Source organism: Jaculus jaculus, chromosome 4, assembly GCF_020740685.1.
Source record: "Jaculus jaculus isolate mJacJac1 chromosome 4, mJacJac1.mat.Y.cur, whole genome shotgun sequence".
Taxonomy (NCBI): Eukaryota; Metazoa; Chordata; class Mammalia; order Rodentia; family Dipodidae; genus Jaculus; species Jaculus jaculus.
Genome location: NC_059105.1, coordinates 9,148,967 through 9,293,145, shown reverse-complemented (window position 1 = coordinate 9,293,145; position 144,179 = coordinate 9,148,967). Strand labels below are relative to the sequence as shown.

The 144,179-nt window shown below is 44.0% G+C and overlaps 1 protein-coding gene across 4 annotated transcripts; it reads right to left on the bottom strand.

Moving 5' to 3' along the window:
* Positions 1–65,161: 65,161 nt before the first annotated feature.
* Positions 65,162–137,665, bottom strand: Ap1s3 (adaptor related protein complex 1 subunit sigma 3). Of its 4 annotated transcripts, none has more exons than XR_006636814.1 (6): positions 137,513–137,665; positions 84,326–84,504; positions 82,575–82,683; positions 70,831–70,968; positions 69,629–69,817; positions 65,162–65,775 (listed from the first exon to the last, which is right to left on the bottom strand). XR_006636814.1 is itself a non-coding variant. In XM_045147854.1 (5 exons), exons 1-5 carry the CDS (start codon positions 137,588–137,590, stop codon positions 65,740–65,742), a joined length of 540 nt encoding a protein of 179 aa, XP_045003789.1. In that variant the 5' UTR covers positions 137,591–137,665; the 3' UTR covers positions 65,166–65,739. The 4 variants fall into 4 exon arrangements, 1 of the variants encoding a protein (XP_045003789.1); XR_006636813.1 differs by having other exon boundaries at positions 65,163–65,775; positions 69,629–69,820; XR_006636815.1 differs by lacking the exon at positions 137,513–137,665 and adding an exon at positions 136,670–136,750 and having other exon boundaries at positions 65,164–65,775; positions 69,629–69,820.
* Between the last annotated feature and the right edge of the window lie 6,514 nt (positions 137,666–144,179).

The following is a 144,179-nucleotide window of genomic DNA, read 5'->3' as shown; positions in this document are numbered from 1 at the left end:
ACAGAGATAAGGCTACTTTATTGAGAAGTTAATGCAAGTTTGTCAATTTCCTTGCACTAGGTTACACTAACATTTCCTCAGCTAGGTCCTCCAAAAAGACTTTACATAGGTAAAACAAATTTAGGTTTGCATTACTTTATGAGTTAGGATCTCACTATATAGCCCAATTTGGCCTGAGACTCACGATCCTTTTACCTCCACCTTCTAAGTATTAGGATGACAGGTGTTGGTGTTACAGGGATAATTATCTCCACTTCCACAGCTTCTCAAACACCCTCACCTCTACAAAAGAGACCATAACTCTTAACAAAGCACGGAAGGCTGCTCACACTCTTCCATAAACATACTTCTCTGGCTACGCTTTACCATCACCCATGCACGCACATGGACCCTAGGTCATGCATGACAACCTAGTGCCTGCTACCACAACGTTCCTTTACTTCCATGTCTTCATCCCTGCCATCTTCTCCACCAGGTATCACCTTTTTTTTTTCTAATTCCTGACTGTCAAAACAATATCCAGACATATAAGTTCCTGGAGATGCTGTAACAGGGCCCTCAAATAGCTTTCCCACAGTTTGCTGTCAATCTTTAACATTCATTCTTCAGCATATAGGATTATCTCCAATCCCTGCCTTTCCATGCACATGGAGTTCTCCTATCAAGGTCGCTATATTTCCCCTTTCGTAAGGCACCTTTACAAAATCAGAGTACACCTTACTCCAGTATAGCTTTATCATATGCTATTACATCTTCAAACATCTTACTTTGAAAACTATTCACATTTAAAGACTCTGAGGGTTAGGGCTTCATATAAATTGGGAGTTGGTAGACACAATTCACCCAAGAACCCATTCTTAAGTTCTCACATCTGAAATTGCTGCTTCATTTAAAAATCAACAGTTTCAAAACTCCTCCCCTGTGGCTTTACAAGTTATTTACATGGAACGACTTTACGATGTCTTGAAATTCATTTTTGTGGCCCTTCACTGTGTCTTATTCACCTTGTGCTTTCCTCTTGAGGGTAGATTTTGTTTTTCTTTGTTTTTAAATATTCTTTTTACTTATTTAAGAGAGAGAGAAAGAAGGAGAGAAAGAGAGAGAGAGACATAGAGAGTGGGTATGCCAGGGCCTCCAACCAAAGCAAATGAACTCCAGACACATGCACCACCTAGTGCATCTGGCTTTACGTGGGTATGGGCAAATCGAACCTAGGTCCTTGGGCTTTGCAGGCAAGTATCTTAATTGCTAAGTCATCCCTCTAGTCCTGAAAATTTGTTTTTCTTTCTGATTTTCACATTCTCTCTAAGAGCACTGCCTTACACATAGATGCCATGGCATCTGTGTGAGTGGAAAAGGATTTTGATCTCTTTAATTCATATGTAGTTACTTTTTTTTACCACCCTCCTGCAAGAAAGCTACAGCAGTGCCTGTCATCACAGAGCTGGTCCAGTGAGGTGTGCGGATGAGCAGCCTGAACCCACGGATCCTTAACGCTTTGGCTAACACCTTAGAAGACGTCATTTTGTCATAAAGACACTTGCTCCAGGAAATCATACAGGGACTTACATATGCTTTTTAAATTATTTACTTACCACCATAACAACACTAGAATTACTGTTAAGAATTTGAAAAGGCCGATTTTAATAAGCTATGAAGACAAGCATCTCTTGGAGCCTGTAACTCAGGGTCACACAGCAGAATCTGGGAGACACTAGGTGGCATTGTGTCAACTGGGGAGGTTATCTTCTAATGAAGTTTGAATGTTTCCAACAAAAGTGAGCATTTAATTGCAATATATACATAATTGTAAAGAGGGGCCTGGGCAGACCCAAAAATATATAAACAGGCTGGCCATTTGCCTGCCCAGTGGACTTCTGGGACTATACTTCCAGTGATCTCAAAAATCAACATGGTACATCACCTCTTGTGTAACCATAGAGTGATGGTGTATGTGACCGTCAGCTGGCCACTTTGTTAGGACGCGTATGGAGGAGGATGCCTCACACAGCGTAGGATGACTGAGTCTAGAGTAAATGTATGGCCACTGTCACTGATGCTCCCGGAGCCTTCCTTGAAGTGGTAGTCTCACCTCCTCAGTTCTCCTTCACTGAGAAGCTTGGACATGACAACAGGTGTTGTCAAATTTGTGGTTTCAAAAGCACAAGATGGAGTACCTTGAAAGCAGTATTGAGATGCCAGCATCTTAAACCTGTGTTTAAATCAGCACTTAAGGTCATAGGAATGAACTTTCTTAAGATACATCTCCTTTCCCTATTTCCTCTTGCAGACCAGTTGGCGCTCATCTCCTCTAAGTTTGCCTCTCTCTTCTCTGTCTACTCCTCACAGGGATGTCCAAGGCCAGAATGGAGTGTTTAGAAGCTTCTTTTGGCCACTCCAGCTGTCCCTGCTTCACTGTTTGAGAAGTCTCATCCCTGACTGCACATGAAAATCACCTTGGGGGTTTTAAAGTCTGCTGCTCTCTCAACTCCAGATTTTTGTCTTAATTGGTTGGGAACAGGGCCCATGCACAAGCATTGCTGTGGTATTTCTAAAGGTTCCCTGGTGTTTTCCACATTCCGCCAGTTCCAGTTAGTTCTAGCCAGTTGGAGAACTACTATAGAAATGAATGTTCACCTACCTCTCTCTCTCTGTCTCTCTCTCTCTCTCTCTCTCTCTCTCTCTCTCTCTCTCTCTCTCTCCCTCTGTCTCTCTCTCTCTCCCTCCCTCTCTCTCTCTCTCTCTCTCTCTCTCTCTCTGGGTTTCTGAATGTGGAGTCCACACATTTCCTGCATTAAACTCATCAGAGAGGATTATTATAAATGGGTAATTCTCTAAGGCCTATCCCAAACTGTTGCAGTCAGGTTCGCATTGCTGTTAGAAATCACCCAACCAAGAGCAGCTTCTGGGAAAAAGAGATTTATTTTGGCTTACAGGCTCGAGGGGAAGCTCCACGATGGCAGGGGAAAACGATGGCATGAGCAGAGGGTGGACATCACCCCTTGGCCAATAGAAGATGGACCATAGCAACAGGAGGGTGTGCCAAACACTGGCAAGGGGAAACTGGCTTTAATACCCATAAGCCGGCCCCCAACAATACAGTCCCTCCAGGAGGCATTAATTCCCAAATCTCCAACAGCTGGGAACCTAGCATTCAGAACACCTAAGTTTATGGGGTACACCTGAATCAAACCACCACACAAACCAAGTCAGACTGTGAAACTGGAGCCCAGACCTGCCTGCTTTTAACAAATTCTGAAAACTCGAGAATCACTATTTTATTACAATTGTGATTTCTTTTTCTGGGACTAGCATTTCTCACACAAAGGCAAAACTCATGAAGCTGCAGTCTACTATCACCTGTCCCCCATCAGCTTACCCAACAGGCTGTTGCAACCTCTTTCTCCTCTCCTACCTTCAACTGCCTATGACAGAGTATGTTGGTGTGTATTTGCACAGATGTCTTGAAGCTTAGTGATGGCTCTCTAACACACACTTTGAACAAAGCGAAGCCTGTAAGAGGGACTGACGAGCTCTTGCTTCTTTACAGAAAGGACTGCTTAAGCCCATGTCCCTGACTTTGCTATTCCTTCTTCCTGCCTTGAATCCAGACATGCTGCCATCTTGTGACCTTGACGGATGAGCAGAACGACAAAAGGCCACCTCGCCAAGGCTGATGGAGTAGAAAGATGTAAAGTGCCCACAAATGCTTTCAGCATTCCTAACTGGTAAATGGCTCACCTCGCATAACCCACTCCTGAGGAATCACCTCTAAGGGACCCAGTTAGAAATTTTATTTCTTTTTAATCAGTTACTATTGCCCAGTAATTATTCCACATAACATAAAATAATGAACACTTGTAGCCTAATCTTCACCTCCACCTCCACCTCGAGCCACTATTTCTAATCCTAGAAGCCTTTCATCTACTCTCTTCACCCTATCTCCCTAAAGTAAAGAAATACGTCGCCCTGCACCACGCCACTACCACTAAAGTCCCTCGAGTCCCTCTTTCCAGCCCATTGTGCTCTGTCTTCTCTCCAGAGAGCACTCACCTCACCACAGAGAAAGGACAAGAAAGAGAATAGCATTGTAGCACATGGAAGGAATTATTTTTCCTTAAGGACTCAGAGGATTATTTTTTTAATTTTATTTATTTATTTATTTATTTATTTGAGAGCGACAGACACAGAGAGAAAGACAGATAGAGGGAGAGAGAGAGAATGGGCGCGCCAGGGCTTCCAGCCTCTGCAAACGAACTCCAGACGCGTGCGCCCCCTTGTGCATCTGGCTAACGTGGGACCTGGGGAACCGAGCCTCGAACCGGGGTCCTTAGGCTTCACAGGCAAGCACTTAACCGCTAAGCCATCTCTCCAGCCCCGACTCAGAGGATTTTAATTATAAAGTCTGGCTGGAGAGATGGCTTAGTGGTTAAGGCACTTGCCTACAAAGCCAAAGGACCTAGGTTCAATTCCTCAGTACCCACGTAAGCCAGATGCACAAGGGGGCACATGTATCTGAAGTTCATTTGTGCACCCATTCTCTCTCTCTCTAGTAAATAAATAAATAAAAATATTTAATTATAAAGTCACAGACCTAATATTTCATCACTGTTCCATCCTAGATGCATAACTGCTTGATCACATTCTCCAGCATTTCTTTTTCTCAGGCTCTCAGGCAGTCACATAATGGTGGTCATCTCTCATGAATGCCAACCTCATCAATACTTTTAGGCACTGGATACTTTTCAGAATGTAGCATGGTCCAAAAAAAAAAAAAAATACTAAATGAAACATTTAATTCCCACAGCTGAAAAGATGCTTGCCATTAGTACAAGTTATTGGCTCATGAATTTAAGAGAAACGATTCTCTCCAGAAACTGATATCCTTTCATTGAATGGGTGAACCCAAATGAGATTGAGGTCTTATAATTACCAGAAGAAGGAAAGATCAATTGAATTGATACCAGCTCACAAGGCCCTTTCATTTATTTCTAGTGAATCATATGAACTACAGGGAGATCTCATACACGCCTTTTCATTAAGAGCAGGTAATGCGTTTAACTTTCATTTTATGGCTCGGTTTAGAGAACACTGTGATCTGACCTCTGGGGTTTAGAAGTAAACAAACTGCATTCCCATCAATATTAGATCTCTTAGGAGGAGCTGGGAGATTGGTTTTAGTCATCATAGGAGGAAAAGACATGCATTTCACAAAGGCAAAGAAAATATTCACAGCAAGACAAGTTAGCTGCCAAGGTCATGGCTCAGCATCCACCTGGACCAGGAGAGATCATCTGTGTGATATAGAAGCTTCCAGCACCAATTCTGAGAGGAGAACACAGAATGTTTTACTGGCTGCACTAGAAGTCTAGATCCCCAGTGTCTTAATATTGGCATTAATGACTTCTGCACACACATCGCCATTTAACATGCCAATCAGATTCACACTTCAGAGAGTCTAATACTTGGGACTGGGTGAAGGTTGGGGACGGTAGGAAGTCTGTATTCTTGAATGGTGGGACATGCCTCTCGTTCCCACGACAACCAGCCCTTTCCATTTGAGTTTTGCTTTTACCTACAGTGTTCTCACCATGGCCTTTCTAGTAACACATTACCATCTGTTAAACTGTTAGTAAGGAGCAAAAGCATAGCAGCTTCCCCTCGTCTTCCTCTGGTTATGCTTCTGGTTGTCATTCAAGGGTTTTAACTATTCGATGCATAAGATCATCCTGGTTCTGTAGAAGGAAAACTATGGAACAAGGTCCTCAAAATGACTTTGTATCAACTCCGGGAACAAGGCATGGTGGATGTTGACTTTAACCTAAAGTCTCATCTTTTTCCTGAGGTTACATCATGCAAATAATATTCATCCTGGTATAAGAAGACACTTTCTGTTCATTGCAATGAGCACAGGCACTGTTAGAAAATATATCCTAATTAGTGCTGGCTTCTTTTCAAGGCCCCAAATCCATAAAATTTAGCTCATACAGTTTTTATTCTTTCCTGGTCATTCAGCCCGACTTCCTCTAAGGTTATTCTCTTAATTAGATGAAATGGAGATTCACTTAGGATAATGAAGTTTGTTCACACATATCAAGATAATGCCCTGTATATTTCCTCATTACAATCTGAGTTCAGGTTGTCTGCTTCTGAGACCTCTATCTTGGTATGCTCAATCTAGCTGCCATGTTCCTTAGGAGTGGCTCTATCTGCCCAGGTATGGGGGATCTCCAAGGGAGATACTTACTTGCTTTATCCTGGAAGCAGAAAGGCTGCATGAAGTCTGAAAAAAACTAGAAGAATATGGTTATAGAAGGAAAACTAAAGAGGACGAGAGGTCGTGCTCCCTGAGCCCTGTGGGTAGTGTTCCGTGACCTCCCAGACAGCACCCACTAAAAGACAAGCGGGAGGGAGCAAGGAACCTGCCTACCTGCCTACCTCATTCAAAAGAACACAAGGTACTTGGAAGTTTATCTGGAGACCTCGTGCGCAGATCTGAATGAACAAAGAACAATGACTCAGGGACTAAAGGAAATGAGTCACAGGAGGGTGTCATTAGTTGGGTGAGCCTGGGTATCACATTCAGCCAATCTGACAGCTTGTTTGAAGTTGAGAAGGAACATTAGTGAACATGTTTTAATATGCAGATCTTTATTTTTGCAACATGAAATAAAGTCCATGACTTTACATCCAATCCTATAATGAAGTTTCCTCTCAGAAGCCATGAAATTTAAAAGGACTTCTGGGATTTGTTTTTTCCAAATCAACATCTGCATTGACCATATAGCTTATTAAAATTATAGGAAATATAAAAATGCAACAGGATAATTTATGCTGTTTCACTGATGGGCATACAAACCCATATGTGTAAAAAGAAGCTAAATTAGCAATTCAAAACAGCAATTACAGAACTATACAGCAGGCAAAATCATAAAATATGCTACCTCAGGATCCAGAAAATATCCAGTAATTTTATCTAATGAAATATAAAAATTTTATCATATAGGGAAAAATGGCTTTAATTGTCTATTATATTGTTCTCTTTCCAACACTAGGATTTATAACAAATAAGCACATCTTTTTAAAGCAAGTGGGGCCAATGCCCTAGTCCATTTTCTTTTTCTGTAACAGAATACCTAAATCTGGGAGAGCACAGGAATTTATTTCTTACAGTGGTGGACTTTGGGAAGTCTAACACTGAGGGACCACATCTGGTAACCAACTTCCTCTCATAAGGGATTCTCAAGGCAGTTGCAGAAGGTGGGTAAGAGAGCCTCACATGAGGCACAGAGTTAAACTCACTCTTGTAATTGAGTTTGAAATAATCAACTAACTTAATCCATCTATCAATCTAGAAATGGACTAAACCATTCGTGACGATTCCTTCCTCCTGACTGATTGACCTCTTAAAGTTCCCATGAGGTCTCACTTCTAAGAAGTCATAATGGGACTTCTGAGAGAATGGGGGCTATCGGCCCATAGCAATCATGAGTGCAAAGAGTAGTTTATTTTCTCATGCGAATGGCAAGCATGCTTCCTCATCCCACCCACTACTATTTTATCTTCTTTTCATGGCTATTTTCATCTGTGTGTCCACTTGATAAGCAAATAAAAGGAGTACGCCAAATTTCTGAGCTATGTAGTGTCATTTGTTTAAAATTAGCAACTAGCACATACTAAGATACTTCCCTGCATTGCCATAGCAACTGTTACCTGTACCAGATAATTTAAAGATTGTTGTTACATGTCTCAGTTCGTTCAAAGTACCTCTTTTTCTCTTCCTCATAAGACAGTGATTTATCTAACACTTCAGTCTGTATTTTTCTTGGGTATGGTCCACTGCATCCAAACCATTGTTATAATCAAACTGAATTTAAATGCATATAATACAATAATTTTGATTTTTCAGACTAGTCTTTCATTATAATCACCAAGACAACATGTATTCATGTCAGCAATTGAAGAAATAAAGTACATACATGGCAAAAATCCTGCCATCAGCAGTCACGTGTGTGTGTGCGTGCACGTGCCGTGGAAACTTATTGTATGTATTGTGTGTAGGCGTGTGAGTGCATGTGTCCATGTGTGCATATTTGTGGAGGCCAGAGTAGAATGTGGGATGTTCTCCTTTATAGCTCTTCCGTGTTGGCTTCTTTGAGCCGTAATCAGAAAAACTGAGCCCAGAGCTGCCATTGTTTAATCAGATTGGCTGCCCCATGAGCCCCAGAATAACTCGTCCTCAGCCCTGGAGTTACAGGCATGAGTGTGCACACCTGGCTTTTGCTCGTGGTTGCTGGGGTTCACACTCAGGTCTTCACGCTGATGTGGCGAGCACTCTTGCCATCTCCCCAGCCCTCTATTGCCATTTCTTCCCCCTTGCTTTCAATGCCTCTTGGAATCGCTGTGGCCCTTGAGTGACATAACAATGCCCAGTCTGGCTTACAGTGCTCAGTCAGTGGAAGGTACCACCAAAGTGCTGATTCTTTTTTTGTTATTGTTTTAAATGAGAATTTATAAAGAGAAGGTTTCTAGAAGTGAAATTACTTCTTTAAGAGTATGTAGATTTTAATTTTAACAGAAGCACCGAATTTTCTTAAAAGAAAAAAAATCACATCATGTATACTCTCACAGTAAAAGAAGGTCTTTGTTGACATACAAATTTAGAACTTTTTCTTAATAAATGTTTTGCTCCCTGTTCCACACCACACATTCTACCAGCAACTGTTGTTACATGAAGTCATAAGTATAATGGGAAAATGAGAGAATAATTCACTGATATTCAAGATCAAACACTGAATATATTCAGGGTTACTTACAATGTTTTATCAACCATATTTTTGGTAGGTGTCAGCTCAACGGTTTCTTCTGAAGTTACAAAATTGAATAGATGCTCAAACTTTTCTGATCCTCATGCCCTGATATTCTCTGGGTTTGCTGTAGAAAAACTGAAAGATAACAACACAAAGGGCTCACTGATTCAACTTTTACACGAAGATTTCACCCCTTTAGTTCATGACATCATTGATTTAAAACAGGAAAGAAAGGCCAGAAGGTGAAATAACTTAAGCTTGGTGGGCGGTATCACCTGTATCACCATATCATATAGAGAAGCCACTCTAGGTTATATGTTAAAAAGTTTGTCCCAATAAGGTTTTATTTAGAGCCCAGTATGGTGGCACATGCCTGTAAACCCTGCCCTTGGATGCTGAGGAAGGAGAATCATGAGACTGAAGTCAGCCTCTGCTACCCAGTAAGACCCCGATTCAAGAAATGATAATAACATTGCAGCCAGAGGACAGTTCGATAATAGAGCGCTTGCCTAGCATGTGCAAGACCCTGGATTTGATATATAGCACTGCAAAAATAGATAAATAATGCCAGGCATGGTGGCGCATGCCTTTAGTCCCAGCACTCAGGAGGCAGAGGTAGAAGGACTGCCATGAGTTCAAGGCCAGCCTGAGACTACATAGTCAATCCCAGGTCAGCTTCGGCTAGAGTGAGGCCCTACCTTGAAAAACCAAAAATATAATACATAAATAAATAAAGCTTTCTTTAATTTCTGGAGGAAGATGGCAAATTAGGAGGTGGAATACAGGGAATCAAGATGTGGAAACACTGAGAAGCTTGGGTGGCGGGAGACAGACTGTAAAGGGATGGGTGACTGGTCATGCCCTCCAGTGGTGAGGAGCAGACCTGCTCACCTGAAGGTAGCAGCAGATGCTCAGCGCTGAGCCTGAGACCAGCGTGACACTCAGATCCCAGGTCTACAGCTGCTGTGTGGTTTTCTGCCAGTGCATGCAAGAACACTGAGGCTCAGATCCAGCGGAACATGGCATTTCCAAAGCCCTTTATCCCCCGACATGGTACTGGACGCTGAGCAGGGTGCGAAGGTGGTGAACCTGCCTCCCTCCCTCGCCCAGGTGCCCGTGCTCTGCTTGCCTGTCTGCCACCCACTGTGGTCAGCCTCAGACACACCTAGGCTTGGACATCAGCTACTCCTAGTGGACTAAAGGGGAGTCTCTGGAGAGACGGAGAGCCTGCCTGCCCAGACCAAGGGCCTGGAAGCTGATCGTGGCCAGAGCCAGTCCCTGGCATACAAGGAAGGAAAGCCCTGAGGAGAGCGCCACACGTTAGAACCACTGACCAACAAGGGCCACCTGCTGGGCACTAGGCTGAGCAGGACCACGGAGAGAACACCCATGCTTCCTGGCACACGAGCCTTTCTAGTACTTGGGCGTTCACTTTATTTTAATTTTCTTCTCTTTTATTACCCTTTGTGTTTTTCCTTTTCCTTTATATTACAACTTTTTAAATATGATTATTTTATTTTTTAAAAAGTTTATGTTTTTAGTTGTGATGACTGTGCTTATATATTAACCCAATTTTGTTTATGTAGGCATCCTTTATTGTGCAACATGATTTGCTATATTTTGCTCTTTCTCTCTCTCTCTCTCTCTCTCTCTCTCTCTCTCTCTCTCTCTCTCTCTTTCTCTCTCTTTTTTTTTTGGTCAAAGTAGTGTCTCTTTCACTCTAGCCAAGGCTGACTTGAAACTCACTTTGTAATCCCAGGCTGACCTCAAAGTCACAGCCATCCTCCTACCTCTACCTCCCGAGTGCTAAAATTATTGCACGAGCTTTATTCTCTCTTCTTAACCCTCTTCTCCTTTCTTCCCATTCTTTATTGTATTTTAGTTTCTTTTTTTCCTTTTCCTCTTGCTCTAAATCCTTCCTTAGTATAATCAATTATTATTCCTACTTTTGCTCGAATATGGAACGTTATTATTACACCACTTTGCTGCTTTCTGTTCTATGGTCATTAGCTATTATATAGTAGCTTTCTTTGGTGCAGCTGCTGTTACAGCAGCCTGATTTCTCCTGGGTGGGTGTCAGTGAAGTCTGGGCCCTCAAGAGAAGACTGCCCACTAAGAAAACCTGACGGCCATCCCAATAATCACACCGACTGCAAAATGGACACACAACAAACATAAAAAAGCAAAGCAAAGGGACTGCTCCAGAAAACCACAGCTCCTTGGTTACCAAATTCAAAGATACTGAGCTCAAAAATATACTTATAAAAATTATGAATGGCTTCAAAAAGAACACTAAAAGATGAATGAATGAAGTGAGAAAATCAACTCAGGACCTGGATAAGAAAGTAAGATGAAGAAAAACTCAGCAAAGATATTGAAATTATGAGGGGAAAAGAAAATTTTGAAATGAAAAACTCAATTACTCAAATACAAAGCGGAGGAAGCATGACCAATAGACTGGATCAGGGAAGGAACAGCATCTGGGTGAAGAGAAGGTCGGGGAAGTGCTGCACTTAGAGCTCAATACAGGCAAAGCGTGACCACAGCTTTAAAGAACGCTGAGACACAGCCAGGAGGCTCTCCTTAGAGTCCACAGAGAAGAAGAGGGAGCTGAGCTAATGCTGGAGGCAGAGAAAACCAACTCAACAAAATTACAGCATAAATTCCCCAAGTTTAGGTAACGGACATCCAAGCCAAAGAGGAATTTAGAACACCAGATAGGCATGACTGGAAATTAAGTCCTGCACAACACATAACAGGGAAAATGCTAGGCCAAAAACATATTAAATAGTGCAGGAGAAAGAGGCCAGCCTACCTACAAAGGCAAACAGCAGAACAGCATCACAGCACTCAGCAGAAAGCATGAGAAGCATGAATCAAGATGGTTCAAGCCCTGAAGGCAAAGAACTTCCAAGTAAGTGTTGTATCTTCAAAGGTATCTTTGTCAATTTAAAAACATTTATTTTTTGTTTTATTTTGAGAGTGTATATGTATACACACACACACACACACACACACACATGGAGAGAGAGGGAGAGAGAGAGAGAGAGGGAGAGAATGGGTACACCAGAGCTTCTAGCTACTGCAAACAAACTCCAGACACATGCACCATGTTGTGCATCTGACTTACATGGGTCCTGGGGAATCAAACCTGGGCCTGCAAAGGTATCTTTTTAAAAAACAATCCAGAGGGCTGGAGAGATGGCTTAGTGGTTACAGCACATGCCTGCATAGCCTAAGGACCCAGGTTGGATTCCCCAGTACCCACATAAGCCAGATGCACAAGGTGGCACATGCGTTTGGAGTTCATTTACAGTGGCTGGAGGCCCTGGTATGCCCCACTCTTCATTAATACAGCAAATAATAAGAAAGTGAAACATATGAGCAAGGTGAAAATAAGGAAGTAAGTTTGAGATGGGAAAATAGCCCGTAGACTTTTTAATTTCAGAGGGGAATATGGCAAATGTTTTCCTTCATATCAACAACTTTTGTTAGCACATTGCTCTAGCATAGAGTTCTGAGATGCATTTTGTTGTAGAAGCCACAGCAAGTAAGACTTATTAGTGGGTGGATGTAAGAGGAGGAATTAATGATGACTTGAAGTTTTCAAGCATGAGCGAATGAGATACCATTCGTTGAGACTGAGAAAGACTAGGTAGGAGTATATTTGGAGGTGAAGAGAAGAATTAAAGGTTCTAGAAAGAAATATTTTATATGAAATATAAAATTAAAACCTCCAGGTATTCTGTTATAAACATAGAAAAAGATTATACTAAAAATATATGTTAGATATGATTTAGTGGGTTAAATCACAAAGGAAGAGGACACAGAAAGGGGAAGGAAGGCAAGAAAGGATATTTATGTGTCATCTGAACCATTCCGGAAAGAACTAAACATACCCCTCAGAGTTCATCAGTGCTAAGAGAATTGTATGGTACTTCTGATGCTGGTAAATCCAGAGCTCCTGGGAGGTGACGTGTCGGGACTCCAACAGAACCAGCAGAATGTATAATCAGTTGTGACAGGGGATTTAGTTTGTAGAAGGCCTTTGTAATTATAAGAGGGGATTTATTAGATTAGCTCACACCATCAGGATCTGAAGAGACCTACAATGGTCATCTAAAGGCTGTAGAGTCGGACTAAACCAGTAGCTGCTTGATCTATGAAGCTGGAAGCCTCAGGGACCAGTGATACAGCTCCAGGCTGAGGCTAAAGGCCTGGAAGATTCTGAGCACTCTGTGATATAAGCCCATGTTCAAAGGCTCAATAAGAATCTATTGCCCAGAGGTAATGGCAAACTTCGCCTGCTCAAGTACGAGCTACATCTAAACACATTTTGGAAAATGCATATAATAGTGGTTTCATATTATGTTTAATTTTTTTTTACAAAATCATTTCTTATACATTATGTTTTGTTTTCCAATAAAGAGAAGGGAACACATGAAGGGAAACAGGAGGCTTCAATCATTTCTGCAACTCAGACGCCAGCTGCATTTACCACCTAATCAACTGGGGTGCTTCCTCTGGAGCTGGTGATGGCCTGGGGAGAAAGGAAATTGCCTACAGTTTAATAATGTAGAGAACAAAGATGAAAGGAGTGGGTGCTTTCTTCATCTCCTGAGACACTTCCACCCTGCATTTACACAAGAACACAATTTTTCCAGAAAGCAAAAAAACAGAACCCATCAATGAGAGAAGCCTGGGAATGCTTGACTGCAGATTTAGTGCAGTCATTCCAATTTCCTTGTTGTATGCACATAGTATTGTGGTGTGGTGGGTGTGGCGTGCGCATGTGTGTACACACATGCAGTGTCCCACGGTGCCTGCGGCAACTGGAAGAAGACATCCGGTGTCCCTCTCCACCTTCACTCACTGGCCTGCTTCTCCTTGCTAGAATGGACACTCTTGCTGATTGCAGAGCTTGCCTGTTGTGGAACCCCCGCCATTCTCCAGAACCTGCTCCTCACAGGACTGGGGTGATAGACATACTTGGCCATGCCCAGGTGTTTACATGTGTTCTGGTGACTGGAACTCAAGTGGCCTCAGACTCCCTTTGGGCCTCATGTTTGCCCATGGTGGTCCGTTTCTCCAGCTCATATTATTCCATTTGGGGGGCCAAGAAAGGGGCGCTGTATTTCATCTTCCAGTGGAGGTGATGAGCTCCTAACAGACCAGGCTTCCAGGAATTTACTGTCAATGCCGAGCAAGGTGGGACAACCTGCAGAGATCAAACAAAAGCCAACAGGGAACAGGGTGTAGCTGGTATGGGTAAGAGAATGATACGGGGAGAAATTACAGTCTAGATCATCTTCAAGCCTTTGTCTTTTCTGTGTAGGGGGTTGAACCCAAGGCCTTGTGCATGGCAAGCAAATCATCTACCTTGCTACAGCCTCAGCTCCAACTAAGATGCCACTTACAAGTCAGTCGCAGGGTTAAGAGAACCAGACTAAAATCCAAGCTAACCCAACTTCCACAGGGGAGACAAAAATGTTTATTCTGAGTCCAGCCAAGGGCTTGAGAGATGGCTCAGCACTTGAGGCACTTTCCTGCAAAGTCTAATGACTAGGGTTCAAGTCCCCAATACTCACATACAGCGAGATGCACAAGGTGGCACATGCATCTGGAGTTCATTTGCAGTGACTGGAGGCCCTGGCACAACCATTCTCTCTTTCTCTTTCTCCATGCAAATAGATAAAAAGTTTTGTTTAAAAAAAAAAATGGAGCTTGCCTGAATCTAGCCACACCAACAGCCTAATGTAAGATAAAACCAATTGTCTGTAAAGGAGCATAACTGAACCAAGAGTTTAGACAGCATAACACATGTTGCCCAGGATATAATGCAAAATCACTACACTTAAAAATAAATGGGAAAAGATGACCCATTCTTAAAAGAGGAGACAACCAATATAAACCCAATCCTGATATGACCAAATGTTAGAACTAATGGACGAAGACTCTGAAACAGCTATTAGAATTATATTTAAAGATACAAGCAAGATACTTTTATAGTGCGTGAAAACTAGCATATCTTAGAAGGAAAAAAAAACTATGAACAGGAATTCAAACTAACTTATACAACTATAAAGGGGTGTATTTGAATTATATTTTATTCACATATTGAAATGGTTCACCTTGTCAACTTGACAGAATTTTAAATCAGCAAAGAGACACACCTCTGAGCATGTCTGTTGCGAGAACACAGATGCAGTCTCTGTAAGAAGCCACATGCCACCTGAGACGAGGGGACCTTGGGCTGAAACTTTGCTTTCTTGTCTTGCGTCTTCCTGCCTCCTGGCAACCCCCATCTCTGCAGTGACCAGGAGCAGGCCACCAAGGTAGGGAACGATGTCCCACGCCTGGAGGCCTGGAAAGACTAGACAACTTCTTTATCTTCCACTCTCTCGTTCATTGCCTCCATGACATCTCACGATATAACCTATGCCCAGACACATCCCTGTCCCCAGAAACTCATAACCAAGGACAATTCACATTGTTCATCTTGCCCTGTCTGGCTTTGGAACCCTGCCATGGTCTTTCATGACCTACTAAACTGCTCCATAAGTCTCTCTCCTCCAAAAGAAATCAATCTGACCATCTCTCAACTGAACCTGCCTTAAGGACCACTAAAAGAAGTCCTTGAGGTTGATGGAAACGGAAGCCAGATGGAAGCATAAATATTCAGGAAATAATAAAAATATCAGAATAGTTAAATGTACATAAACATGTGAAATACTACTTTTCCTCCTACTGTTTAAAAACACACATGACTATTTAAAGCAAGAAATTGATCCTGATATTTGAAAATAGACTAAATTTTTCATTTTTTATCTAAATGTTATCAGGACTAGATCTTAAAAGGTCATCATTTTTTTTCCTGTCATGAAACTGACAGGTGGAATAATGTGATTATTATCCTCTGAAGTTAAATGCACATTCTCTATCAGTATTCACTTGTCATTCATTTATTTTTACTTTTTTCTCCCCTTTGTAGAAAAAAAATGTGTCTTGAGTTGATAAATTTAACAGGCTTCTACCCTAATAGGATTATTCTCAGTACAACTCTTTTTTAAAAGAACAGATTTTCCTAATGGGACTTCCATTTTGAGGTATTTGAAAATTCCTATCAGTGAATTAATAAGTAATGAGCACAATACTGCATAGTTAGAACTCCTAATTTGCAAGAGATATAAGTTTCTAATCAAATTGGCCAATATTTAAGTAAGAACAGAGACCAGAATATATTCAGATAAGGGGGAAATTCTTTAAAAAAATTGTTTAGCCAGGCATGGTGGTGCATGCCTTTAGTCCCAGCACTGGGGAGGCAGAGGTAGCAGGATCACCATGAGTTTGAGGCCACCCTGAGACTACAAAGTGAATTCCAGGTCAGCCTGGGCTAGAATGAGACCCTACCTCAAAAAATCAAAAAGAAATAAAAACACAACAATGTTTATCATTCCCTTCCAAAATTATAATGTCAATACCCTTTAAGAAGAAAAGTATAAAGTTTTAAATGATTTTAAGCATAAATTTAAAAGCCTCAAATGCTGGTGGGTAAAAGTAAGGAAATAATATGCTTTTAAAATTAAGAGTAATCTGGGCTGGAAAGGTGGCTTAGCAGTTAAGCGCTGGCCTGTGACACCTAAGGACCCCGGTTCAAGGCTTGATTCCCCAGGACCCACGTTAGCCAGATGCATGAAGGGCGCACACATCTGGAGTCCGTTTGCTGGAGGCCCTGGTGCACCCATTCTCTCTCTCTCTCTCTCTATCTATCTGCCTCTTTCTCTCTCTTGAAAGTCTGTCACTTTCAAATAAATAAAACAAAAAGAGGTTTTTTAAAAAAAAAAATTAAGGGCTGGAGAGATGGCTTAGCGGTTAAGCGCTTGCCTGTGAAGCCTAAGGACCCCGGTTCGAGGCTCGGTTCCCCAGGTCCCATGTTAGCCAGATGCACAAGGGGGCGCACGCGTCTGGAGTTCGTTTGCAGAGGCTGGAAGCCCTGGCGCGCCCATTCTCTCTCTCCCCCTCTATCTGTCTTTCTCTCTGTGTCTGTCGCTCTCAAATAAATAAATAAATAATTTAAAAAAAAAATTAAGAGTAATCATGTAAAAATATCAGTCTCACTATGTTCAGGTATCTTTAATGATTCCTAGAAGTAAAGAGAAAATTATTGTCTTAGTCTCTACATTTACCTACTGGATATTTGTATTCGATGTCCCCATCAATGGCCCCAACCATGTATGTGTGAGCCGTTAAAGTGTTCACCTTTGGCCTGAAAACATTTTCCTCTCCTAGCTGCACACTCCACTATCATCTACTTTGTCCCTGAAATTCCAAGCTTAAACATTATCTGGTTCCACTCTCACACCTATTAAAAAGATTTACCTCCTACTTATTTTTTCCTGGTGAAGTCTATTTAAGCTAACCTTTGCTTTCCGTGAAACTCTTTGCAGTTGAACTCTTTTAACTTACAGCCAAGAAGCCTGGGTTCCAGGATAAGGATAACAGAGGTAGGAGAGAGATTCTCAGTGCCTTAATGATAAACACTGAAATGATTCTATTTAATGCTTACCTATGAAGTAGATGTGCTTATTACCATCAGGAAAGAGAGATACTAGCCCCTGGGTGGCACATGCATGTAAATTAGTGAGGCCTGGGAGGCAGCTGTCTCCTCAGTCTAAAGTTTGTGTCTTCAGTAGGTTGAGTATTGCCCTCCAGTGCCAGCTGCTGAGACCGCGGATGTTCGATGACATCACCACAGCTTTGCTGGCAAGCAAGACCTCCAATGGATGAAGTTTGTGGAAGCCACAGAAATCTGCTCTGGCATGATCTCTTCCCACAGCTTGAGGAAAGGTAAAAATGAAATACGCCTCATTGACGATGCCTTCTGACATAAAGGGAAATTCAGCTCCGACTTCCAGTGAGCTCAAGTTCTGCTGGGAGGCCCTAATTACTCACAGCTCCTGGCCTCAGTCCCCAAGGCCAGTTCTACATCCGTAGGAAGAAGTGTGAAGCAAGAGCCCTGCTGGCGCAGAGACAGATAAAAGAGCACCTGCCGGGGAGAACACGGGTCTCCAGCACAGAGCTGCTGCCCTTGAGCCGAGGCTCCAAACGGGAAGGTGGGAAATGGAGACAGGAGGCCACTAGCCAGTGGCCAGGGCTACAACCATTACCGGAGGCCTCACTCTGACTTTTGAACTTAACCTTCATAGGATTGATTCATCTTCAGTGTGGCCTGGGTCCCAGGATAGCACCATCTTCCACATACAATTGCCCTTCAGTAGCGAGGGGAAAATGGGTCCCAGAGCCAAGAGAGCCTGGAGGACATGCATGAATTCCTCACCCAGGGAGCCCAGGAATACCCAGTTGAACCATCTGTCAACTCAGGAGCCCACGTGAGCCACCGCTGACAGAGACACACTCCTGTGCAAAACTGGGAGGGACTGAGCTTCTCTGCCTGCCACCATCCCCACTGGCTGGCACGCACAGCAATTCCTTTTAAAACTTGAACGTGCCAGCCAAGTTAATCCCATTAAACTCTATGTGACCTTCTATTGCCGAAAGCTCATTAAGAAGGATATTACCGTATCATGACTCCTACTCTACCACAGAAATCTCTTAGGAAAGCAGGATTTTCTTAAATGTCATAGGGTATCAAAGGAAGAGACAATCTTTTTATTTTTTTTTCTGTTTTACTGCTTTATTTTTTCTTTTGTCAGTCCTTAAGCACTCCCTCATTCACATATGCTTTGGTAAGTGTGGTACCACTGAGCCTCGTCCCCAGCCTCACTGTCTGCCCTGGGGATTTCCGTATCCGGTTCTTATTTCACAAACGTCCAAAGAAATTTCACCAGAATATGTCCATTACCCAAAGGTGCATCCCCAACTGAAATAGAAAATAGATATCCTGTACAATAACTATAATCAAAACTAGAATCTACTTTTTAAGTAAGATAAAACAACCAATATACCTTGAATTGTTAGTCCCTTAAAAATCAATCTCAAAGCCGGGCGTGGTGGTACACGCCTTTAATCCCAGCCTTCGGGAGGCAGAGGTAGGAGGATCACCTGGAGTTCGAGGCCACCCTGAGACTCCATAGTGAATTCCAGGTCAGCCTGGGCTACAGTGAGACCCTACCTCAAAAAAATAAAATAAAATAAAATAAAATAAATAAAAATAAATCTCAATATAATCAAACTCAGCCATCCATGCTTCTAGATAACAAAAAACAAAACAAAAAAAAAAAAACCTGAGGACTTTAGGAAGCCCCTTGAGAAGGATCAATGTATGTATTGCAAGGAAAGAGGATCTTGGGTTCACGAATGCCCCAAAAAGAAAAAAAACTGGGAAGGAATTTTTCAATGTTGGGACATAGAGTGCTTGTTAAAAATGGTACTTAGATCAGAATGTTAAAGTATGTAGATGAAGATGTGTGGCTGTGGAAAAAAAAAGAAAAACAAAAGAAAATTTTCAGGCTGAAGTATGTTGGGATAGTTTGCTTGAGCTTTATCAAATTTAAGTCATGGGTAGAACATAAAATTGTTTTATGTTAATAAAAATTTCTGTGGTGCATGAAATCAATAGCTATCAAGTTTAAGCCAAAATCATTGGTTGTCAAATAATGTTTTTTTCTTTCAAAAAGATTTATCAAGGGTTATATTAATATTTAGCTAGCTGTTTGGGCTCAGAAAAGACCAGATTCTACTCTGTTATATGTAAAGTAACTGTCTCAATTTTGGCATCTTAAGTCCAGTGCTTATAACAAAATTAACCCTTAAGACATCTTCCCTACTTTAGGGCACAGCCTCATGCTCAAACAATGGTCCTCATCTGAGAAAAAAAAAAAAAAATCAAGCTCCATGGTTCTGTTTCCAATGTTCGCTGGGTAATTTGTACCCACACAGGTATCTGAACTAATCAAAGATGTTTTCACACAGGTGCTAAGACCTTATACTGTCTTACTTGTTTTCTAGGTTAAATAAGTTAAGTTTGTAAATCAACTGGTACTGTTTTCAAGACTGATAACAGGTTCTGCCTATACTTATAAATGTTGGATATTTAAAATGGGAGATGTGCCTACTTTCTATACCTCAGATATATGGCTTATGCTACCACAGTACAACAAAAATTTTAAAAATAGGACAAAATGATTTTAGAAGCCCTGTGCCATTCTTTAGTTAAGTCTATTTCAGTAATTAAATGTGCTCCATATGTATGTACATCCAAGCTGGTGTAACTTCCTTTCTAAGTGTGTTAATCACCTATGTAGAAGCCAAAGCCAATTGGAATCATCGGAGTAAAAAGTGTCAATATTTTGGCCTGTGCTCCCATGTCATGAGGCCACTGGAGATGATGGGACACTTCTACACTGGCCCCTGGTAAGTCACCTGTCTTCCTGAGCAGGGAGGATATGGAGACCCAAACAAAAGTGGTGTACAATGTAAAACAGGAGAGTCACAATTGAGAAGCAATCAGTCCTCCTGACTTCCCAAAGAAGGGAAAACTACTTGGCCAGCATGGCCCTGACTCATCCTAACAGGCAAAAGACACCAGTAAGCTATGGGGCTACTCCTGTGTCCCTAAAGTCTCTTTGGAGAGCCATTAATGACCTCCAAAATTAATCCTTAATTAACTTTTGACTATCTGCAAGGTCTTAAACACTCAGAGAAAAATGTATAACCAAAGATAAAAAATAGCTCTTTATTATTAAGATTAAATGTTATGTATATGTTTCTGATAACTCTGCTAGCATCTCATCTGTTTTACAAGCCATGTTAAATACTACTGTGCCATTTAATGAACAGTTCTGAAAGAAAATCTCAGCCAGCTCATCCTCAGATGGTCCTGAGATGATCCAAGCCTGTCTACCTGGATTCCCTCGACCTACAAAAAGACCAGTTTGCTGTGTGTTCATTTCTCAGTAACTCCTTACTTTTATTCTTTCTTTTCAAAGTTATCTTTCAAGATTATCTTCCTACACTCTGGGGTACATTAAAATAGTTCCCCTCTCTAGGAGAGATTCTCTAACTGCAACAAGTCTCCACTTCATGTCCCGTTCAGCAGGAAGTAGTAAATGATCTGATGTCTTCGACCCAGCCCCCTAAAGCAGTTAGAGTGTCTTCTCATGAGAGGGAGAAATAAAAGGGAAATAAACTGTCTATACCATACATTCCTGTTGTCATAGATAAAGTTTACTTAAAATAAGTTTATTTAAAGTTCCTCAAATAAAATTATAGAGCTTGATTGAAATGCCATACAGATTAAAAGTTCTAGGACCTCCCTTTTATGAGGGAATTGCCATCCTTACATCTCCTGTGTCTACTAACAGTGCAGAGGGATTATTATGGCACTCTGCCCCAGAGGGGGGTATTACTCTTGCACCCATTTCTGGACTGTGTCTATTAGGCCCTGATATGCTCCCTCCTCTGACTCTTGAACCAGTATGCAACCAAACTGCTATTATCAATGACTCCTTTATATATACTAAAGCCCCTAGTAACTCCTATCTTGCTTGTTCCACGGGGCTGACTCCCTTTATTGTCAACAAGGACTTTTTACAGACTAAGGACTATTGTGTTGTAGTTATAGTTTTGCCACGATTTTTCATTCATGATTCTGAAAGTTTTACAACTACTATAGATCAAGGCATTGCCATTAGACCAAAAAGAGAGCCTTTAACTGCCCTCACCCTGACTGTGCTCCTGGGACTTAGTGCTGCAGGGGCCGGGACAGGTATTGCCTCGCTGGTAACCTCCCAACAGCATTTTTCACAACTCAGTGCCTTAGTGGACAGAGATCTTAACCTCATACATGAGGGGATACAAGATCTCAAAGATTCTTTGGCCTCACTCTCTGAGGCTGTACTTCAAAACCGGAGAGGGCTAAATTTGGTGTTCTTAAAGGAAGGGGGACTCTGTGTAGCCCTCAAAGAAGAATGTTGTTTTACTTAGATAAGACTGGGCTAATACAAAATAGCCTTGATAAAGTTAAAAGAAATCTAGAGGATAGGAAAAGGACTCGAGAACAACAAGAATCTTGGTATAAAAATTGGTTTTCCACATCTCCCTGGCTAACTACTTTTAGGCCCTTTTGTTGGATTCCTTTTGCTTATCTCCTTTGGCCCCTGGGCCTTCAGACGACTAACCAGTTTCATTAAGAGTCAGGTAGATTCTGCAATCAAGCCGGTGGAAGTCCACTACCTCGCCTCGCCACAAAAGAAACATCTGCCGCTGACCCGCCAAAAGAACAAGACAACCCCCCATCTCGACCCTTAGACTTTACCTCCCTGCAAAAACCCACCCCGGGGTGGAAATTTTGGTCCCACCCCTCCGAATAATAACTCAGGTCTCCGCGACCCCTCATACTAATTGGCTACCAAACATATTTCCTCCAGGATCCTTATGTGGCATTGACGGTCTTGTTGAGAGCAAAATGTGTTATATTTCCACAAAGTGAGTGGTCTGGTAAGTCAGCGACGGAACGGGTGGCTAAGTCTCGACCCGCCTAAGACAGGACGACCTCGCCGAGAGGAGGCTGATCCAATGACGGGTAAGGGTCCAGCACTGCCCTTCTAACAGGCTCAGACCGTTTGTGCCCCTTGTTCTAAGGTCAATCCAAATGACTTTATCGAAATCAATGACCTATGAGTAACAGCGCTCAACCTACTCTGGAGAACGCTCGTTCGCCTCTCTGATGTCAGGTTGCTCCTCTGGATCCATTTTTACTCTTAAACAAAAATAATCGGCCACCAAAACAAGCCCTTCTTTGGGACATCATTAAGGGGTCGCGGTAACCTCCCTATCCTGGTCCTTGTATACAGAAGAGGGGGAGATGTTGGAGACGAGGAGATGAGCCCTGAACAGACCTTTGCCCTGAAATAACCTCTGCCCTGAGATAACTTCTGCCCTGAGCAACTTCCGACCTTTCCTCATCCCCCCACCCTGCCATACCTAACTGATTCCATCCCCTCACCCCGCCACACCTAACTAATTAACATCCTGCCTGGCGACTGCAGAGACGTGAGAACTATACCGTGAATTCTTGGAATAACTGCAAACTGTCCTAGGCCAAAGGCCAAGAAGATTTTGTAACTTTCCACCACCTGCCTCCTCCAGCCGCCCCCCCCACCCAAGACCCTAACCCTAACCCTTAAAAAGGCCACTGTGGCTCAATAAAATTGGACTCTTGACAAGTGTACATTTGCTTGAGTCTCTTCCTCTCTCTCGCCCATCTTATTTCAGGTTGGGGTCCTCCTCGCCCGCACGAATAACGAGGTCCCGCGGGTCGGGACACTTTTTTTTTCTTTTGTTAAACAAATTCTTACCCCCCAAACTTCATGATCCTCTTGCTTTGGCCCGTGTTGTGCTGAGCTCACAGATGTGCACCAGGGCACCTGACGTGAAAGAGTCCTTTTGTAAAGTTTGGGCCTACAGCAATCCCATGATGACTGACTCTCTATACCACTTGATTAAACCTGAGCTTTCCCCTCCATTCTAAACACTAATTTAACTCTTCCTCAATAATCCCAAGGTTCCAAACAACTGCCTTATCACTGCCCATGTGATCTTTCCTTTTCATGTGCTTACCCAAGTCTAACAAAGTATTAAGTATTACATTTCAGGTTTGAGGCTCCCAACCTCAATTAGAGACTGGGGGAGGGAATATCAAGTCGCACAGCCCAGTGTATTAGGTCATTGCTGGGACAAGTACCTGACAAGAAACAACTTCAAGAAGGAAGAAGTGTTGGTGACAGGAGCAGGAAGCAGCGGGCCACATGGTGTCCTCCTTGAGGAGGCAGGGAGAAATGAACGCGAGTGCTTTCCTCACTTTTTCTTTTTTATTCAGTCCCAAACCCTGCCCCAAGCATGGGCCCACGATCAGGGAGAGTCTTACTTCCTCAGTTAAGCCTCTAGCGGGGCGGGAGGAAAGCCCCTCAAAGACACACTTAGAGGCATGTTTTCTAGGTGATTTCTAAATCCCATCAAGTTGACAATCACAATAATCACCACACCCAGCATGAGATACATTATTACTATTATCAACAACAATGACATATAGTTAGAGAGCACTTTCTAAGTATTTAACAACTTTCTAAAAAAAAAATACATTATTTTATTACAACAGTTGATTTCATCAGGAGGGTGGTGACATTAAAATTTATACTTTGCAGGGCAGTAAAGAGGCGCAGAGTTAGGTAACTTTCCCACAGCCAAACAATTAGAAATGGTAGCACCGAGGCCGGGCATGGTGGCGCACACCTTTAGTCCCAGCACTCGGGAGGCAGAGGTAGGAGGATTGCTGTGAGTTCGAGGCCACCCTGAGACTACATAGTGAAACCCAGGTCAGCCTAGGCTAAAGAGATACCTTACCTTGGAAAACCAAAAAGAAATGGTAGCACTAAGATTGAGTCTTGGAAGTCTGATATTGGAGCCATCTTTCTTACCTACAATGTCATTCCGCCTGTAAATTCATGATGGAGTGGTGAGTGACTAGATTGGAAAATAATTGGAGATAAGATTTATTGGAATAGGACTTCTAGATAAGGTAGTGGAATAGGAACCTTGCTAACAAAAACTGGAGAAACAAATGACACAGGGCAATAGACATTATATTCGTTTTAAATAAGAGGCATGATCGATTGATTGATGAACTTAGTAAGCCAGGTGAGGTCCCCATGGGGCTATTGCAAATTCATGGGGATCAGCTCCGGCTAGCCATGGGAAGTGCTCCTTGAACTCACAACAGCCATGTTCCACCAGCGCCGTGGAAGCTATGGGAAGGGCTTCTCCCCACACTTAGCAGCCTTAGAAGATCGGAAGACCCTGAAAGAGAGGAGCAAGTTGTGGAGCAGCTGAGCTCTGTGAGAACGCTAACAGGCAACACTCCACAACCTCCCCTGCCTCCTACGCCAGCCCTGGGAACACAGAAATTCCAGGAAACCACAGACTCTCAGGGACTCGCCAACACAGCACTGAACCCACATGAGCCGAAAGCCTGCCCAACTGAGGTAGCCAAGACAAAACAAGCCAAGAGTGCACCATGGAGGAGCCAGCTTCTTAGCTCAGCATAGGTGAGATAGGAACTCCAGCCCGTAAGTGGTCAAAGCCCCAGGGAAATACACATCCCAGATCTGGTTCTACAGGTTTGAGCTCAAAGTATTAATCTCACCTCCTACTTCAAGGCAGGTTGCTAAAGGAAGCATCACATTTATACCTGTATAAAAATTGTCAATAAAAAACATCTTTAAAAATATCTGTGGGATGGATGTGGTAGATTTATCCTTTAATGTTATGGTAATGTGCTAAGGCTTACTTACATCTTATCTCTCCTGAAGAGTCCCCCCCCCACACACACACAGAAAAATTCAGTGACTTGAGCAACATGAAGCAGCTATAAATGATGGAGGCAGGATTTGAACCTGGGCAGTCTGGTGATCTCAACTGTTATCCTGCAGAAAGTATGTAGGTTTGGACACATTCTGACCTAGAATTCTGCCATGTGAACTTGTGGCACATAGCATTTCTAGGTTTCAACCTCTTCAACACAAAAGAAAATTCTGAGCACACATGAACAGGGTTATATAAACTTATGTAAATAAAGTACCTGGCCAATAGAAGGAACAGAATTTATATTGAACAAGTAGCTAGGACCAGTGTAACTGAAATCAAATACTCATCTAGGACTTCTTTGCCAGCCCCCTGCCAACACCAAATGTTCTCGTTGTTAGATACTTGGACACGCATTCATCCTCACCATTTTCTCAGGAAGAAAATATGAAAAGATTTTATACTCAGTCATGCTATCTTTCATTTACTAAGAATGTAGAAACGTCTTCAGCAAGCAAGAACTCCAGGTCTGTTGTATGAGTGTGCCCTCCCAGAAGATCTGCTGGAGGATGAATTTCATCCAATCAAGAGACTACTAAGCAGATAGCAAATAGTGAATAGTGAGCGCTTCATAAATTGAGCTGTATATTTAAGACTAAAGGTAAGAACTATATGGAAGGACAGCATTCAGACGTTATATGCTCTAACAAAATCGGTATAATGTAATCAAAACAAGGAGGGATAAGAAACTTATTGAGATACAAGAAATTCAATTAAATTCACTGATTATTGAATAGGCAATCAGTAGGTATTAAATAGGATTTAAAACTCACAAACCCAGTAGCAAATATTTAAGTAATAAAATATGGAGGCTGGGGAGATTGCTCAGTAGCTAAACTCTTGCTCGGCATTGGAACCCCAGCACCCACGTAAGGAGCCTGTTGCTGTGGCAAGCGTTCGTCATCCAGTTACGCCAATGGGAGAGAAGGCAGGCAGAGAAGGGAAAATCCACCAGAAGCAAGCCTGGCGGCTAGCTTGGGGGTCGGGGAGAGTAGCAGGGAAGAACATGAGGTCCTATCTCAAACAAGGAGGAAGAGGAGGACCAACACCTGGAAATTGTCCTCTGACCTCTACACATCCCATGGCATGCGTGTTCCCACCCTCACACATGACCACACACACACACACACACACACACACACACACACACACACACCAAGATAAACAGAAATAAACTAGAAATAAAGTTTCTAAAGAAAATAAACATAAATGCTCCTAAATGTCAAAATAAAAATGTTTTAAAAGCAAAGAAAGGACATCACATAGACATACACTGAAAATAAATCATGCCTATAGAATGACTTGAAAACACTAAGATAGAACATAATAGTTATATCAACAAAGGTGAATGGGCTTACCTCATCTGTGATACAAAGAATAAAATCTCAGGTGAGCTTTCAAGGAGGAAAAGATCATGACATCAAAATAAAAGAGAGACTGATTGAGATGGGGAGGGGATATGATGGAGAATGGAATTTCAAAGGGGAAAGTGGGGGGAGGGAGGGTGTTACCATAGGATATATTTTATAATCATGGAAAATGCTAATAATAATTGAGGAAAAATAGAAAGACCTTGTTTTATGCTGTATACAAGATACACCAATGCCAAAGTGACTTGAAAAAATTTTATGAGACTGATGCGCTACCTACTGGACTAATGAGGCACCTGAAAATTTTTAAATGAAAGTACACCCAAAAAGTGGAAAATAGTTTTGAAAGCTAAAAGACTGTTCTTCCATAGTCAACAGTGGACACTGTAAGCCTTATAATTGGCCAGCCAGGCCAAATGAGCCAACAGGTGCAATAGTGGCACGTCTGTTATGATGGAAACCAACTGCCTTCCAATTGGACTGGAGGCCTGCTCCATGGGGAGGAATACATCTCTGATACTGAAAACTTAAAACAGGGATAGTCATGAGCCCTAGGGGTGTAACATCTGCTGATGTCTGGATAAGTGTATATACTATGCTTATCAAACTGCCCAGTAAGCACTTCTCTTAATATTTATACCCTTATATTAATGCTACTCTCACTTTGGGTAGAGAATCTTCTCTTTTCAGATAGCAGTGACCTTGGGATGACTCAGAAGATATCATAGTGCTGGAAAGAAGTGACTGGAGTACTGAGCAATATCTTGATCATACCTTCCAAGGCTCAGGGTCTAATGCAGAAGAGGTGGTGGAAAGAATGTAAGAGCCAAAGGAAGGATAGGACTCCTTACAATGTGCTCCTCCAGACACAAAATGGCCTGGATATCCATGACCTCACAGTGCCTGACACTACCTACACAAGACCATCATAACAGGAGGAAAAGATCATGACATCAAAATAAAAGAGAGACTGATTGAGATGGGAAGGGGATATGATGGAGAATGGAATTTCAAAGGGGAAAGTGAGGGGAGGGAGGGTATTACCATGGGATATTTTTTATAACCATGGAAAATGTTAATAAAAATTGAGAAAAAATTAAAAAAAGACTGTTCTTCCTTGAAATCACAAAAACCTATCTTTAGCTGTTTGTCACAGACCAGAGGACAGATGTGGCTATTGAATGCAACTCTGGAGCCAGCATCTGGGTTCTGGAACAGAAAAAGAAAAGATATGAATAGAAAACTATAATGTGAAGTGTAGCTGTTCATTGGGATACAGGGTTTGGGGGTTCAGGAAAAGTTTATGAACCCCAACTTTGTTTTTTTTTCTATTTTTTACAAAGAATTGAAATGGACTGAGAAGGATGAGTGATAAATAATTGCATTTATTTGGGGGAGATTATGAATCTGGTGAGGGGGCTGGAATGGAATATATACCCAATTGCAGGAGACAGGACCTGGAAAGCTGAGCAGAGGAGAGGAGGGAAACACAGAGGGAGCTTTTCCAGGGAAACTGGAAAACGGCTAGGGCTTGAAAGGAAGGCTAAAAGATAAGCGTGACAAAACGAAAAGTATAACACCACCCCCCTCCCCATTTCAGCAGCCAGACTGTAGGCTGCTGAAATGAGTGGGGGCGGGGAACTCACCAGTACAGCGACTCCCAGATTCAAGCCAGACAAAAAGAACAGCCAAGAGGGAGACCTTGCCCACCTGGAAAGCACCTCATAGCTTACTGGGGTGGGCTTTACCTTCAGGCTCAGGTGGGCCTGACAGAGAACTGGCCCCCCAAAGAGGCCAGCCTACCTGAGTAGGGGGCACGGTCCCTCAGGGATGAGACTGGACTGGTCAGATGCTAAATTCTCTTCGGGCCCATTCCTGCCTGGCTACCTCAAATTGAAACTGGCTGGCTCGTCCTTCACCGGGACCAGAAGGTCCTCCCCTTTGCCAGCTGAGGCTGAAAACATATGAGCAGTTGGAGAAACTGGCTGAATAGCAAATTAGACTTCAGCACTGTCTTCATAGCTTTTTGAAATATAAAATTATTTCAAAGTAAACGAGGATATGTTGGCCATGGGATGTACACATTCACTTACAAGATGAATGAGTTCTGGAGGCCTATTGCATAGTAGCAACAGTGTTGTTAAGAGTGACACCGTTTAAAAAATTGTTTATTTATTTGCAAGTAGAGAGAGATAGAGAGAATGGGCACACCAGGGCCTTCAGCCAATGCAAACAGATTCCAGATTCAGGCGTCATTTTGTGCATCTGGCTTTATGTGGAAACTGGGGAATCAAACTCAAGTTGCTATGTTTTTCAGACAAGTGCCTTAACTGCTGAATCATCTCTCCAGGCCTCAGTGACACATTCTATAATGAAATCCACTAAAAGTAGAAATTACATTTTATCACTACACACATAAAAGTGGCAACTATGCCAGGGACTGGATGTTAATAGCTGGATTGCTGGAGCCATTATATAAAATACACTTACAGCAAAACATCATGTCATGCGTGCATAGTCAATATATTTATTTTATTTATAACTCATACCTCTATAAATTATAAAATAGTAAAATCAAAATAAAATTAAGAGGACTGGAGGCATGGCTTAGTGGCTAAGGCACTTGCGTGTGAAGCCAAAGGACCCAGGTTCAGTTCCCCAGTACCCATGTAAGCCAGCTGTACAAGGTAGCACATGTGTCTAGAGTTTGTTTGCAGTGGCTAGAAGCCCTGGTGCACCCATTCTTTCTCTGCCAATCCCTCTGTCTCCAATAAATAAATATATTTCTAAAAAATAAAATAAGGGCTAGAGAGATAGCTTAACAGTTAAGGTGCTTGCCTGTGAAGCCTAAGGACCCAGGGTTGATTCTCCAGGTCATATGAAAGCCAGATGCACATAGTGGCACATGCATCTGGAGTTCGTTTGCAGTAGCTAGAGGCCCTGGCACCCCCATTCTCTCTCTCTCTTTCTCTGTCTCTTTCTCACTCTCTTTGTCTCTCTCTCCCTGCTTGTCTTAATAAGTAAATAAATAAATCTTAAAATAAAATTAAGGGCTGGGGAGATATCTCTGTGGTTAAAGGCACTTGCTTGCAAAGCTTACCAACTCAGGTTCAATTCCCCAGTACCCACATAAAGCCAGATACACAAAGTGGCACCTCTCTCTCACACTCTCAAATAAATAAATAAATAAAATATTTTTAAAAGTTAAAAAATTAAAAGTTTACTCCTTCAATCATATAATTGTATAAAATGATGGGTTTCATACATGCACATATAGTATTTTAGTGCTACCTTCTCCTCTTAATACCAAGTCTTGCTCACCCTGCCTCCCGTCACTCCCCCTCCACACCCCTATCATCTTCTGATCTGGTGGTGGCACTATTGTCCTTTATCAGAATCCACGAGGGAGAGAAAACACATGATACTTTTCTTTCTTTGTGTAGCCAATTTCATGTGAAATAATAGCCTCCAGTGACCAGGCATGGTGGCACACACCTTTACTCCCAGCACTCAGGAGGCAGAGGTAGGAGGACTGTCATGAGTTCGAGGCCACCTTGAGACTACATAGTGAGTTCCAGGTGAGCCAAGTCTAGAGTGAGACCCTACCTCATAAAACAAACAACAACAACAAAAAAAAAAAAAAACTTCAGTTACATCCATTGTCCTGCAAATAGCATGATTTCATTCTTCTCCATGGCACAACAAAATTCTGTGGTGAGGGGCTGGAGAGATGCCTCAGCAATTAAGGAGCTTGCCTGCAAAACCTAATGACCAGAGTTTGATTCCCCAGTACCCACATAAAGCCAGATCCACAAAGTGGTGCATGCGTCTGGAGTTTGTGTGCATCAGCTGGAGGCCCTGGTACAACCATTCTCTTTCTCTCTCTCTACCTCTACCTCTCTCTCTCTCTCTCTCTCTCTCTCTCTCTCTCTTTCTCTATCTATCTAGCTCTATCTCTATCTCTCCATACAAATAAACAAAATATTTTTTTAAGAAAATGGCTGGGTATGGTGGCACATGCCTTTAATCCCAGCACTCGGGAGACAGAGGTGGGAGGATCCCCATTAGTTCAAGGCCACCCTGAGACTACAGAGTAAATTTCAGGTCAGCTTGAGCTAGTGAGACCATAACTTGAAAAACCAAAAATAAATAAATAAATAAATAAATAAAATATTTTTAAAATAATAAAATAGAAAGTCTGTGGTGGGCTGAGGATATATCTCCGTGGTTACAGCTATTGCCTAGCATGCAGGAGGCCTGGGTTCAACCTCCAGTACCACATAAACTGGGTGTGGTGGTTCATACCTGTAATACCAGCACTTGGGATATGAAGATCAAGTAATAAAGTTCAAGGCCAGCCTGAGCTACATGAGTCCTTATCACAAAGTAATGTTTTGATTCCACTGCATATTTGTGCCATACTTTAAAAAAAGAATCCATTTGTCTGTCGATGAGCTCCTAGGCTGGTTCCAGATGCATGCAGAAGCAGATCTCCCACCCAAGTACTAACAAGACCCAACCCTGCCACACTTCTGAGATGACACCAGACCCGTTTGGCGTGGTGGGCTGGAAACGCAACTGCTATAAGGTGAAAAGGAAATGTACCTGAAATTATAGAACTCGCAACAATGGTGAAATTGGAAATGTATTTCAAGTTAACCAGAGGGGAAATCAGTCTTAAGCCCTTTATGGACACAATACAATATAACGCAAGGTAAGAAATGACAAATATAAAAACAGAAGTCAGAGCTGAGGTCATGGCTCAGTGCTTGCTGGGTTTGGATCCACAGACATCATGCCAACCCCAGGTACAGTGCCAGTACTCAGCGCCCGTCTTGTGTGACATGGGGTCTCTCTTGCTGTTTGCCACTGTGAACACCAGACTATCTGGCTTCAAGGTTCGCCTGGTTCCACTGACCATTGCCATAGGCACTTTGAGATTATAGACCAGTATTAGATGTGCCTGGCTTGAAAGTGGGCAATTCTTAAAACTGAGACTTCTCTCTAGACTTCTTTACAAACACCTTTTAAATACCAGATGGAAATTGGAATTTTTTTCTAAGAAAAAATAGTTTAAAAATTGACCCCAGTAGATACAGAGTATGTGTGAATTTATGTGGAAGAAATCAAGTTTCTGAGTTGCTTATATAAATTAAATCTTTTTAAAGAAATAATAGAACAAAAGGGGAAATTTAAAACAAAAACAAAAGATCAAGAGGTGAATATTAGACTCCCCTGCTCTTGTGAAGCTCTTGAGTTTTATGTTTGTATTTATCCCACTGATATTCTCTTCTTCTTTTCCTTCTCTTCATGTAAGCCATATTTTTTTTAGGCAGAACACTGATGACTCAGAAGAGATCTTTAAATATAAACTTTTCCTTAGGGCTCCAATTCATATTGAGTCCTTCTAGTAACTTCATCATTAATGTAATTTTAGATTTTTGTTCTGACATCTAGTCCCAAATGGTATGCATTCCTTTCATATCCCCTTCTGATAAATCATATATATCCCTGCTTGAAATATTGCTTTGTCCCAGGCTAGGAAAAAACTCAAATTCCATACAAGACATTTAGCATGGCTAAAAAAAGCTCTTTTCATAATCAAACATGATAAGCATCTTACAGTTTGTCTTTGAACTCAAACCTGTCCTGTTGTCCTCTCTGGACTTCTGGTGCTCCCATTCCAAACTCAGACCTCTCCCCTCAGAAGATGCTCTGCTTTTCGTAAACCATCATCTCCATGTGTAAAATAATAACTGCTTCATTTGGTCATTCTCTACTTTTGCCATCTCTGAAGATGGTTTCATCTGTGAGTTATTTTTCTGTCTGAATTGCATCAGGTTCCCAGCTACTTTCCTAATAAGCCCTAGCTGTTAAAAAAAAAAAAAAAAAACACCAAAGAAACTCACAGGCATAAATAATCAGATGTTGTCAACCATTAGTATGTGAAGCATGTTCTGAAATAATCCAAGTCGTTTTTATTTCCATGAAAATTTTAAGTGAGGTGCTGAGCGAATTCTAACATGAAGTGATATTAAAATGCTGTTTCTTGGACCTGGGTAGATGGATCAGAGGCTAAAGGAGCTCATTTAAGAAGCCTGCAAGCCAGGGCTCAATGCTCTGGTAGCCACATAAAGCCAGGCGCACAAATTGGCACATGTGACCAGAGTTTGCAGTAACCGGAGGCTCTGGGGTGCTCGTCTTTCTCCTTCACCTTCTCTTTCTCCTTCTCCTTCTCTCTCTCTCTTGCAACTAAATGAATGGAAATTTAAAAAGTACTGCTTACTATGTTTCTTTTATTCTAAATTTCCATGTTCTTGGGTTGTCCTACTGTTGTTGAGCCAGACTCTTAAGAAATAATGTCAATCACACTTCATGTGTAGGTTTTAGAAAGTGAGCAGATGTTCTCTTGATTATAACTTAAATATTTTAGGGGAACCAAGCTTGTTTCTAGCAGGGTTATCTCTGTAGGAATCCCATGAAATTACATCTGCTCAGTTTCAGAGAAGAAAGGAAGGCTATTTATGTTTTATTCTTAAATACGTTTAACACAGTAAAAATCCAATGATGCCAGAAAGGATCTTGCTTTATGATTGATGATTGATTCATCACTGTTTCCCTCTTCAATTTCCAATTTTTGTGTATTTAACTTTTTTGAGTGCGAATGTGTATGGTGTATGCGTGCCTATAGAGATCTAAAGATGGACATGAGAAAGGTCCATGGAAAAGAGAAAGGGGAAAGACTTCCATAAGAGAAAATAGCAGAGCTGGATGCTAAGCTGGGACGAGATGGACATGGACATGGCGGGAACTTGAGAGGCCTGAGTCAGGACGGGAAACTGGAAGTGGATGCACCAGAGTATATACAAGCTACTGCTAAGGTGGGCATCAGCAACGCCATTGTCAGCGCAGTAAGAAGCCAGGAGATATATTTTTAGTAAAGAGTGGGACAAAAGGTTCTGATCAATATTTTCAGAACTTTACTTCAGCTCACGCTGTGTCATGGGAGTTATGAGATCAGAGCCGCTGCTGGCTTCCACGAGAAACAGCTATGGTTCATGGATTATATGAATATGTCAGCAGTGGGCATACAGAGAAGGGAATAGAGGTAGAATTTAAGTCTTCATAATGGATTTGATGGAATGAGAAGAGGGGGAACCAAGAATGACTCCTAGACTTTTTGTCTTAGATAACTGCTCCTCCTAAGAGAGGAGCAAGTTACAGGGAAAGTCAAGCTTGAAGTTGACTGTGAAGTATGAAGTAGCTATTAGAGTTTCCAGTCAAGTCATAATGCACAAGCATATATTAAGAGGTTGCAGCTTACAGATGGAGACAGAAAATGTAGGAATAGCTGGTTTAGAGAGGTGATATAAAGCCAGAGTTCCCAAACTTGCAGGAAATAGAGAACAGAGGCTGTGCTCTGTAGCTTCTCTAACTGAGCATGCCCAGACTGGGTCTCAGCCTCCCCTCTCAGTCAAATAAAGGAAAGAAATGATGCCATGTCAGCCTGGAGGGAGCGAAGACCACCACCTTTTCTTTCTCTTTACCCTTGTCTATTCCTTTATATTGCTGGAAGGCAGGGAGATATTTTTATTCTTTTCCCTAACAGGTTCTCAAGAGAGCCTGAATGAATTGCTGAGGTCTCACTGGAGCAAAACAGAGAATCATCGTTACATCACAGAACCTTTCCTTCCATCGACTCTCATCTGAGAACCTGAACCTTAAGCTCCAGAAAGGTCCTTATTTCCATTCAAAATGTTCATGACAGCGGGGCCAGCAATGTGACTACATCTTTATGTAAATCAGATCAATCCAAGGTGGCATTCCACAGCACGGAGGAGTCAGTAAGCACAAAGCTGTATCTACCAGCCACATAATTATACCAGGAAATTCAGTTTGGGCACTGAAATTTATAAGGGCCGGGCAGATCATTTTGTCTGTCGATCTATAAGTATTTACCAGGTAGGTGCCCTTAGGGTGCCTGGTGCTGGATGAGGCTGCTTTTGTGAGCAAGCCAGCGGGTCCTCAGCCATGAAAATAGAAATTTAATCACTTGCTCACCCAAGCATTTCCTTTCTGCTTTTGCAATAAGCTTTTTTGTAAATGACGAGCAGAATAGCTGTCGCAAAGACAGCCTGCAAGTCCCAGTCAGAGGCCCTGAGAGGAGAGATGACTCATCTCCCTGACGTCAAAGCCTCCTTCCTTTCAGGGGAGGAGGGAGAGGATGGTAATGGTCTGGCAGAATGACCCAAATGCCCTCCGAGACCTGTGTGTATCAAAATGGTTTCCTTGTCCTTCCCCTGGCCAAGTTGATTAAAGCTCAAAGTTTAAGCTGTGAAAACTCCAATTTCACTGCCAAGTTAACTGGAAAACTAGAAGCAAGAAGTTCTTCTTCCTATCAACAAATACCAAGGCTTTGTGAATCCTTTTCCCTTGGAAATGTTGGAGGCATTCAGGCCCTTTCATAGGGTGCTTCACGTTGATTTGTGCCTTAGTCCCTTTGAGCTGGTATAGCAAACACTGTGGACTAGGCAGCCTAATAACACTCACTAGTTCTCCGTAGTTCTAGAGGTTTGGAAGTTCAAGCAGATTTAGTGTCTGGTGTGTGCCTTCATGTGGTTTGGCAGGAGGGTAGAGAGAGAGAGAGAGAGAGAGAGAGAATGCCAGCAAGCAAGCGTAGCCTCACTCTAGTCTCCTTCTCTTCTTATAAAGATGTAGATTACAACACTAAACCTCCAACTGACTGACCTCTCTAGACTAATCAGTTCCCAATGCCCCATCAATAGATGCATTTGTCACAGGTTGGGGGTGGGGATGGAAGGGAGGAGTACACAAATATTCATTCTGTAATAATTTCATAAAACATCTCCATAGCGGTCATTTCCAGTTTGCCTTTAGTTTTAGGATCTCCTAGGACCAGATTATGCTTTTAGCAATCATTCGGACAAAGGTTCACACATGCCAAAGAACCTATAGCATAGTCCAGCAAAACTCTGGCATCCCTGTGCAGACTGTCAAACTTTCCCTTGGAAAGGTTCTGGTTACTCCACAGTATAGCCGCCTAGGTGTTTGTCCCAGGGCTTCCCATCTAAGTGATTCCCTTAAGCAGTATTACCACATCCACTCTCAGTCTTTCTCTTCTTTCCAAAGAGACCGGACATCTAATAAAGAGATCAGATCTCTAATGGATTAGTGACTTGGCCTACCTTTAAAGTCCCAATTCAAGCTATAATCAAGCAATTGCAGCATCCAGAATCATTATTGTGGAACAGTTTTTGTCATTCCTTTGGACTTTTTGTTTGTTGTTGTATTAACTTCTCATGACAGCCATTGTGTTTAATGTGGTTTCACTATGAAATCTCCCCCACAGGTTCCTTGTTTGGTCCTAGCCATTCTATTTGGGGAGATTCTAGGGAGTTTAGGATGTACATCTTACTCCCCACCCTGGCTTCCTGGTTGCCAGCAGAGGAGCCACGTGTCCCCTGCCTCCCTGCCTCCTCAGTACAGCTCAGAAACAATGGAGCCAGCTGAGCACACACCGAAACCGTGAGCCAAGGTGCATCTTTCTTCCTGTAAATTGTCCCATCAGGTATTTTGTGGCAGCAACAAAAAAATCTTGACTAACATACAAGCTTACAATTTCTTTTGTGGTTCTCAAAGGGAATAAACCTGCTTTATCGGCAACTTAATTTTTTGCTTTTGTTCTGAGGATCCATCAAAATGCCTTCCATTAATGGTTCGTTCAGTAAGTTTTTCAAGTTGGTTGAACTTTGATTGTGATAGCATTTGGAACTACACATGATTTTCAACTTACAAGATTATAGTGTAATAAAGCCATCATAGTTGAAAGACCCCGAGGTGGAAATGCTGTTATTATGCTTAGCATAGCTCAGCAACATAGCACTGCATAGCACAGTGGTTGCCTACACTCTTGATCACATAGCTGCCTGAGAAGTGTGGTCCACTGCCTCTGCCCAGCAACAAGAGAGCTAGATCTAGCCCGCTCAATGTACCCTGCTTTTGAACAATCATAAAGTCAAAAAGAAGTCACAGGTTGAACCATCCTAAATCAAGGACTGTCATCACTGTCCAATGGTGTAAATCGCATGACAGCGTGTCAGATATTAAGATGGGAAAGAAGGACAACCTGATTAGAAAGACTTCTGAACTCTCTTCACATAACCGCCTGCATGCTACTGATGTCCTAATTAGTTCTAATTACTTTGCTGCTAGTCCTGCCCCAGCTCAGACCTCAGAGGCACATCCCCATCCCAATGCCTGATCAGGAACAGAAAACAAATCAGAATTTTCCTAATTAAGGAGAGAGGAATACCTGACCTATAAACTCTCACCCAGCAGGGGACGCTTTCCTGCTAGCATGCAAGTCTGCTAAGGAAAGCAAACTAGAATGAAAAAAAAAAAAAAAAGATGCTTGGCAAATATTACATAGAGTTAAACTTATATGCAGTGAGTTTGGGGAAGCTAGAAAATAGACCCTTCCTTTCCCAAAAGTATAAAATTTTAATCACAAAAAATAGAATCCCAGGACTTTGGGAAATGCCTAGAATCTGAGAATCACCATGTTTCTTTTCTTACTTCCTTTCTTTTTCTCTTCCTTCCTTCCTTCCTTCCTTCCTTTCTTTCTTTCTTTCCTTCTTTCCTTCCTTCTTTCTTTCTTTCTTTCTTTTGGAAATCTGCACAAATAAACATCTTCTCAATCCCTTATCTTCATGACATGCCCTTAGAGACGCACCCATACTGTTTATTTTTATCATTGTTGAGGCTTTGCCTGCTTTGGGCCTGGAGGAAATTTCCATCAAGCCTGACAGTCCTCTGACGCTTGCTAATATTCTGCTGGAATTCCACAAATGTGGGTGTCTAATTCAGAAAGTGAGGCACATCAGGCCTGGTGGTGAAGATTTGTAATTCCATTTATTAGAAGGCTAAGGCAGAGGGACCAAGAGACCTTCCTGGGCTAGAATGAATTTGAGAATGAATCCAGGGCTGGAGAGATGGCTTAGCAGTTAAGCACTTGCCTGTGAAGCCTAAGGACCCCAGTTCAAGGCTCAATTCCCCAGGACCCACGTTAGCCAGATGCACATGCACCTGGAATTCGTTTGCAATGGCTGGAGGCCCTGGTACACCCATTCTCTCCCTCCCTCTCTCTCTCTCTCTCTCTCTCTCTCTCTCTCTCTCTCTCTCTCTCTCTCTCTCTCTCTCTGTATCTCTCAAATAAATAAATAAAAATAAACAAAATTAAAAAAAATAATGAATCCAAATTGGGCATCATAGTGAAACCTTGTTTCAAAGTAAAAAGTGTCTGGAAAGTACAGTTATGTGTCAGAGTACTCGCTGAGCATCAGACAGTCCTAAGGTCGACCACTATACTAGAAGAAAAACAGAAAGAGCCGGGCGCGGTGGTGCGCACCTTTAATCCCAGCACTCAGGAAGCAGAGGTAGGAGGATCGTCATGAGTTCAAGGCAAGTTTGGGACTACAGAGTGAGTGCCAGGTCAGCCTAGGCTAGAATGAGACCCTACCTGGAAAAAGAAGGGGGAAAAAAAAAGGGGGGGAAAGACAGAAAAAGAAGGGAAGGGGAGAGAAAGAGAAAAAGCAAAGCAGCTTCTTGGAGTTCACACTAAACAAATTCAAACTCATGGCATATGTTGTACAAAAAAAGTGGGAAGGGCACATAAATAATCATTTCACATCCAAAATGGCCAGATAGTTCATGGTTATTATAACATAGAGAACTGTGATTTGAGGTAGAGAGTGCTGGAAGCAAAATTTTTGTTGTCTACAACCCATGGGTAATGGCATAGATAATCCCAACGACAAAATTGAAGGGCAGAGGGTTAAATAATGCTACCACTAAGGACACGGAGGAGATTCAAGTCAGGTTCAGCCTGGCTAGAAAGTTCCCTACACTTAACTCTGAATGTTAGACCCAGTTGCTGCTGCCTCTCTGCTCCAGGAACCATCAGCTCAGTTTCCACGGCTTGTTTTCCTTTCCGTAGGGTTTTCAGCCCTGTCACCAGTGTTTTTTAAGTAGAAGAAAAGAGCGATTTGCATTTAAAATACCCCACACTTCCTCGAATGTCATTTCTGCTTACATATTTACCTGTTTACTCCATTCCTAAAATAAATCAAGTCAAATAGGTTTCCACGACAGTGTATATACACTGATATTCCTGCAGCCCACAGTGAACCTTCATTTTCTAGCCCCACCATCTACCCAACAAACCTCCCTCCTTTTGTGCTTTCTCTCACTCTCCTCTGCTTAAGGTGGGTGAAGTCATCTCTAAGTCCTGTGTCTCCTCCGAGGCCCAGGCATAGATCTGGAAGATTTCTGATCTACGATTTTAGACCCCAACCTCCTTTCTTCCTTAGGTGGTGACTTCCTTCCTGCCACACTCCTCTGTAACACACCTGGATTCTTTTGTTGCCTTTTCTGTCTTCTGTCTTGCTAAGCAGCCACTCCTTTTTTTTATGAGAGAAAGAGAGAGAGAGAATTGGCACGTCAGGACCCCCAGCCACTGCAACTGAACTCCAGATGTGTGCACCACCTTATGTGCATGTGTGACCTTGCATTTGAGTGCTTGCATCACCTTGTGCATCTGGCTTATGTGGGACCTGGAGAATCGAATATGGGTCCTTAGGCTTCACAGGCAAGTGCTTTAACCACTCTTTACATTAAATTTCATCTGCTAAAACAAGCAACATGTGTATTCGTGACATGATCTTCACTGACATAGTTACTGTTATGAACAGCTGGAGTTAATTTTGCCTTGTGACTCACAGGTACTTTTAAAAATATTTCTCTCTCTCTCTCTCTCTCTCTCTCTCTCTCTCTCTCTCTCTCTCTCCCTCCCTCTCTCTCTCTTTCTTTCTTTCTTTATTATTTATTTCAGAGACAAAGAAAGAGAAAGTATGGGTGTGCCAGGGCCTCTTGCCATTGGAAATAAACTCCAGACACATGCATCCTTTGTGTGTCTGGCTTTATGTGGGCACAGGGAAAACCAACCTTCTCCTTCTTCCTCTTCCTTCACCTTCCTCTTCTTCCTTTCCTTCTTTCTCATTCTTCCTCTCCCTTCTTTCCTTCTTTCTCCTCCTTTCTCTTCCTCCTTTCCTTCCTTCTGCTTTTTCTTCCTCTCCTCCTCCTTCTTCTACCTCTTTTCCTTTCTCCCCTTCTCCCTTCTCCTTCTTCTTCCTCCTCTTCTTTGTGAGACAATATGTATCCTAGGATGATGTCAAACCAAAAGGTCACCAGTCTCCTGTTTCAATGAACTATAAGCACAGGCTACCATACCCAGCCACTTACATACATCATATCTCTTAATATCTTTTCACTTGCTACACCATTTGAATAAACCTTATTCTAAAATCCTTTCAAACAACAGTGCCACCCTATCATATAGCTATTCAACAACCCTGCCCCCACTTCTCATGTGCTTCCCAGAGCCACACGTAAGCACCAGGTGCTTCACGTAATAATGTGGCGTGGTCACTTTCCAGCTGTGGGAGCAGAGCTTCATCAAACATAAAGGTAGATGACAATACATCCACTGAACAAAGTTACTGTGAAAATTCAATGCCCAATGAGCCATACAGCATTTGCGACAGTGCTCAGCACATGGCAGGGACCCAATCACTGGGAGTCACAGTAAAAACACTCTGATCTTGATGAGAGTCCACTGGGAGCCAGGCTCTGGCTCAGCACTCCGTGGACTATGTTCCCTCTCCTATTCAGGTGACGGACCTAATGAGGGCAAGATTTTAGTCTTAACTTCCCTAGTCACATACTTTCCCAGTAGCATGTCAGGAAAAAGGCAAGTGTGAATAGGAATGAATAATTTATAACTTCATTAGCTCCTCATTGCTACAGTGCTTTTGGATTTTCCCTTCTAGAAAACAATGGCACAGGTCATATCTTATTCTAACTCACATGAACACATTGAACTCCTATTTAAAAAAAATAAATAAATAAATCCTGCTTTATGCCCATTGACTAGATGCTGACTTCAGCTTGGACACAGAGGGCAATCTCACCTAATCTAATCTAATTGTGATCTAATTAAGGTCCTGATGCTATGAACCTCTTCGACTGAGGGTTCAGTTTTGAATTTACAAAAGTGAATAAGAAAGAAAAAGGAGAAGGAAAAGGTGCAGGAGGAGAAAAAGAAGAAAGAAGACAAAGAGTAAAGTACAAATAAAATTTACTTTGCATATGCTCTGCTGTGGAAGACGCCGCTGGAAGCGTTTTAGCATTTAACAAAGATGAGATTTTTTTTTTTAAATAAAATGTTCCTTTCTCCAAGTACATTCAGATAAAACTCGATCACAAAAGCTGATACAAGAAGAAGGGCTGAAATGAGATCTTGATAGAAAGCAGGAAATAAACTTTTGGTCATGGTTCCTATAAATTGGGGCTCTCGACACTATCTTTAGCCTTCTGAATTCAAGTTTACACCATAAATACAGTAACTGAGAGAGCCGGATATAGCTAGCAAATTGCTGCTGAGGTACTCTGAGGGATAGAAGTCACCCACCAACGTCAGTGCTGCTCACTGCTCTGCGTCATCCCCTCCCCGGGGACCATTTTAAGTCCTTTGTGAACAGCTAACTCAACATAAAGGTTTTTAATTTTCAAACATACATTCTGCATAAACAAAACACATGAGCATAAGGACATCTTCTTTTCCTTCTGAGTTTTCTCTGTTGCGATCATTAGCACGTAGCATGCATTCCAGAGTGAGAAGAGTCTCTGGAGCTCATGCCCTTCAGAAAGTCTTGTCACCACTGCCTTGTACCAAGCCTGTAAGCTAAGCTCTGGAGGTAAAAGGAGGGTTAACAGAAAGACCTTGACTTCAAGGAATAGATGCCCTAGAGGAGGATGCAGACCAACAGGCAAGGCAGTGTGCGTGTGCACTGAGATGGTGGGGGTCTCACAAGATGGTGGGAAAGTACCAACCCTGACCGCATAGCCACTGGGTGATGTACAGGGACACAAAAAGGCTGGCACAAAAACAACCTAACGCCATTCCTTTAGTCAAAAGATATTCCCTAGGTACCAACTTGCACGAGTCCTTTCTACTCCCCTGGGGAATGAATAAGCTAAGATCACTGCCCACAGGAAGCATAATGAGAGAGATTGACCAAAAAAAAAAAAAAGGGCAACAATAAATATATAGAATAACTTTAGGAAATGATTATTGCTAAAATAAACTAGTGTCAAGCAAAGAAAATAGAAACAGAGTAAAATGCAATCTAATGTACTTTATTAAACAATAAAATAGCTGGAGTTATAGAGAATGGAAAATAATGGAACAGTCAGGAACATTATCATAAACTCGACAACAGTAAGGAGGTCCACAGCCAGCTCCTTACTGCCAAATACGCCCTGTGCAACCACAGGGGGCACTCGGTGACACACAACCCCGAGCCTGTGCAGACCACAAGTCCAGGGGCTGTGCCAGCTGCCTCTGCTGCTCTGAACATGGCTCACTCACAAGTGCAGAGTGAAAACCAGCATGGCATAAGCACCACGGAGGCAGATGTAGCAAGAGCTACTTTCTGGCAGGTGACAATAAAAAGAAAAATTGGAATTTGTTCTGGGCCTGGTGGCACACAACTATAATCCCAGCTACCTGGGAGGCTGAGTCAGGAGTATCACAGGTTGCAGGATAGCCTGAGCTACAGAGTAAGTTCAAGGCCAGCCTGGGCAACTTAGAAATACCTCAAAATAGAAGGTAACTTTGCCCCATGTGCAATATTGAACCAATGAGGGTTACCTGAGATGTGATTATTTCTACTTCGAAATAAAAAGTAAGAAGTGAGCCAGGTATGGTGGCATAGGCCTTTAGTCCCAGCACTCAGGAGGCCAAGGTAGGAGGATTGTTGTGAGTTTAAGCCCACCTTGAGACTCCATAGTGAATTCCAGGTCACCTTGGGCTAGAGTGAGACCCTACCTCGAAAAACCAAAAACAAGTAAAGAGTGGTTGGAAGGCAGGTAGGTGGTCTTGTGTAGTGGTAGCTCGGTGTGCATGAGACCCTAGGTTTTACCCCCAATACCACCAAAACCATAAAACTGAACTGAACTATGATATCATAGGAAGCTTTTGAGAAAAGGAAATGCCATGATGTGATTATTATTTGATAAACGTTCCTCTTGTGACTACTGTAAGTGAAGAGAAGATATGACCAGCTATGGACTGGTTGTGATATCCTGACCATAAACTGTATTAACTTTAATTAAAGCCCTTTTTATCTTTTGCTATGCTTACTATTTCAGATTAAAATATTTAGATTTTTTAAAAATGTTTTTAAGATAATCTGGCAAGTCTTAAACATGGATTGTAGGTGAATCTGTCAAAGACTAATCCCCCTAAGTGGGTTCTACAGGTTAGACCCACCAAACAACCCTCACCAAAGCTGCTTAGGCATTTGCTCAGAGAAATGGCATAACCCATCTTGTCACTGACAGGTGGCACCTGGAGATTCATAGAGTTGTCCCTCTTTCACTGCTCAGCCTGGGTTACCAGGGATGGAGGTATGGGTTAAAGAGTGTATACCCAAAAGGATGAGAGCAGATATGAGCCAGAAGACTCAGGTTTGGACACAAGTTATTCCGGCAACTGACAGCACAGTCTCTGTAAAGCTTCCCAGCTCTCAGAATCCCAAATGCTTGCAAATGTAAAAGTAATAAGCTGTGGGCTGTTGTGAGGACTATAGGAAAACTATGAACAAACCCCTGCCATGGCAACTACACTCTCTCTTTCATTTAAACATCACCATCATATGATTATGAAGGCAGCATTGTGTCTGTGGAATATTAACAAGTACTTTCTAGAATATGTTTCTGTTACCCACATACAATTATGAAACCCCAAATTGCAATGTCATTACAATAGAAATTTCCAGAGTGGTGAGCTAGAGGGTATCATGACTCTTTGTCTCCAAATGTTCCTAGTTTCGAAATATATTTCAGGCATTTTTTTTTAATATGTGATCCTTATCTTCTTAAATACCTTCTGTGATGGCTTGACTATTTTACATATTGTAAAATAATAGTCCAGCGGATCATTATAACTGCTTAGCAGAAATAACCAAGGTCCTGTCTGGAGGCAAATGGAGACAGGTAAGTATGACAAGATCCAGTCCCAGGGTTTAGAGATTCCAGGAGGGGAACTGAGCAAGAGTGGAGTCTGAGGCCAAGTCCCGGGGCTCAGCTAGCAGGAAAAACATTAAAGCTAAATTGAAGCACAAAGAGAAGGCAAGCATAAAGCCTTAGGTTAGAAGCTAGAGGTAGAAAACCAGTGCCCCAATGCTAGAAACAAACCGACAGGAAAGGAGCAAGAACAGAACCATTGGTTGAATCAAAAGACAAGACAGGCAAGCTTAGGAATTGCTCAAGCAAATGTTATGTGGGATTTTAGCCTAGTGTCCCTCCTGCTCCTGGGTGTTCTTTCTGGCTTATAGGAAGGGTCTAGAGAGGCAAGACCTGACTAGACAATTTTAGTGTTTGTATGGATTTTCCAATAAAGAGACGTGTTCATTTGTACCAAGCCACCAAGGCATGAAAGGGTGCCTGCTCTTGAGCTACGAACATGGAGATGCGCCTTCAGAAAGTTGAGGGAGGTGAGTCCAAGCAGGAGTACTCAGATAAAGGCTATTGTTGCAGGTACCTTCACACGGCAGGACAAACATCTGACCAGAAGCAGCTTATGGGAGGAAAGAGTTCATTTCAGACCTGGAGAAGCCAGAAGACATCCCATTGTGGCAGAAGGAGCTGGACCACTCCATCATACAGCGGTATAGCAGAGACAGATGCCACCAAACAGCCAGTAAGCACAAATGGCCAGAGCTCAAACTGGCTCTGAATATATACACCTTAGGGCTGGACTGCTGGACTACAAAATCTGCCCTATTGATACCTCCTCCAGCGGGCTTCTGGAAACTTAAGTTATAAGCCTAATCAAAAATACCTCAGGTGGAAATCAGTGTGGAGGTTCCTAATACAGCTAAAGATTGATCTACCATATGACCCAGCTATAGCACTCCTAGGCATATATCCAAAGGACTCATCTCATTTCCTTAGAAGTACATGCTCAGCCATGTTTATTGCTGCTCAATTTATAATAGCTGGGAAATGGAACCAGCCTAGATGTCCCTCAACAGATGAGTGGATAATGAAGATGTGGCACATTTATACAATGGAGTTCTACTCAGCGATAAAGAAAAATGAAGTTATGAAATTTGCAGAAAAATGGATGGACCTGAAAAGGATTATACTAAATGAGGTAACCCAGGCCCAGAAAGCCAAGCACCACATGTTCTCTCTCATATGTGGATCCTAGCTACAGATGACTGGGCTTCTGCGTGAGAATGAAAATACTTAGTAGCAGAGGCCAGTAAGTTGAAAAGGAGACATAAAGGGTGGAGAAAGGAAGGGAGGAGGATACTTAATAGGTTGATATTGTACATATGTAATTACAATGATTGTAATGGGGAGGTAATATGATGGAGAATGGAATTTCAAATGGGAAAGTATGGGGGTGGGGAGGGAGGGAATTATCATGGGATATATTTTATAATCATGGAAAACGTTAATAAAAATTAAAAAAAAAATACCTCAGGTTATAAGGTATTGCAGTCCGGTTCGCATTGCTGGTAGAAATCACCTAACCAAGAGCAGCTTCTGGGAAAAAGAGTTTTATTTTGGCTTACAGGCTCGAGGGGAAGCTTCACGATGGCAGGGAAAAATGATGGCATGAGCAGAGGGTGGACATCACCCCCTGGCCAACATAAGATGGAACACAGCAACAGGAGGGTGTGCCAAACACTGGCATGGGGAAACTGGATATAATTTCCCATAAGCCCGCCCCCAACAATACACTCCCTCCAGGAGGCATTAATTCCCAAATATCCATCAGCTGGGGAGCTAGCATTCGCAACACCTAAGTTTATGGGGGACACCTGAATCAAACCACCACATAAGGGAACACATATTCACATTCAAACCAACAAATCCATTCCCTTTTCCCCATAGCCTCATGTCCATCTCACAATGTAAATTGTACTCAGAACAACTTCAAATGTCCCCATAGATTTTTATCAATTTTAACATTGTTCAAAAGTCCCAAGTGTTATCTGAGATTTAAGATTGTCTCCTAACTGCAAGCTCTGTATAAATCAAAGCACAAATTACATACCTCCAACACATAATGGCACAGAGTAAACATTACCTTTGCAAGAAGGCTTAACAAGGAGAGACTGTACCATTGCAAAATCAATAACCAGAAGGTAAATATCAAACATCTGCAGTTAAAGTCCAACATCCAACTGTGAAAGTCTCTGGATTCCACTTCTGCCCCTGCAGCTGAGCTGAGCATCCAGGGAACTTTCTGTTCAAGCTAGCGGTTCTCCATGGCATCCATTACACATCCCTGGCATATCTAAAACATCTCTGGGTCTATACTGCAAACCATGGGTCATCTTCATAGCTGCATACAATGCCTATATTGGCTTCCACATAAGGATCTCAACCCTGTTTCACATTGCCAACTAGGCATCTCCTGAAACCTATTCATTGTTATGCTATCACCTTACTGTATCATCACACAGGGACTTTAACCCTGCTTCATTTAGCCCAAGGGCCATGTCTAAAAAACAACCATGTTGTACATCCAATGACCCTTTCTTTCTAGCCTTTGTTATACACCATAGTACTAAAAAGGTTACCAAATTTGTTAATCCATGGAGGGAATAAATCTTGGCCTTGAAGAGTAGCATAATTCTTTAGTCCTTTAAGTCACCTTTCAATGGAGCACACACAAGCATCATTTCCACTGCAAAGCAGTTGGCCTACCCTTAATGGTGCTAATCTGTTTAACAGCTGCAGCTTCAGTAACCCAAAATCAGTCTCTGTGCCAGTAACTTCAAACTTGCTTGAATTTTTACTGTGACAAACAGCATATTTTTCATGTCTTTCTGTTCTGTACCTTCCACCAAACATACCAGTCCATTACTTTTAAATTCAACCCTTATCAAATTCTCTGGACATCGGCAAAAGAACTTTGCCAGATTTAAACCAGTAGCCAAGTTCCAACAAAGTTATCTCTTTCCCCTTTGAAAGTATATAATACAAGCCTTAAATGTCCACAATTCTCTCTGAATTTAGTAGTTTTAAACTCTTACCAGAAGAGTCCATCAAATTCTGCTTACAACACTGGAAGGCCTCTTCAGTCCAAAGTACCAAATCCTTCCACATTCCTCTAGCAAACAAGTTCCAATTGACCAAAAGCCACATGGCCAGATTCAGTACAGCAACATCCCCACTCCTGGTATCAATTTTATTGTTGCAGTTACCTTCACATTGATTGACAATCATCTGACTAAAAGCGACTTATGGGAGGAAAGGGTTTATTTCAGGCTCACAGTGCCCAAGTCCACCATCAGTGGTGGAAGATGCTGGCTTATTCCATCAAACATCAGCACAGCAGAGAGAGAGTAACCACCAAACAGCCAGAGCTCAAGCTGGTTCTGAATGCAGCTTAAGACTAGAATAGGAGATATGCCTCCAACATCACTTCCTCCAGCAGGCTGCTGGCAATTAAAGCTGCAAGCTTAATCAAAAATCACACTATGAGAAACACACATTGACATTCATTGTTTCTCTGTACTATGCAGGACTAAGGTAGCCTGGAAGCTCGAATCTACTACACTTGCTCCTTTAGGCCCCAAGATCACAGACTACCCTTAGGCAGGACCCTCCTTGTCTCTTAGAACATCAAGAATTTGAAGTTTACTTGCCTACAAAGCCTAAGGACCCAGGTTTGATTCCCCAGTACACAAGTAAGCCAGATGCACAAGGTGGCACATGTGTCTGGAGTTCGTTTGCACTGGCTAGGAGCCCTGGCATGCCTATTCTCTCTCTATCTGCTTCTCTGTCTCTCAAATAAATAAAAAATAATTAAAAAAAAAAAAAGGAATTTGAAGTTTCTGAAAGCCACATCCACATTGCTCCTTTGCCTTCATCATGTTCCAAATTCATGTCCTAGAACCATGCAGAAGTCCATTTTATTTTAAACACTGTAAGCCAGAAATTTGGCCTTTTATTCAGCTGTTTCTTTGGCAAAGTTCCCAATACATTTATCATCAACCTGCTCACCCCTAACCTGAACCCATTGTTCTTATGATTGTCATGGACATGTCTCAGAAGAGTGTTTGCTGTCAATGTGTCAGCCCAACCCCAATCATTCAACAAACAAGAACACAGTTTGCGAGTTTAGCTGACATTTACTGGGTGTTTTTTTTAAATTTGCAGGCATAAATTAAGTTATTACATGCTCCCCCCCCCCATTTCTTTCCCACAACAAATGAAAAAGAAAATAAGATTGATTGTCTTGTTTTACTGATTTTAAAAAAGAAAAGCAAGGTCTGGAGAGATGGCTTAGTGGTTAAGGTGCTTGCCTGAAAAGCTAAGGACCCATGTTCAACTCTCCAGATCCCATGTAAGCCAGACACACAAAGGTGAGGCAAGTGCAAGGTCACATATCCCCACTAGGTGGCACATGCATCTGGAGTTCAATTACAGTGGCTGAGACCCTGGTGTGCCGATTCAATCTCTCTCTCTCTAAATTTTTTTAAAAATGATTTAATTAAAAAAGCAAAACAAAACTGAGAAATTGACCAAAGTCCCACAGAAAATAAAGCCAGAAAGAACTAGGGTTCAAGCCTGTGACACCTTCACAAGCTCCACACATAACAAAAGGTAAGAAATACTAGTTTAATCCCAACATTGAACTGAAATTAGAGTGTGAATTAAAGTTACAATGCTGTAATTTTGTTCCCAATGGGAAGGCCACTCACTGGGCTTTTTGTTTGTTTGTTTGTTTGTTGTTCTGTAAGATAACGACACTGGACTATTGCATGATTTTATTTAAAGCTCTCTCAACCCAAACAGTCTAGAGTGTTTGTGCTATCTTTCCAAGCTTGGCACACAAATCAAAGGGCCCTCACTCTGGTTTCCAGAAGAAATATTTGCCATTAAAAGTTTGAGGTTGCTGGAGAGATGGCTTAGCAGTTAAGCACTTGCCTGTGAAGCCTAAGGACCCCAGTTCGAGGCTCGGTTCCCCAGGTCCCACGTTAGCCAGATGCACAAGGGGGCGCACGCGTCTGGAGTTCGTTTGCAGAGGCTGGAAGCCCTGGCGCGTCCATTCTCTCTCTCCCCCTCTATCTGTCTTTCTCTCTGTGTCTGTTGCTCTCAAAATAAATAAAAAATTTAAAAAAAAAAAAAGTTTGAGGTTCCCCTTAGAGTTGTCTTGGGGCAGGGGCTATTTTTTATTTTGTTTTAATTATTTTGCTCTTTGTTTTCAGGCCCGGGTTCTACCTCCTCCCCTCACAGCACTCTACTTTTCCAATGGACAGTTCCCACTCTGCATGTGGGGTCTTGGCAGAGGTTTGATTTCGAGAGACAACCTGTCTGTAGACACCGAGGGGCTTTTGTCGGTCTTCCCCTGGAACGTCAAGGGCTGGTGGCGGGCTGGCCCGGAGCCATGCACATGGAAGTTCCGGGAGCTTAGGGACACAAGACCCTGGGAATGATCTCGGCCGGAGTCCGGAGGTCCTTTGGACGGTGCAGCAGCCGTAGCTCTGGGGCAGTAAGAGCTGCGCTCTTGTAGGTATTAGCAGGCAGCAGCCTCCAGCCCCGCGTCACTGTGGGGTGAGCTCAGCTGTGGTGCTGCTGCTGAGGGCTCTGGAGCTGTCCTGGTCCCACCCCTAGTCCAGACTAGTTTTCCGGACTCATCAGTGGTATGTGCTATCTCATGTCTAGCCAGGAGCTTTTGCATCCCTTCCCCTCACCTATACTTCTCTTTCCTTCCTTTATCTTATTTTCTTTCCCTCAACTCTCATCTCCTACCCTCTCCCTGGCTCCTTAAAATAAGTACAGAGCAATGCTAGGGAACAAAAGTCAAATACTCTGGGAGCTTATCCTGTTGCCCATTAAAAGTATGATAAACAATCTGAGCCGAGCATTTAATACCAGCAGAGGTAGGAGGATCCCTGTGAGTTCTAGGCCACCCTGAGACTACATAGTTAATTCTGGGTAAGCCTGGACCAGAGTGAGACCCTACCTCAAAAAACCAAAAAAAAAAAAAAAAGCATGATAAGCGAGCCGGGTGTGGTGGTGCACGCCTTTAATCCCAACACTTGGGAGACAGATGTAGGGGGAGCACTGTGAGTTCAAGGCTCCCTTGAGACTACATAGTTAATTCCAGGTCAGCCTGGACCAGAGTGAGACCCTACCTCGAAAAAATAAAATAAAATAAAAATAAAGGTATCATAAACTTCTTATTCAACCTCCATCCGCATACTCCCTTCCTCAAGAGCTCTATCTTAAAACACAAGATCAGAATGTTTACAGACTACGAGAACAAAGCTAAACCTCATTGGTTTAATTTAGACCGAGATGCTTGAAATTGGGCACAGATGACAAGCAAAGACCAAGGGGAATTGTTATACTGAAGAAAATCCTAAATAAACCTTCAAGCGTCCCACACTCTGAGTTAAGGGAGAAACTTCACTCATTTTAGAAGTCACACAGCTGAGCAATACATTCTTACTGTCCCACGAGCTTTGCTGACATGTCTGGCATGTAATTATAACAGCTGCCTAGGTTACTTCACAGAAACCTGAAGGCGGATGTTGCTGAAAGCCCTGACTCCTCACCATGGACTCATAAGAGATGGGTGAGCACGTACGATGACAGGCTTGGCATCTCTGTCTTACGCTGCCTGTCCAGTTTGCTGTCTCAATCCCTAAGTCACTCCACTCAGCTTGGCATGTACACATGTCCATCCCTTGCAAAGGGTGAACCTGGCTGGTGGCCGGTGGGAGTCAGTCTGTCTTTCTGCTGCTTCACCTGGACTCCTGCAGAGGCTCAAGTGCACATCGTCCCTCAGCCCAGCCACAAGCCCAGGCCAGACCATGAAAACAAAATGCAAATGCAAGTTGTTGACGGTGACAGGAAGGATTCAACTGCCCATGGTTCAAATGCGTATAGTGCTTTAATAAGACTAGTAATGCCAACAGCAGGAGGAACTCAGCAGTTCCTAAGTTAAGCCACTGCCCATGAGCCAGCCAGATACAAGGCTAAAATGCTTGCACACATTTGAACCTAGACCATGGCCAATGGACAGTTTCCAAACAACCAAGTACAGGCCACCTCTCTGCTGAACAGAACAGTACTTTTTTTTTCTCTCTCTCCCTCCTCTCTCTCTTTCTCTCCCTCTCTCTTTCCCTCCCTCACTTCCCTTGTAATCAAGAAGACTCTATAGATTTGTTTCCACATGCCAAGTACTCCTGGTATCAGAAAATATTTTTTTCATTTATTCTTCTGAAACTAATCTTGCGAATTGCCTTCAAATTCAATTTGTACATCACACAAGAAAACCAGTCTCATGCAATCAACATCATTTTTACATAAAAAGGTTTCTGCCTAAGTCAATCATCTACCCTATTTGGCAGGCTTGACTTCAAAAGACTTCAGAATATCCAGGTGTCCACCAGAGGCTCGAACTCCAAATGTTTGGCAAGTGTTTCCAGTTTCAATCTTTTAACACCTGAGGGGACTTAACTGAGTCACTCATTTCCAGCGCCTCCGCAGCCTGGTGCTTTGTAGATGAACAAGCGAGGGCCCCATGGCAGCTGCCACCGAGCAGGAGGTCAGTAGTCCTCTGATGGTGAAGAGCCTAAAGTGGGACATTTCCTGAGGAATGTTCTCATGGTTTGGCCTGGGCCTTGTGACAAAGATGACGGACAATGGGAGCATGAGCGGCTGCAAGAGGCCAGGCTGGAGCTGGAGAAACCCAGACTGACTTCCAGGACGTGCAGAACTCCCAGTGTGCATGTGAATAAATGCCAAAGCCAAGCTCAGGTCTTCCAAAGCGAGGCGAGCAGTTCACCTGGAGCCTACGGTCGGCGCTTGAGCTCGCAAAGCACTCAGAAACCAGAGTTACACCGAGGGGCTGCCACGTCCAGCGCTGCACAGCCCCTGCGTGAGCCCGTGTCTTTCTCCTCCTGGCCCGGCCACACCAGCCAGGAAGCAAGTATGGAAAACAGGGGTTTTAGCTTGTGTTGGGAGGACTGAAATGGAGCCTGTTGTGGGCCTCTCCCTTCCCCAGCTACTTGCTTCCTAGAAGTTCACTGACTCTTGTCCGCAGTCCACTTTCACCTCGGTCCCTCTTGCACTCAGGGAAGGTGCTCCTCGGGCCGGCGTGCAGGAACAGACGAGACGATGAAGGAAGGCGTGAATGAACAGTCCTTTCACCTGCCCTGCATTTTACACTCTGGTTTTCTGAACTTGCCTGCCACCTGACTGATAAAGTCCTAATTAATTCCTATTTCTCAGTGCGTGAGGTATCTGGCACAAACATAATCTCAGCCTTTGCAAGCAGGAACTGAACTCTGAAGTTCTTTCAAGAGCTCCACCTTCCATCGCTCTTCAGGCACCTTCGCCACCGAGAAAGGGGCAAGTTCAGCGTCTGTCGTTTGTAATTGCCTTCATGCGATTTCTAGGATGGCTTGTTTGTCAAGTTAGGATAGAAGAATGAGAAGGAAGAGGAGACAAGGAGGCACAGGAAGAGGAAGAGAAAAGAGAGAGAGAAGGTGGAGACTACACCAAGCTAGCTTTCTCTGTATGAGCATATATTTTGCAACTTGAGGAGAAAATAATTTACTTTATAGGGTTTTAATGTTTGTTCTTTCTTTTCTTATTTTTTAATTTTTATTTATTTATTTAAGAGCGACAGAGAAAGAGACAGAGAGAGAGAGAGAGAGAGAGAGACTGGGCGCGCCAGGGCCTCCAGCCTCTGCAAACGAACTCCAGACGCGTGCACCCCCTTGTGCATCTGGCTAATGTGGGTCCTGGGGAATTGAGCCTCGAACCAGGCTCCCTCCCCAACTAACCCAGTCACGACATGGCCAGACGTTTGTGTCCTCGGTGACTCTAGATCCAATCAAGTTAGCAATTGAGAATGGCCACCTCCGTCACACAGCAGGGTGATAACCGAGAGCAGCTGTGTTCATGAGTATGAGTCCAAAAGCTAGAAAACTTTTCACCATGAAGAACTGACAAAAACCTGGGCATAGTGGCTCACATCTTTAATCCAGCCTTTGGGAAGCCAAGATAGGAGGATCACCACGAATTTCAGATCAGCCTGGGCTATAGACTGAGTTACACAGGTCAGCCCTAGCTAAAGTGAGATTCTGCCTCATTGGGAAAAAAAAAGAATTAGGACTGTCGAGAGGGCTTAGCAGTTAAGGTACTTGCCAGCAAAGCCAAAGGACCCAGGTTCAATTCCCCAGGACCCATGTTAGCCAGATGCACAAGATGGCGCATGCATCTAGACTTTGTTTGCAGCAGCTGAAGCCCCTGGTGCACCCATTCTCTCTCTCTCTCTGTGTCTGCCTATTCCTCTCTCTTTCTCTCAAATAAATTAATTAGTTAATTTTAAAAAGGAAGTGATAACTGTTTGAGAAGTATATTTAATCAGATTTAAATAATATGCAATGTATATATGCATCAAACATTATGATATCTTGTTAATATGTACAACTGTTACATTTTTATATGAACCAAATTTTATTTTCACTGCTTAAACTTTTGAGTTATATTTCCTTTACAAATAAGTTTTGTACCTATGTGTAAAAACAGAGCAAAAACCATATATCAAGATGGTGGGTTGAAGACTTCACTAAATAAGAAGATGAAGCAATTATGATGGCACCCGGAACTTGTCTTAAGAGTGAACAAGAAAAGAAAGATGAATTTTTGACATATAACTCTTTATGTACAACCTGATTTACAAAATAAGTTTTGTGAGACCTATTCGAAAACTTTAGTAGGTACATGCTTTCAAATACAATATTATCTATGACAATTCTGTAAACTATACTAGTTATAAAGTTTAATTCTGTTATGTCAATCTAGCATCCCAAATGAGGGAGAGGTACTGTGTTTAGGCTGTTCATTAGGACAAAGCCCTTACAGTAAGGTTGCAATGAAGCACTGTGTGTGTGTGTGTATCTGTATCTATTCAACCATTGTTACATTTTTGAGTATCAGTTTAACTAAATAAATGATAGATAAATAATGTGACCTATTCAACATTTCATCAGGCATTAAGGAGTTTGAAAGTAACGGTGTGTCGGGGTTTTCTGTTTCTTGACACAGGTAGACTCTAGATGCGGGCCCGGGATACTTTCCCATAGGCCCCATCAGCCATCACGTTCTTGGTGGCAAGATACCCACTTACGTGAGTTAACATAACACATAACCATGTGCTCACCCTGAGCATCCAGGCCACTTCTAGATGCTTGAACTGTTACAAAAGCGCTACAAAGTTCCTCCCTCATCATGCAGCTTTTCCATGTGTGAGAATTTTTTCCCCTTCAGATAATAACAAGAGGACAAAGAGTTGTGGAAAGGGCCAGACAGTCAATATTTTAGGCTTTGAGGGCCAGACTTGCTGTCTCTTTCTCCTCCTCTACCGCACCCCCTTCTCTTCCCTCTTTTAATTACCTTTAAAACATGTAAAGAATGCTCTTATCTTGTTGGCTGGCCGCATATACAGTCCACAGGGTGAACTTGGTCTATGGACATAGTTTGCTGACCTCTGAGTTACATTCTCAGCATTTCTGAGTTAGCTGGTGTGGTCATTTTAATGTTTCCACACATGTGAACATATTCTCCTGTAGAAACATGATCTTTACCCATTTCTGCTAATAATGACTGTGCTTTTTGGTTTTCATTTTTGTTCATTAACATTTGCTAAAAAATCATTATAAAAATAGTCCTATAAATTTTTTAAACATTCTAATCTTGAACTTGCATGCATTTTAAAATAGAGTCCATGGACCCATAGAAATAAAACCCTCCACTATGGTTCATTGCAGGTAATGTGGGAGGACAGGATTGGTGGATCACATAGGATGCCTGTCATGACAGATCTAAGCATGCTCAGGTTACAGGGTTCCAGGAATCACAACTGTCCTGTATGGCCATTCTAATCTGGGTGGAAATACATCCCATAACTTGGGAATTATGGCGAAGGACGGGGCCACTGTGGATCTAGAGTTATCTATGTTGTACAATGCTTGTCCCTTTGGTGTCTGGAGTGCTATTAGGCCCGTGCATGCTCCCATGTAACAAGGAAGTCACCCAGGCTGCCTACATCCCTGTGATCCCAAAAACAGTTGCTCCAAGGAGTCAGAAATGGAGCCCATAGAGATACCAGAGAAAAGATCCTCCCTGAGGAGCATTCCCAACCTACTTGCTATAAAGAAATCCCATCTTATACATATGACATGGTATTGATAGTAGTTCTCTACCAACAGATGTGGTCAAGTTCCAGGTCCTTGTTTGTTTGTTTAGCTCCACAAAGCTATGGTAGGCAGCACAAACCTTTCTCCCTATAATGTCGTTAGGATAGCTCTTCTCCCAGTCTCCAGATATATCCAGAGAGAAATCAACAACAGCAGCTGGTGCCTATGAAGCACCTCCAGGTTCCAGTTCATCTCCTGAGCTCAGACGAGGAAGCAGAGGCAGGGAGAAGTTACCTGTCCAGCAGCACACAGCTGGCAAAGTAGTGAGACAAACACTGATACTTCAGGCTAAGCCCCACTTTACTGATCAATTAAGGGGGTCTGCATGCTAATTGCTAGATGTTATGAAATGGAGTATGGAAAACAGTACACCTGAGATAGCTGGTGAGGTCCCTGGTGGCTTTGCTTCCCAGGGCTCAATTCTAGTAAGGCTCCAGACATGCTGCCCAGGACAGTGAGGAATCAAAACTCTGAATATGTACTGACATGTACAGTCAAATACATACATATCTATCTATATATACATACATACATACATACATATTATGCATAACTTCCAGTTACATATGCTAACATGGGCATTATAAAGATATCTTTTGAGTCAAAGAAACAAAGCCTAAAAAGTACTAATTTTAGGGCAGGAGAGATAGCTCAGTGGTTAAGTGTGCCTCCTTGGAAAGCACGAGGGCATAAGGTTGAAGGGGCCTGAGACTTCCTGAATTCAAACCTCTAGAGCTCATGCAAACACTTGCATATGACCGTACATGTCTGTAAACCCAATCCTCTGGGGAGCAGAGACCAGAGAATCCCTAGGGTTCATGAACAGCAATCTGCAGACTCAACGAGACTCCATAGTGACTGATGGAGTGGGACACCCCATGTTTTCCTTCGGCCATTACAAGTACAAGGGGCACCCCAGCCCAGCGCAGCACATACATGTGCATATACTCCACACACACACACACACACACCACATATATACACAAAAAGGAAAAGAAGTAAAGAAAGTGCTAATTTCAAACTCTCGCTGTGCGTCTTCACCCAGGCCATGGCAAATCTAGCTCTCACCACGCACTTGCAATAAAGCGGGAAGCCCTGATCCTCTCCCAGAGCATGCAGGCCACATCATCAACACACCTTCCCAGGTTTTCCCTCAAATCTCCTCTGGGCTCCCTGGCTACTTTCATTCATATACCACATTACTGAACAACAGTATCTGAATTGGGTTGGGAGACGGAGGCCTTCAAGGCCACTTTCAGTCTCAGTAATTCACTAAAAGTACTCACTAAACACTAAGGTGACTAAAGTCTTGGTTACAGTTTATTGCAGCAGAAGGATGGACATCAGAATCAGCACAGGGACAAGGTCTTAGAGAAACCATGTTCAAGGCTCCAGACTCCCACTATCAATGCCACCCTATGGGGATGTACACAGTATACCAGCAATGACATGAAACTCTGTGTTGCCAACCAGGAACACTCAGTCTGCTTTCCAGAAGGTTTACTGAGGGTCCCATGTGACTTCAGCTACACATGCTCCAGTCTGCAATGCAGAGCAACAAAGGGTGTTCACAATAAATCACATCATTAGAACAAACATAACTGGCCTTGCTGGTGCAGCAAAACACTCTTATCAGATAGAACATTCCAAGGGCTCAGGAGTTATGCCCCAAGAGCCAGCCAGTTCTGACAACTGGTTTTTATTTGTAATGTGTAGGCTAAGAGCTATCCAGATATATCAAGTTAACTCTCTCCTGTAAAGCTTGTCTTCAGAGAAAAGAAACATCTCCTTAAATGGTTCCATCACCAGTGCCAAGGGCTCAAGGGGATAATGGGTCCCTGACCATTAGTCAAGTGTGTGCAGAGTGATATGGTCAGTGAGAACCCCATGACCGTGGCCTATGCGTTCTTCCTTCCACCTGAAATGTGAAAGCATGGCACAGTTACACACCAAACATTAAACCCATCAGCTCACAGTATCTTCCCTGTGAAGGTCATAGTCTTAAAGAGGAGGCCCCTGTACTTACACATTGTCTTGCTTATTTGAGCCATGGTATCCTCTGCCCTCATAGTACCCAGTAAATTCCACCAGCAAAGGAGAAGGGCACAGAAGCAGTGGCTTCACAGGAGCTAGCATGGAGTTGAGTCCTGGGTAATGCCCAAGCTTTACCAGGTCTACAGTGAATTGTCACACCCATGGCTAAAAAGGACAAGATAGAATGGCCCATGCTGTGGGCCAATAACCAGAATTTGAGACAAGGGTGTGTTATTGTACTGAGGATCTGAATGGACATGCTAACAAAACCCCTTTTCTATGTCCAATAAGGACGTTTGTAAAGCTGGTAGTCATAACAAGGCAGAGCATCCCAACCTTTTCACATCATAATACTCATCGAAAAAAGAAGCCCTATTTGTGGCATGCTTCCTTTGAGTAAGAAAAAGACTTAATAGCTCAAGTCACTAGTAGTTGGGAAGTCCTAGTATGGGAAAGGCCCGGTGGAGAAAGAGAGAGCCTGGTATAATTCCCAATCTGTTTTATGTTTAGTTTCATTTCTCTAAATATTGATCTTGCACTATTATGTTTGGTAAAGCAGATGAGTGGAAACATAACCCCATAGGATAGTTCTTAAATGAAATATCTCATCATCACACGAATTCTTTATCACTAACTCTAATTTCCTACTGCTTATAATTAATTTTCTTTTGTAACTAAAACATAATTATCAAAAAGGGTTTAGAGGGCTGGAGAGACGGCTCAGCAGTGAGAAGTACGTGTGCAAGCATAAGGAGACCCTGGGAGCCTAAAGATCCAGGGAGGCCTGGGAGACTGCCCCGGGTTGTTCCCCGGGATCCATGTGCACAGCTGGCCATGGCCACACAAGTCTGTAACCACAGACCCACATGGGGAGCAGAGAGCTGAGAACTGCTGGAGCGAGCAAAAAAAAAAAAAAAAAAAAACAGCCGGCTCCAGGGTCAAGCAGAGGCTTTGGCTCAAATAAGAATGGGCAGATGGGGGCTGGAGAGATGGCTTAGTGGTTGAGCTCTTGCCTGTGAAGCCTAAGGACCCCGGTTCTAGGCTTGGTTCCCCAGGTCCCACGTTAACCAGATGCACAAGGGGGCGCACACGTCTGGAGTTCATTTGCAGAGGCTGGAAGCCCTGGTGCGCCCATTCTCTCTTTCTCCCTCTATCTGTCTTTCTCTCTGTGTCTGTTGCTCTCAAATTAATTAATTAATTAATTAATTAATTTTAAAAAAAAGAATGGGCAGATGGGCTGCAGAGATGGCTCAACAGTGGAAGGTGCTTCCTTGCAAAGCCTGATGGTCTGCTTTGATTGCCTAGTACCCAAGTAAAGCCAAATACGCAAAGTGATACATGTATCAGGAGTTTGTTTGCAGTGGCATTAGGCCCTCTCTCTCTTTTCCTCTCACTCTCTCTCTCTCTCTCTCTCTCTCTCTTTCCCCCCCCCCTCTCCATCTATACACTTGCAAATAAAAATGAATGGGCAGAAAACGGATGGAACACAACACCTAATGTTCTGTTCTGGCCACTGCAGGCTAGCAAAATGGTCTGGAGCAGTCAGCACATGGATCTTCATTTAACCCTAAGACTTCTTTTTACAGTTGTTTACTAAAATTACTAAAATTCTCGTTCTGCTACATTTCCATCTACAAGCAAGAACACACAAGGAATCAAAATAATGATATTTTTACATTTATCAAAATGAATGATCATGATCTCTTTTACATCTTCGGTCCTTTCTCCAATGCTCATTGATTGTAAATTTTAAAAAGGGAAGAAAACTACACTGCCTTGCTTGTCCTTTTGAGTAATAGCTCAGCTCCGTCTAGTGTGCAGTGCAATTGGAAGTCGATCATTCCCATGGCAACTGCCACTTTCAGCTATAGTCAAGCTTCCTTAAAAGGCATGTTCCCCTCTCTGTTTACAAATGTGTCTTCCTAGGTTTAATTTTCATATCCCTTGCATTTCCCCAGCTCTCCCAGGGCATCTACAGAGGAAGTCAACATGTTTTTGTAGCAGAGCACAAAAGGAAGATTGAGGAGAGAGAGAATTAGCATGTTGCTGTTGTCTTCTCCATGAGTCAGAACAACAAAACATCAAGAGGGAGACTCCACCCAATAAATGCTGCCCCTGCAACAACTGTGTCAAATTCATCATCTATGGGAATGACTACAAGTACAAAACGTGGTCATCTTTGAATAAACATGCGTTACTTTTTTGCTTTTGTGTTCATTTGTTTGTTTGGTTGGTTTTTCAAGGTAGTGTCTCACTCTAGCTCAGCCTGACCTGAAATTCACTATGTAGTCTCAGGATGACCTCAAACTCACAGCGATCCTCCTACTTCTGCCTCCCAAGTGCTGGGATTAAAGGCGTGCACCTCAACTGAAAGCCATCTCTTCAGGCCTCTTTTTTTGTTTTGTTTTAATATTTTTATTTCGCTTATTAGAGAGAGACAGAGAACGAGGCAGACAGAATGATGGAGACAGGATGACAATGGGGTGCCAGGGCCTCCTGTCACTGAAAATGAACTCCAGACACATGTGCCACTTTGTGCATCTGGCTTTACGTTGAGTACTTGAGATTTGAACCCAGGTCATCAGGCTTTGCCCACAACTGCCTTTAACCACACAGCAATCTCCCCAACCCATGAGTTACATTGTAAAGAGTCTTCCTCCTTGTATACCTACAAACCACCATGGAGTCTTCCATTTTGGGAGTAAGACTGACAGCTTTGCCATCAAAGCAAATGGCTTTGCATAAAAGTATTAAATTAAGGCTGACCTGGAAATGACATAGCTTGGCTCTTAGTCCCAACCCACTTGCTTCTTTCACAAGAAATATTATTTTTGAGTTATTGCTACTAAATGTTCTGTTTGTTTTGATCACTATTCTAGTAATATCCACAGCTGAGCAGCCACTGGGTTGAATTTAATCTTTCTGGTTTCACTCTACACTTAACAACATCAGAACCTGATATAGTGACCAAGCTGTAGACAAAAATAGAAAAAAATCTTCGACAACAACCTGTCATCTGTCACCTAAAATTTTGCGATCCTATCATGCTTTGGGAGTGTTCTAAAGTTATTCCTGAACTCAAGAAAACATACAAGCTAACGCCTACACCCATAGACCCTTTTGACCAAGTCTGAACAAGTCTAGTGGACTTATGATGGGAATGAAGACATGACTTGGACTTCTTCAGAGGTGCACCTGTTTAAGTGGGAAGTTTCCATTTTTTTAAAAATTTTTTATTTTTAATTTTGAGAGCGACAGACACAGAGAGAAAGACAGGTAGAGGGAGAGAGAGAGAATGGGCGCACCAGGGCTTCCAGCCTCTGCAAACGAACTCCAGACGCATGCGCCCCCTTGTGCATCTGGCTAACGTGGGACCTGGGGAACCGAGCCTCGAACTGGGGTCCTTAGGCTTCACAGGCAAGCGCTTAACCGCTAAGCCATCTCTCCAGCCCAGAAGTTTCCATTTTCCAGTCTGATAGCTACTACTAATTATTTGCAAGACATCAGTTAGTCATTTAGGAAATTCTTTAAAGCTGTATTACCTTCTTTTACATCACTGTCACCAACAACTTAATGCAGAAAATATTTGGGCTCAAGGTTTCAGTCAAACATGTCAGAAAAGCCTAGCAGAGTTCACACAGCTCGTCATGGCAGAGATGGAGCGGAGTTCACACAGTTCATCACAGCTTGTCATGTCAGGAACATGTGGTGAAGGCTCCTTGCCTCAGGATCAGCCAGGAGGCAGAAAGACCAGTGCCACAGGCCCTGCATTTCAGAGTTCTGACCCAATGCCATACTTCCTTCAGCTAGGTTTCACCTCCTAAATATTACTCCGACTCCCAAAGTATCCCCACCAGCTACAGAACAAAGGAAGATGTTTCGTTCACACTGTTAATAGTAGCCTGCTCTCCAAACATGTTTATAGCCACCATCTTCCAAAAGAGCAGTTGTTTGTTTTCCTGATAAAGAATACTACAGTTGTCTGTGATCTTGAAGTAAACTTGTCTTCACCGTTATGCTGATCCTTTTGAGTAAAGACCTGGCTTATTTCCTTCACTGCGTAAGGCAGGCTCTTTACAACCATAAACAACACAGGAGTTCAGTGGCTTCACACACCGGAAGTCTACGTCTATCATGCACATTATGTCAGCAATGGCTAATTTTTCATACTCTGTGGTGGCTTCAGTCATGTGTCCCCCATAAACTCATGTGTTCTGGATGTTTGGTCTGTAGCTGATGGCAATTTGGGAGGTGGAGCTTTGTTAGAGGAGGTGTGTTGTTGAGGGGTAGGCACTCGGTGGGGGGGGGGTGTTCTAAGCAGCTACCCCTTGCAGAGTTTGACTCACTCTCATGCTGCTGTTTTCCACCTGTGAAGTAGAGGCGATGCCCACACTCTGCTCATGCCATGCTTTCCCCTGCCAACATGAAGCTTCTCCTCTAGACTATGAACCAAAATGAATCCTTTCCTCCCATCAGCTGTTTTTGGTCGGATGCCTTGTCCCAACAGCGAGAAGGAATGACAACTCGCTTCTCACAGGGTTCTGCTTTGTCTGGAGCATGGTCTTTTCTTTCAGCATTAGCAGGGAAGACAGAGAACAGAGGGCCACGTACTGGAGCTTTATGAAACAGAATTTCCATGGAGAAAAGCATCTGTTTGACCTATATCCCACCCTCATAATTCTACCGTGAATTACTTTAGCTGCAAAGGAAGCTGGGAAAAATGTATTCCAGACTCGGACCCAAGCAAGAAGTGATTCGGTAATGGACATCTGGTCTCAATTCCATGTTCCAGCATTTGCTGACTTCACCTAGTAGTTTCTCAGCTCAGAGCCAGATGTGCAGGTTCCAGGAGTGGGGTTTTATCCCAGGCTTCCAGAGTCCAGGGGAACCCTACCAATGGTGGAAGGAGCTGACTCCCTTTCATAGATGCAGAGAGACATCACCACATGCAGCACCATAAGCAAGCACCTACAGCCAAAGTTCAGAGCTGCTGGACTCGGCTCTGCCCCAAACATACCTCAGGGCTGGACTCCAGGATCCTTCCCCATGACTCACCCACCAGCAGGGATCTCCCCGCCGGGAGCTCATGTTGTAGGGTCAGTTTTAATATGACACCCATGCCTGTGGGGGCGTACGCTTACACTGCCATGTTCAAACTACTGCAGCTCCCTTCACAGTTGGGTACAAACAAGGTTGAAATGATAAGCCTTAGCAAAAGGCCCAAAGTAATCAACAGACTTGGTTCCTCTCGACTATTATTCAGCTCCAGCAAAACGTGTCTGCTTCCTCTGTTCTCTCCTTCCCCTGAAACACATGAGATGCCATCTGCCAGACTCAGCAATGCGAACTTGGTAATTCAGTCTTGGCCCATATTCAGCAGCAGCTCTTTTTCTATTCCTGTAATGCATTAAACATGCATGCAGTGCACTTCATGTGTGACCTTTAGCTGGGTGAAAGCACGCTGAGTGCCGTTAGCTTCTGCATCATATGAGGAAGCCTGCTTATCAAATGCTTGCATGAGGTAGCAACACCTTTGATGAAGACAAGGTTCAATTACACAAATGATTAGTGCTGAGACCTGATCAGAGTGCAAGTGTGAACCTCACGTTCTTCACTGTGTTGCACAGGAGTGACTGGTTTGACAGCTCACCCCGTGAGCACACTCCCACAGCCCGTGGCCTTCAAAGAGTCTCTCGCCAGTGGTAGTCAGGACCCGCATGATGGGCCCCAAGTCCTATAACAATGTTTGAGCTAAACAGAGTTTACGTTGTTTTGGGGCTCAAAACATCCCACCCTGTATGCTGTGGCCTACTTGCTTGTTTTCAGAGACTGACTATTGAAAACCATAGAAGAGTACTGTCAGCTGTCTGGGGGACATCCAAGAAGAAGGACTGGAGTCAAGGTATGTAATGAATCAAAGTACTTTATTAATCTGCCCAAATCTTGGAGTGGTGCTACAGCATTGGAAGTTGGGGAAGAAGCCCCAGTTGGGAGGCCGTGGTGTGCCCATTCTCTCTCTCTCTCCCCTCTGTCAAATACATAAATATAAACAAAATATTTTTAAAAGCTGGGTTTTTTTTTCATTTTTTAATATATTTTTATTTATTTGAGAGAGGGAAAGAGACAGACAGGCAGAGAGAGAGAATGGGCACACCAGGGCTTCCAGCCACTGCAAACGAACTCCAGATTGTATGCGCCCCCTTGTGCATCTGGCTTATGTGGGTCCTGGGGAATTGAACCGAGGTCCTTTGGCTTCGCAGGCAAGCACCTTTATAGCTAAGTCGTTTCTCCAGCCCAGGCTTTTCATTTATTTATTTATTTATTTATTTGAGAGCAACAGGTAGACACAGAGAGAGGCAGATAGATAGAAAATGAGCACACCAGGGCCTCCAGCTACTGCAAACAAACTCCAGATGCATGTGCCCCCTTGAGCATCTGGCTTACATGGGTCCTGGGGAGTCAAGCCCTGAACCGGGGTGCTTAGACTTCATAGGCAAGTAACTGCTAAGCCATCTTCCAGCCTGGCTTTTCATTTTTTAATTAAAAAAATGAAAGACTGATTGCTTCACTAACTACTAGTAAAGAAATCATATTAGCAAAATGTGAGGGAATGATACAATGGTAGAAGCAATAGCAATAAATACTCTTCCCAATGTACCTACCATCATCCACCTATGAAGTAGCAACAACAATGCAAATAACAACAATAACAAAACAATAAACAACCTCATTAAAGGGACTTACTAGGAACCAATGGTAGAAATTTCAAGCACCAAATGTGTGTGTGTGTGTGTGTTTGTATGTGTGTATACAATAAAACATACAAGTTCATCAGTAAATTTTATAAACATTTTATTTAGAAGTTTTATACAAATTGAATATTGTTTTTCACTTTACTTGGTACTTTTGTTATAATTATATAAATAAAACACAGTGATTATTTTCACTAAGTCTCCTGTGAGAGGTTACCAAAAATCCCTTGAATTAATCCCAGTGTACCTTCATAAATATGATCATTTTCTGTGTATGACATTGACAGGAAGTCTGAGAATTCCTATGCAAGCTATACAGTGTCAAATATGGAATTATCTAAAATATATGTATTGCATCTAACTTTGGGTGAGAGACACCTTCATTATAAAAATAGTAGAAAGGAATTAGAGAAATTGTGATGGATTATCATGAAGTCTACTTTTACAAAATTGTTTTCAAGATAAGAGTTCTACAATATATATGGCATATATATATATACATATATTATATTCTACCATATAAATATATATTTAAAGTTAAAGCACAAAACTAAAAAGTACTTAAACAAAATTGATGAAAACCATCAATCTGCTGCCATAATTCCATCACCAATTTGAAGACAAAAGAGACATTAAAAACCCAGTGATGACTTCATATACTAATGTGAATTATTTCCCTTAAATAAATGGTTATCAGGAACTGGCCAATGTATCCATCTGTTCTCCGGCTCTCGTCTTGCCATTTTCCCTGAAATCTGTCTGATCCATCATATTCCCTAAGGGTCTATCACCTGGAATCCCCCAGAGGACTCGACACTCCCACATGACACCAATCCCAGACACTGGCACTGGAACTGTACATGTGACTCTTCAGACCCAGACCCCAAGAACAGACACCCCATGCCATTTCCTCGACTATGTCCAAGCACATGAGCAACTGGTTATGTTGTACAGCTTTCAGTTTGGAAGCATGAAGGGGACATATTCACAATAACAGTAGTTAGCAGCCAGTGTGTGCAAAGGAATAAGATCACCTCCCACATAGGATACAATGGTAATAAATGCCCTAAGTAAGGTAGTCTCAAATATTAAGTTTAAATGAAAAAAATTGAAATAAAATTCCTCAAGCAATTAAGAGTGCTTGGAAAAAGGAAATTTTAAAAAATAAAATATAAATCATTCTTAATGCTATTGTGAGTTATTCCTAACATAGCACTTTTGTGATGAGGTGTCATAGACATTTTATTTCTAGATCACCTGAAATCGTAATAAATATATAGTTTGTAGAAAACAATCTTATTGAAATGTCCCTTATATTAAATTAAAAGGTAAAATTAAAAGCTCAACCTAGCAGCTTTTAATTCATCAAAATCACTTAATAATTTCTACCCTATCTTTGGTTATTTTCCTTAACCACAATCCTTAAAAAAAAAAAAGAAAATTCAGGACAATAAGACAGATACATTGTATCTAGTCTGAAATTACAGTACTATTAAGGATATTAAAATACCTAGCATCATGTATGAACTCTGAACTTGTTACATAAATTTGAATTCATTTACATCTTTAAAAACTGAACATTTAGGAAAGGCATTAGTGATATAAGATATACTTCACATTCAAAATTGTTGGTTATCACAAAGCAGTTTCCAGCCTGTAAGTATATCAAATGGCAACAACAAAAAAAAAAAAATTGCAAATAATTTTTTTAATTAGCTTAAAGGTCTAAGGAATTAAAATACTGCAAACAACTGATCAGTCTGTTAGTTATGCAGCCATTATTCCAAGCAACTGAACCCACAAAAAGTACCCAGATGCAGTGTAATACAGGCATGTAGAAATTATAAATATCTCGTCCTAAACAACTTGCATTCTTTCTAGTTCATAACGAATCCCTTTATGTTGTTTTTGGCATGGTGCCAGAGGCTCTGTGGAGATTGGATGTAAGGCGTTGCTGATTCGGAGGTTCACAACACGTAGCCCTTGGAGTTTTCAAGTAGATGAACTGTTAAAATGTAGGCTTGCTCATGTACTCTTCCATTGTCTGAAAGAGAAAAGAATGACAGAACAATTTTCCCTTTAAACCACAACCTTCAGCATACTGTGAGTTTGTTTTCATGCCTTGTTTTTTTCAGCTGTTTAAAAACTTGGTTTCAAAGGACTATATAGATATAAATATTTGCATTCCAATCAGTGGTATTTCAAGGGCATCATTTATATACTCCACCACATGGATGAAACTGCCTAACTCTCAACTGACAAAAGGCTAAGATTGATCAGAAAGTATTAGACAAGAGAAATGTTTCAAGAACGGTTGTCAAGATGCCCCTATTGAGGACTGGAGAAAAGGTTCAACAGTTTAAGGTACTTGCTTGTGACGCCTAAGGACATAGGTTCGATTCCCCAGCACCCACATAAGCCAGATAGATGCACAAGGGGCACATGCATCTGGAGCTCATTTGCTAGAGGCCCTAGCACATCCATTCTCTCTCTTCTCTCTCAGCCTCTTTCTCACTCTCTCTCTCTCTCTGTCTCTGTCCCTCTCTAAAATGAATGAATGAATGAATGAATGAATGAATAAAAGATAATACTACTGCTACTACTACTAATAATATGTCCCTGTTGATTTACAGTATTGTGTGTCTGCTAAAATGACCTTGAGGATCGTCAGCTCATTGTCCTGACCTAGAGTTCGCCTAGGCACGTGTGCTAGGGAATTATGGGGTGTGCATGTGCGTGTAACATGCGTACTGCTTCCTATACCGTGTAGAACATCTTTCTTACACTCACTGCCAAGACAGTGCAGATAAACACACCATGGCTAAGAAGAACTTCTGCCATGTGTTTTGAAAAGGCTTTCTTCCAAAGATTCTCTGTCTTTATCCGACTCACCAGTTACCAAGTTTGCTAACAAGCCTCAGAGCCGCAATTCTTTGCCAGCCCTAGCTTGCTAGTGCTTGAGCAGTCTCGCAATGACTGGTAGGATTCCACAGTGGCATGGCAAACCCTATGCCACACAAGGTGGGTAGGCTTTCTCTTACATTCCCTGCCACTACACCCATACCCATGTGTATAACTCCCTGGAGCCAGGCGAAATCAATGAGAGCCAGGGGAGGGGAGGGACAGCAAGATATCCTTAAGCAACAACCCAAGACACCCCACCATGCCAGCTGGTCTAGCAATGCTTGGTTTGTTGGTGAGTATTCACCCCAGCATGTCGACTCCTTTGAGGCTTCAGGCAGGAGACATTGACAGCTTGGATCAGAGATCAAGACCACTGGTCAAGAAGATTGCGTGGAGAATGTCAGGTTTCTGACTGTTTCCACCTGGCCCTCTTGAGACTCTCCGTACACCTCTGTGACTCGGTCACCCACACTTTCTTTAACGCTTGTCCACCTCGTGAAGGAGCATGTCCAAGAGAGGCCATACCTGTGAGACCTCCACCCTGGGTCTCCTCCCGAAGATGCCACCCTCGTCTTCTAACTTAGCTGGGAGATCACTACTGGCCAGCGCTCTGTGTGGGTATAACAGAGCCTAGATTTCATGGAAAAGGAAATGCAAAGTCCCAATATAAAATTATGTCTAGGGACTGAAGAGATGGGTCAGTGGCTAAAGGTGCTTACTTACAAAGCCTGACGGCCTGGAGTTTGACTGTCCAGTACACAAGTAAAGCTTACAGTAGCAGGAGGTTCTGGTGTGCCCATGGGCCCATACTCCCTCTCTCTGCCTGACTTCTTTTCTCTCTCTCCCTCTCTCAAACAAATAATTAAAATATTTTAAATTATGTCCAAAGTTTCTTTAGACTGAACAAAGAGATGATGAAATCACATTGCCAATACTTAAAAAGATGACAAATACCATAACATCTACAATGTCATGCGTGGTGGTTTGATTCAGGTGTCCCCCATAAACTTAGGTGTTCTGAATGCTAGGTCCCCAGCTGATGACAACTGGAAATTAATGCCTCCTGAAGGGAGTGTATTGCTGGGGGCAGGCTTATGGGTATTATAGCCAGCTTCCCCATGCCAGTGTTTGGCACACTCTCCTGTTGCTATTGTCTACCTGATGTTGGCCAGGGGGTGATATCCACCCTCTGTTCATCCTATCGTTTTTGCCTACCATCATGGAGCTTCCCCTCGAGTCTGTAGTCCAGAATAAATCCCTTTTTGCCCAAAAGCTGCTCTTGGTCGGGTGATTTCTGCCAGCAATGCAGACCTGACTGTACCAGCGTGTTATTCTCACTGATCTCTTGACACTCTTCCACATTTCCCTAGATGCACTATGTGACTACATTGTCTTACTTTTGCAAAACTGTCTAGAACACATTGACTGTATGACCACAATCCTGAAGAAGCGGGAGCCAGTTTGGACCATGAAGTGGACACTTCACAGGTTTGTGGTTCATGGCCCCTGGTCATCAGCGCTGCATACGGCACGAGGCGACTCGGCTGAGCCAGGCTGTTCAAGGTGCACAAGGCAGCGAAGTGAGAGTCTGTGTCTCCTTGAACTGAATGGGTTGGATAAGACTTAAAACTAGTTGTACAGGCATTTCTGCCATTGGCTTTGCCAGAGAAGGGCTGGAGTGTGTATGTTGAGACCCCTCTGGTTAGTCTACCACTGTGGGGTTGCTCATGCCACCTACACTGTACAATACACAACTTTCTGTTTTATCAGGTCTGGGCTTATGCTTTGAAGGGTGAAAGTGCTGGAGTGTACCAAGCACCCACAATATATGTGAGACAGCCTACTGATTGAACTCTCTCTCTTGATAAGCTCTTTAGTCTACGAAATCATCCAGTGATGGCTGTCCCCTACTGGTGATCCTCGGAATTACAACCTCTACTGTCAGTATCTTTCCCTCTGTAACAACTTTGTCATCAGTTACTGCCTCCCAAATAAGTCATCCCCAACCAATTAAACTGTTTATTTTTTCTCTCATATTGCTATGAACATCTAGCCTCAGGACACTCAGGACAAGCTCTGAGCATCTGAGGAATTTCTTCTTACGAAATATGTGAAAAGATAGGGTGTTTTGTAGAGGCAAGACCCAAAGACTACTTAAAAATGTCCAGTTGTTCTCAAAGTAAAGGCAATGTCACAAAGGCCTTTCTTAGCTTCACGAACGCCAAATATATGTTCAGGTCCAAAGCATGGGAAATAAGGCAAGTTTTGTTTTGTTTTCCTTTCTCCAATTTTACCATTTTCTTCTCCATGTTCTGAATCAGACCTGGTATACAAAGTCCTTTTCCCACAGCTTCCCCAGATGTTCACTGACTTCCCCGAGGCAAGTACCAGAGCCCACAAGGAAACGGGCAGCTGGTCAGTCAAGAGCAATTTAAGGACAGCCACAACATTGCCTGCTCTCTGGGGCACAGGGCTAGCTGAGGCCACCAGCCCGCAGTGTCCCCTCAGTCACCAGCAGCATGAACTGCCAATGTGTGCTTCACTGTGACAAGGTTCGCTCTTGCAACACCCACTTCCCCTGTTTAAATGGGACTAGAAGCAGATTTACACAAAGCTTAAAGCTCTTTCCCACAGCTAGAGGATGGTCCCAACTCAGAAAGCTTTAGTTACTGAAGTGCCAAAGACCCATGGAAGTCTGCTTATCCTCCAAGGAGATTCCACATTTAAGACCCTGTGGACAACATTAAGGACAACCCCCACCTCCTCCTTCTACCTCTCCATCAGCAGCATATCTTAAGAAACACTGTTCTGTGGAATTTCTCCACCATTGATTTCTCTAGAGCCTTGTAAAGCCCTTCCGATGGCATCCAGAAGGAGGCAAGGGAACATTAGAGTTGATATGCAGATTTCTATGGGGGGCAGAACATTCTGTAGTAAGGACGCACTGGCCTCCTAACTGGAACCCACCCATCGCTTGCTGCACATCCACTCACCTGAGGACGGAGTCCCTCCATGGTCGGGAGTAAGTAATCAGCGTAAAGTGCCAAGACAGTTGCTGGGGAATCATGCCTAAGGTCTTAGTAACTTAATCAGCCTCTTAATTCCAAATAGCGGGAAGAATGGCGTTAGCACCAATTTTAAAAAAGTACTGTATAAGTCTTGCAATCCTCTTGACTCTTGACCTGCTGTTATGAAAACAGGAAGATGGAAAGACCCGCTGAGGCCAGGTGTGGAACACGCCTGTTATCCCAGCACTCGGGAGGCAGAGGCAGGAGGATCATGAGTGTGAAGCTAAGTCTGGACTGCAAAGTGAGACCCTGTTTCCAGAAAACGAGGAGGGAGTAAGGAAAGAAGAAGATGGGGAGAGAAAGGGGTCACGGCCACACACCCAGGCACGTGCCTGAGCTAGGGCTGCTCCACCTCGTTTTGGAGGGCAAAGGCCAGTGGAGTGATGTGTTCTTATTCACAGAATCCCTGGGAGAACTGAAGGGGAGAACTTCACGTAGCTTAAGCTCCCCTGTTAGATATGATGCGAATCTGGGCTGCTTCTAAAGGGAAGTCTCAGGATGCTTAGGCAGTAATCAAGGATTCAGGGAAGGCACTAAATGGGGTGCTCCAGGGCTCACTTATACTCCAGGAAGCATGCCACGGTGTTCCCAATTTATCTGAGCAAACAACGGAAGCACACACACCTACAGCCTTCCCAGAGGACGGAAGAAATTTTAATTAAAATGATAAATGCTGCCTTCAATAATAAAGCTTGAATATTACTTGCAAGTGAAATAAGTGTACTGCCCTCCTTCCTTCCCAGGGCAGCACAGGTATTTTAATGAATGTCTTTTCATACATCTCATAAAACATTTTTGAGAGCAAGGGATTCTCTCAAAAGCTCAGCCAAACAGGACAGGCAGACTCAGGAATCCAACTGCTTTGGGTTCAAATCTCTGTTCCATATTTACTTACTGTGAAAATGAACAGATCATTTCACCTCTTAATGTCTCAAGTTTACCCACTATAAAATGGGATGACACCCTTCTTCTCAGAGTGGCTAAAAGAGTTAAATAAGCTAGTACATGCCAGTGGCTAAGGAACTGTACCCAGCCCAAACCGTGGGTGCAGTACTCAAGGTGTTGGCTAACAGCATCATTAACAGTATTCTCATCATCTCCCTGGCGGCACAGGGCACCATACTGACCTCCTGCAGCATGTCAGAGTCCTCAATGGCTTTGACAGCAGATTTCTTGGATGTTTCCTGAATTTCTCCACCTATGATAAACTCGTCCAGGATAAAGTATGCCTTTTCAAAATTAAAGATAATATCCAGCTCGCAGACCTGGTAGGGCAAAAAATAAATGCTTTAATAAGCCCGAAGCCAAAACAGGCACCACTGTCTCTAGCTTTTCCCATAATGGTGCTCAAGTAGCATGCCAAAGATAGAAACACCAGATGGCATTTTAAGGACAGGGAAAAAAAAAAGTGGGAGTTGGGAACCCTGGGCCTTCAGTAAAAATAGAATCAAATCCTAGTAAAGCAGAGCATTTATTTAGATATTAATGTTTTCTGTTGCAATAGGAAATTTGAGACACAGCAGAACAGTGAGGGCTTCTGTGTTCATCTGCCCCCTGCCCACACCTTGCCCACCACACTTGACCATGTTTTTCAGATGGAAAGGCTGAGGATTAATTCTCCTACACTAGGGTCTAAGGATTTTGGCACTTAAGCCAGTGAGTCTCAAACTTTGAGAATATCAAACTCACCTGGAAGGCTCCTTAAAACACTCCCTGGAGGGTTCTCAGAGGAAGAAACACAAGTGGAAAACACACATTTAAGAAAATGTTCATCAACCCTAATCATCAGGTAAGTGCAAATTAAAACAACTATGAGATTCTGCCTTGCCCCAGTAAGGATAGCAAACATTAATAAATCTAATGACAACAAATGCTGGCAAGGTTGTGGAGAAATAGGAACCCTCACTCACTGTTGGTGGGAATGCAAGCTGGTACAACCATTATGGAAAGCAATATGGAGACTCCAAAAAGGATAACTATAGAGGTACCAACAGACCCAGTTATTCCCTTATTTACTTACTGGGCATTTACCCTAAAAGCTCCAAACCTCAGCTCAGAGAGATTTGCTCAACCATGTTTACAGCTGCTCAACATAATAGCTGAGCTGGAATCAACCCAGATGTCATCATTAGACAAGTGGATAACAAGTGGATGTGGTATATCTACATGTTGGAATTCTAAACAGCAGTAAGGAAAAATGACACAATGAAATTTGAAGAAAAATGGTCAAACTTGGAACAGATCATTCTCAGCAAACTCACCCAATCACAGAAAGACAATCGTCACATGGTCTCACTCATCTGTGGCTCCTAACCTACCATCTGCCCGTGATGATGACATACCTAATAAACATCTCAAGGACTGGACAATAGGGATGGTGGGGTGAAGGGGATGGTTGGGGGGGGGGGACAAAAAGCTGCACCCAAATGGAAACAGTACCATAAAATCCTACATCCTGAAAGACATGCTAAGAAAGTCAAACCTTCATCTGGTACTCACAGAGAATACCTGAATCACAGAGGCCTGGACAGAGACTATTCTTAATCTTCTCCTGTTTCTCTATCTCTCTTTTCTCTCTTTCTCTTTTATATTACCTATATTTTCTTCCTTCTCCCTTGGCACTGACCTGTAACTCCCAGTACCAGCATGTGGGTAACATTCACAATGAGCTATTGATCAAAGAGACCAACAAGGTTTCCCAAAAGAAGACAGAATTCTGTCAGAATACTTGATGACCCACCAAAGGTTATGGGTAAGACTGTACTGCCGAAAATACCATATGCTGTTGGGATGGAACATGCAGCAACCTGGCTGGAAACTGGAAGAGTGTCAATCCCCAGATAGTCAGCTTGCCTATTGCCAGAAGGTGCTACAGGAGCAATGGGGGGGAAATGACTAACATCTGTCTAAGCAACTCATGGTCTAAGCTACTCAACAACAATCATCCTGATATGATGCTCACACAGTGCAATAGTGGCACACAGCCATGGTGGGTAACCACCTGCTCTTGATTTGGCTGACAGATCCACTCAGTGGAACGGAACCCATACCTGGAACAGGGAAACAAGTAAGAACCATATCCAAAAACAAGCCTGCTCTCCAATATTTGCTCCCACTAATAGTAGACTACAAGAGGTCCTACACCTATTAAATTCTCTCTAAAACAAGAATGGGTATCCATATGTCTTCCACTGACCTCACCCTCCATTGGAGAATTTGCTTCTCTTTTTCAGATGGACATAGAACCTGAGGAGAGAATCAGTCCATTGCACCCCTCCTGGGCACCACAGAGTGAGTGGGGAAATGAGCAAGAGCTGCATTCTCGGTGAACCTGGTACCAGAACAAGGGTGAAAGAGACACAGAGAACACTCCTACTAAATTAGATATCCAGTGACACAGAGACTCTCAAGACCTCCTGTCACTGAAATGGACCTAAAATGAAGCCAACATGGCTCAGAGAAATTCGTGGAAGAGGTGGTGGAAAGACTGTTAGAGCCATAAGTTGGGCCATTATGTACAGAGACATTGCCTCTCCCCCATAACTGATGGCTACCCCACAATGCAGCACCCACAACCCTCATGGGGGGATGACAGGGAGAAGGCTAACAATGGTACCATAATGGCTGTATACACACATTGTGTGTGTGTGTGTGTGTGTGTGTGTATGTGTGTGTGTGTGTATTATGAAAAAGGAAAAAAAACAGGCTAATACAAATCTTATCATTTTTCTATAACTAAATTGAACAAAAATATATTACTTTCAGATAATCAAACAACATAATCTGTAAAACTGTCTTGCAAACCTATTCACTTTTCCCAGATGAGACTGCCTTGTACATGGTGGGTTTTGTAAATATTGCTGATTCCAATTAAATTCAATGTTGTAGGGGAAAGCATATATCAGATTGGGTTCTATATCCAAACTACCTCTTTTATGTGTATATGTGTGTGCACATGCCCATGTGTTTGTGTGTGTCTATGTGTGGTATAGGCCAGAGGAGAACTTCATGAGTTCTATGTCAAAAATTCCATGTACTTTTCTTTTTTTGAGACAGAGACTCCTACTGGCCGGAGGCTCACTAATCAGGCCACACTGGCTGGGCGTGTGCTCCGGATGCACCTGTCTCCACCTCCCACCACTGCGATCACAAACATCATCTCCACCTAGTTTGTTGTTTTTGTTTTTTTTAACAATGAAGCAGGATTTTATGCACTTTGAGAAATTCAGAGCACTGCTTGCTTGAGTCAAGAGGAAAACCATACATATCTATCCTGTTGTATTTACATCTTTTTTTAAAATTTAATTTAATTTTTTATCTTTTCACAATTTTTATTAACATTTTCCATGATTATAAAAAATATCCCATGGTTAATACCCTCCCTCCCCCCCCCACACTTTCTCCTTTGAAATTCCATTCTCCATCATATCCCCTCCCCTTCTCAATCATTCTACTTACATATATACAATATCAACCTATTAAGTAGTACCCTCCTCCTTCCTTTCTCTTCCCTTTATATCTCCTTTTTAACTTGCTGGCCTCTGCTACTGAGTATTTTCCTTCTCACGCAGAATCCACCTAGTTTCTATATGTGGGTTCTGGGGACAGAACTCGGCTCTACGTGCTTGTGAGGCAGACACTGTACTGACAGAGCCCCATCCTCAAACTGTCTCGTAAACACTCCCCTTCCTTTAATATCTTGCTGTGTGAAAAATAAAGCGACATGAAGTTCAAAAAACAAACTCCCTGGAACTCCCAATTCCAGGGCTTCTGGGTCAACCCATCAGATTCTCATACGATGCTGAAGCCTCTGTCCAGGGGAAGGAGTCACAGAACAACGCAGGGTGTGCTAGATCTTGGTCTGTGTGCAGTCAGTAACGAGGTCACCCCCATCATCCAAATATAGCCCTTTTGCAATGCCTCCGCCAGGAAGCAGGCCATCACCACCCTTGCTGTCTTCCTCCATACTTATTCCACAAGCCACTGGACACCTGACTTTACTTTGGCGTCCACACCTTCTGACCACCCAGGGTGGCTCCTCCTTCACTTCATGCTCAGCCACATCTGACACTCTTCTCCCATCTATTTCTTGTGTCTTTCTTCTTGCTTGCACCCCTGACCACGAATACACCATGTCAAGCCCGTGTTCCTCACCCAATTCTGATTCCTTCTCAGGCTCCTTGGATGATTCCTTCATTCCTCTCTACTACCTGGTATTCCTTCAAGAAGAAAGTATGCCGCCCTGGGGCACATCCGCCTGCGGACAGACAATCTCACTACCCCGTGATGCTCTCATTCTGGCCATGCTTCTTCTCCTGAAGTACTGGTGTTCCTTGAGGCAGCCTCCTCTCTGGGTGATGCACACTGTTTTCCCAACAGCCTCGCTGGCTCTCAGAAATGTTAACCGTGCCAGTGATTCAACCTGGATGCCTAGCCCTGATCTCCATCTTCCTGATATACTTTCCCACATCACCATGTTCCAACCTGATTTCAAGCACATTCTTTTTGGTACCTTCCCCTCAACCCCTAGTATCTCTTCCTTGTTCAGCTTACTTTCTCCTTCCTTCAATCCTCCCTCCCTTGCTTGTGCCCTCTTGATTCAATCATCATTTCCTGCTGATTTTATCACCTAAGTAGAATGACTTCCCTCACCCCCAACCCACCTCTCCACTCCACAGCTAGCCATGCGACATCTCTCATTTGAGCCATTGCAGTGACCTCCTGAGGTCTTGCTTTGAGGATGAAGTCTGAGTCTTCAGTACGTCACGCAGGAATCTCTCCGCCCCAACCCCAACTGCGCCTCCCTGCTGCCCTGTGCCCGCAAGCACAGACAGACACGCCAGCAGCTCACCACGTTCCGTCAGTCCTCCCTCTGGCGATGCTCCATCAAATGCCCCTGCTTTTTGTCTCCTGATAGCAAACAAACACAGCTCATATTTCAAGGCCAAATTTCAAAAGCCAGGCAAACAGAGATTCCCCAGATCTGCTTTCCACACTCAGATTTATATCACTTCCTGCAGGGCCTCACTGTGGTCTTCAGTACACTGGGGGAGCGAGTCCAAATCCTTCCCTACTCTGAGCGCAAAACGGGCCTTGTCTTAGTCACTTTTATGTCCCTGGCATCTAGTGGATGGTATGGTGCCAAAATTGTGGGATGCAATGATAACGAAGGAAGTGGTGAGGTCAGCCGGCACATAGGCCTGGTTTCTATTATGCTGGGAATTAATGGCTTCCCAGTTAAACAATTCTCTTACTCGACCGAATGCTATAACTTTACATAAAGTGGATGTCAATAGTTTTGCAAATTGCTGCACATAGTTAGGATTTATATCAATAAACTTGCAGACTCCACACACAGGCTACAGCTTATTTTGACAGATGGAACTGAATGCTGATGCACATAAGCAAAGGAATACAATGCCACTGTAATAAACGGCTGGGTCAGAAAACCTCAGCTAGCTCACCTGCGAAGATGACGGTCTCTTCACTCACTAGAAACAACACTCCATCAACAATATGCAAATAGATAGACAGAAGGATGGATGAATACATAATTAGATAGCTATATAAGTCTAGATATCTACATTTATTTCTCCTGCTTTAAACGTCTCTCTCCATATGTGTCTGTGTGTGTGTGTATATATACATGTGTCATCATGTGTGTGTCAGGGTATGTGTGTACACATTCACACAAAATAGAAATCTGTTCACCAGGAGATAACCCAGAACTGTTGAACCATTGGGCTGCTGTTTGCGAACAACCATCGGGGAGAGAAAAGGGAACTTCTCGGCTTATGAGTTCTTTCTACAGCTTCTAATTTAAATGGTAGCAGATCAATGTTTCCCAGGCAGAAATTTGGAGCACTCAGAATACAGGGTGGGCTCATATGCTACTCTAAACAAAGTTAAAATTATATGAGACATTGAGGAAAGTGTGTTCAAATATAAAACTGTGGGGAGAGGAGGAGATAGGATCCATAATGCAGAAAAGTATTTTTACAAATCCAGGCTTAAGCTGAACACCACAATAGAGAAATAATGAAGACTATCAGGGAATAATCTATACACAGGACAAAAGACCAACACGAGTCTAATAAGATATGCAGTCTCCTTGTTAATCAGTGAAACGAAAACTGAATTCATAGTAACCTTAAGAGGAAAAAAAAAAAGCTGGGTGTGGTGGCACATGTCTTTAATCCCAGCACTTGGGAAGCAGAAGTAGGAGGATTGCCATGAGTTCAAGGCTAGCCTGAGAATTCCAAGTCAGCCTGGGCTAGATAGCATCATCAATAATAATAACTGGGTACTAGCCAAGTCCTCCATAGGGACTGTTCAAATCATTCATGTGTACCTCTATAATGGCATGGGAATTTTGTGAGGAAGAAAGAATAAGGTAGGTTTACATGGACAGATGTGGAGAAACATCCAACACAGGCTTAAGAGGGAAAAAATAAAGTTCTAGAAATCATGTGCATAATGCAATCCATTTGTTTAAGTAGAACAGTGTGTGTCCAGAAGGATATATACTCTTTTACAATTTTAAATTTTTTTTGGTTCATTTTTTATTTATTTATTTGAGAGCGACAGACACAGAGAGAAAGACAGATAGAGGGAGAGAGAGAGAATGGGCGCGCCAGGGCTTCCAGCCTCTGCAAATGAACTCCAGACGCGTGCGCCCCCTTGTGCATCTGGCTAACGTGGGACCTGGGGAACCGAGCCTCAAACCGGGGTCCTTGGGCTTCACAGGCAAGCGCTTAACCGCTAAGCCATCTCTCCAGCCCCTCTTTTACAATTTTAAAGAATGAAACTAAATACGACAAACTCTCAGTTGATTGGATATACATGCATAGGAAGGAAGGTACTAGAAGAAAGCAGTTGGCAGAGAACTTGGAATAGCGACAGCAACTGGAGTGGCAACCGCAGAGAAAGCTCAAGTGATCAAGTCAGGTGTGGACCAGAAACCCAAGAGAGAGAAACCAGCAGAGGGCAGCTGGTTAGGCCTGATGCACACTCACACAAGCTCTCTAGAAACTTCCTGCATCCCACTCTGAGCGCAGGCACCCGTCCCTGGGCCCGCAGGCTCTTCCAGCAGCGACAGGGCGATCAAGTTTCTGAACCGAGCTTCAAGGACTGAGAAGAAGGTGAGCCAGTGCGCAGAGAGCCACAGACACAACGCGCCATCGCAGAGATGCGACAAGCAAGAGACTACTTCCCATCCAGCGGCTGCAGGGCGCTGCTCTGTAGCTGCTCTGACCTGACCCCATCTGAGAATAAGAAGAGATAATATCCCAGAAGCACCTCTGCAAAATTCAGCTTTCTTCCACTATCACTTCGGTGCTCAAAGACTCTAAACTCCACGTTAAGGCTGTGTCCCAGTATATCAGACCTGCACCCCTGAGGCTCAAGAGACTCGACTTGTGAAGGAATAACACGTGACTTCCTCCTTCGTGAATCACGCTGATAAACACGGGAACCCCTTTACTTTTTTGTTCACATATGTAGATTCTGCAGTAATACTTTCACAAAGGCAGAACTGACCGTTTAACTTTATCCTCCACAACCTGGTTTTATGTTTTGCTACCATGTGCCTTAAAGGCCTCCTCTTACAGCCAAATGCATGCCATGGTGAGATTATTTCTGCCATGTCATCAATTAAATCCATTTGGGTTGCATGTAAGAAGCAGCATCGACCCTTCCTGAATTCAGTTCCAAATTACCAAAAAAAAAAAAAAAAAAAATTCAATTTACATGAAGAAAATGATTCAGATAATAAGGAATATCATAAAATTATATAAAAAGGAAAGTTAATTACAACTATGTAGCAATGAATAGTTTATAAAACTTGGCTATTCTCTCTCTTTGACCCTCAGAGCATCCCTGTGTGTTGCAAAACAAATACTTATCTCAACCTCTATGCCATTTTTCTTATCTGTAAAATGGAGATAGATGGCAGGTATGAAATCTTGGGTCTAGTTATTGAGTGAACCAATACCAGGTAAGCCAAGATGCATCATACTCCTCCTCTTACAACAGAAAGACTCCCTTATAGCAAGTTCAAAACCTCCCTGGGGCAGCAACATCCACACATTCTAAATACATCAATAAAAAATTCACACAGCAATCCAGAACGGGAAGATAGTAGGTATCTAAATCCTCAAACACATCCTTATCTACTAGGGGACTTTGAGGTATTTCTTCCAACCTCTGTAAATTGGGGTTAGTGCTACTTACTGGAGATCGAACGATTAACTAGTTAATCCTCGTTAATCTCTTTGGAATTGAAAAGTGCTAAAAAATTTCATAACAAATTAGTAACCAGAGATTTTGCCTTTTTTATCTGTCTTCAGGAGATAATATTTTCCAGAGTTATCAGAGAGGCTCAGTGCATAGTTTTCCCTTGTGTACAATATGGGCAGAATTCAAGGAAACCTTTGGTATTAGCAGGAGATGAATAGAAGACCGAAGAGAAATATATTATTTCTGAGACGATGTCAGTGAGAATCAGTGATAGAAGCCTCTGCTCACCACCGTTAATTAATAAGAACTGAACACCTACCAGGCGTGTAGCCTTGAAGTGCTCTTAGCTGCTCTTAGCTTAATGAAAGATGCATTGAATTTTTTAGCAAATTAAATTTTGGTTCATGACAAAGACAGAGCACCTGGCAAATGCCAGAATAGCATGCAGAATTGATGGTAGAGAAGCGAGAAGGTGTTCCCATCCTCCTCATGCCTGCCCTGGGCACCGCACTGGTGAAGGTCATCCAAACCCCTGAGAAGTGACATCTGAGACATCTGGTGGAATCCCCATTAGGCACATTGAGATCAAGCGTCGACATTAGATCACGTGATCACAGTGATCATAGCTGGTTTAATAGGAAAACAGAACAGGTCAAACTAGAGTTCAGAAATGAGGAAAAGAAGGAAGGTTATGGGAATACTCAGACTTCAAGAATCTCCTCTAAGCTCTTGCCAAAGACCATGTCTACAGTTATCAAAGGAAAGCACAAGACTATCAGGTCTATTTGAGTAAAAGAAAACATTCAGTTAAATACTCTCACATTTAAAAACATACTAGCATATATTTGCAAGGCTCTGTTTTAAAAAATAAAAATATGGCTGCAGAGATGACTCAGCAGTTAAAAGCCCTTGCTTACAAAGCCTAAAGGCCAGGGTTTAATTCTCCAGTGCCCACATAAAGCCAGATGCACAAAGTGACTCATGTTTGTAGTTGATCTGCAGTGGCCAGAGGCCCTGGTGCACCCACATGCTCTCTCTCCCTCCCTTCTTCCTTCCCCAGTGAAAACATTAAAAGTAAAATGAACTTGGTGAGGCAGGAGGAGAAAGAAAGGTGATACAGCTTCATTATTATTTCTATATATTGACTAATAATTGAAATTCCTCAAGCAATATTTTGCCCTTATAACATCATTTATGGGAGAAGAGAGAGAAAATTCCTCTAGAAACCTATCTAGTGCTCATTGTTATAGAGCCTATTGCGACAAATCTGATAAAAGCCCAACCACTGTTGTAATTACTGCTTATTCTATTCAGAGAAAGTATGTAGTAAACTCTTCTAGAAGCAGATTCTCCTGACAACACTTGATTAAAAAAACAGAAATCAGGGCCGGGAGTGGTGATGCATGCTTTTAATCCCAGCACTCTGGTAGGCAGAGGTAGGAGGATCGCTATGAGTTCAAGGCCATCCTGAGAATACATAGTTAATTCCAATTCAGCCTGAGCTACAGTGAGACCCTACCTCAAAAAAACACAAAACAACAACAACAACAAAAAAAAAAATCAGAAATCTGAGCTTGAGCCATGGCTTCGTGGTTAAGACACTTGCCTGCAAAACCTAAGAACTGAAGATTGATTCCCCATGTTAGCCAGATGCACATGGTGGCAGGTGTGTCTGGAATTTGTTTGCAGTGGCTGAAGGCCCTGGTGCACCAGTTCTCTCTAATAAATATTTTTAAAAAATACTGAAAAAGCAATCTTCAGTGAACAAGGGAACAGAGCAGAGAATGTTACTAGAGGAAACACTTTACAAACCCAGTGATTTCTTCCTTGCAGCCATGGGTTGGATTGAACGTCTCTGCAGCACTGGCTAAAATCTGGCCCAGAGCTGTTCGCAAGAGGCGAGGATAAGCCGCTGTGTCGGGACCTGGGAGACGTGCAGGCTGGTGGCCAGGCAGCCGGCTATCGGCGTCCTGGCGTGTGGCTGCTGTGACAGGCAGGAAGGCTGAGGAGAGGTCTGAGAGCAGAGTCGGGAAGGCTTAAATTCCCACCCAGGAGGCAGCGCACCACATGCAATGGAAGGTGACTGGGAAGATGCCCACCTAGACATGTGTTCTGTAAGAAAGGTGGTCATTCACAGGCCAAGCAGAGACACAAAAATGCAGGGGCAGAAATGGCCAAAATATGAAGCCTAAAAGAAAAGCAAGATGGCTGGAGACATGGCTTGGAAGTTAAGGTGCTTATCTGCAAAGCCTAAGGGCTTATGTTCAACTCTCCAGGTCCCACGTAAGCCAGACACACAAAGCGAAACAAGCGCACAAGGTTGCGCATGCACACGGGGGCGCGAGCCTCTGGAGTTCAGTGCAGTGGCTGGAGGCCCTGGTGCGCCAAGTCTCTCTCTCTCTCTCTCTCTCTCATAAAAAGGGGAAAAAGACCAGTCTGTTGGGCTTGCCTCAGAAAAGAAAAGAAGAGAAGAGGAGAGAAAAGAAAGATATCAAAAGTGAATTACAGAGTAAGCCTGCACTGAGAGTGGAATTTCTGTCTAATTTGCACAGCAGAGGCAGGTTGTAGTAGCAGGCAGAGAAAGACAAGAGGAGCCTTGGCCCTTCGCATTAGAGAATTTTGGGTCATAATCAACTCCAACCCCAGAAAGAACAAGCAGAACAGGCTTTCAGCAGATCAGTGTGCTTCTTGACCACGAGAAGCCCAGTGAAGACCACTGCCAGGAGAAGGGAGAGTCACCTAATAGCAAGCTCCAGGACAGGGTCCATAGAGCCACCAGAAAGGGCGAGAAGAGAAGCAAGAGCCTTTCCAAGATGAGGGCAGCGCGAGATCAAGAGGAGAAGCCAGGGCGGGGCCGCTGCAGAGATGGGACAGGAAGCAGGGGAGCGACATCACAGCAGAGCGCAGAGAGAGGAGGCCATTCGAAGGATGGGCAAGGAGCAGGGGTGCGGCGGGCAGAGCAGGAAACGACTTCAGGAAGTGTCAGTGGGAGGCCCAGGGTGGAGGGGTCCCACGAGCTGTAAGCTGGGGTTGAATGAAAGGGTTCTGAAGACAGAAACAGTGGTGACATCCCCTTGGTATCTGTCTCTTGGAAGGCAAGGCGAAAAGACTATGGAAAGATAATTGTGGAAGGCTTTGGGTTTTTGTTTGTTTTGGTTGATTTGTGTTTTGTTTTTTTTAGTTTTAATTTTTATTATATTTATATTAATTATGTTATAGAATTGTTATATAATTATATTATATTTAATCGTTTTGATTAACTATTAATTAATCATTAATTAATTATTACTAGTAGAGAATACCTACAGGTTTAAACAAAGCCAGAGAAGGAACAAAAAACCAGAACCAAAGACCATGGGGAATGAGGGATAAAAGAGGAAGAAATTCTTCACAATCAAGTTCGGGTTTCCTGAAACCAGGTCTCCAGTGCATGTGTGATCTGAAGGTAATGACAACCTCCTCTCCTTTGAGTCTTTCATTGACTAAGAACTAGACAAGCCATCAATTCTGACCCAAGGTGGGCCAGTGTGGCCCTTGGTAAAACGCAGCTTTAGAGAGAAAAGGTGTGTGATGAAAGGCGAGCGGAAGCCAGAGCCGAGATAGGTACTGGGTCTGAAGGGCCAGCAGCACTTACGTTTCCAAAATATTTGTCCAGCAACTCCACGTACCGGTGTACAATCTCTAGGGTCAAGAGCTCATTGTCTTGATTTTCTATTGCACAGCAAAAATATAAACTAGCATACCTTGAAAAGAGAAAAATAAAGAAAGGCAAAATAGGATGAGACATTAATCAACCTAAAGATGGTTTTCCCAATGAATTTGCAATCTCCTGCTCTCTCTAGAGCCTTCCCTGCCTAAGTATGAAATCCTCATTCATCACCTCTTGTATGCTACCAGAATATAAAACACCCAAAAACAATGAGGTGATTAGATCACTCCTGTAAATTACATGAAAGACTCTCAACAAAATTTTACCGAGAAGAGTTCTGATTGGAAGGATGGGATCCCTTACCGTAATCTGGATGTTGGCTTAAGCGCCGCCCTCCCCCGTCTAGCTTATAAATTGCCCCCTTTAAAAATCTAAGCTCTCTCTCTTGGGCTGGAGAGATGGCTTAGTGGTTAAGCGCTTGCCTGTGAAGCCTGAGACCCTGGTTTGAGGCTCAGTTCCCCAGGACCCACGTTAGCCAGATACACAAGGGGGCACATGTGTCTGGAGTCCGTTTGCAGTGGCTGGAGGCCCTGGAGCACCCATTCTCTCTGTCTGTTGCTCTCAAATAAATAAACAAAAAAAAATCTAAGCTCTTAGGAGCCCAGCCCCCTGCTTCATCTGCCCACCAGTTAATCTGCCTGCATCTCCCCCTCACTTGTCACGCTCTGAACGCACAGAGCTGGCAAAAGCAGCCCTGCCGGGAGGCTCTTGCTGATAATTCACTCCATTAATGGTAGGCTAGAAGGCACTTCCTCCTCTTCTCATTAGGTTTCCTATGTACCCTGTACAAGGGCATTTCCACTGGGCACTTTCCTTCTGGACGCTGCACTGTGATGTGGGGTGCAGGGTCAGGGTGGTCATTTTCTGGTCCTGGTTTTCCCATCATTTACCTGACTCTTCATTCAAAAACTTCCTTTACCTCTCAAGCCTCAGTTTTCTCATTGATAAATTAACCTTCAGGTATGGTCTAGAATGCTACATCAAACAGAGAACATATGAGCTTTAAAGGCAGAAAGATTTGGTCTTGACACCTGGCTCTACAGATTGCCACTCAGTGCCTATGACTAATCACATAAACTCTGTGTCTTCAGAGTATCCATCTGCCAATATGAACAGTGAGTGTCATGAGTGCTACCCACGGAACACAGTTCTTGTCTCTCTGGCACATTGGCCTGAATTTCTCCAAAGCATTTGTTCCAAAGGGAGCATATATTGTTTATTTCACAAATAAATGTACTCAATGAGGGCAAAAAACATGGTATGTCTTGTTCACAGCTATATCCATGATCAGTGCAAAGATGCTGGGAATGTAGCAGGTGCTTATGAAAACTTTCTTGAACATGAGCATGTATGATCAATGTAGTTTTAAGTATTAGACTCCATCCTAACATGTGGATGTCATTTCAACCAACCATAGGTCAGTGATATACGAGCCAGAGGCTGGGAAGACAACTCAGTGTTTAAAGGCACTTGCTTGCAAATATTTGGCCAATGGGGTGAGGGAAGTCTAAGTGTACAACTGTTTATTTAAAAAGCAAAATATAATAAAAATATTTGGGCCATATGCAACAAATATTCCAGGAAATATTGGGTTTATTATTATAATCTAAAATATTCAGGGGTAGAAACCAACAAAGCCATATGAAGAAATCTAGTTCCCAGGAAGCTACTCACACCTTTTATAAACAAGTTTTAGCTCCTTCCAGTCAACAAAACTGCTTGTCCTGTGACCACGAGCCAGAATGATCTGAATGATTTCCCGGGTGATCTTTTTCCTCTCTTTATCAGGGAGAGTGGTATACCACTTCTGCAGCCGCAATTTTCCTTGTCTACTGAAGAGCAAGATGAAATGTATCTAAAATAAAAAGAGGACAGGGAAATCCAGGGCTTGGTCGGTCAAGTGATCACACACACACGCACACACACGTGGGAAGTTCAATGGCAGCATCTACCCAGGAACGAAAGGTGAGGAAACAGCAGCAGGAGGGTGTCTCATCCGATAAAAGACACTTGTCCATCAGAGAAGCAAAACATGGTACATCACACACACACCACTCACTTATGTCATGAGTGGAAAATATGTTCAGTTTTAAATTCCTTTCAAGGGTTGTAAAGCCATTAGGGAAGGAACTATATCAAGGTAGTAGTATTACTCTTGAAAGCAAACACATTCTTTCACAAGCAAAAGTAAATAGAATAAAAGTTTAAGAATGGTGAAAGGATATGCTTTAAAAAAAATCACATTCTAGATGAGATGTGGTGGCGCACGCCTTTAATCCTAGCACTCGGGAGGCAGAGGTAGGAGGATCGCTCTGAGTTCAAGGCCGCCATGAGACTACATAGTGAGGTCAGTCTGGGCTAGAGTGAGACCTTACTTTGAAAAAGCAGAACAAATGAACAAATAAACAAGCAAAAGTTACATTCTAGTTCCTTATCACAACTGTGAGAACATAATGGTAATGAAGAGAAAAGAAAAGAAAATGAGAAGAAAGAAAGAGTGAGAAGGCCAGAAAGAGACCAGAGATGGCTTCGTGAATCCCTCCCTTAGCTGTGAGGGAGCCTGGGGCCTGCCATCTGGAGTCATAATTGCCTTTCATGTGGCAGACTTTTAGCCACTTAGAGCACATTGGCAATGGTAGAAAGTAATGAATTCTAGTGAGTCACAAGTACATCACCTCTCACAATTAATTTCATCCAATTTATCAGTTGAGCCATTCAGGGCACTTTTGACTAATACATTTCAAGAGGTTAATCAAATACTATTTTTGCTTAGCATTTTCTTAATGATTTTTTAAAAAAAAAGGACAAATGGAAGGTCGTTTTCTAATATTTGCTGGGAGTCAATTTCAAGTTGACATCAAAAACACACTTCACCTGCCTTCAGAAAACAACATTCCCACATTTCTCCCCTATAAAGTTTCTGGGAGGAAATGAGCAAGAGACACGAGTAACTCTTTCCTGTGAAATTCGACTAAATGAGTGGAGCAGGGTCTTACATTTGACTCAAATGCTTGGCCCAGGTGGGCAGCTGGATCCCCTCAGGCCTCCAAACCTCATCTCAGAAAGAGCTACTGTACTTGACCTCACTTTGGGGGGTGTTTGGGCACAGATGTTCCCTAAAAGCCGACAGTAAATGAAGCATTCCTTGTCCACATAATGTCCACCAGAGCTGTCCTTGACCCATCCAGGCAGTGCAAATGGACTCCAGACACATGTACCACCTTGTGCATATGGCTCATATGGGTCCTGGGGAATTGAACCTGGGTCCTTGGGCTTTGCAGGCAAACACCTTAACTGCTAAGCCATCTCTCCAGCGCTTATTGTAGATTTCTGAAGTATGTCCAGGGTGGTGCAGTTGGGCCTGTGAGGGATTCACCAAGCTGGTGGGCACACTGCATCTGGCTGGTTTCTCAGAAGCAGTGTCGGGGCCTTCCTCTAGGTCCTGATGGGCAGAAAGGGCTGCCAAGGGCAGTTCCAGCTCTTTTTAAAAATACTTTATTGTAGAAGAATTCAAAGAGGAAATCAAAGGAATCAAAGAAGACGCAGGACACCAATTTAATGAAATAAAGAAGGCAATACAAGACATAAATAAGGAAATAGAAATGATAAAGAAAAACCAGTCAGAATTACTAGCAATGAAGAACACAGTTAATGAAATAAAAAACTCTGTAGAAAATCTCACCAGTAGGATGGATGAGGGAGAGGACAGAATATCTAAGCTAGAAGACCAGGTGGCAGATCTAATACAGTCCAACAAAGAGAAAGACAAACTTATAGAAAAGTATGACTGGGAATTTCAAGATATTCGGGACACTATGAAAAGATCCAATAAAGAATTCAGGGCATAGTAGAAGGAGAAGAAATCCACTCCAAAGGCATAGTGGCGTCTTCAACAAAATCATAGAAGAAAATTTCCCCAAAATTGGGAAAGAGGTGCCAATGCAGATACAGGAAGCCTTTAGAACCCCAGCCAGACAAAACCCAGAAAGAACCTCTCCTTGCCATATTATAATCAAACTTCCAAAAATACTTTTTTGTATTTATTTGAGAGAGAGAAAGAGGCAGATAGAAAAAGAGAGAGAATGGCCATACCAGGGCCTTCAGTCTCTGCAAAGAATTCCAGATGTATGTGTCACCTGTGCTTACGTGGGTCCTGGAGATTTGAACCTGGGTTCTTTGGCTTTGCAGGCGAGTGCCTTAACTACTAAGCCATTTTCCAGCCCCAACTTCAGTTCTTAATGTTTACAAAGCTACCTGCTTCCAAACATGACCCATGAAATGAACCCACAGTTTCCAAAACAAAAAGCGTCATGATCTTCCCCCGTCCCCAACGCTGCTACGCCATGATCACTGCCTTCTCAGGACTGTCTGGAATTTCAGGACCTAAGCCACAAATATAAATATACAGAGCACGTTCCTTTCCTCCAAGTCATTGCCCTGATAAACTCTTTCTATAGGTGGCCCAGGTCACATGACACATCACCTAAATGTCACTGTCCCTCTGAACCACATCAGTTAAGTCCCTTTTCCAACTTTCACAGCACTGTACAAATTCTCAGGCCAGATTAACCCATCTGTTCTCATTTCTCCTCAAAATGGAGGCGTCAGACACTCACCATTATGACTGCATGATGGCTCAGCTCATGAACCTCCAGTGATGCTTGGAAACTTTCCAAGGACCTCTTGATGGAATGGATTTCTAAACATCTCCCAGTCTGTTCTCTGCCTCAGTCATTTCGGTCACCATCACGCCCTCCACCATCCCTACTCCATCCTTACTCCCTGACTCTGGGGAGAGGATAAGAGCCAGTGGCTTCCTAGGCTCCTCCCACATCCACACGGTGACCCCTAATTCAACGTGTGTCTTCCTATGTCGAGGAATGCAACATCTCTCCAGGCCCTCGTTCTCAGCCCTGCTCTACCTCTTTTGGATATGTGGGGTCATCAACCCTTCATTGACAATCTAGGCCCTTATCCTGGGGCTCTCAATGTGCAGATGCTGAGTCTCTTCTGTCTTCCAAACAGTGGCCTCTCTGAAACCTCAACCTTCTGGAAAAAGTGACTTAGCAGCATCAAAAACCCATGATGTCTTATCTAAAAATCTACCTTTAAGATGTGATTTAAGGGCTGGAGAGATAGCTCAATGGTTAAAGACACTTGTTTGCAAAACCTGAAGGCCCAGGTTTGATTTCTCCAGTACCCACATAAAGCCAGAGGCACAAAGTGGCCCATGTGTCAGGAGATCTTTTGCAGTAACAGGAGGCCCTGGTGCAGTTATTCTCTTTGTCTCTGTCTCTTTCTTTTTCTCTTTCTTTCTGTCTCTCTTTACAAATAAATGACTAAAAATATTAAAACAGGACTTAAGACGCAGGAAAGTGAAGCTAGGTACGGTGTTATGTGCCTGTAACACTAACTCTCAGGGGGCTGAGGCTGGGGGCTGAGACCTCTCGGCCGTCCTGGGCTATGCAGTAAGGCTTCGTCTCACAAACCAAATGTAGATGAACGTGTAGGTACTAGATGTTCACTGCAGTTCTTTACAGTAACATACACAAAAATAAAAGTCCAAAAACACATAATATTTCAAGTGGTACTTTTTTAATGAAATGGAAATCCTACTATTACAATGTTAAGTTGGGTATAAAGTATTATTCCAAAAATGCATCATCCTTGCAAAGAACTTATATGAAGGAAGTCTACTAAATTGTTAAGGGTTGTTATCTTAGGGCTGGAGAGATGGCTTAGCAGTTAAGGCATTTACCTGCAAAGCCAAAGGATCCTAGTTTGATTCCCCAGGACCTACGTAAGCCAGATGCACAAGGTGGCGCATGCATCTAGAGTTTTTCAGTGGCTGAAGACACTGGTGCGCCCATTCTCTCTCGCTCTCTGCCTCTGTCTCTCTCTCTCAAATAAATAAATAAAATATATTTTAAAAAAGAGTAGTTATCCTGGAAAAGTAGAATCACAAAGGATAGTTTCTTCTTTGTACTTCACTGGGTTTTCTAAAATTCATACATGTGATCCCATAATTAGAAAAATGCTTTAAAAAAAAATCTTAATCTGGGCATGGTGCCTTTAATCCTAGCACTCAGGAGGCAGTGGTAGGATTGCCATGAGTTCGAGGCCACCCTGAGACTACATAGTGAATTCCAGGTCAGCCTGAGCTAGAGTGAGACCTTACCTTGAAAAACCAAAAAGAAAACAACAAGAATCTTAGCAAGTAAAAAAACAAAAAAAAAAAAAAAAAAGCATCATCAGTCAACATACACTTATATATTTTATCTGAAGGTTGCACACTAAGAAATGGCTGATTCTTTCAACAAGCAAATTCCTACGTCACAACAGTGCACCATAACGCAGGACGGCCTGGGGAAGCGCTGTGCGGCTGTGGGGCAGGCGAAGGGGGCAGGGAGCTAGATGATACTGTCCTGGTGACTCTAAGGTCCAACACCAAAAGCTGATCTTCCTGCACACTGTGGATGAGCGAACAGTTTCCTCCGGCATGGGTGTGACTGTGAGGGAGGCTATGTCTGCAGGGGAACAGGGAACATATGATGCCTCTGTACTTTCTGCTCCAGGATGCTACAAATCTAAGACTGCTCTAAACTGTGGTATTCAAACAAGAGGACAGAGCACGTGATCAGACTAAACTTCTCCTGACCACATGATTAAGAAGCCAGCTAGCTGGGCTGGAAAGATTTTTTAGCAGTTAAGGCACTTTGCCTGCAAAGCCTAAGTAAGGACCCAAGTTTGATTCCCCAGGACCCACATAAGCCAGATGCACAGGGTGGCGCATGTGTCTAGAGTTCGCTTGCAGTGGCTGGAGGCACTGGCATGCACATTCTTTCTCTCTCTCTCTCTCTCTCTCTCTCATTCTCTCTCCCTCCCTCCCTCCCCCCCTCCCTCTCTCCCTCTCTCTCTCTCCCTCTTTCTCTCTCTCAAATCAATACATAAATAACAAATTAAAAAAAAAAATTTAGCCGGGCGTGGTGGCGCACGCCTTTAATCCCAGCACTCGGGAGGCAGAGGTAGGAGGATCACCAAGAGTTCAAGGCCACCCTGAGACTACATAGTGAATTCCAGGTCAGCCTGAGCCAGAGTGAGACCCTACCTCAAAAAAAAAAAAAAAAAAAAAATTAAAGCCAGCTAGGAATACACAGAAGGACAATCAAAGACAAACTCTAGGTAAGGAGCGTGCACAGTTAATCACCATTGCCATTGCCGAACTAACAAGGAGGAGGGGCTGATAATTACTTATTTCTAATTTCAATGCAATGCTATTTAATTCTGGCAATTGATCTAAGGTTTATTCACATGAACAAGAGAACTGTTTTTACAACAGGCTGCAATGCAGTGGCTTGTAAAGCAAGCTGAATAGATCCAGTTCACCATACTTTTAGTGAAACAATAAAAACCAAACAGTATGTGCCGGGTGGCCACTCAGAGTAAGGGTAAATATTGACTCTTTTGTTAACTTGCTCAGGCATGTCCTAGGTAATGGTATCACATGTGCTTCTTGCTATTGGTTGTGGCTTTAAAGAAAGAGAGAGAACAAGGGAGGCGTGAGAAGGAGAAAGACAAGGCAAGAACTCCTGTGCAGCAGCGAGCTCATTCCCACAGCGCAAAAGCAAAGTTCATGTTCAGACACTGGGCTGAACAGTAAGGAAATGTGAGCAGAAAAGCAACTTTTCATTTCCTGTTAATATTTAACTTCTAGGGAGTGCTGGGAACCAGCAAGAATGCCTATAGAATTTTTTTCAAGGTATGGGAGACAACCATTTGGGTGAAAGTCTAGGTGAGTTAAACCACTGTATTTCCAACACTCGGGAGGTCCTTGGAGAAAGGTAGTAAGAGACCAAGTAGCCAAGACCCCTGAGGAAAAATGGAAAGGGATTTCATTTAAAGGCAGAACAAATTCAAATGTTCTTGTCATAAAGTTTATTTTCTGTGTATATGAGTGTGTGCTCACGTGTGTGTGTTCACGCATATGTGTGCGGGTTTGCATGCACATGTGTGTACATGTGTTTGGAAGCAGAGGTTGATGCCCGGCATCTTCCTCAATCACACCCACCTTATTTTTGGGGACAAGGTCTCTCACTGAGCCTGGAGCTCACCAACTAGCTTAGCCAGCGAGCCCCGGCTCTGGGGTTACAGAATACCCCACCGACATGTGGCTGTGAGCTGGGTTCTGGCGATGAGGTCTCAGGTCCTCATATTTTCTTGGCAAGAACTTTGTGAACACAGCTATCTCCCTAGCCTCTCTTTTTCTTAATACTAACAAATTAAATAAACAAGCAAAATGGAGGAAAATACCTCCTTCCGGCATGGATGTCGGTTTGAAAATCTTCCACCAGGCTGTCAACACCCTTCCCTCATTTCAAGATTAACTGGATGGTCTCAAGGGAAATAATCACATCAGCAGCCAAAGTCACTGCATCTCAAAGAGGCCCGTCAGCACAAATCATTACCTCACATACTAGCGTCTAGGGGGAGTGCTAGAAAGCGTGCAGCTCGATTCGTGGACTTGCACTGTAGAGACCTTATACTTGCGATAAGGAATCTAAACGAAATGGATGTTTTGAATTAAGTGCAAGCCTTGATCCCTTCTCCCTTCCAAAATGTCACGAAAATGATAGTAGTGAAAGTTTCAAAAACATATTAGGCCCTAAAGACTTAAGAGGCTAATGGGGATGTCACAGCCATCGGGGTGCTCAAAGGTTTTTCGGAAGATGGAAAGGAAACGGGACAGTGACCTGTGAAGCTCATGAGCAAACTGGAGAAAGCCAGCAATTTAAGAAAGGTGCATTCCAGGGCTGGAGGGATGGCTCAGCAGTTAAGGCATTTGCCTGCAAAGCCAAAGGACCCAGGTTCAATTCCCCAGGACCCACGTTAAGCCAGACGCACAAGAGAGCACATGCATCTGGAGTTCATTTGCAGTGACTGGAGTCCCTGGTGCACCCATTCTCTCTCTGTCTCTCTCTCTCCCCACTCCCTTTTTCTTTATCTCTCAAATAAATAAATAAAAGAAATATATTTTTAAATGTGGAAAAAGAGGAAGAATTTATATATGCCAGCAATCTCCCTGGACCTTAAACCAAGATTCAGAGCCAGCAGAGTCATATAACTTCATGCAACAGAGGAAGGCACTTCGGAGCATGCACCGCAATCTTTGCCCTACAAAACAACCCTGCTCTTCACTCAGTAGACTGACTGATTCTTCCCTTAAGACACTAAGTAGCAGAGCAGAGACCTGTAGGTGCCAGGAGAGCAGTCATCCAGAATTCCACTTCAAGGTCACCAGACAGTTGAGAAGCCTCTAAGAAGAAAGAGAGAGAAAAGAGCAAACAGAAGAAAGTCTTTGGAAGAGAGTGACTATAGCAGCATCACAGAGCCAGAGCAGAACGAACGGTCACACACGTGCTTGGGGAGCTGAGAGGTAAAGCTCCTATGGTGACAGAACAAAAGCCAGGTAAGGTTCTGATTTTATTTTTCTTAATACCTTTATTATATTTATTTGAGAAACAGAGAGAAAGAGATGAATGTACCTGGACCCCTTGCCACTGCACATGAACTCCATCCGGATGAATGCGGCACTTTGTGCTCTGGCTTTATGTGGCTACTGGGGAATCGAACCCAGGCTGACAGACTTTTCAGGCAAGTACCTTTGGCCACTCAGCCGTCTCCCCAGCCCAAGGTTCTTTTTTTTTTTTTTTTTTTTGAGAAGGCTAGAAAGTGCCCTTGGAACTCCAAAAGTATGATAGCCAAACACAAAGACATTTCGAAGGAATTAAAACAAAGCAAAGTAAGACAAAATTAAAGAAAAAGATAAAGCTATTAGAGGTCAAAGAAAGAGGTAAAATGTCAAGAAAGGCAAGCATAAAAAATATCAAAAAAATTAGCCAGACGTGGTGGTGCACACCTTTAATCCCAGCACTCGGGAGGCAGAGGTGAGAGGATTGCCATGAGTTTGAGGCCACCCTGAAACTACATAGTGAATTCCAGGTCAGCCTGGACTACAGCAAGACCCTACCTCAGAAAACCAATATCTATATCTATATCTATATCTATCTATCTATGTCAAAAAATTGTTCAAGATTTTGAAGTGGATGAGACTTCAGGTTGGAATAGGTAATCAAGTGTTCTGATAGCTTTTTTTGAATTTTTATTTTTATTTATTTATTTGAGAGCGATAGATAGGTAGAGACAGAGGGGTGAGACAGAAAGAGAGAGAGAATGGGCATGCCAGGGCCTCCAGCAACTGCAAACGAACTCCAGATGCATGTGCCCCCTTGTGCATCTGGCTAACATGGGTCCTGGGGAATCGAGACTCAAACCGGGGTCCTTAGGCTTCACAGGCAAGCACTTAACCACTAAGCCATCTCTCCAGCCCTCTGATAGCTTTCAAAGCACAAGGGCTTTAAAAATTTTTAATTTCAGAACCACAAAGTTTCTTACTTCCCTGCATTTTGTGTGCTTCTTCTTGAACAATGTCTAACTCAATTCAATGTTTGCAACAAGGACTAAAATACTGATGAAACTACTGAATTTTGAGAAATGGCAACTGGCCCTATATAAATATCCGGGCCTGGAAATAGCTTTTGGGCTTTCTTTAAGGATTGGAGAACACTGTGGTTTTTTTGAGACCACCTTCCTTAAAAGGTCTTGGGTTTATTGAGGGATACTTCCTTTCCCAACGCAGTGAACTCAAGCAGCAGGTCTATCTTCCAGGTCTCCTGGCAGCTTGTCTAGACAGGCCTAACAGTTCTCTGGCTAGAAGACTTGACTAGTTTCTGCAAACACAGATCTGGCCATTCTCTTCCTGCTGCTCAATCAATTGTAGGAAAACTATGTGGGAATGCTATGAGCGCTCACCTCTGCAGGGCTCACATGTGGATGCAGGGGTAAAGCCCTTCACAGGACTCCTCCTGGCCTTCCTTGAAGCTCACTCTGAAAGCCGCAAGACTATCTTTCTGGAACTGCTCCCTCTCTCTCTCTCTCTCTCTCGACCCTCCCTTTGCTCTGGGAGGGCTCTTCTGCAGGTGGAAGAAGGGATGTCCACCAAGTCAGGTAATCCATCCATCACCATCAATAGCGACAGTAGGAGTGTGTCTTCACCAGTATGGTGCAGTCACCTTCTCAAAGTGCTCCAGTCATATACAGTTCCCTCTTCCACAACCACCTTGCCTTCTCCTTACAAACACCATTTGCTTAAGCCTCACATGATCTATGCTATAAATAGCTGAAATAAAATACATTGCATATATACTTATATGTGCATAGGCGCATGTACCCTGGCACCCATGCGGAGATCAGAGGAGAACTGTGAGGAGCCTGTGCTCCACCTCCTTTGACACAGGGTCTCTTGTGAATCACCAGGCTGTGCAGGAACATCAGATTGGGGGGCCCATGGACTTCAGGTTCTCCTGGCTGTGCGTACCATAGTCATGGGCACGTCGGGATCACAGATACATGCATCATTTTCTGTTTTGCTTTACGTGGGTGCTGGGAAATTGAACCTAGTCTTGCAGGCTTTGCAAGCAAGTGCCTTTAACCACTGAGCCATCATCCCAACCTGCTCTACCTTACTAGAGAAGTTTACAAGTATGCACTGACGGAAATCAAACGTACTAGACACAAGGTTCCCGAGCGTCATTTATACATGTTCTGAGGGTTAAAGTTTACTAACAAGCTGCCGGGCTTCGAACTCAGTGGAACTTGAAAACAAATGAATATTTTAGTTCTACTGAAGTGTTACATTCAGCTAGTCAAAGTGGTATAATTCAGCTGTATTTTCTGGTTTGGTCCAAACCAAGCTATGCATTCATGAAAAGAATATTTAGATTTGGCTTAGAACCTATGGGGAATTTACGAGCAGGCAGAGCCACGTCCTTGGCGGGAGCTGGGCAAAGGGCGATAGAGCAGGTGGGCGGTACAGTAGGAAAGCTTTGGCAATAGGAAGTTCGAGAGTTTGCATCGGATCTTGACTCTGTCATATATGAACTGCGGAAATGTGAGAAAGTTACCTGATTTTTCTGGCCCTCTGTCTCCTCATCTATAAACCCGGCGATGCTTAAGGAATGAAATGATACCACACATGTCAATCTTCTATGGCAGCACAGAGCACAGAGCAACTTCTCAATGCATACTGGCCACCTCTGATACCTCGCCTGGGAGTTGGATCTTTGGTCCCGGCTTCTCCTTGGGATCATGCCCTTCTGGCATCTCTTTTTCCATTCACCTGCAGGTTTCCGTGTTCTGATGCACAGCCCCTGACAACCATTTCAGGGCTGCCCAGAAAGCCATTCTGCTGATGCTTTGGGTCATAGCCAGCCATCAGCTACCTAGTGGACCAGCTCCCCCATCTCTGTGTTCTCCTGGGTTCATTAATCACCCTCTGGTGCTCAGATAGTAAGCATACCACAGGAACCGGCAAGCTTTCCACACCAATCCATCAGGATCGCCTTCTTTGCCTGTTGACCAATGGCAACCTCTGACTATGTACTTATTCCTTGTCTCCAACTTCCCCAGCGGTTATTTACTTGGGGGTTCCCTGTTCATGGGCTTCTGTTAATATATTTATCGCCTTGTTTAAATTTATTGATTTATTATTAAAAAAAAAAAAGGACTGGAGAGATGGCTTAGCAGTTAAGGCACTTGTCTGCAAAGCCAAAGGACCCGGGTTCAACTCCCCAGGACCCACGTAAGCCAGATGCACAAGGAGAGGCATGCATCTTGAGTTTGTTGGCAGTGGTTGGAGACCCCAGCGTGCCCATTCTCTCCCTGTCTGTCTCCCTCTCTCTCTCCCTCCCTCCCTCCCTCCCTCTCTCTCTCTCTCTTTCTCTCTCTCTTTCCCTCCCTATTTCTCTCTCTCAAATAAATAAATAAAATTTTTTTAAAAAAGGTTGCACACATAGGTCCCCTTCCCCCCATACCAATTCCACTGAGGGTCTTATTTTGTGGGGTTATTGATATTCACTGTGGGGACCGACTGGCCTCAGCTACTCTCTGCAATCTCTGGACTTTTTCTGTAACTAACAACAGCTATATTTTCAGATTTTGGTTTTCACCTTCCCTGCTGATTCTTTCCTGGAACTTCACCACTCCTTTATGGCGAATCACTTGATGTTCACACCAGTTACTCTCCCCACAGGCAGCTAGGTTAGTGGGAATCAAAAGACAAGTAAGACACCGGGCAAGGTGGCACGTGCCTTTAATGCCAGCATTGGGGAGGCAGAGGTAGGAGGATCGCCATGAGTTTGAGGCCACCCTGAAACTACATAGTGAATGCCAGGTCAGCCTGGGCTAGAGTGAGACCCTACCTCAAAAAAAAAAAAAAAAAGGTACAAGAGCCCAGGATGTGTGAGCCCCCTTTCCAACCTCACACTGCCATGTTCAAAACCAACCTCGGGCAGGCTAAAAGCAGGTACCATATTAAAAGTGAGCAAAGGTTCAGTTTACTAAAACAAGGGGTGGAAAAGAACACGGCTAAATATGGGTCACAGCACCCTGTAAAAGCGGCAGCCACACCTCAGCCACAGTCAGGTGTCATCAAGAAAAACATGTCAGTCACTGTTGCCAAGTCTCCAGGAAGCCTGAAGCCTGGGTGGTTGTGTAAAATACTAGGATTCTTTCAATGCTGTCAGTTAATTATAACAAAAGAAAAAAGTAATTTGGTCTCTCTAAACAAGCCTGTGGGAACTTGGTCTACAATCTGGTTTTGTCTGCAAGTCTCACTTAAAAGCTCTGAGTAAAATGAAGACTGAAGACTCTTCCTACACTACCATTCAGAATTTCATTGGGACCAAAAGCTTTCTTTCTTGTGCTTCATTTGTGTCGTTACCTCTAACTCAGTAATCTTGCTCCCATATCTCAGCTTAAAATTATCAAATCTTATCTGAGGCTAAGTTGTCTCATTAGTGTTTATCACAAAAAGTTGGTGAGGTTTATTACCCTCAAGAATTCTAGCCTATGAAATCCAGAAGAGAGCCAGTCCCCAGACAGTCTGTCCAGTGCTCAAAAGCACTTCATGAGCTACTGGGGAAAAGTGTCCAGCAATGGTTTGAGCAACCAGTGGTCTAAGCTACTCACAAGCAAACACCCTGACAGGATGTACACACCAAGGCAACAGTGGCACACAGCCTCAGTGGGTAACCAATAGCTTTGTGATTGGCTAAGAGATCCTCTCAATGTGGAGGAATGCATATCTGGAATTGGGAACCAGACCAGAATCCTACGGAGACAAAGATTATAGTCTCCACTGTCAAGCTCTCACTAGTCTGACTAAAAGAAGGGTCACATGCATCAAATTCCCCCTACATTAACAATGCTTATCCCATTTAAACTATGCTGACTCACTCACCATTGGAGAATCTGTTCTTATTTTTCAGAAGGTAGTGAGACTGAAGGAGATGAAATCCCCCTCACATTTCAGCCAATCCACAGCTGAATCCACACAGGAAAGGGGAGATGAGCAAGAGCGCTGTTTCCATGCTGAACCTGATAATCAGCACCAGGGTGAAGGAGACAGACCCTGAGGATACTCGACACCTACCAAAGCAGAGATTTAGAGGCTCCTGAGAGCTCATCTCTGAAGTAGACTTAAAACTCACCCACCACAGCTCAGGGAATCTTGCAGAAGAGGAGGTGGAAACAATGTAACAGCAACAGGTTGAGAGGCACTCCCTCCCCCAAAAACAACTGACTGCTATTCCCACAATGCACAAAGCACAACCTCATGAGGAATATTTGTAACCCCCAGAAGAGGGTCCCCAGCAGAATGAGGGCAAGGACAAGAGGGAACCAACACATGATATAGCTATATACCATATGTTGTTAATATTAAAAAAAAAAAAAAGAATTCTAGCCTAGGGCTGAAGGGATGGCTTGGAGGTTAAGATACTTGCCTACAAAGCCAAAGGACCCAAGTTTGATTCCCCAAGACCCACATAAGCCAGATGTACAAGGTGGTGCATGCATCTGGAGTTTGTCTGCAGTGGTTGGAAGCCCTGGCGCACCCATTCTGTGTCTCTCTCTCTCTCAAACAAATATATGCACATATATATCTGTATATATAATATGTGTGTGTATATCTGTATATATATTTTTAAAAATTCTAGCCTAGAAATCTGTTTCCATATAAATGGAAGGAAAATGTATATGGACAAATTACAATCTATATGACCTCAGAATCTCATCTCCGGCTTGTTGGTATTATGAAATGACATGCAAAGAGCCACCCACACTGGCTGGCAGATTTCAAAGCCTTTCCCAGTCCTTGCACACCATCTGGTGGCCGAACTCTCTGCTTCCGGCATGAGAAGAGCTTGGGCAAATTAAGCCAGAAGAGGAAGATAGAAAATAAAGTAAGAGGGACAGTAGGAATGAAAAAGTACAATGACGTGGAGCCAGAATGTTCCTATGTGTTGAACATGTGCAAATTATGAGTGATCTGCAAATTACCTAGTAGTCACTTGTATAAAACTTTAACATTCCCTGTACAAAGAAAATTCCTCGGCCTGGAGAGATGGCTTAGCAGTTAAGCGCTTGCCTGTGAAGCCTAAGGACCCTGGTTTGAGGCTGGATTCCCCAGGACCCATGTTAGCCAGACGCACAAGGGGGCACAGGCATCTGGAGTTTGTTTGCAGTGGCTGGAGGCCCTGGCACAACCATTCTCTCTCTCTCTCTCTCCCTCTTTCTCTCTGTGCCTGTCACTCTCAAATAAATAAATTAAAGTAAACAAAAAAAATTTTTTTAAAGAAAATTTCTCATAAAATTATCTGCTATCAATTCATCTATATACCTGCATTGCACAATAACATTTAGATGGAAGGAAGAAAGGAAGGGAAGGAGAGAAAAATGAAGGAAGGGAGGAAGGAAGATAGGAAGGGCAGGAGGGAGGGAGGAAGAAAGGAAAGAAAGAAGAAAAGAAGGTTAGTATTACTAAAAGAACAAGACAAACAGCCTGCTGTGAACTGGGTTATGTCACCCCCCCCCCAAATCCGTAGGTTGCAGTCCTGAGCTCCAGAGCCCCAGAATGTGACCTCATTTGGAAACAGTTGCTGTGAAAAGAATCAGTTAAAATGAAGTCACACTGATGGACTGTGGACTGATGATGCAGTGACTGGTGAACTCAAAAGAAGGAAATTTGAAACCAGACACTTGGATACACAGGGAGGATGGCAGGTGTGCATGAAGGCACACACACACATGGACACACACACACACACACACACACACACACACACACACACATACACACTGGGAGGACAGCACATGAGGATGAAGGCAAAGGCTGTAGTGATGCAGTAAAGGCCAAGGTGCTCAAACTGCTATCAAGGGAGCATCAGAGCCTAGCAGAAGCACAACGCAGATTCTCTCCGTGAGCCCAGGAAAAACAAAATGTCAATACTTCGATCTTGCACTTTAAACCTCTAGAACTGTGTGTTAATATTTCTGTTGCTTATACTATTTAAGTAAGTCTCCTTTATTACAGTAGCCAAGAAACTAATTCAGTCTCTCTCTTGTTTTGAATTTTATATCTTTTTTCCTGTTTTAAAAATCATCATCATTGTTTCCTAGATCATTGCAGTTCAGTATCATAAAACCAAATCATCTATATCCAGTACTAAAAATCAGCAGATTCCATTTAACTTAGCAAGTATTTATTATCTACCATAGTCAGACACTTAAAATTACTTATTTCCTAGACTTGCAAAATGAAAAGATATTTATTAAAAAGAAAGGACAGCTGGTTTGATGCAAACCTCATTAAGAAACTGAAGAAATCCTCTCATGAACATGGATATAAAAATCAACAAATTATAAGCATATCAAATCTAACAATAGACAAGTATATTTACATGCTATGACCACGTAGTGTTGCAATTACAAACCATCTGACAAGAAGCAGCTTTGGGGAGGAAAGGGTTTATTTTGGGCTTACAGTTTCGAGGGGAATCTTCGTCATGGTGAAGGAAGCTGAGTCACCTAATCACACATTCACAGCAGAGAGAACAAGAACAAGCCGGCTCTGAACACGCTGTAAGGCTGGACTCGAGATCCACCTCCAGAGACACACCTCTTCCGGCAGGGCTCCCCATGCTAGAGACTAAGTAGGAGCTTAATCAAAAATACCCAAGGTGCCTTTAATTCCAATCACTCGGGAGACAGAGGTAGAAGGATTGCCACGGGTTCAAGGCCACCCTGAGACTGCATGGTGAATTCTAAGTCAGCCTGGGCTAGAGTGAGACCATACCTCAAAAAAAAGAAAAATAAAAAAAATAACCTGCTGGGTGTGGTGGCACACACCCTTAATCCTAGCACTGGAGGCAGAGGTAGGAGGGTCACTGTGAGTTCAAGGCCACCCTGAGACTATACAGTGAATTCCAGATCAGCCTGGGCTACAGTAACACCCTACCTTGAAAAAAAAAAAAAAAAAAAAAACCAGAGAGGTAAGAGGATCACTGTGAGTTCAAGGCCACCCTGAGACTGCATAGTATATTCCAGGTTTGCCTGGGCTAGAGTGAACCCCTACCTTAAAAAATAGTGAGGGCTGAGAGATGGCTTAATGGTTAAGGTGTTTGCCTGCAAAACAACCCGAGTCAGTTCCCTAGGACATATGTAAAGCCAGATGCACAAAGAGTGCATGCATCTGGAGTTTGTAGCAGCTAGAGGCCCTGGTGCACACATTCTCTCTCTGTCTCCCTCTGCCTGCAAATAAGTAATATTTTTTTAACTCTTAAATAGCTGAGACTATAGGGGACATTTATATCCAAATCACTACACCAAATGAGATTTGCTCCAAGACTAGTTTAACTACTTGAAATCAATGGAAATAATTCATCACACCCATAGATCAAAGAATAAAAATGTTTGCATTATCAATAGATGCAGTAAATATATGTTGTAAAATCTAGCACCCATCCATATAAATACTCTCAAGACACGGAGAACAGAAAAAAAAATTGTTCTCAATCTGATAATCAGTACAATAAAAAATACAGCTGAGCTGGAGAGATGGCTTAACTGTTAAGTGCTTGCCTGTGAAGACTAAGGACCCCAGTTCAAGGCTCAGTTCCCCAGGATCCATGTAAGCCAGATGTACAGGGTGGTGCACGCATTTGGAGTTTGTCTGCAGTGGCTGGAGGCCCTGGTACGCCCATTCTTTCTCTCCCTCTCTCTGCCTCTTTCTCTCTCTGTCTGTCACTGTCAAATAAATAAATAATAATAAACAAAAAATATATAGCTAACATTTTCTTGAATGTCAGAAACTAGTAGCTTTCCCCTGAGATCCGGAATAACACAAAAACTGACCTCTACTAACACCGCTATTTTTCAGTATTGCAGTGGAAGTCACAGCTCAAGCAGTAAAACAAGAAAAGTCATACAAATCGAGAAATTAAGAAATTAAGGTCCAGAGAGCTGATGACTGGACCCTTGGTAGTCTAGCCAGTAATCAATAATTAGGATGATCTCCCACCCTGTGCCTAGACCTCGTTTATCTTATCCCCCCAAATCCCTAAAACTAATGGCTAGTCTTCATTTGTTCCACTCATGCAAATGACTATAATCAGATAGGTTTTTTGTTAACACCAGAAATCAGTATGTAACAGTTTACATACCGTAGGGTGTATGTGTAGGGTTTATGCTGGGAACTCACATGTAGCATCTCATTTAATATTACTCAATATTGAAAGTTGCTGGTTACAAAGGAAACTGGAGGGCCCCCCCCCCCCCCCCGCCTCTCCAAAAGTTGGGTATCTTACTCTAGGTCAATCAGCTAGAAGGTTTCAGGGCTAGATTTCACTCCAGTGCCCATTCTCTAACTAGGTACACAGTGTGGCCTCCTGAGGATAAAACAATGGCACCAGTTAGACTGACCTCAGCACTATAATAAGGTCAGCATGATATTGAGCCACCTTTGTAACACAAGGATTTTTTTTGTTGTTGAGAGAGAGAGAGAAAGAGAATTGGCATGCCAGGCCTCATCCACTGCAATTGAACTCCAGACACCTGTGCCACCTAGTGGGCATGTGACCTTGTGCTTGCCTCAGCTTTGTGTGTCTGGCTTATGGAGGATCTGGAGAGACATCAAACATTGATCCTTAGGATTTCTTTTCCAAGATAGGGTCTCACTCTAGCTCAGGCTGACCTGGAATTCACTATGTAGTCTCAGGCTGGCCTTGAACTCACAGGGATTCTCCTACCTCTGCTTCCCAAGTGCTGGGATTAAAGGTGTGTGCCGCTGCCCAGACAATTTTTAAAGCTCCTTTACCCTTTCCAGGACTGAAGGCCTCTGGGGTGATCATGAATGCAAAAGACCTAGTCGTAAAAATTAAGATGGAAGAAATTCAGCTGAAGATAATAAGGGCACTAACCCTGAATCACTCCAAGGCATGACAGTGACCTGTAATATAAAGGCAATAAGATGGGTGGGAAAAACTCTAAGCAAGGTTTGTTCAACAGCCAACATTTTGCTTTCAAAAAAAGATACGGAAATTATGGCCTTATCTCATCTGATATAAATGAGAACAGGAGGAACTTGAATTTGAAAAAAAAATCACATGGATATCTCTACCAAGGATCTACATGTCATCTTACTGGGAGGCACAGCCATTACTTCAGGTTGTACAATAACCAAACAGGTTCTCTAACAGTAGGGAAGTCCCTGTATCCAACAGAAATGTAGCCAGAGGATGGTAATGAAGGAGAGGAGGAAGAAAGGACAGTCACTGCCTGCAAGCAGGAGAGGCCAAAAGACCTAGTCTTATAAAAATTAAGACTTAATTAAGAAAAATTAAGCTTTTCTCATGGAAAATGCATCTGGTTTTTCCCTTCTGCCGCCTTTCTTTCATGTATTCACCCAGAAAGTATTCACAGTATGTCTCCTACACCTGGGGTACCATGCCAAGAGATGAGGGTAGGCAGAATCCTGCCCTCGAGGAACAAACTTTCTAATGGAGGTGGGAACACCTCAATGGCATGAAGCGCTCACAAGCGCGGGTATTAAAGCGGAAACGCAGGGGCTACTGGAAGACAAAACAAACTTGTCTAAGGATGAAGAAGCCCTTGAGGAAGTAAATGGCAGCCAATCTTGGTGGTACAATTCCAAAATCCCAGTTACTGGGGAGGCTGGCAAGTTCAAGGCCAGCCTGGGCTACAAAAATAAATGGCTTTCAACTGAACTTTGAAAAATGAAGAGGCTTATCCTGGTGGAAAGGAGGTGAACACCGAAGCTACAGAGAAGAGTGGATAAGGAAGGGCCAGGGATGCAGCTCAGTTGGTGCAGTGACCGCCTACCATGCATGAAGTCCTGGGTTCAACCCCAAGCACTGCAGAAACTAGGTGTGGCTCTGCATGCCTATCATCCCAGCACTTGGGAGGTGACGGGAAGAGGATTAGGAGTTGAATGCCACCTTTGGCTACACTGAGAGTTTGAGGCCAGCCAGGGCTACGTGAGACCCTGTGTCAAATAACACTAGCAGTGGGCATGTCTGCAGGAGAGATGGCAGATACAGATTCCAGGAGGCTTTTGTCAAGCAGCAGTTTGGATTTAATCTAACAGAGATGGGATAAAGGAACACAGTGGAGAAGGGCACAGAGAAGGACAAGCAAGAGATAACAAGAGTGGCTTCCATTCACATGCAAAGCAGGGCTGGAGGGAATTCCAAGGCTTTAAGCTGTTTAAGTAGCAGAACTGGTCTTGGGTGTGGGCGGCAGAAAGGAGCCTGGGGTGATCCCCAATATGCCCAAGCATGCTGGCAACTTTTCTGGGTCAGGTAACACAGGTGGAGCAACAGGTGACCCAAAGGGGAAGAGTAATCATGATGCTAGAAAGAGGCTTAAGATCAGATGAGGTGATGTTACAAAACCCTTAGGAATGTAAAGACCGTTCTTCAACAAAAGTTTATGACATAAAGCCAGGAGAATCTTAAATAGCTCACCCCAGTTCCATATTTTATAAAGGAGGAAAACGAGGCCCAACGAAGATTCTGTCGAGATCAGAAAACAATGAGTAGAATCTAGACCACCGTTGACTGGCAGGTGCCACTATTCACAGAGCAAGTATGCCTTCTCATGCCATGGCCGATCTATCCAGCCGGTGAGAAGTGGGGCATCCTCATTGTTTGCACACTCCTTTAAAATTTCACATTCGCAGAGGCTGGGGAGATAACACAGTCAATAAAGCACTGCCTGCCAAACACAAGGACCTGACTTCCAACCTCAGAACCCAGATCTAAAAAAATAAAGCCAGGCATGGAGGCATTCATTTGTAGCCCCAATGCTGGGAAGGTGGAGATAGGGGGCTCCCTGGGGATCCTTGACCAACCAGTTTACACAAATTTACAAACTCCAGTCCAACGAGAGACCCTGTCTTTAAAAAGGTGGGTATCTCTTACATGGCTATGCTTACACCATTGAATCCATGCTACTCACTCTTGGTTAGATCTCTCTCATTGTCTCTAAATAAAGTAAAATAAAATCTGGTTATTTTTACAGATGGCAATGAACACCAGGGAGAAACCAAGATCCATCAACACAACTAAAAAGGACAGCTGGAGAGATGGCTTAGTGGTTAAGGTGCTTGTCTGCAAAGCCTAAGGACCCTTGTTCAATTTCTCTCCAGATCCCAGATAAGCAGACTCACAAAGGTGATGCAGGCACAAGGTCACACATGCACACTAGGTGGCATACGCATCTGGCATTCGACTGCACTGGCTGAGGCCCTGGTGTGCCAATTCTCTCTCTTTCTCCCTCTCTCTAAAGAAAGAAAGAAAATAAAAGGTAGCCAACTGCCCAGCACAAAACAAGCATCTCTATCACATGACTCCAGCACATTACAGGAGAAGTGACAATTTAAAACATGAATACTGATCTCATTGCTAACCGAACAACCTTCTCCAGGAAGATGGTGATAGACACTGAAGAGACTCAAAATCAAAAACCAGAGCAGAAATACAGATGATGCAGAGAGCTTAACATTAAAGGAGACTTATACTAAAGGCTCAGGCTCAGAGAACATTGCAGAAGAGGGGAAGAAAGACTGTAAGAGTCACAGGCTGGCAAGTAGTAGCCTGGGGCGTTGTCTCTCCCACAGACGCACTGGGGCATTCATGACTCCACAGTGATTACAGATCACCCCACTGCGGAAGGCACTCAGTGGAGTGGGGGTGGAGCAGAGAGAATATAAGAGTACAACCTGATCGAAATATGACCAATATGTGATATGTTAATATAATAAAGCTCATAATGAATTTTTTTTTTTTTTTTTTTTTTTTTGGTTTTTCAAGGTAGGGTCTCCCTCTGGTCCACACTGACCTGGAGTTAACTATGTAGTCTCAGGGTGGCCTCGAACACGTGGCAATCCTCCTACCTCTGCCGCCCTAGTGCTGGGATTAAAGGCGTGCGCCACCACAACCGGCTCATAATGAATTGTTTTAAAGGTGGAGAGCACCTGAGAGCAATGGCATGGGAGGTGCTCCTCTGGTTTTCATGTGCATATTCACACACAAAGAAGCACACTTGTACACACAAAAAGCACAAAACAGGGCTGGAGAGACGGCTCAGTGGTTAAGGCACTTCCTGCAAAGCCTAATGTCCTAAGTTGTATTCCCCAGTACCCATGTAAAACCAGATGCACAAAGTAACACATGCATCTGGAGTTTATTTGCAGGGGCTATAGATCCTGGCACACTCATTCTCAATTTCTCTCTCTCTCTCCCCATGCAAGTAAATAATCAAAAATATCTTAAAAACACAAACTAAATTCTTAAAAATTCAAGTTATCTAAAGAAGAGTATGTCAGAGTGGGCATAGTAATGCACGCCTCTAATCCCAGCATTTGGCAGACCTAGGTAGGAGGATCCCCATGAATTTGAGGTTACTCTAAGACTAAAGATTGAATTCCAGTCCAGCCTGTGCTAAAGTGAGACCCTACCTTGAAAAAAAAAGAGTATTTCAAACTGCTCAGTGAAAGAAAGAATCACAAATTTAGAGTATCTCAGTGTGTTCTAAGGAACAACATAATCAGAAACTGATATGAAGTATCCTAATTAATATTACTTTAGTAGCATAAGAAAAAATAATATTGACTATTTTCCAGGTTTCTTTAAACATTTCAAAGTTTTCTAATATCTAACTGTTTTCTTATAAACATAAAAATTACCAGGTCGGGTTTGATGGCTCATGCCTATGATCCCACCATTCAGGAGGCTGAGGTAAGAGGATCACTGTGAGTTCAAATACAGCCTAGGCTAGACTAGGGCCTTTTTTTTAAAAAAAAAAAAAGGCTGGAGAGATGACTCAGTGTCTAACGTCCTTGCCTGCAATGCCTCATGACGGGAGTTCGATTCCCTCGTATCCACATAAAGCCAGGTGCACAAGGTGGCACATGCATATGGAGTTCGTTTGTAGTGGCTGGAGGCCCTGAAGTGATCATTCTCTCCCTCTCTCTCTCTCTCTCTTTTATCTCCCTGTGCTTGCAATAAAAATATTTTTTTAAAATACCAATGGTTTTTTCCATTTTGATTTGTAGTAACAAATCCTATCTTTAAAAGGAATGCCTATAAATTATACTCTTAACTGGGATGTGGAACTGTTTTGAAGACATAAGTCGTTGACCATTTTAATAGCCACATAGATCTCCAGTTCAGCAAAAGCTGATTTAATTGTGAACTTGCCCTTCATTTAGTGTGGGACATGTTGGGCCACAGTGTGAAGTCAGTTGTTAAGAGTTTCATTAATCATTTCTGGAAGGGGCATTTTTTTTTCCAAGGTTTTTGCTTTGTTGTCTGGTTTTAGAGACAAAAGTCACACTATAGCCCAGGCAGCTTCTACCACCCCAGGGCTGGAATTGCAGACACACACTACCATTCCTGGTACTGCTCAAGCTTTTATTTGCTTATTTATTTTTGACAACTTCCATAATTACAGACTATAATCCATGCAACTCCCCCCACACACACACTTTCCCCTTCGCAACTCCAGTCTCCATCGTATCCCCTCCCCCTCAGTCAGTCTCACTTCCATTCTGATGTCATCGTCTTTTCCTCCTCTTAGGAGGGTCTGGTACAGGTCGTGGCCACACCGCGAGGTCACGGCTCTCAAGGCCGCTGTGCATCTGGAAGAGCGCATCGTGAGCAGTCCTACCCACCTCCTGGCTCTTACGTTCTTTCCGCCACCTCTTCCGCAGTGGACCCTGGGCCTTGGCAGGTGGGTGGAGATGTCTCAGTGCTGCTGTTCAAGTTCTGATTCCACTAAATCTTTCACAGTGACGGAGAGTCAGCTACGTCAGCCCTCCCCTCGGAAGCAGGTGTGGGAGGATCGTAGCAAGTCCAACCCAGGCCTGCGTGCGGATCTGGACTCGGCTATACAGCAGGCTGCAGCGCCAGCATGACCGGTTCAAGACCAGTGAGAACAACAGCAAAAGGAAGGGCCTCGCCCTGATGAAGAGGAAGAGCAAAAGGAGGTGAGCGTGGGGCTCACTGAGAATGATCAGTGTTCCAGGCCAGCCAGGGCTATGCAATGAGAACTCTCAAAAACTAACAAAACAGGGCTGGAGAGATGGCTCAGTGGTTAAGGCACTTGCCTGCAAAGCCGAAGGATCCACGTTCAATTCCCCAGCACCCACATACTGTATGGAAGGTGATGCATGTGTCTGGAGTTCATTGGTAGTGGCAAGAGGTCCTGGCATGCCCATTCTCTATCTGCCTCTTTCTCTCTCTCATTCTCTCTTAAAGAAGTAAATTTTTTTTTGTTCATTTTTTATTTATTTATTTGAGAGCATCAGACACAGAGAGAAAGACAGATAGAGGGAGAGAGAGAGAATGGGCGCGCCAGGGCCTCCAGCCACTGCAAACAAACTCCAGACGCGTGCGCCCCCTTGTGCATCTGGCTAACGTGGGACCTGGGGAACCGAGCCTTGAACCGGGGTCCTTAGGCTTCACAGGCAAGCACTCAACTGCTAAGCCATCTCTCCAGCCCAAGAAGTAAATATTTTAAAGCCAGGCATGACGGCGTGTGCCATCCCAGAATTTGGGAGGCAGAGGTAAGAGGATAACAGTGAGTTCGAGGCCACCCTGAGACAATATAGTGAATTCCAGGTCGGCCTAAACTAGAGTGAGACCCTACCTCAAAAAGCCAAACATAAATAAATAAATAAATATTTTTAAAAATTAACAAAACAAATAAATACATCATCCTAGGAAATATATAGTCCAGGAATACCTTAGCAGAATCAAGCATGGTTTTGTTTTTTTTTTTTTGTTCATGAAACTGAAATAAATCTATATCATTAGCAAAATATATCAGTATGTTCTATAATCAAAGTATGATGGTATTCCCATTACTATAACCTACTTAATTACAATAAAAATTGGAACATTTTCATCAGTCAAAATTTCTGTATTAGGAGCCTCTGTAACACCTCATCACTGAAGCCCAACATGGCTCAGGGAAATTTTGCAGAAGAGGGGCCAGAAAGAATGTCAGAGCCACACGTTGGGTCATGATACACAGAGACATTTCCGCCTACCCATAACTGAGGGCTAACCCCACAATACATGACCCATATTCCACAACAAGGAGGGGCCGGGGTGGGGGGAGGACATGGAGGAAGCTAACAATGGTACCACCTTGATGGTATTCACTGACTACAAAACTAATTGATTTTTTTAAATACATTATTTTAAAAAATTTCTGTATTGGTCGATAGTATTGACCATCTTTCTGTAACTACCTTAAGCCCAATTTGAGGCATTTTAAACTGCTATGATGTTATCGGATGCTAACAAACATACGTACCAGCCAGGAAGAAATATAAGTCTTCTAATAAATCAATGGCACTTGATATAAAAGCCACCCACACCAACTCCAAGGTCCTCCATACTTAGTCATGTGACAATTCACTCATAAATTCACACTACCCGAAAGCGAAAGCTTACTTTAATGTCAAATGCAGCCAATTAACCTTTAATTTATACCCAAGATACAAGCCAAGAGGAAGTAAATAAAATGATGAGCCAGGCGTGGTGGCGCATACCTTTAATCCCAGCACTTGGAAAACAGAGGTAGGAGGATCACCGTGAGTTCGAGGCCACCCTGAGACTACAGAGTGAAACCCAGGTCCGCCTGAGCTAGAGTGAAACCCTACCTCAAAAAAAAAAAAAAAAAAAAGGATGTACAAACCAAAAATCTCCTAACCAACTTTGCATACCCCTTTCACCCAAGCTGCTCCCACTCTTGGTTTTGGAATCTGTTTCACTTCACAGAAGGCAGAGGAAGGGAAGGAGAGCCAAGACCCAGGGATGAGATGAGAAGGTAGCCGACGGTGCACTATGAGTCATGCCTCTCTTACCACACCCGCCAGGGCGCAGGAGAAACTGCAGAGGAGGCAGCGACATGATCACTTCTAGCCTGAAGCCCAGCTCCGGGGTGCGGGACAGACACAGTGACCAATCAAAACCCGTCACAGCAGAAATCCAGCGGCTACAAAGCGCTCCACACTCAGTCACACTGCCAACAGGCTTGCCACGGCTCAGGAAGCACTGCAGAAGAGGGGACAGAAAGAGTGCCACAGCTAGAGACTGGGCAGGAGTGCCCCCAGACTGTCCCTTCCCTCCTCCTCCCCACCACGTCCCCATAGGGACTGCCTGAGGCCTTCACGACCCCACAGTGAATACCATCACCCACTAGGGAGGACCCCAGGGTAACGGGAGCCAGGGTGAAGGGACATAAGAATATCTATCCTGTTATGATATGTTTACATACATACATATGTAGGGTATATGTAATAAAATATTTAAGTTATGTGCACAAATTCTACAAACTCTTAATTTCACAGTGTAATTTAGAGTTACATAATTGCTTTTCACTTCATGCAACAATGAATAGGTGTGAAAAGCTCAAAAACAAAGAGCACAGTCAGGCTGGAGAGACGGCTTGGCGGTTAAGGTGCTTGCCTGCAAAGCCTAAGGACCCAGGTTTGATTCCCCAGTACCTAGATAAGCCAGATGCACAAGATGACGCATGCATCTGGAGTTTGTTTGCAGTGGTTAGATGCCCTGGAACATCCATTCTCTCTCTCTATCTGCCTCTCTCTCTCTCTCAATCTCTCAAATAAATAAAACATTAAAAAAAAAACAGAATTTTAAAAAATAAACAGAATGATTCAAAGTCCCAGGATGGCTCATTCCATTACCTTTGGATGACAGCTATATGCTGAGTTTGAAGGCACTGTAGGGAAACTGAGGTAATTAAAACAAGTCAAAGCGACCGTAAAGATGGAAATATGACTTCCAAATGATACTAATGACTACACTTTCCCTGACCAGGAAAGGTAGAATGGACAGCCACTTGTGAGATGACAAGTGTCTTTATCACACAGAAGACAGAATTGTATCCTCACCACCTGTTTCCCAGGGGCCAAACAATGGAAGTTTGAGGAGGGAAAGTGGTGTGAGGAAAGGAGAAGGAGCGTCTGCCCTCCCTATGTTACAGCTAGGCCGGATGCTCCTAGGTCATGTCCCACCCTTAGCTCCAAGGAGGAGCCACTTCATACAGAAGCTGATCACACCCCAAGCCCTCCAAATTAGAGACAGCAAGATCCAGGCTGTGCAGGGGCGTGGGGTAGTGAACGCCACAATGCACCTAAAATGAGGCTCCCTGCTATGCAAGGCCAAATGAAAGGAAGATGGATTTTGTTTCATTTTTAAGACATGAGGGACTGGGGAAATGGCTCAGCAGTTGAGAGTGCTTGCTGCCAACATAAAGACTGGCAGGGTCTGAGTTTGATTCCCAGCACACAGTTAAAAAGAAAAAAAAAAAACAAAAAACTGGGAATGGTCACACAAGCCTTAACTCAGGTCCCCTGGGGAGCAGGAGCTGAGACAGAGGCACACTGAGGCTCTCCAGTCCCGTTGAATGGGGGTCTATGGGGAGTCCAGGAAAGTCCTTGAACCCCCAAACCCTAGGATCGTGTTCATATTAACCAAAGAATTGGGCAAACCAAACTGAGAACAATTATTAAATCATTATATTTATTTAGGAAAGTACAAAACCAAGGGAAGGAAAATGAATCCACCCACGTGGTCTGGGAGCCCATGTGGGTCTAGAGGAAAGGTGAAAGGAATTTAGAGAGAAGAAAGAGAAAGTGCAGAGAGCTCCTGCCATGGGGCGGGTGGGGGGGGAGTGGTTAGGGAGGTGGGGGGCTCTCCTCTCCTCTTACCCAGCAGGCCTGAGATGAGGGGGGGCTCATCAGAACCCGGAGGTTCAGGACTGATGAACCAGCAGCTAAGGGAGCTTGCCCTCCCCTCCTAAACACATTTATAACCTTCTGTAGCGGGACTTAACTTCTGGGTCAGGTGAGCCAGACAGCTGGCTGCTCTGGGCTAGGGGCTGGCTCAGTAAGAGGCCAGCCATGACGCCAGGTTCGGGGCTGACCTTGACCAGCCAGTCTCAGATTAGATTTGAACTCTAGGAAAGGGGCCCTCCCTCCCAGTAGGGCCTCAGGTTGATTGTGCAAAAACAGATCTAGGGAGCTCCTTTAGACCAGAGATACTGAGAAGCCAGCTTCCTCGCTGATCTCTAGCTAAGCCCAAAGGCATTCCTGCGTTTTACTTTATGGGGCCCAGTCACCCTAACTGCTTAACAAAGCCTCCTGACTCCGTCTCACAGTGAGACTCAATCTCAGGGGAAGAAGGACACCTGACGTTCTCCCGTGCCTCCATGTGAGCGCGTCTACACACCAGCATGTACACACACATGAGGGATGGCTTAGCAGTTAAGGTTTGTGCGTAAAGCCAAAGGACCCAGGTTCGATTCCCCAGGACCCACATTAGCCAGATGCACAATGGGGTGCATGTGTCTGGAGTTTGTCTGCAGTGTCTGGAGGCCCTGGCGCACCCATTCTCTCTCTCTCTCTCCATCTCCTCTCTCTCTCTCTGTCTCTGTCAAACAAATTAAAAAATATATATTTAAGAATATTAAAGGCAAAAACTGCTAAATATGTATAATGGAATGCTAAATTGCAGCATTATTTGGAGTGCGCCATTCCCATCCAGATAAATTGAAAGCCACTCGAAGCCGGGCGTGGTGGTACACGCCTTTAATCCCAGCATTTGGGAGGCAGAGGAAGGAGGACTGCTGTGAGTTCGAGGCCACCCTGAGACTCCATAGTGAATTCCAGGTCAGTGAGCCAGTGAGAACGTGTACGGCGGAAATGATCTTCCCTTTGAAGGGTCAGCAAAGAGAAGACCCGCACTTGAAGCCTGCACATTTGCCTGTGGACTTGGGCAGAAGGAGAAGCAGGCATGAGGCTCTGGCATCTGTTTATACACGATGGTCTTGAAGACGTCGCTCTCCGCCTGTATGAGTGTAACATACAGGGTACGCTTCAGATGGCACACAAGGCCTGCAGCCTCCGAGCTTATTCTGCCAGGTAAAGAATCCATCAGCTATGTGAAATGTTTGCCAAACAGCATTCTAGATTACTTTAACTCACTATGCTCAGCGTAGCTTAGCGCCGCAGCTAATAGCTTGAACTTCTTTAAAACATTATATTTTGAAAAAGTTGGCATTTCTCAAAGACTGGGCCTAAAACACTTTTTTTAAAAAAATTATTTATTTATTTACTTATTTTATTTGAGAGCGACAGACACAGAGAGAAAGACAGATAGAGGGAGAGAGAGAGAATGGGCACGCCAGGGCTTCCAGCCTCTGCAAACGAAATCCAGACGCGTGCGCCCCCTTGTGCATCTGGCTAACGTGGGGCCTGGGGAACCGAGCCTCGAATCGGGGTCCTTAGGCTTCACAGGCAAGGGCTTAACCGCTAAGCCATCTCTCCAGCCCTCAAAACACTTTTTTTAAAAAAACATTTTAGTTATTTATTTTAGAAAAGCAGTTAGAGAATGGGCACACCCAGGCCTCTAGCCACGGCAAACAAACCCCAGACACATGTGCCACTTTGTATATTTGGCTTTATGTGAGTACTGGGGAACTGAACCTGAGTCCTTTGGCTTTGCAGGAAAGCGCCCCCCTCAAACTGCTTTGTTTTAAAATTACTTTAAGTTTGATTGGAGTAGAAGCCTTAGGTGTTTTTGGTTTTGTTTTAATCATATTTTCTATGTAATTTACTTATCTTTTTTGGAATCTTTACAAGTAATAATGCTTGAGGTTGAATCTGAATACTTTCTGTGCCAACACTATTTTGAGCTCCCGAAAAACCTCCACTCCTTGTGCCGACTGGACCAGACAGAATCAAGTATCATATGCAAGAGTTGCCACTCCAGTGAGGAGAGATTTTTTCCAAATTAGAGAGAAAGAGTCAAAAAGCATGCCAAACTTTATACTTTACAAAAATAAAAATAAGAGCCTTGATGTGGCATCTCACACTTGTAATCCCAGCATTCAGGAGACTGAGGAAAAGTGATGGCTGTGAAGTCAAGACCAGCCTCAGCTAAGTAACGAATCCAGGCTTTAAAAAAAAAGTCCAGGGCTGGAGAGATGGCTTAGCGGTTAAGCGCTTGCCTGTGAAGCCTAAGGACCCCGGTTCGAGGCTCGGTTCCCCAGGACCCACGTTAGCCAGATGCACAAGGGGGCGCACGCGTCTGGAGTTCGTTTGCAGAGGCTGGAAGCCCTGGCGCGCCCATTCTCTCTCTCTCCCTCTATCTGTCTTTCTCTCTGTGTCTGTTGCTCTCAAATAAATAAATAAATAAATAAAATGTTAAAAAAAAAAAAAAGTCCAGGCTGGCAAGATGGCTTAGCGGTTAAGGCATTTGCCTATAAATCCAAAGGACCTCAGTTCAATTCCCCAAGACACATGTAAGCCAGATGCATAAGGTGACACATGCGTCTGGAGTTTGTTGGCAGTGGCTGGAGGCCCTGGCGCACCGATTCTCTTTCTCTCGCTGGCTGTCTGCCTGCCTCTCTCGCTCTCTCACTCTCAAATAAATAAATAATAAATAAAATATGTATTTTTTTAAAGTCAGCCTCAGCTATATACTAAGGCTCATCTTGAAACAAAACAGAACAAGAAAATAAAAACAGACCTGTGTCAAACACTGGAGAAATTGCATAGCTTCTCGGCAGGTGTGTCTGTCAAATTAAAAAGAAACCAAACCAGTTCCAACTGGGTAGGTGACCACATGCTTCCAGTATGAACAGCTCTGAGCCCAAACAACACCTCCTGGAATCTGACAGGAAATTCAAAATGTGCGCTATGGGAAAGAGATGCCCACATTTCAGACTAAATATTAAAGTGGACTATTGTATATCATTTGGGTTGTATACAACCTGCATTTTCCCTATGCTTTCTTTTTCCTTTTTGTTTAGAGAGAGAGAAAATTGGCACACCAGGGCCTCAGCCAATGAAATCAAACTCCAGACGCTCATGCCACCTAGTGAGTATGTTCAGCCTTGTACTTGCATCACTTCGTGCATCTGGCTTATGTTGGATCTGGGGAGTCAAACATGGGTCCTTAGGCTTCGCACACAAGCGCCTTACCTGCTAAGCCATCTCTCCAGGCCCCATTATTGGTTTTCCTCCTGGTTTTATAAGACAAGGTCTCATGCCACTGCAAAGTCCTGATCCTCCTTACTCCCCTCCAAGAGCCAGGATTACAGACACACCCCACCACATCAGGCTTCATTGTGGTTTTGCATTTCCATAGTGATTGGTGAGCTTGAATCACTTTTTGAGCTTTTTGACCTGGAATTCACTATGTAGTCTCAGGGTGGCCTTGAACTCACATCTATGCTAAGGCAATGAGAGCCAAACATACTTTAAAAGGCACGGGACAAGGAGAAGGACTGTTGGGTCAGCAGTCACAACCAGTGTTCTACACACCTCTCCGAAACCACATGATGCAGACCAGCATGAATATGACTCTGATCGACTAGTCTTCCTCCATTCATGTGCACATGCGCAAGCTTTGGTAAGGAAAGAGTGGTCCACGTTAATCTTTTCTAACCCTTGCACTAAGAGAAGGAATTTACACCTTTGGGGGATGTGTTTTAACAAGGAAACTCTACACAACTCTGTATGTAAATTGGAAATGAGTTACAAAAAGTAAAATGTGACATCTGAGCAGCTGTGGTTAGAGGGACTTGGTGGCCTCTGAGGCTCTGAGGAGCAGCTTTTGGACCTCGGAGTGCCCGTCGTGACTTCCAGGGACCAATATTCTATTAACTCCCAAAGTCTGGAGAAGCTAATTCTAGGAAAAGGCATCCAGGGTTGCTTTTGGATGCAATCCAAAGAAAGCTGAGGGATGGAATTAATTAATTCCAGGCAAAACTGGATAATGATTCTTTAGGGTCTGACCTAACTCTCAAGCCAGCAATCAGTTTCCCTTCCAGGTTTAAGAACCATCTACAGGGCTGGGGAGATGGCCTAGTGGTTAAGTGCTTGCATGTGAAGCCTAAGGACCCTTGTTCGAGGCTCAATTCCCCAGGACCCACGTTTGCAGTGGCTGTCGGCCCTGGCGCGCCCATTCTCCCTCTCTCTCTATCTGCCTCTTTCTCTGTCTGCCTGTTGTTTTCAAATAAATAAATATTTTTTTAATAAAAGAACTATCTACAGACTCCTAAGGGCAATCCTTAAATGAGTGTCTACACAGACTTAACGAGACCAACCGACTCAACACATGACCCTTGTCAGGAAAAGTAAGGTTCTCCTTCCTAAGAAATCTAAATATTTTTAATTCCACAGCAAATAATTCAGCATTCTAACAATCCTTATTCATACACTACTCTGCATTCCACGAGACACAATGCTATCACAAGGAATGTTATCACCAGTTGGGTTCACTGGTTTAACGAGGAATGTGAGGAATGATATTTAATATACCTGATGACAAATCTCTATGCAGTGTCTACAGGCCCGGACACGCCCATTCTCACCCACTCTCTATCTCACTCACTATCTTTCTGTCCCTCTCTCTGCCTCTAATAAATAAATAGATAAAAATAAAAATAATGTCTTTTCATAAAGGGAAGAGAAAGGAAGGGAGGAGGATACTTAATAGGTTGATATTGTATATATGTAATTACAATGATTGTAATGGGGAGGTAATATGATGGAGAATAGAATTTCAAATGGGAAAGTGTGGGGGTGGGGAGGGAGGGAATTACCATAGGATATATTTTATAATCATGGAAAATGTTAATAAAAATTTAAAAAAATTAAAAAAAAACAAATTAGTCAACTGGAAAAAAAATAATAATAATGTCTTTTAAAAAAATGATCAAGTGAAGCCAGACATGGTGATGCACGCCTTTAATCCCAGCACTCAAGAGGCAGAGGTAGAAAAACTGCTGTGAGTTCGAGGCCACTCAGAGATGACATAGTGAATTCCAGGTCAGCACAGGCTAGAACAAGACCCTACCTCAAAAAAAAAAAAAAAAAAAAAAAGACCAAGTAGGCCGGGCACGATGATGCATGCTTTTAATTCCACATTTCAGAGGCCAAGGTAGGAGGATCACTGTGAGTTCAAGGGCAGCCCAGGACTACACAGTGAGTTACAGGTCAGCCTGTGCTAGAGTGAGGCCTTTTCTGGGTGGGGGGGAATGACCCAGTGGGGGCTGGAGAGATGGTTCAACACTTAAAGGTAGTTGCAAAGCCGAAGGACTCAGTTTCAATTCCCCAGGACCCACATAAGCCAGATGCACAAGGTGACGCATGTGTCTGGAGTTCACATGCAGTGACTAGAGGCCCTGGCCTACCCATTCACTCTCTCTATCTACCTCTTTCTCTCTCTTGAATGAATGAATAAATAAAATATTTAATAGTAATAATAATATTCCTTACTTTGTGTGTATGTGTGTGCTGTAGGGTGTGTGTGTGTGTGTCCTGGAACTATAAAATAGTCAAATTGCATGAATTTTCTTCAAGAAAGAATGCAACCATTTTTGCTTACCCCATCGAAAAAGGCACATTCTATTTTCTCACTTCTCTCCTCCAGCAAACATTTTAGATATTTTAAAATTGAGAAATCTAACTATTTTAGCAATGTATAGTAACAGAATAAACTTAAAGCCATTGGCACACAAAAATAATTTTAGCAGTTGGCAGTAAAACTGAAATTTAATTATAAATCTTTCAAGGGTGTTACAAAAAAATCCCACTTCTGCTTTCTGAAGTTACATACAAAAAAGAATTTTTAGTCATTTTCCCCTTTGAATCACTTTTGCTCACAGTCTTAAAATTTTAACTTCTAAATGCAAGACTGTAACAAGATACAACAGTAAGGTAGAAGGATATGACAGAATCATTCATGTCACAAATGTTTACTACATAATTATTATTGCAAAATTCACTGGGCGTGGTGGCACACGCCTTTAATCCCAGCACTTGGGAGGCAGGGTTAGGAGGATCGCCGTGTGAGTCCGAAGCCACCCTGAGAATAATACATAGTGAATTCCAGGTAAGCCCGAGCTAGAGTGAGACCCTACCTCAAAAAAAAAGGGGGGGGGGAGTGTTAATGCAACTGTTGTTAGAAAGATGTGGTATACTCTTTAAGAGAACCCCTTTGTGTATCTGGCTAATGTGGGTCCTGAGGAGTAGAGCCTCAAACTAGGGTCCTTAGGCTTCACAGGCTAGTGCTTAACTGCTAAGCCATCTCTCCAGCCCTAAATATCTCCCTATAAAGACCCTTGCACAAGGTGCCAAGGTTGAAGTTATCACATTGAGTGTAAGGTTCTTTAAAACATGTTAGTTTTCTTTTTAGTAAGTGTAAATAGGGTTAATGGTTTGGAATTCAACAACCATGGATTGACATAAAACTATGCAATAAGTAATTGTTGCCTCAATTTTCTTTCTCCGAGATAGGTTCAAATGTATCTGAGGTATAAGTGTGGTTGCTTTATGTTTCTAGTAAAGCAGAAAACAAATGTAAAATCTTTAACTTTACTTTGAATTCTCAGGCAGTAACATGTATCTACATATAACCCCAGCCATCCAAATGGGGGGGGGGGGGAGAGGAAGAGACGTTGTTTTGGCATTTGTCCCAATCAGAGTATTTGTTTATATCCCATATGTACAAAATGACAAATTGACTCCACCGCTTCTCAGGGCCTATATTTCTAGGGTAACCCTGTACCCCAGGAGAACAAAGTAACAAAACCCATTCCCACATGTAGCCAACACACCCTGCTTGCAGGCCCCTAGGCAAATCTCACCTCACCGCCTAGCTCTGCAACCCTCCATGATGTCAAAACCACACTCCTCAACAACTCAGATCCACACTCTGTAATGTCCTTGCAGAACCACCTCAAATTGACCCTGACCACCTTCAACTTTGATGTTCTTGAAAGATACCCACTGTTTTGAATGGAATGCAAGCTACTCTTATCCATGGATGTTATCTCTACCCAGGTGCTGAAGAATCATCAGTTATGCCTATGTTTAAAAAATTACAGCTGGAGAAATGGCTTAGCAGTTAAGGCATTTGCCCCGAAGCCAAAGGACCCTGGTTCTATTCCCCAGGACCCACGTAAGCCAGATGCACAAGGGGGCACACATGCGTCTGGAGTTTGTTTGCACTGGCTGGAGGCTCTGCCATGCCCATCCTCTCTCTCTCTCTATCGGCCTCTTCCTCTCTCTCTCTCTCTCTCTCTCTCTCTAATAAAATATTTTAAATTCTTTAAAAAATTATTTTTAGCCGGGCATGGTGGCACATGCCTTTAGTCCCAGCACTCGGGAGGCAGAGATAGGAGGATCACCATGAGTTCAAGGCCACCCTGAGACTACATGGTGAATTCCAGGTCAGCCTGATACAGCGAGACCCTACCTTGAAAACCAATGTATATATTTGCCGTGCTGAGGACCGAGCCCAGGGCTTCATGCAGCCCAGGCGGGAGCTCTCCCCACTGCCACGCTCCCAGCCCCTCGCTGCGTCTCTTCACCATCTCCAGGCCTGCTTGGTGCGCAGCGGTGTGTCCTGAACAACACAGGGATGTGGGGATCAGCAATTTTCTGATTCTCACACACTCAGAAAATCCTGCACACTGGGCTTACAGAGGCAAAGGGAGGCATAATATTATTTTCTTGTAAATATTAACTGATCATCAGAGCCAAAAAATAAAAAGGATTTTTTTTTGTTTGTTTTTCGAGGTAGGGTCTCACTCTAGCCCAGGCTGACCTGAAATTCACTACGTAGGCTCAAGGTGGCCTTGAACTCACGGCGATCCTCCTACCTCTGCCTCCCAAGTGCTGGGACTTAAAGGCGTGCGCCACCACACCCGGCTCAAAAACGGATTTTTAAGACTATCTCTTAGGCAGAGCAAGATGGCACAGGCCTATAATTTCAGCACTTAGGAAGTAAAACCAGGAAGATCAAGAGTTCAAGGTCATCCTCAGCTACATATCGAATTCAAGGCCAGCCTAGTCTACATAAAACCCAGCCTCACACACACACATCATACACACGTGCACACACTACGCATACATATGCTTGGAAGATGGTTCAAGTGGATACACAAGAACGAAGACCTGCGTTTCAAGCCCGAGGAGCCACTAAAGCCACCAAAGTTGTGGGCATCTGTCATGCCAGCCTGGGGAACGTGGGCGGCAGAGACAGGAAAATTTCCAGGAAACTTGTAGGCTAGTGAGCCTGGCAAACCCAGAAAAGACAGAAGGTAAGGCCTGACGTCTGAAGCCGTCCTCTTCACACACGAGCTGTGTCACGCACACACGCACGCACACACGCACGCACACACGCACTGTGATCAAGTTCTCATGGCAGCCAAGGGCAGACAGAAGGTTTGCTGAGGCTGAGTGCAGAGCTCCAGCCTCCTCAACCCAGCCCAGCAGTCCTTCCAGAAAATGCTCTCATTAGATGGCTAGATAAGAACATATGGTCCATGTTCGTAATAGAATATGATTTGCTCTGTAAAAAAGAGAAGGAATGGGCTGGAGAGATAGATGGCTTAGCAGTTAAGCATTTGCCTGTGAAGCCTAAGGACCCTGGTTCAAGGCTCGATGCCCCAGGACCCGCATTAGCCAGACTCAGAAGGGGGCGCAGGCGTCTAGAGTTCGTCTGGAGTTCGTTTGCAGTGGCTGGAAGCCCTGGCGCGCCCATTCTCCCTCTCTCTCTCTCTCTCTCTCTCTCTCTCTCTCTCTCTCTCTCTCTCTCTCTGTGTCGCTCTCAGATAAGTAAATAAAATAAAAGAGAAGGGATCTTGTCATTCACAGCAACATGGATGAACTTAGAGAACATTATGTGACATGGAATAAGCCAAGCACAGACAGCCAATGTCATATGACTTCGCTTAGTGGGAAATGTTGAAAGGATGAAACTGCAGAAGGAGAGTGTTAAAACAGTGGCCCTGGGGCTGGCGGGGGGCAGGGGGCAATAGAGGCAGACTAGGAAGTGTTGGTCAAGCATTTTTAAAGTCTACTTCCATAGAAGGAATAAATTCATATCTAGATTTTAAGCAAAAATGACAACTTTGTGAGGCAATGCCTATTATTATTTTTTTGGCCATTCTGCAGTGGATACATATATCAAATGCATATACATCGGTCAATGCATATACTTATCAAAATACCATGTACCGTTCGTTCATTTGTGTTAATTTTTTAAAAGTAGAGAAGTTAAATAAAATAAGCTCCCTTTTTCAAAGACATACGTTATAGAGGTAGAGGAAGAGAGCTGGGGCAGACCGTGGATTCGGGGAGGAAGGCAACAGCAGAGGCACAAAAGAACCCACCTCACTCAGCAACTAAGGACACGCTGCCCCTAAGTCCAGCAGCATGCACCTGGCCTGCTAAGAAAGAAGGGCGATGTTTCCAGAACTGGGCGGGTGAGTGAACGCAGTCCCCCCTGACTTACAATTAGCCTCGATCTACGTTTCTCAGGGTGCTTAGTCTTCATTCTTTCAAAAGTCTCTAAGTTACTTACAGTGTGAGATATGCCATTCCTGATAAAATGCTGAATAACTTCCTTGTGAGGTTGGCCATAGGGCGGAGTTAGAGAGAAAGGAGCAACCACAGAAAGCCCATGAGGAAACAGTTCCTTGTGGGGGTCAGCCTTCACCCAGCTCTCCTCGGGGACTGACACCTCCTTTATCCGTTCTCCCTTTCTTCACATCCTATTCACCAACTCACCCACATCTCACACACACACACACACACACACATGCACATGCACACGCACACACACTTCCGAAAAGCTGAAGGCTTCTTTTCCCTCCAAGCTCAGCCCAAAGCCTGTCTTTCCCTGAAGCTCTTTCCATTTTCCCCTCCACTAAATCTCTGCAGTGATATAATTTTAACAAGACACTTCAGAGGTTTACTTTGCTCTCCTAGTAAGGTCTAACTTTATAATTCATGTGAGAAATTGGTTCTCAGAGGCACGGTGAGCCTCTGGTAATTAAGAGACTGTCTTACACTTGTGGGCTTTTCTTCATTGATAAGCATAGAAGTTAAGAGCAGAAGATGGGCCAGTGGAAAATCCCCTGACATGTTATCAACCTGGAACTTCTCCATGTAGCATTTCTTCTGGACAGAGTTAGCAACTTTGAGTATGTCCACACCTGTTGTTTAATTTTTTCCTATAGTAAATAGCTTCTGATTAAATTTTCTCTAGGTCCTCTTCAGAGGGCAACTTGTTTATTTTTTTTTTCTGTTTCAAATCATCCAAGGAAAGGAAAAATACATATATACTGGAAATATTAAGTCAGAAGTTCCAGGCAATTTTCAGAACAACTTTACTTTGAAGTTGAGGGGGCAACACATTAATAACTTGGAACTCTATTTCTTAGCAATACTTATTTGTTCTTTTTTAATGGGAATTTTTGAATTTTATTCAAGACACAATGCTTAATAGGTTAAACTCATGACTGCACAGTAATGACCACTTAGATACGGGGCAGAGGGTCAATCAAAATTCAAGATACTCTGAATAAGACATGAAAATATACTTTCTTGAATAATAGCACATCCAGAAGCCATAGATTGTTACTAGAAAATGTTCAGTGCCAGGGATGGGATACCTTCCAGTGAGTTGTTGGCCAGGGAGCTCCCTCTTACCTCCAAAATATTATAGACTATTGCCAAGGCCCTTGGTTTGCCATTGCTGAAGACTTCACATGCCTAAGCAGCAAAGTCACTGAGAGATCAAGCTGGTGCTGAGCAGAAAACCTTCTCCCTGTAGCACAGCCAACTGAAAGCTGGAAAAAGCTGCACTGTATGTAGCATTATGGGAGACAGAAGTCATCAGCAGTGAAAACAGTGGACATTGCAAGCCTCATGTTTGGCCAGACAGGCTAAAGGACTGAACAAGTGCAATAGTGGCATGTCTGCTCTGGGGGAAACCAATTGCTCTATAATGGGACTGACGGCCTGCTCTATGGGAGGGAATACATGCCTGGTACTGAAAACCTAATTAAAAGCTTATGGCAAGGGAGGTCATGAGCTTTAGGGGTATAAAGCCTGCACCTGTCTGGATAAATGCATATATTACTCTTACCAAATTGTCCTGAAAGCACTTAATGTTCATATTCATATATTAATGCTACTCTCACTTCTGGTCAGAGAACCTTCTCTTTTCAGATAGTGATGACCACTGGGATGACCCAAAAGGCATCACAGTGCTGAGAAGAAGGGACGGAGGAGTGTCCAGCACTGAAACATCTCACACCCTCCAAGGCTCAGGGTCCACTGCAGAAGAGGTGGCAGAAAGAAGGTAAGAGCCAAAAGAAGAGTACCACTCCTTACATACAACTGTCCTGACAGACTTTGGCCTCAATATCCAAGACCTCACAGTGCCTAGCAATACCCACACAAGACACTCATAGTAGGAGAAAAAGATGATGACATCAAATTAAAAGAGAGGCTAATAGAGAGAGGGAGGGGATATGACGGAGAGCAGAGCTATGAACAGGGAAGAGGAGGAAATACCATGGTTTGTTGTCTGTAACTATAGAAGTTGCTAATAAAAACATATCTTTAAAAAAAACATTCCATTTTATTATCTTCCTACTTTAGCCTGTTCAGCACTCATTAAAAATCTATCCCTAAGGACTCTATGCCTTGACAAAGATAGATACCTTCAGTTGCAAACAAAATTATAAAGAGGTGGGCAAAGGTATACCCATCATGCCCCTCAGATGGTTGGCTACTCTACCAAAATGTTCAGGAATCACGCTGGAGGGATGGCTTAATGGTTAAAGCATTTGCCCACAAAAGCCAAAGGACTCAGGTTCGGTTCCCCAGGACCCATGTTAGCCAGATGCACAGGCGGCACATGTGTCTAGAGTTCGTTTGCAGTAGCTGGAGGCTCTGGCATGCCCCTTCTCTTTCTCTCACTCTCTCCCTCTTTCTGTCAAATAAATAAGTAAATGTAAAAAAAAATTTATTAAATTCTGGAATTAATCTAAGAGTCCAAGCTGCCTTGTTACACATATTCAAGTCTCTACCTTTCCCCCTTATTGCTTTAGGATTTTTTGTTTGTTTGTTTGTTTGTTTGCAAAATCTTAATATAGACTAAATTATCTGCGTTCTTTTGGTTTGTTTTTTATCTTTAAACAAGGTCTACCTTTACAGACCAGATCATGGCAATCCTCCTGCCTCAGCCTCCCAAAGGCTAGGATTAGAGGTATGAACCATCATGTCTGGGTGAGTTTTTAAAGTTCTAAAATTGTGAGACCAAATACACTTTATTTTTTTTTCTAATTTTTTTTATTTATTTGAGAGCGACAGACACAGGGAGAAAGACAGATAGAGGGAGAGAGAGAGAATGGGCGCACCAGGGCTTCCAGCCACTGCAAACGAACTCCAGACGTGTGCGCCCCCTTGTGCATCTGGCTAATGTGGGACCTGGGGAACCGAGCCTCGAACAGGGGTCCTTAGGCTTCACAGGCAAGTGCTTAACCGCTAAGCCATCTCTCCAGCCCCCAAATACACTTTAAATACAGGAGACTGAGAGCTGAGGAGGTGACTGCTTAATAAATAAATGGAGCCAGGCCAGTTGGCTTAGGATTATAATGACAGCAACTAAGGAGGCTGAGGCAGGGAGATCACAAGTTCAGGTCTTGCCTGAGCAGCTTAGCAAGACTGTCTCAAAATATAAGGTAAAAAGAGGGATGGATATATAGCTCAGTGGTAGAGCACGTGGCTGGCAAGTACACAGTCCTAAGTTCAAACACCAGTATAGAGAGAACTATGGAAAGACAGCTTGCTTACACAAAAAGTGAAAACCCTGGGCTGGAGAGATGGCTTAGCGGTTAAGGTGTGTGCCTGCAAAGCTTGACCCAAATTCACTCCCCATGCCCACATAAAGCACAAAGTGGTACATGCAACTGGAGTTCATTTTCAGTGACTGCAGGCCCTGGAGCACCCATGCTATCTATCTCTCTTCTATTTCTCTCTGCTTGCAAATAAATAAATAATTACTCTTTTACAAAAAGAAACAAAAAAGAAAATCTATATGATAAACTTTGAATTGCCCTTTTAAAATGTGATATTCTTATAATCCTAATTTTTCCACACCACCCAATTTTTGCTGCCTATAGCAATTCATTTCTTTATTTTATGTATTCAAGTAAGTTTCCTATGGAGCATTTTAAAATCCTTTCCTATTGTTCTTAAAGTAACCCTCACAACATCTATGGAATGTGCTGCACTGCCAGGCACCGTGCTAGTTAAACTGGATGACCTCACACAATGCTCAGGCAACCTTGGGCAGAAGAGGAGCAAGGAACCTGAGATCTGCAGCTTACACAGGGGCGGAAATGCCTACCTCCACAGGGCATCCACACCTTCCCTTAGCAATGAACAGGAGGAGGCGTCAAGAAGAGCCAAGTGAACACAAGAAAACACACAGCAAAACACACAACACTCATAGATGTCTGTTCTGACAACGTGCTTTGTCATCAGAGGGAATGCTGACACTTTCTTCCATATTAATTAATTTTATTCAAGTCTCTCATCGCTTCAGCAGCAAAACAAAACCACAGGACTTTTGGAGGAGACCTGAAGGGGAAGACGGGGCAGCTGCCCAGCAGACACTGAAACTCAAGGGTGATAATTCCGTGATGGCCCACTCTTCACTTTTCCACAAGCATAATTTCATTTTGATTTTTACCTTTTTGTTTTGTTTTGTTTAGACAGGGTGTCCCCATGTAGTCCATGCAGGTCCCTAACTGGCAATCCTCCTGCAGCAGCCTCCACAGTGTTGAGATGGTGAACATATACCACCATGCCTAGCTCAGGCACGCAATTTTTTTTAAGAGAGAGAGAGAGGAAATTGGCACACCAGTGCCTCACCCACTGCAATCGAACTCCAGACACTTGCGCCACCTAGTGGACACGTGAGACCTTGTGCTTGCATCACCTTTGTGCATCTGGCTTAAGTGGAATCTGGAGAGAGATCCAACATGGGTCCTTAGGCTTTGCAGGCAAGCACCTTAACTGCTAAGCCATCTCTCCAGCCCCATAACTTCTTCATCTTGCAGAGATGTTCAGCATCTTCTGAACACAAAGGCCAACCTCTCCCCTAAGCTCCACCCCCCACACAGCCCGCAGATCTGACAGACATATATGGGTGTACCAGGGTCTCTTGCCACTGCAAGCGAATGTCTAGCTATATGTGGATGCTGGGGAACTGAGCCAGGCTGATGGCGGGCTTATGCAAGCAAGCACTTTTAACTGCTGAGCCACATCCCAGACCCCATCTTGGCATCTTCATGGTTAAATCCTTTGAAGAGATAAGAAATATTATTTTGCCTTATTACCCAAGCCTCCTTTCCATGTCAGTGAAGTAAGAAAGATAAGTTCCATATTTTCATCTCTCCTCTCACTTCTAGGCACATTCAAGAGGGCTGACAGTCTGGCCAAGAGCCCAAGGCAAATAGGTAAATAAATGGGTAGGTTGATGATGAAATGTGTTTCAATATGTGTATGTGTGTGTGTATAGGTATGTATACATGTGCATAGATGAGTGTGCATGTACATGTGTGTATATATGTATGCACACATGTATATATACGTGTGGGTGTGCATGTACATGTGTGTATATGTATGTAGATGTGTGTGAGTATGTATGTGTGTGTTTTGTGGGGCTTCTTCTGCTTCATCTCTACTCCAAACTACCAAGACCTAAGAAAGTACAAAGCAGGGGCTGGAGAGATGGCTTAGTGGTTAAGGCACTTGCCTGCAAAGCCAAAGGATCCCAGTTCAATTCCCTAGGACCCATGTAAGCCAGATGCACAAGGGGGTGCATGCATCTGGAGTTTGTTTGAAGTGGCTGGAAGCCCTGGTGCACCCATTCCCTCCCTCCTTCCCTACCCCCTCCCCGCCTATTTCTGTATCTGTCTCTCTTAAATAAATAAATAAAAAATGAACAAAAAAAATATTTAAAAGTACAAAGCATGGGGGGAAATAGAGCAATATTGTTTTGTTCAAAGTATAAATAATAGTATTTATAGACATTTCTATATAATTTATTGTATACTATTTCCATGTGAAAAAATGGAAATGTCTAAAAGAATACACGACTTAAAAATAAAGATTCTATCCAGGCATGGTGGCACACACCTTTAATCCCAGCACTCAGGAGGCAGAGGTAGAAGGATCACCATGAGTTCAAGGCCACCCTGAGACTACAAAGTGGATTCCAGGTCAGCCTGGTCCAGAGTGAGACCTTACCTCAAAAAACCAAAATAAATAAATAAATAAAGATTCTAAGGCCAGGGACAGAGTTCAGGGTATAAAGTGCTTGCTGCATAATTCTGAAGGCCTGAGTTGAGATCTCCAGACCCCACATTAGAGCCACAAGCTGTGGCCGGCTTCCCTCATCCCAGTGTGCCCAGGGTGAGATGGAAACTGGAAGCCAATGAACTGAGTGGTGAGTAAAATCCCTTCCATCAAATGAGGTGGCAGGCTAGGACTGCCTTGAACGATGTTCTCTGACCTCCATATGCACATGCATGCAGTGGCACACACACATATCACATAAATAAATACATTTGAGTATTCTAAAATGGATCAAAGAACTTAATGGAAACCCTGACACTTTCAACCTAACAGAGGAAGCACATAAGCAAGGCAGCAGACAGGCACAGGCGAGGACTTCCTGAACAGGACTTCTATAGCACAGGAGGAGTCCCCAGAGCTGACAAATAGGATTCCAGAAAATCAAGAAGCTTTTGCATAGCAAACAGAACTACCACCAGAGTAGAGATAGCCTACAGAATGGGAAGAGAATCTTTGCCAACTGCACATTTGACAGGGGATCAGTATCCTGCAAATACAAAGAACTGTGGTAAATTATCACCAAAACGCAAATCATTCAATAAGTGGGCTAATGAACTGAACAGACAGTTCTCAAAAGAAGAAATACAAATAGTCAATTAATACTTTAAAAAGTGTTCAAATTCTTTAGCAACCAGGGAAATGAAAGCTAAAACAACTTTAAAAGCCAGGTGTGTGGGCGCACGCCTTTAATCCCAGCACTCGGGAGGCAGAAGTAGGAGGATTGCCGTGAGGCCACCCTGAGACTACATCATTAATTACAGGTCAGCCAGGACCAGAGTGAGACCCTACCCTGAAAACCAAAAAAATAATAATAATAATAATAAAAATAAAAAGATTATATCTCACCCCAGTCAAAATGGCTATCAAGAAAACAAATGAAGACTGGAGAGAGAGATCAGCAGTTAAGGTGCTTGCCTACAAAGCCTGAGGACACAGGTTCGGTTCTTTACACCAGTGTAAGCCAGATACACAGGGTGGCACAAGAGTCTGCAGTTCGTTTACAGTGGCTAGAGGCCCTGACACATCCATTCTCTCTTTCTCTCTCTCTCTCTCTCTCCTTCTTTCTTTCTCTAATAACACATAAATAAAATAGTTAAAAAGTTTCATGCCCACCAGTAGTGAATTTGTCATTTGTTTTCTTTTAAGAAAAATTATTTATTTGAGAGTGAACAAGAGAAAGGCAGGTAGAGTGAGAGAAAGAATGGGCATGCCAAGGCCTCTAGCCGTTGCAAACAAACTCCAAACACATGTGCCACCTTGTGCACCTGGCTCTACGTGGGTACTGGGGAATCAAACTCAAGTCCTTGGACTTTGCAGCCAAGTACCTTAACTCCTGAGCCATCTCTCCCATCCTGGGAATGTAAACATTTGAAGCCACTATGAAAATCAGTATGAAGTTTCCTCAAACCATGGAAAATAGGGAGGAGAAAACAGTTCATTAGGAGTGGGGGGGGGGTGTAGGGTAATAAGAGGTGAATATGGTCAAAATACATTATGTGCATATAATATATTTATTTTAAACTATTTTTATTATTCATTTATTTGACAGACAAAGAGGGAGAGAGAGAGAGAGAATGGGCGTTCCAGGGCCTCCAGCCACTGCAAACAAACTGCAGATGCATGTGCCCCTTATGCATCTCGCTAATGTGGATCCTGGGGAATTGAACCTGGGTCCTTTGGCTCTGCAGGGAAACACCTTAACTGCTAAGCCATCCCTCCAGCTCTATATGCATGTAATATATTTATGATATATATGTCATAAATTATAGCTGCATTCCACAATGATGAAGAAACAGAACCAGTCTAGATGTTCATCAACAGATCACTGGGTTAAGAAATGTGATATTTGGGGGCTGGAGAGATGGCCTAGGAGTTAAGGTGCTTGCCTGCAAAGCCAAAGGATCCTGGTTTGAATCCCCACCACCCACGTAAGCCAGATGCACAAGATGGCGCATGCATCTGGAGTTGATTTGCAGTGGCTAGAGGTCCTGGCGAGCCCGTTCTCTCTCTTCCTCTCTCTCTGCTCTTTCTCTTTTGAATAAATAAGTAAAATATATTTATAAAATTGTGATATTTGGAGCAGGAGAGATTGTTTGATCAGTAATGTGTCTGCTGCATAAGCATAAGGACCTGGATTTTATTCAGTCCACCGTTCTTTGCTCTACCAGCTGCGCTACCTAAGGGTGCACAGAGCCTGAGGTCTGGACCCCTAGCACATAAAATGTCAGGGATAGTGCAAGCCTAAAATCCCCACACCGGGAAGGCAAAGACAAGAAGGACCCTAGAGGACTGCAAGCTCACTTGTCTGCCCAGATGGATGAGTTCAATGACAGATGAATTCAATGAAAGATCCTGTCTCAGGGGGGAAAAAAAGTAGATTATAGCTGGAGATATGGCTCAGCAGTTAAAGGCATTTGATTGCAAAGCCTGACAACTGACAACCCTGTTTAATTCCCCAGTAGCCATGTAGAATCAGATGCACGAAGTGGCACATACATTTGGAGTTCTGGCAGCTCTCTCTTTCCCTCCCTCCTTGAAAATAAATAAAATAAACAGATATTTTAGGGGCTGGGAGATGGCTTAGCAGCTAAAGCACTTGCCTGTGAAGCCTAAGGTTTGATTCCCCAGAACCCATGTAAGCCATGTACATGGTAGCCCATGCGTCTGGAGTATAGAGGCTCATGACTACAATCCAAGCATGTGGAAAGCTGAAGCCCAAGTATCAGGAGTTCAAGGTGGGCTAGAGAGATGACTCAGCACTTAAGGCACTTGCCTGAGAACCTGGGGACCCAGGTTCAACTCCCCAGATCCTACATAAGCCAGATGCACATAGTGGTGCATGCATTTGTAGTTTGTCTGCAGTGGCTAGAGGCCCTGGCACACCCATTCTTTCTCTCTTTCCCTCTCTCTCTTTCTCTCATGCTAATAAATAAATGAAGTATTTTTAAAGGAGTTCAAGGTTATTCTGTGCTACGTATGGATTCTAAGGCCAACCTATGGTACAAGTGACCTGACCTCAATTATTCAATACATATTATCACAGCAGATAAATAGGAGAAAATTGCCAAAAACAATCACTCTCTTCCCAGAAACAATTGCCTTCTTGCATACCCTCCTGGGAATTTTTCATATCTCCTGGTTTTACACGGTGGAGAAATAACATAAGGATCTGAGGTAACGGATGAGACCACAGGGGGACGGACAGCGCAGGGAGGGGCTGGAGAAGCCAGCACATCCCCAACCCCATGCTCACCCCAGGAACGTGACAGCCCTGAAGAGCTACCAATCTGAAGCCAAACGCCACACACTGCAACAGCTTCTGAGCCCGCTGTCAGAACTGGCTCCGGAGGAAAGGTCTCACCTCTTAGACCACGAAGGGAGGCCATGCCTGAAGCCAAACTCCAAAGCCGACCCGACACCCTCTCACAGTGCCATGACTGGGTCCTCACAGCTGCATCTGCATCTCCCGTGGACTGGCAGCAACGTGGGCAAGATGATGCTCTGACCAGTTCAGTCGTGGATCCCTCTTCCCCGTGGCAGAGCTTGGAGAATGCCCCACTGAGAACATGAGGTCCGGAGGTTTCTAGCACGTTCAGTCTCTGAGGCCTCGACCTGAGCTGCCTTCTATGGACAAAAGGTCACTGCACGGAGCCCTGCATCCAGAATGACCCGGCACTGGGCTAAACGTTCCACTGTCATTGTCTTGAAGTTTTCAAATATTTTGGAACAAGAATCCTTGTAGTTTCAGTCTATGCTGGGTGCCACAAATTAAAGCTAGTTTAGCCTGTCATAGAACAGGTGCCCAGTAGATTTATTCAGTATACAGATAAATGAATTAGTAAAAGGCTGGCTCAAAATAAAGCTCAGGAAAGTACAATATGCAGGTGAAGTCTGGGTCCTCACACTCACAACTGTACACAAAGCCGCCCCACAGATTAGCATCATGACCCTGCTGCTTTGCTCCAAAACAAAAGAGCTGGGTGACATAGACCATAGAATATGCAAATATATACTATCTCCAGCCAGCCTGCGCCAGAAGCAGTGTGCAGTCCCCTGAACACCGTCTCGCCAACGTTTCCACCCAAATATTAGCAGCAGGAAAGGCTGCTCAGCTCTTAGCACCTGGAGGGCTAGCCTTAAGCAGCTAGCAATAAACAATTTCTCTCTTGGAATTTCAAATTCTGTGAGAATTTTGCATCTTAAACCTAAATATACTTTTATTTCAATATCAAAAGGTTTTCAAGCCGGGCGTGGTGGTGCACGCCTTTAATCCCAGCACTCGGGAGGCAGAGGTAGGAGGATCGCCGTGAGTTCAAGGCCACCCTGAGACTACAGAGTGAATTCCAGGTCAGCCTGGACCAGAGTGAGACCCTATCTCGAAAAACCAAAAAAAAAAAAAAAAAAAAAGGTTTTCTTTTAATCCTAAACAATGCTTCAAGGATGTGCACACAGAGGGAACAGGCACCCCAGTTTGCAAACCATGACCTCATGCCCCCACTGTGGAAGAAACACGTGAGTCTGCTGGGCCTGAGCACTCTGTCAGTGTTCCCACATCACCACAGCACCCGCCCAGGAAGAGCCAGCAAGGTCAGCCACGCACCGAACTGCCCCTGCTCTCATACGTGACCGAGTGTACTTCACCTCCATGCCCCACCGCACCGAAGACTCCCGAGTGACCAGCTTATGTCCCCCAGGTAGATTTTAGAAGCCAGAGACAGAGATTGCTTGACTGATTGATTGATTTGGAACTCAGTTCCAAACCGGGGCCCTCAGGAGCATTGTCCGAAGGCCAGCTTCCTCTCGCTGGTCAAGGACATACCATGTCTAACGTGAAGCACCCTCAGTGTTCCCTTGGGTCGTCACGATTCCTCCATGTTACTAGCAGCCGGGTCATAAGCTCAATACTTAGCTAGTTGAGGCTTTGGTTAGGGGATCCTCAGGGACATGACCTCAGTTATCTACTGTGAATAATCTTTGAACTTACAGGTGCTGGAAGCTTCAACCTGTTTAAAGGAAGTTCTTCTGGGTCAGTGGCTAGGATATTTTAGAAGAACAGAGACTCTGCAAAGAGGAAGTATCAAGAGAGATACACAAGATATACCAGAAAGGGGATTCTGAGAGAGTCAGGAAAGAAATCAAACCATGGGGAAGTCTTGAAGAAGCTATGTTAAAGAAACAACTCATGGAGACACCAAGAAGCACTCATCTCTGGAGACTCTTAAGGAGTTTCTGGTGTGCGTGTGCACGCGTGTGCACACGAGTCACGGTGTGCACAGCAGGGGAGCAGTTGTCGGTATTCTGCCTCAGCCATGTGAAGGAATTAATGGAGCCCCAAAGCCCAGACATTGTTAACACACTGTGGTAAATATTCAGCACCCTGTTTTCTTCCACTCCTAGTGCACAAAACTCACAAGCAGTTGACAAGTTTTCACCACATAAAGAAGAAAGGGGAGGCAGAGGAGGCAGAAGAGGGAAAAGGAGGAGCAAGCAAGAGGAGAAGATGGGGGCTGGGCAGTTGCAATCGTGGGGAGAGCAAATGCAAGCCCCAGTGGCAGTAAAGGGAGCCCTTGGGACAAGTAGGCCCCCACCAAGGGTCACTTCTCCCTGTCCTTTCAATCACCCCCCCACACACACACACTCTAACTGTTGGCCAACAGCCCAGACCAAGCTTCAGAGGAGAAAAGCACTATATTCCAATATGTTCCTTCACCCTCGCGCTGGAATTTAAACTACTAAGATGGTTACAGGCTTATTACAACCCATTTAGGTCTCAGACCATAACCTTGCAAAATCAGGGAAGGGAGTAAGGCAGGACCTACAGGTTCGGGGTTTCCTACTCCACCCTCATGGCAGCTGCCTTGCCTGGGGAGGGAGAACTTCTTCTGAATCTGATTTAGAAGGGGACTCTGATGCTGTCTCCCACTGATACAGATCTGATGCTTTTTAAAAGGTTTCATGATTCACATGGCAAAAAAGTCTTCTCTCAAGTCAGATTTAAAATCACAAACAGAAGCTGGGTAAAGTGAGATACACCTGTAATCCCACAAATGGGGATGCAGAGATTAGAGGATAACTGCAAGTCTGAGGCCAGTCTGGAGTACATACCACGTTCCAGGTCAACCAGGGCTACACAGTTAGAGTCTGTCTTCAAAAAAAAATACCCAACAAAGAAAGGGCCAGAGGTGACTCAATGGTGTAGATCACTTCCAGGGCAAGCAGGAGAGCTTGAGGCCGGAGAGATCACCGTGCATTCCCAGGATCCACATAAACACTTCCTGTGGCCACACACATCTGCGATCTCAGACGAGCAGGGGAGCAGAGACCCCAGAATTCTCACAGGTGCTCACAACAAAAAAAATCAGCAAGCTCCCGGATCAATAAGAACGTCCTGCTCAAATAAGAACAGGCTGAAGTCTGACTAAATGGACATATTATACCCACCAAACTACCCTCTAAGTACTTACTATGGCCATATATTAATGCTAGTCTCACTACTGGTTAGAAAAGCTTCTCTTGGGCTGGAGAGATGGCTTAGCGGTTAAGCACTTGCCTGTGAAGCCTAAGGACCCCGGTTCAAGGCTCCATTCCACAGGACCCACGTTAGCCAGATGCACAAGGGGGCACATACATCTGGAGTTCGTTTGCAGTGGCTGGAGGCATGCTCATTCTCTCTCTGTATCTGCCTTTCTCTCTGTCTGTCTCTCAAATAAATAAATAAAAATAAACAAACAAACAAAAAGCTTCTCTTTTCAGATGGCAGGGACCACTGGGATGACCGCACACTCATCAAAGTCCTGAAAAGTGACAGCGGAATAGTGTTCAGAACTAAGTAAGGCATCTCTATCACGCCCCCCAAGGCTCAGAGACCACTGTGGGAGAATGTAAGAGCCCAAGGAAGGGGAGAAGGAGAGGCTGTGATATTTATGACCTCACAGTGGCTGAAGTGAGGAGAAAAAAGTGATGGCTTCAAAATAGAAGAGATGATGGGCGTGGTGGCGCACACCTTTAATCCCAGCACTCAGAGGCAGAGGTAGGATGATCGTTGTGAATTCTAGGCCAGCCTGAGACTACACAGTGAGTTCCAGGTCAGTCTGGGCTAGAGTGAGACCCTATCTCAGAAAAACAAACAATTAGAAGAGACTAGTTGGAAATAAGAAAGGATTCAGTGGAGAGGAGATCTGGGAATGGAAAAGCTGGAGTGTTGAGAGGAGATTATGATCATGATATATTGTTTATATTTATGAAAAAAATTTAAAGAATGCCTGAACAGCAATGGAGCAGAACATCCTCTGTTCAGCTACTGCACAGGAGCATACCCCACCACAGAGAGTTCACAGGACACTGTGTAGGCACATGCACATATACCAGCAAAAAACCTGAAAAAATTCCCAAACACCTGGGCTGGAGAGATGGCTTAGCGGTGAAGGTGCTTGCCTGAGAAGCCTTAGGTTCAATTTCCCAGTACCCACATGTAAGCCAGAGGCACAATGTGGTACACGCATCTGGAGTTCGTTTTCAGTAGCTAGGGTCCCTAGCGTGTCCATTCTCTCTATCTGCCTCTATCTCCCTCCCTCTGAAACAAATAAATAAAATGTTAATAAAACTTTTTAAAAATCCCAAACACCAAACCCTTTGAATCTGCAGCTTCACCTTATCCAAGTATCAATCACAATGAAAACTGGGTTTATAGTACAAAAAGGTGACCGGTCTTCCTGCCAAACAAGCCACGTCAGTACTTTCTCTCAGTAGGGGACACTGTTCACAGTGTGGTTTCAAAAGCCATCATAAATCATAAATCAAAGTCTGGCAACATTTCTAGGAAAGGTGGCCTCAAAGCCTCTCGTGTCACCCTATCAGTCCCCAAAACTATCTTCTGAAGAGAAGAGTAAATAAAGGAACAATGACCACAAAGCCCTCTGCCACCCATCAATTGTGGCAAGCACTCCTAACAGATAGGTCTTAAGCACACACAGGTGACAGCCCTGCTGGGGGTTCCTGGAGACAATAGGCTCAGCACTGTCTCCCAAGAAGGTACAGAGAGATGTCTCACATGAAGGTAAGATGAGGTACACAGCTGGTTCAACCAGAACCATCCAGATACAAACAGGTCCTAGCTGGCTCCTTCATGGTTAGAAAGGAGGGCACACTGGAATGCAGAACCACTGATCCACGCTCCGTGTGCACAGCACCTCGGTGGCATCGGGTAAGCATCTTCCTAAAGAGTCAGCAAGAGATAGGATCTAGGAAAGAAGCCAGGAGGTAGAGAAAGAGGGAGTCGCAGGGTCAACACCAAGGGCCGAGCACCAGATAATGAGCACCAGATAATGAGCAATAGGATAGGCCCATCTATTTTTTCCCCCTCACCCCAGTGACCGAGCAGGCAAGAAGTTTCTCCCCTGGGCATCAAAATACTTGCATGCCTGCTGACTTAATGGAGCCGCCAGAGTCTCCGAGGCAGTGGTTCTAAAAACCTCTTGAATGCGCTTAAGTAACCAAGAACCCCAAAGACAATTTGTGTACACAGCATGTATATATGTTGATATTGACTTACTAGAAAATAAGATAGAAAAATAACTATCTACTAACTTGTTCAAAAATAAACCAGTTAAGGGCTGGAGAGATGGCTTAGCAGTTAACGCTTGCCTATGAAGCCTAAGGACCCTGGTTCGAGGCTCGGTTCCCCAGGACCCACGTTAGCCAGATGCACAAGGGGGCGCACGCGTCTGGATTTCATTTGCACTGGCTGGAGGCCCTGGCAGGCCCATATTCTCTCTCTCTCTTTCCCTCTCTCTCTCTCTCTCTCTCTCTCTCCCTCCCTCCCTCTCTCTATCTGCCTCTTTCTCTGTCTGTCACTCTCAAATAAATAAATAAAAATAAACAAAAAATTTTAAAAAATAAAACAGTTAAACGATAACATGCATAACATTTGCATGACCAATATCAGTAGTTGCCAAAGAGAAAGAAATGTGTGAGCCAGGCGTAGTGGTTCACACCCGCAGTCCCAGCACTTGGAAGCTGAGGCAGGAGGATCATGGAGCTGGAGCTCCTCATTTCTGACCCTGTGGCACCTGAAAGAAAAACTAAAGCTCCAGCCAGATGTAGTGTAGAGCGCGGGATCCTTTCCTGGGATCCTGCCCGGCCCACAGGAGGCGGCAACTTGGACGACTCAGAAACTCCGGGGCCTCAATTCCACCATCCACCAGGCAAAGGAGCTGGCCGCCTGGACACACTGCCACTTTGTTCCTTGGGAAACCTGAGCTAGCCAAGGCTGCTGCTCCATTATTTACAGCCTCCTCCTGGCATCGCGCAGTATTTAGCAGGAGCTCCTCACAGACAAAGAGGAGCAATCTAGAACCTCTCTCCCAGGACCCGCATCTGCAACTTCCTATTTAGTCGCAGCCCTGGGCGGCTCTCAGGGTCAAAGTGACCTGCCTGCCCGAGGTGAGCGCAGCAGGTAGATTTGGGAAGCGAGGACACTTTGGGGACGTGGGAACAGGGCACTCCCCACCCCAGCGCTGCCTCACAAACCGGCCCCGACCTAAGGCCAAGAGCAGAGGGAACCTGGAGCGCTCTGCAGGACACCCACTCTTCTCGCTAGCAGCCCTGGGGGGGGGGAATCCCAGTTTACACACACACACCCTACATCCCCTCTATTCTCTCCATCAGCCACAGGGATCTAGCTCCTTAAAGCACGGAACCGATGAGGAGTTTTCTAGCTAAAACTCGGGTAAAACAAACAAACAAAAAACCCAAAACTCTTTTATCTTCTCATTGGCTCGCCGCTTCCGGGCCACGAGCCAGGGTTTCGTCCCCCTCCTCTGCCTCTGCTTAAGAGGACCCCAGCAGCTTAAAAGTGACCTCCAAAAAATAAAAAGCGCACAGGCAGGCGGATCGCCGAGAGTTCGAGGCTAATCTGGGACTTCAGAGTCAGCCTGGACTAGAGTGAGACCTTCTTACCTCGGGGGAAAAAACAACAACCTGCTGAAGCAACAGTTGCCCAGTCTGAGCCTTGCTCTGGGAAGCTGTCTGGAATTTGCCGGTCTGTTCCCAGCCGGCCGCCCTCCGCACCGTGTCCCGAGTGGGAGCGCACGGCTGTCACCGGGTCCCGGCGCCTGGCACGCGGCGGGGCTACGCGCCGACCCCGGGCTGGAAATGAATGGAGGCGCTCGCAGGCGGCGTCCCCGCACGGCGCCCAGCTGGGGCCAGGGGACCCGGGCAGGCCCCCGCGCGCCCGCCCCGCGCCCGCCCCGCGGAGCCCGCGCCGCCGCGCACTCACCATGGTGCCCGACGAGGCCCGGCCCGCTGCGCCCGCAGGTGCGCGCCCGCCTCACTCCATGGCTGCTTCCCACAATGCCCTCGACCTGAAAGTTTGCAGACTCCTCCCCCGCCTCCCGCCTCCCCGCCGCGCTCCGCTCCCATCCCTCCCTCTGCCTTCCCCTTCCTCCCGCCGCTTCTTCTCCTCTTCCTCCCTCCTCCTCCCCCCCGTCCCCCGCGGTGCACCTGCGCGCCCCAGCGCGGGCGTCGGGACGCGGGGACCGCTCGCTTTCCTGGTCCTGCCGCGGGCACGTGCCCGCCTCTGCGCCCGCACGAATCCCGCCAGGTGGAGACGGCTCCGTGACCCGGTGGGAAGTGCAGGGGGCCGCCGGAGCCAAACCCTTCCTTGTAGGGAGGGAGGAATTCCAAGAGCTACAAAGGGAAGCAATTTTTACCACCGCCACACCCCCATTTCTTACAGTGTTTTTTTTAATTAACCATAAGCTAAAATCCATAGATTTTTTCAAACAGACCCCCTTTTCCAAAGTTCGCTAAGATGCTGTGGTGGTGTTTCCCATGTCTCCCTTCCCTGGATTTTACTAGTACGCGAGTTTAGCTTTGGTTAACCCTCGCCTGTCCTCCGCGCCATCCTCTACCCCGCCCCCGCTTTTGCGCCCCTCCACCCCCGGGTATCCCACTCTTCGACTTTCCGGTCCTCAACACTGTTACTTTCACACCCTTCTCAAGTCTACGGCTTTTCTCTGGGATATTATTAGGGAGATCCGCGTCCCCAAGTTGTAAGCAGAGCTTTTGAGCACTGAGTGCAGATTGAAGGGTAGACGACAGGTGACCCTCGGGAAGTTACCTGTGGTCCGGGCGGCTCTTCCACCTGTACGTGGGGAAAAGTCCTCTCTGGGAGGTTGCAGCCGGGAACCTTCTGCATGGGCTGTGTGCCCCCTTCCTGGGTCCCGAAAATAAACTCCAGCTTTCTCGTTCAGGCCCTCGATGCTTATCCTTATTTCCTGGGTGCCAAGGCCGACAGGGGGAGCCCTGGGCACGGCGCTGGCGGCGGGCGCTGCGCTCTCTGGAGGGACTGCGCGCGGTAAACAAGTGAAGCGTTCGCGCCTGGCTCAGCGGGGGCTCGGGGCGCCGGGGTGGCCCGGCCCGGCACGGAATAGCCAGGGTCAGCCAGCCACGAATAAGGTCAGAAACGTTTACCCCTGCGGAGGCGGCAGGAGACCTGGACAGAGAAGCCAGTACCCTGAAGGAAAGGGGATGTCCAGACGGTCCCCAGAGACACACAGCCCGGGTGCTGGAGTTAAAGGGACCCGAGCCGTAGGTCTTCCCTTCCACAGCCTCCCCGGTTCCTCGGTCAGCTGTCATGCACTTTGACAGTCCTCACAGCCTACTGTGGAATCTTGGGGGGCGTTGAAAGAGCACTGTTTGACAAAGAACCCCTGAACCCCCAGATGATGGGGAGGATTTTGCTTGGGTGGAAAAAGAGGAGCCTTACAAAGTTATTTTGTTTCTTTTAAAAAAAAAACATTTTATTTATTTATTAGAGGCGGGGGGGGGGATGAGTGTGTCGAGGCCTCCAGCCACTGCAAACTCCAGACAAATGCACCACCTTGTGCATCTGGCTGAGATGGGTCCTGGAGAATGAAACCCGGGTGCCTTAACCGCTAAGCCATCTCTCCAGCCCAACTTTGAAAGCTTTTGATCTGTAGCGAGAAAGAGGTGGGATTTCTAAAAGTGAACTTTCAAGATAAAGAAATCTCGAGTGTCCTTGCCTTCAAGAGTCAGTCAAACATGAAAGCCAGACAAAGTTCACTTTGCCTGTGGCCCGTGTTTGGAGGTGAGAGAAGGGCCGAGAATCCTCCTGTGCACTCTGCCTCTGCTGAGGTGACCGGACAAGGGCTGGGCTTTGGCTGTCTGGGGGGCTTCCACCCACATTCTCTCAGCACACCCAAGGTGACCCTAAGAGGGAGGTCTGCAGTGGACGCTTCACGTGCTCAGGAAACAACCTGGAAGGGGCCCTGTGCCCGCAGCTCCGTGTGGACCAGCGCCTGCGGCAGCAGCGCCAGGGCAAGCAGGCAGCCCACTCAGGTGTGGAGGAGAGCCAGAGCGAAGGCGCGGGGCCACGGGCCATGTCCTCAGGGCCACCAGGGACAGGGCAGTAGGAAAGCAGCCTATCGTCCTACAGCACAGTGACTTGTTTTTAGTCTGCTGTCTCCCTCCTCCCCTCCCCCCCTTAATCTCTGCAGTACTGGGACCAACCTCGAGACCTGGCATAGGAGACAAGCTCTCCACCACGGAGCTGCATACGCGGCCCTCTTCTTTCTTTTCATTTTGAGGTAAGTATTTCCTGAATTTTCCCAGGCTGTCCTTGAACTCACACCAAAGCCCAGTTAAGGCCTTGAACTTCGCACGTTCCTGTCTCAGTCTCCTGAGAAGACCAGGGTTACAGGATGTATAGTCGTGCCCAATGGGCACCCTTCCAAATTCAGGGCTCCACATCAAGGCCCTCAGCGGTCTGGGTGGACACCCATAGGTCCTGCAGTTGGAGCTGCTCCTCCGCACAGGGTGAGCCTCGTCCGTCCCCCAGGGGGCTTTTAGGTTCAGAATCTGCTGTCCCAGGCCAAGGTTCCTGTTTTACGTGCTTTAGTTTGGATTGCTTCTGAGCTTGTGTGTGTGTGTGTGTGTGTGTGTGTGTGCACGCGCGCGCACGTGTGCACACACGTGCATTTATTCACAACATTTCTTCAGGGCTTTAAAGCATCTATAAAGCAAAGAATTAACATTTTATAAAGGGAGGGTGATCAAGCTGTGACACCCATAAGGGAAGCAAAGGGAAGGTCACCTTCAAAGTCAGCCTATGAAAACACCTTCACAGTGACAGGCATATTTAATTAGGCCCTGGCCCTGCTGTTCTTTCTTCCCTGCCCTCCGATTAATGTCACAAGCCATCAGCATCCCCAGGAATCCCTCTGCAGTACACAGCAATTCATCTGGTCATGGGGAACTTTCAGTTGCAGGCCCATGTTCTTTGGGAACTCTCTTTACTTTTCAAAACAAGATGCTTTTACTGTAAGTAGAACTCTACCCAGCATATTTCTTCTTTAAAATATTTAGTTATTTGAGAGAAAGACCGGGGGGGGGGGGTGGCAGATAGAGAAAGAGAGAATGGGTGCACCAGGACCTCCAGCCACAAACTCCAGATGCACGTGTCTCCTTGTGCATCTAGTTCATGTGGGTACTGGCGAATCAGGAAAGGCTCCCAGGAGGCAGCAGTGTGTCAACTGTGACCCAAGGGGTGAGGAAGACTTAAGCTGGCCAGGCAGGGGCAAGAGCAGGGCCCCTGCAGCACAAGAAATGGGTGCATGAGCAAGTGTTGGACTGAGAAAGCCAGTGTCGGCGAGGGGACTTGTAGACACAGCGCTTGCTGCGCAAACGTGAATCGCTGAGTTCAGACCCCCAGCGTTCATGTTGGCAACACGTACCTGCCATCCCAGAGCTGGCGAGGAGACCGGCACGTCCCTGGGGCTTGCTGGCTGGTCTAGAGGAATTGGTGGTCAGCTCGAGTTTAAGTGAGAGATCCCTTCTCAAAAAAAAAAGGGAGGAGGGGAGGAGGAGAAGGAGGAACAGAGAGAAAGCAAGCAAGCAAGAAAGAGAAAACAAACAGAAAAGCGGTGAGAAATTCAATAAGATATCTGACATTGACCTCTTGCTTCCACATGCACACATATGCACCTACACACACACACACACACACACACACACACGAGAGAGAGAGAGAGAGAGAGAGAGAGAGAGAGAGAGAGAGAGATGCATACATGCCAAAAAATATTTAAAAACAGAGTTGAAGAAGGGGCAGACCACATAAGTCCTTAGAGGTCTAGTTAAGGTTTTAGATCAGGAAACCAAGAAATAGGAGACCACTTAAAGCCCACACAACAGAGAAGTGGTAACAATATGTTTCAGAGCTGTGTAGTGATAATCCACGGGCTGTAGAGTGGCAAACCAAAGAGTGCGAGCACAGGGCGGGAGGGAGCGGCGGAGAGCGCGGGAGCCTAGCACAGAGGCCTGAAATGGGTCCAGAAAGAGGTGATCTGGTGGCTGAGCGAATGGGAGTAGTTGATCTTCCAATTAATGTCACATTGTGAGGATATTTCAATGTTAATTTCTAGGGTTTCTTTGTTTTGTTTTGTTTTGTGTTTCGAGCTAGGGTCTCACTGTAGTGCAGGCTCACCTGGAATTCACTTTGTGGTCTCAGGCTGGCCTCAAACTCACAGTGATCCTCCTACCTCTCTGCCTCCACAGTGCCGGGATTAAAAACGTGCATCGCCACAACTGGAAATTTCTAGTTTTTAAAACTTCTCTCCTCACTCCGTTTCCCAGCAATGGTTCATCAAAGTGCTCTCCGCACCCTGTGCTCTTCCCCCCCCCCCCGCCCCCCAGAAGGAAGATGTTTGCTCTCCCCTGCTTCGTTTTTCTGGTCCTACTGATTTTGCCAAATCCCCCTGGCCATCCAGACTTCCTGGCCTTCTTCCCCGCTGTGGGTTTGATCTGCTCTGTCTTCCCATGCACTCCCCACGTCCACTGGACTGCATGTAGGGGAAGGCAGAACAGCAGCGGGTGTTCCAAGATTGGATGGGCCAGTCTTTAAACCAGACAAAAAAATTAGACAAAGAGGGTGTACTGAAGGGTTCTGAGTTAAAATGAAGATTGAGGGAGGGAGGGAGTAGACAAGAGGTTTTGGTGGCAGGGCATGGGGACGTAATGCTGGAAAGGACTGTCCGAACCACCCAAGTGCCTGTCTGGGTGGGACTTAATTTGTGTTCTTTTAAATATTTGAGAAGGAACTGGTAATCAATCAGGCATAGAGCTTCAGAGTGTTTGTGTGACTTTACGCCTAGACGTTTGTGTCTGTGTGAGTGTGCGCACAGGACACAACACACGTCACCCGAGACCACCGCACAGAGGTTCCTTTCATTAGTTTGTGCTCATGCGGCTTATTGAAGTTACTCACCAGGGAAAGTATGTGCAAACTGCTGAGCTGTTTCCATATCACATACATATAAAACACATATAAAATACAACCAACTCATTTAAAATACCTAAAATGGCTGGGCGTGGTGGCACACGCCATTAATCCCTGCACTCGGGAGGCAGAGGTGGGAGGACCAACCGTGAGTTCGAGGCCACCCTGAGACTACATAGTGAATTCCAGGTCAGCCTGGACTAGAGTGAGACCCTACCTTGAAAAACCAAATAAATAAATAATAATAAAATACCTAAAAGGGAAGTGGAAACTGTAGAAAGTTCTAGTGGCTTAAGGTACCTGCAGGAGCTGCTGATTGGCGGGAGGAGCAGTTACCGGAGTCAGAGTTGCGGGTTAAGACTGGTCAAGATGACAATGTCCCAAAGCACCGAGACTGCGTGGCAGAGCCCGTGGGGAAAGCCAGTGGGGGCCTGGCTGGGATGGGTGATGTCCTGGGCAAGAAGCTGGAGGTAAGGGGCTTTGGCAAGGCTGTGTGGTCCTTGGCCAGTTTCGGGTGCTACAGAAAGATGAAGACATCATCTGAGAATGGCTGAGAGACACATGTGGCACCAATGCCAAGCAGTCCCGGGACTGCTGTGGATGCCTTGGACAACACTGTGACGACGCCTTCGTGTGATGTTCTCTGGGGAATCTCTGAGTCCCCCAGCCCCAGAGTGGGGATTCTCTCCGCCCTCTACAAAGGACAAGATTGCTTTTGTCACTCATCTCTGATGTGCTCTGGGGTATTTGGGGAGGTCTCTCTTCTCGCCATTTCTGTTCTTGTGTTTTGGAATTCTCACCCTTGCATGCATTGTCGTTTATCCTTCCCCTACAGTTCCATGGGGACAGTTACCAGCTTTCCTGAGAGGACCCCTCCCTTCACCTCTGATCCGTTCGGTACCATTTGGCTCCTTTTTTTTTTTTTTTTTTTTTTTGGCAGAACAGGCACTGTCCTGGTAAAGTTTTTTTTAGATCAACAAAGTCAGTGGCCTTCAAAAAAAATACATAAAATGTTTGGCGAGGGAGAGAAGTGAGAAAATAGAGTAGCTGTTTCTATGGGGTGATGTAAGGAATGACTGCATTCATCTTGGAAAGAATGCATGCTGTTTGACTATTTAACAGACCACACACACACACACACACACACACACACTCACACACACTCACACACTCAGGGTAGAAGTGCTGAGCCTGTTCAGAGAGGGCGAATAGGATAGGAATAGCTTTACTGTTTATTCTCCTACCTGTATGGAGAGATCTAGAAACCACCACGTAGAGAGCAGGAGCTCTGTCCATCACATCACGTCACGTCACATCACATGATAAGGGCAGAAAAGACCCTGGAATGAATCAAATCATGGGATTTGAGTGTGTGGGGCCCCCCTTCACTATCAGGTAATTAACCTTGAGATGACTTTAACACAATTAGAGTACCATGAAGGCATTTCCCCTCGATTGAAGTTTATGCAAATAACCATTTACTATTGTCTATTGTCATCTTCAAAGTAGTCAATATTTTTTTCGAGGTAGGGTCTCTCTAGCTTGGGCCGACTGCGAATTCACTATGTACTCTCATGGTAGCCTCACACTCACAGCAATCCTCCTCCCTCTGCCTCCCGAGTGCTGAGGATTAAAGATGTGAGCCACCACACCTGGCAGTAATTCTTTATTTAACTTTTTATTGACAGATTTCATACATGAACATTGTATATTCAGTTATAATCTCCTCTTGACCTGAGAGATTAGTGAAGATATTAGCAGACCAATAAGAATGTGAAATTATTAAAGAAAAAAATGACAATTACCTTCATCTTGCCTTGGAAGTTCAGTGGCCCAGCTGACCGCTGTATACTGTGTGTTTTCTCACCATGCAAAGGCTTCATTGTCTTTGGGAAGGAGAAAAGGCGCATAGCGTACGGCAAAGAGGCCGTGTTTGTCTCTGTAAGCAAGCGAAGCCCTTCCCAGTGCCCATTGAATTCTGACCAACAATCTTTGGAATCTGCAAATAGACGAGACTTTCTTGCTGCTATCAAACGCAGCCTGTCAGGATATAGACAGGTCTTTGTTCTAGCAGAGGGGCCAGTCCTGTGGTGGTGTGGGTAAAGGCTAGCCTGCAGCCCTGCTTTACCTCTCCCCATGACAAAGGACCTGTGACTGCTGACGGTCATCTTGGCTGCACTGAGAAGACAAAGCAAATGGCTTGCAGGTGTGCCTTGGGGATTGGCTAGCGACCACAGTCACAGTGAAAAATGTGCCATATGCTAGGGCCACAGATGCTAAGATTAAGAGCCTTTGAAGCCTTCGAGCAAATTCACATGCAGGACCAATTTGATTAGAACTTGCAGCTGTTGTTGGTATGTCGTGGGGTGCTCGGGCTTCAAGAAAAGTCCTTGAGCCCCCAACCCCAAGTTTGTGCCTAATTTTAATCAAAGAATTGTATGAGGCTGAGAAGGAAAATTAAATTATTATATTTACTGATAGAAGTACAAAG

Excerpts from the sequence above, each read along its gene's own strand:
- Ap1s3 (XM_045147854.1), bottom strand. The coding sequence starts at position 137,590 with ATGCAGAAGGTTCCCGGCTGCAACCTCCCAGAGAGGACTTTTCCCCAC. Across the intron at positions 82,684-84,325 it reads CTAAAACTTGTTTATAAAAG|GTATGCTAGTTTATATTTTT; the intron begins GTGTGAGTAGCT and ends TCTCTTTTCAAG. Across the intron at positions 65,776-70,830 it reads ACTCTGACATGCTGCAGGAG|ACAATGGAAGAGTACATGAG; the intron begins GTCAGTATGGTG and ends TTTCTCTTTCAG.